A 115,360-nucleotide genomic window follows, 5' to 3' on the forward strand; every position below is an offset into this window, starting at 1 on the left:
GATGACTAGAAAAGCGCTATAGAAGCTCAAGTCCATTTACCACTGACCTTATACAAACCAACTTTAAAAATATCAAAATATCCCTTTAAACAGGCAAACACTTAGACATGTATTAATGTAATTCGTATTAGAAAGTGGACACATTCATTTTTTAAATAAAATCAAGAGTTTAATGTAAAGTAAAATTTTGCTTTTTTTACCTCAGTTTACATCGAGAGTGTTCCCCGCCCATCAAAGTAAATTCATTCATCTTTGTTATAATATATATATATAGATAGATAGATAGATAGATAGATAGATAGATAGATAATTAATAGATAATAGATAGATAATTAATATTATTTATTTCATATAGTGAGACTTTCTGCAGTTGCGCCACCTGACCTTTGCAACTCCTTTTGAATTAAACAGGCAAATACTTTTTTGTTACCCTTTTTCTTGTTATAAAGTGGATACAAATAATTGTAAAATAAAGTCAATAAAGTAAAATAAAATTCAGCAGTTTTACCTTGGTTGTGCCTTCCCACAAGTGTTTTCTATCATTATTTGAGAAGGATCTACAAACCATTTCACTTGACCATAAGGGTCAGCCAGAGTTTAAAGGATGATAAATTATGCTCCATCTGTTTTTAACACGTTGTTCTTGCACTAGCTTTAAAATGATAAACTCTAATCACATTTTCAGCTGACATTTTTAGGGTCTGAGGTAGCAAAATACAAAACTATCATTAAAAAATACAAGCATGTATTCAAAGTTTGCTATACATAAAAAATAATGAATGTGAATTGATTTTTTTTTTCAAAAGTAAATAATGTTTTCAGACCAAAAATATCTATACTTTTGTAAAATAAATTGTTTACAGTTGCATTAAAGTTAATCTGAAGAAACTAACACTGCACTTTCACTTCTGTTTTGCTTTTTTTAGGCCAAAGGGGTAGTGGATTTCTTGTGTAATAATAAACACGTGTCAGTCACAATAGTCGTAGCTATAAAACTAATGTTTGCTTACTCTGTAAACAGCATCACAACATGTCAAATGGAGATCTGTGCCCTTGATTTCTTAAAAAGAAAATTAGAGTCAGAGAGGTTTTTGGCTGATTCCTAAGGAATTTTAACATCACATTGTATCTTCACTTTGCATCCACATTCAAAAAGATGATCACTGGAGTATCATACCCAAGACAAATTAATAACATTTTCCATTCACCTAAAATTATGTGTAGAAACCTAAAAAGAATATGGCATTACTAGAGGAAGGAATAGCAGACTCCAGAAGGCTCTAGACATTAGTGTGGCTGGAGGTGGGACAGCACTGATACAGCAGTAAGCCAGAAATGACAGTGGTGACCCTCAGGCAGTAGGTGGCATACTTTCTTACAGCAGCAAGCTGTGACAGGAGCATGATTGGGAAATATTATTATTTCCCATTATTTAAAAACCATTAAATAGAGGACATTGTTAAAGGTAGCTTTTGGGAAGTTGTTGAAAACACTGGTAACAGTTTCTTTTGACCTGATTTTAAAAGTACACATATTCAGAAATAGGCATGCAGATTCTTTTAAAATGTTACCTAATACCAGTCAGCTTTGTTACAAAAAACAGATGCAAAACAATGCAAAAATAGCAAACTCCTGCACTAATGAAAGAGTCTAAAGACACATTGATACAACTAGGATCTCATTTAATAAACACAGGTTTACCTGACCTGTTGCATTTGACATTTTGTCTTGTAATTTTCTTGCTCCCCTATCTGCAATGGGTGACTAAAGAACAAACACAATGCTAATACCACCTGACAATTTTGGAGGCATACATCACAGGATCTGTTTATGGTGTGAGACAGTATCTCCAGCTCCAATTAAGCATGCCAGAATGAGTTGCAGAGCAGACCACAGCAGCCCAGCTCAGAGTTATGGATGAGCAGTCACTCTACCGATGCCTGACCCTGTGTGCTAATTAGATATGACATTAAAATAACATGAGCCGGAGCCAGACTTGTGCAGAAATTAAAATGCCTTCCATCTTCTCATATAACAAATAAGGACAGCCTAATTGGAAAAAGAAGGTTTATGTAAAGCTTACACATTAGTTGCGGGAACAAACATGGAATCTAAAGATCTAATTGTTTTCATTGACTATCACTGCAATAGTATCACAAATACTAGTGAATAGAGGGATTGAAGATTATTTTTAGGCGCTTACATTTCACTCCTGACACATCTGCATTTGCATCATGTGAGGTTTTGTAATCATATTTTGAGTGAGGTGCATGCACACATGGACAATAATGTTGTTACGCTCCCCTTTAAGAAAGAAAACCCAACATTGCTCATTGAAATAACTTGAAACTGATAAAAGTAACAATAAATAAAAAAATTGACTGAAGATTAACAAATGAAAATCAGAGATTGCTTTTTGAATTGTGGTTCAGTAGAATCATAAAAAAGTAATGAAACTGGCCTGGACAAAAATGACGGTACCCTAGAAAAGATGTAAAATAATTTGACCATAGGGACATGTTAAACTAGGATGTGTCCTGTAATTAGCATCACAGGTGTCTTCAAACTTGTAATCAGTCAGTCTTAAGATTTAAAGGGTGAAAAGTAGTCACTGTACCGTTTTGGTATCATGGTGTGTACAACACTGAACATCAACCACAGAAAGCTAAAGAGAGAGTTGTTCCAGGAGAAGAGAAAGAAAATTATAGACAAGCATGTTATAGGTTTTCAAGCAGCTTGATGTTCCTATGACTACAGTTGCACATATTCAGAACTTTAAGCTCCATGGGACTGTAGTCAACGTCCCTGGACAAGGTCGCAAGAAGAAAATTGATGGCAAATTGAAGAGACAGATAACAGGAATGGTAACGAAAGAGCCCAGAACAACTTCCAAAGAGATTAGAGGTGAACTCCAAGGTCAGGGTACACCAGTGTCAGAAGGCACCATCCATCTCTGCTTGAGCCAAAGCGGACTTAATGGAAGATGACCAAGGAAGACTCCACTGTTGAAAGGAAATCATAAAAAAGAGAGACTAAAATTTGCCAAAATAGATATTGACAAGCCACAAAGCTTCTGGGAGAATGTTCTTCTGAAAGAACGCCCCAAGTACTTACTGTGAAACATGGAGGAGGCTCGGTTATGTTCTGGAGCTGCTTTGCTGCATCTGGCACAGGGTGTCTTGAATCTGTGCAGGCTACAATGAAATGTCAAGACTATCAAGGCTTTCTGGAGCAAAATGTGCTGCCCAGTGTCAGAAAGCTTGGTCTCAGTCGCGGGTCATGGGTCCATGTCTAAAAACACCCAAGAATGGCTAAGAGCAAAACTTAGGAGTATTCTGAAGTGGCCTTCTATGAGCCCTGATATAAATCCTACTGAACATCTGTGGATGGGTGCTGAAGTCTGACTGAGAGTTACAGAAAAGGCTTAATTGCAGTGAATGCCTCAAAAGGTTGTTCAACAAAATATTAGATAAGGGTACCATCAATTTTGTCTTGGCCAGTTTCATTGGTTTACTTTTTAAAAATGATTCTATTGAATCACAATTCAAAAGCAATGTCGGATTTTCATTAAATAATTTTCAGTCCATTTTTATTTTTTTTTAACTTTTCCAGTTTTAAGTTATTTCATTGACCATTGTGTGTTCTTCTTGCTTTAATGGAAGGGTACCAACAATTTTGTCCTTAAGTGTATGTTTGCCAACAAATGAATGGTAGTGATTTGTTTTGATTTCTGTTTTAGGTAACCAGCTACAGCAAAGGGCAGGAGGTAAAAAACACAACCCAACTCTCTTCAGAAAGCAGCATTCAAAATCTTATTTTAATTTGTATATTTACTCCATAAACATTATTACAAAACTCAGCAAGTTACCAATATTACATTATCACCGTACAGGCTTGATCACAAATATTTAAAACCTTTGCAACAGTTACAACAAAACAAAAAAAGAAAACAAAAAAAAAAATAATACTCAAATAATTTACATGAAAATCTATAAAACAGCAAATTGTTCACAAATTATATTTTTTCCAAGTTTCGTTTTTTTCTTTGCTTATTTGTGTTTTGCACAGTAACACAACACTCTCACAACAAGATCATGGTCTTATTACAAAACTCCCAACAAAATGTAAATATTTCTAGTTTTCTGTCGATACTTTAATATTTTGGTTTTTAAAACCAGAAACTCGTCATTGTATATCCTTTCCACTGCCCATAGAGGCGCATAAAAGGTTACTCACACACACAAATACTTCACAGCACTTTCTAAGAAAAATATACACTTACAAAATATGTTACAAATTGGCACACAAAAAATATACAAGATTTTGTAGTGTCAAGAGTTCATTAAGATTCCTTCTGGTAACAACTCTAGACAGTATATATAAAGCTCGGTAATCTTTTAATGAAAAGAGCAAAAGTAATTCCAATCAATGTCAAAGAATCATGAAGTGATTACATCAAACATAACAATATAATATACATTCATAAAGAGGGTTAGGTACCTAATCTATTTTGCATTTCTTTTTTTGTTAAATCTGGGAAAACAAACAAACAGAACCAAAAGAAAGAAAAACAATTGTCGGCTTTCTTAGCACCATTAACATGAGGCAGCTCAACAGTGGCACATTTTTGAACAAAAATAAGAAGAAAAGGAAAATTAAAAAAAAACCTATGAACTCAGAGAAGTACATTCAATTTGACAATAGGCAGAAATGAGAGAAGGCAGACTTAATGGGCTTGCAGCCCATGTGGAGCTTCCCATCAGCAGCTTGTCTTGGTCCTAACCCTGATACACTGGAGAAAAGAAACAAAGGATCATGGCAGAGAGGAGAGAAAAAAGGAGACAGAGAAAGATTGATTATGATTCTTGCCGTATGCAAGCAATCAATTACCATCACCTGTGCGTCAGAATTACCATATCCAGTGTGACAAGGCCTGTTTTTACATCAAGCTTCCATTTGTCCACACGTCTCTGTGCAGCCTCTGCTGTTGGAAATGATACTTAATGCTCAAAACAGAGAAAAATATATAGGCCTATTGTTCTATTTTATAATCTTGTAGCCATTTGAAGGGGCTCCATATTTCTAATAAAATTCATTTTATATATAATCAAAACACTTTATAATCTATCAAACATGATTGTATGATTCATTTTAAGGTGGATTATTTTAGGGAAAGTGAGGCAGTGAATGAGCCCAATGTTAATGATATTAATAGCTTGGGAATACACTGGATTAGCTAGCACCTTTTTTTTTTATTATTTAAATCTGTGCCTTTACTTGGCCTTGATCCTCAGCAGACAGTATTTTCTAACAAAATACTAACCCATCAAAACTGAGATGACAATTTAAGTCAATATATGAAGAAAGAAATTTGGCATTATGTAAAAAAAAAATGAAAATAAAAATCAGAAAGTAATTCCACCAGTGGGGCACCTGTAAAAGATGGCAGTTTTAAATAATAAATCACATGAGAATGATCAGAATAGTTACTGTTTAAGTTACTGTTTCAGGTAAGATATGAGTAAGATTCCCAAGTGGAGCTAATGCAAAAACATGCATTTACAAGATTACTAATTTGAGTTTTACTGAAAAACTGCTTTCACATTCACATTTAGTCTAACTGCAAAAATGACCTGTCCATTCATGACTGATGTGTACATCAGAATCTCTATGAGTAATAAACTGCCTTGATTATTCAGTACAAAACAGCAAAATTCAGCGAGGCACAGCCTCGACCGAAAAATAAATTTCCTTGCTTACCCTAAAACATCTTAACTACCCTCTCCTTGGTCCGGAGAATACTCATTTCAACCTCTCTTTTTTTCATCTTCTTCCTCTACTGTAGCCTTCAGAGCAGATCTCCCCTTTGCCTCTCTTTTGTTGCTTCTCAGAGCCAGGCGATGTTGAGGTAAATTGAATTTGGCAAACAAAGTGGGGGAAACAAGGAGAATTCAGTCTTTCTGATTTGGTTTAGTGAGTGGTGGCGTACCACTGCCAGCTGTTGGTGCCTTTCATCAGAGAAGAGAGAAAAGTCCCAAATAAAGATTTCCTGTGGTGGCAAGTCTCTGTGAGGAGTCTCCAACCCGAGCAGCCAATACTCCAATGATAGAAAAGAGGAACAGCCAATATTCACACATATATAAGAGGTCATTTACACAGCATTGTTACTTTTGGCACATTGATTTTAAGATTATAATCATCTTTTTTTGCAAATATTGCATGTCCCTGTACAACAACATTGACAAAAATACTCTGAGGGTGGAGCTTTTATGAATTTGCAAGGCGTAAAAATGTAAATTTAGATAACAAGTTCCTCTCAACTCCAGGAGAAAAAGAAATGCTTGATAAAAGGAAATGGGCAGTCATTCCAACTTTGAGGGGAAAAAAGACAAATGTCTGATATGTCATCAATACAAAATGGTCCCATCTTGTGTGTTCAAGATGTCTTGAGCTTAAATAGGGCTCATTAATTGTAGGTTTCCCTCTCCAAATGAGCCAGGCAGTGTATGAAGGACAGCAACAACAGGACATCCATATTCTGCATACAAAAACAGATGAGGAGGAGGGGTGCGTAGATGTCACTCAATGCTTTTGTGTTTATAGCTACATCTTTAAGGAAACAGGGGAATAAATACATAAATCTGGGTAGCTAGTTCTGCTGAGAAAATACAAAAACAAAGTTCCTCAAAAAGGCGACAGAACTGTTTTCAAGGCTTAATCTTTTTTTTTTCAGACAAAAGTAAAACAAAACTGACCATAAGAAGAACAAACAAGGCAGAAACAACAAAAGCAAGAAAAATGCAGCCATGGTCGTTTCAAATCTCAATCAAGCTTGACACAATCACTCAATAGGTAGTTTGCAAAGTACAAGAAGTTTTTCATGCAGATATTAATTTCCTCCTCAGGGCAGGGGGGGTTAAAAGGAAGTGGGAGTAGTCAGGGGGAACGTAGTACTCATGCAGCTCTGGCATAGCGTCAGTGTAGGTATGCTTGGGAGGGGGGAGGGTGGGAGCTGAGCAGGTAGTTGGGAACAGTGAGAAGGGGGTGCAACAGCAGCTGATAACAAAATATTACCTCAGTTTCTCAAAAGAGGTCATCAGTGCTATGTCCTTATTTGGGTCCCTCTCAGCTCGCTTCCCCTTCAGTGTCTCAATCCGAGGGAACTTTGCACTGGTCTTGTGGCGGTACAGCTTTTTGTGCGCAGGGCCGGGGTTAATAAAGTTGGGTTTATCAAACATGTTACAGCCCAGGGCTAGTTGGGGGAATAGGGGATGAGAGGGGTTAAATTTGGCCTGGTTTTTCCCTCCCTTTCCCCCTGCCTTTCTGCCCCTCCCGGCCCCTGTTAGCACGGCTCCTTTCTTCTTCAGGTCGGCCTCGGTGCCTGCCAAGATTTTGAGGGTCTTTAGGTTGAGGCTATTGGCCTCAGAGGGCATGCAGGCCTCAGACATTGGATTCCAAAGAGGCTCAATGGAGGCCATCATGAACCTTTGGACCTCAGCCATACCAGAGACAATGTTGGACAGAATATTGGAGGGCTCTTCAAATTCTCTCTGGTCATCACTAACCAGGCTGTTGCTCTCCGACCAGCCAGTGCCAGACCAGTCCCCAGTGCTGCTACTGTCAGTCAAGCCTGTGCCACAGCCACCTGCCTGGTTCTTTGCTGCTTTGCCCTCCAACATGGCCTTTATCTTTTTGGTGGAACGGGAGTTCTGTTTGGGGGTCTTAACTTTTTCTGACTTGGGAGCTCTGGGAGCCCGCACTTTCTTTGGGCTCTGTCCAGCAGTTGTTTGTTTGCAATTGCTTTTCCTCTTTGACTTAATGCTTTTTGCACCAGCCAACATCTCACCAGTCTGTTCGTCAAATTCTGTAGTTCCCAGTTCTTTCTTATCTAAAGTTAACACATCTTGACTGTTGAAATTGTGCAGTGGAAACTGGCTGTCTTCCACTGTGTATGTATTTGTTGTGTGCTCTTGTTGCTGCATAACGTCACAGTTCCACTTTGCCTCCCTGTTACAGTCCACAGTCATATCATTGACATCCTGGTATTCTCCTACATTGCCTACAATCTTCATCTCGCGTCCCACCACTTGCGGGGACAGATTGGGGGTTTCGGGTGGGGAAAGCTCTGACAGTGACGAGTGTCTAAACTTGTCAGGGGTGAAGTTGGAAATGTCCAGGAGGTCTGAGGACTCCCTGAGTGGGGTAAGGGCGTCCACACTCTGCTGAATCACCACTTTAGGACTGCAGTGAGCTAAGAAGCTGTCTCGGCCCTCCTCCTCACCTTCTCGCTCACAAGACTTGAGGCTGAGGGAGCTGTAATTGCTGGAGGAGGCTGACAGAGAACCCACTGAGTCATAGCTGATGAGCCTGCCATTGTCTGTGCACAGGGACCCTCTCTGGTATTGCACCTGGCCCTCCACACAGGCAGGCTGACACACTTGCAGATCTGCCCCAGGCTGCAGCCCAGCCTCAGTCAGGTAGCTCTTCTCATAAAGCAGCCTGTCAGCCTCAGGGCTCAGCTGGCTGTAGTTAGACACTGGCAAGTTGTCATTCAGTGGCACAGCAGCTGGGAAATTGTTGGGTAAGACAGGAGTCTTAGGGGTATCAGGTCCAAAGCTCTGGCTATGACTCGGGCAGAGCTGTGGGTGCCACATCTGGGGGAAGCTGGGGCAGTTCTGTGGAGATTGTTGCAGCTCTGATTCAGAGGGAGGGGAGAGGACACAGCTCTGAGCAAGCTGCAGAGACGAAAACGGTTTCTCCTCTAGGGATAGCCCCAGAGGATACTGCTGCCTAGAGGGCTGCTGGGGGAAATAAGGGATGGTTGCTCCACTGGAGGAGTCTGTGGCATCTAACAGGGTCTGCAGGTAGCCCCCCGGGATGACAGGGACACCTGCCTCCACTTCCTCTGAGGAGGAAGCTTTGTCAGGAGAGCAGTTTGACAAAACAAAGGGGAATTTCTCCTCAGCTGCGTGAGCTGTGGCGGTATTGTCAGAGAAATGGGGTTTGACTGTGGTTGAGCTAATGCCTGCCTCTCCTAACCCAGCAGTAAGGTCCTCAATCTGTGCAGCAGCGACACAGGCATCCGTTTCATTTGTCACGCTCCTCCCCTCCTCTCCCTCTGCCTCTTTCATTTTCTTGCTCCTCAGCCTGGCTTCGCTTTTGAATTTCCTTATCCTGACTGTTTTATTTCCTCCCAATCTCCTCCCCTCCCTCTCCTCCCTCTCTTGGGAGCGGCTCTTGGCTGTGACTGTGTGCGTGATGGAGTTTGTGTCTAATGTCACTGGGAGGCCTGGGGCTGCTGTTATTCCCGCTACCATGGGGGTGGCCTCTTCTTTACTGACACCTCTCTGGCCCTGATCAGAGAGAGGGGAGCCCTGTGTTGTTGCTGATTGCTCCACAGTGTGAATCCTGTGAACCTTAAGCCTGTTTGCAATCTTGTATTTCCTTTTTGGATGACTAGAGTTAAAAGGACGATGGTGGCGTCCGTTTAGATGAATGCCGCGTTGCTGTTTATCTCTGGCAGCCAGCTTAAGCTGTTCCTGTCTCTCTCTTTGCCTCTCCTGCCAGAAATCCTTCAGAGGAGCCAGTGTCTCATATTTGCTTACTGTGTCTGTATTTAAGCTCACAGTAGCATCCACAGGATCCAACTTGCCCAGTTTAACTAACATGAGTCTCTCTCCTTTAAACCTGTTGATGATGATGTACTTGATGACCACTGGTGGCTCTTTCCGACATGATTTCCGTCGTTTTTTGGGACACCAGTCTACATCCTCTTCCTCTTTCTGTCCCGAAGGAGCTTTCTCTTTTTTCTCTGCATTCTTCTCACTTTCAAGTGAATCCACATCATACAAGTAATCATCACTGTATCGAACCTTTCTCTTGGAGCGCAAACCATAGTTGAGAGGGTTAGAGGGGCTGAGCAATCTCTTTGAGTGGCCCTTCTTAAATCTGCCCTCCTGCAGGGTGTCTGAGGAGGAGCCAGTGCAGGAGCTGTCATCGCTGAATTCACCTGACTCCTCTGTTGAATTGAAGTCCATTAGGTAGTTGACTTTTGGTGTGGACATGGGTGACCCTTGGGAGCCATCAAGGGGGCTCCTACCACTGCAGTCTCCTGCCTTTCCTTCCTCTCCTGTCTGAAGAATGAGCTCATCCGTTTTGGGCTGAACATCCTCAGCACTCCTCCTCAAGACTCCTGCTCCCTCCTCTTTCTTGGCACAGTTGGCCAGGACGCTAGGGAAGAAGTTGAACTGTGTCTCCTCCTGGAGCACATTTGTTTTTTCCCTCATGTTGTCCTGGAATGACTCATAGCGGATCTTTAGGGAGCAGACATCACTACTTAAAGTTGAGTCATCGTCTTCATCATCAAAAAGATTGTCAACATCTTCCTCAGAGAAGAGATTGACTGACAGTTCATTTTTAGAGCAAAGGTCCAGCAGTTCCATTTTACTCTCGCTGATGAAGGATTCAAAGTAGCCCCAGTCCTGGCCAGCGTTAGCCAGTAGAACCTCCTCTCCACTCACTTTGTCCAATAACAGTCCTTCATACAGATTCTTAGCTGTTGCATCATCCTCAGGATCATCGCACTCCTCTGTTGTTTTGTTTCCATCCGCTCTCTTGCCCTCACCTGGGGCCTTTGGCAGAGGAAAGCTAAGTAGCTGGTCAGAGAGGAGCTGTTCTCCATAATGACTCACTGCCTCCCCCGCATGGCTCAGGCACTGGATGCTGATATTGTTGATGTCAGAGAAGTCTTCTCTGCTCACATCCCCTATCCTTACACTTAGCCCAGTCTCTGTGTCAGGGTTGGTGTTTGGGTCGTGGGGTGGGTTCTGGATGGTACTCGGGTCAGTAGCATCCCGGGTCTCGATGAAGCAGCCGAGGCAGGTGCGTGCAGGCTGAAGGAGACACTCATCCGTCAGGGCAGACACAGTGCTGGGCTCCATCATTGTAGCTGGCAGAGGGAGGGCAACAGGCAGCAGTAGGGAGGTCTTCTGGGTGTCTCCTTTTGGGTCCCAGGAGCTAACAGCTTGAGTGGGAAGTGATGCAGGAGTGGAGGTGTGATGGAGGTGGGGGACTACAGTCGGAGCGTCATCAGTGGAAGGGCAGGGGGCAGCTGTCAGGCCCAGAGAGGACTCGGTGTCGAGGGGAACAGGGAGTGTCGGTGATGTGGGCGTGGTCTTCTTCTGTGAAGTCTCGGCGGCAGGAGGAGACGAGGATGGAGGGAGAGCGGCATCAACGAGTCCACACAGACTCAGATCGCCACTCTGCTCACATACCCCTGCAAGAATAAAAAGAAAAATGTTTTTAGTCTTTCAGCTTCTTGAACAAAATGTCTGAGGTGAAATGCTTGACAATGCTTTTGTTCTGTAGTTACACTGACATTCATTTAAGGCGGCTGAAATGCAATTAGTGTCAATTAACCCCCCAAGGTACAGCATGTCATTTAGTGGTGCCAGCCCCTTAACAGTGTGTGTATTAGATACGTCAGAATAACTTTTTTCCATTACTGCTAGGTGTTTTCATGTAAAATTCTTGACAAGGCAAGATGTTACAGAGCTGCGGAAATTTCTTGTACATCCTCAGAACACATAAAACATGGTGACTCACAAATGGGGTCACCTACTTTGTGTGAAGTTAAAATCTAAGCATCAGTGAAAGTGACAAAGAGCAACAAGACATGCAGTTGTTCTATTTGATATAATATAATGAGCAATTTAGGTACAAGCTAACATGAAACAGTCTCGAAACAGTCTCTAAAGGCCCAAAAGGTAGGTGTTATTTATACAATTAGGCAGCAGTTATGTAATGACATAAAAGTCACTTCATGGTTTGAACTGTGTAAAAATTTAATTTACAGAAAAGGGCAAAATGAAAGGATCTTCATTATTTTTGTAATTACTTTGATAAGAATTCAAAAACCAGCATTTTTCTGGAAACAAAATGACAAAGATACTATGGAACTGCATGACTACATATATCAACAGGAGTGCTACAGATTTACATGGCACATATGTAAATCTGTCTAGATTAGGTCAGTCACACAAACTGAGTTACCATACAAGAAGGAGACTTGTGAGAGAGGCCACCAAGACACCTATGACTACTCTGATGGAGTTATAAGCTTCAGCAGCTGAGATGGGAGAGATTCTGCATGGAACAACTGTTGCCCAGGTTATTCACTAGTCAAATCTTTATGGGAGAGTGGCAAAGAGAAAAAGCCACCGTTGAAGAAAACTCAGATTAAATCTTAACTAGAGTTTCCAAAAGGCATGTAGGAGACTCCATAGACAAGTGGAAGAAAGTTCTTTGGTCTGATGAAACCAAAATGGTGCTTGTTGGCCATCAGACAAGACGCTATATTTGGTGGACACCAAACACTGCTCATCACCACAAACACACCATTCCTACATTGAGGCACGGTGGTGGAAGCATCATGCTGTGGGGATGCTTCTCGGCAGCCGTTCCTGGAGGGCTTGTAAAGACTGAGGGTAAAATGAATGTGTTAAAAGATAAGAAAATCCTGGAGGACAATCTTATTCAGTCTACAAGGGAACTACAGCTTGGGAGAAGATTTATTTTCCAGCAAGACAATGACCCAAAGAAAAAAAAATACACAGAAATGGTTTAAAGACAACAAGGTGAATGTTCTGGAGTGGCAGAGCCAAAGCCCAGACCTATATCCAAAAGATAATTGAGCAGTTTTGTGAAGAAGAATGGGGGAAAATTGCAGTGTCCAGATGTGAAAGCCTGATTGAGACCTACCCACACAGACTCAGTGCTGTGATTGCAGCCAAAGATGCATCTAAATACTGACTTGAAAGGGCTGAATATTAATGCAGTCACTTATTTTACATCACATATATTAATTAATTGGCATTACTTTTAAGAAATCTGTTTTCACATGGGATTAAAAAGTTTCTTTAATTTTTTTGTCAAAGAGGCTGAATAATATTGACCATGATTGATTTATAAAATCAATACAAGGGAAAAACATCCAAAGGAGTGAACACATTTTATCCGCACTGTATACATTGCATCAATTTAATGCAGGTTTCCTTGCGCTACCTCCCCCTCTCTTGAGGATGTAATTCATGTAGACACAGATCAAACTTTACTCAAAGGTAACAAGATGCCACAAAATTACCTATCAACAAAAGCAGTAATGACTTAATCTAAAGTAGACTCTGTGATTTCTACCAGGTCGATTGTGACAATATCTTAATCAGTTGAAGACATCCATCTGATGAGTAACAATCAAAACCCACAGAAGCGGGCTTGTAGCAGCAGGCAGATAGCTTTGTTTGCTCTGCATAATTAGATGACAGCAGTAGAGGCAGGTACGTACACATGGGACACGACAGGCCCATATGTTGGAGACTGTATAACCAATATTATCTACACCTGCCTCCCTCTGCAGTCCCAAGCTGTTGCCTCACACGAGTTTCTTAAACCAGAAAATATGAAATTTGAAAAAAAATACCACAGCAATTAAAGTGATCACAGAGGTTAACAAGCAGCGTTCTCCATTTTAGAACCTAATCACTATTGAGGTATTAATAAATGCTTGAGGAAAAGACTGCTTAACACACATTATTCAGTGTTGCTGCATTGATAGTGAATATCTTTGTATGTGGGTATGATTTGAGAGTGATTTAACGAGGAAATGGAATTTCTGAGAGCAGCTCTCTCTCTGGGACTTCAGCCCGCAGACACATTGGAGCAACCACAACGCCTACTAAAAGCCTTTAACTGCACTCCTGTCATCCTTATTGAAAAAAAAATGTCAGGAGAAATACATTCTCTTTATCTTCCTCTTTGAGTTACAACAGCAACTTGTTGGAGAGTGTAAGAGTACACAGTGATGTGTTCGCTATCTAGTTTTTGGTCTTTGAGCTAAAATGACCACAGATCATGAAGTCTGGGCTAAAAACCTTACTTTAAATTCATGAAAACAACTGGGTCTGGTAAAACTTAAGTGGTAAAGCAGGCAGATGCTACGGTAAGGTAGGGTAGGTCAGTCTACCGGTTCCTGCCAAATTTAGACATTTCCGGCATGCTGTCACTGAAAAAACCTAACACAAGAATTTTCCCTGCTGTGGACGGTACCATTCTGAGGGATCTTTGACGTTTTATCAGGAAGTTAAATGTGTAAAGGGCAACAACTCCACAGTTTACCAGCCAGTTTCCTTCTCCAGATAACATCACAAATGCAAAATGTAAGGCCTGTTGCAGGGATAGTCCAGCTTCAGTTCAGTATAATAAAAGGAGAAGAGCAGCACTGTCAACTTATGGAAGACTCATTCTCCAAATCAACAAAAAATGGGAAGACCATTCATCTGAGCAACAGTACCTACATGTTTGGGATAGGCAGAGTCCTTAAAATATTCCCAAAGGGTGATTGGACAAAGGCTCTGTCTGTCTCATTCATCAATGGTCAATGTGAGCAACAAAACATATGATGTAATAGGCATGCCCCAACCCGGGAACAAACATACTTAAAGCTCAGCAGGCAACCACTATTGCTGTTCACTGTCAGTTGAGCCAGTTGGTAAATTAAGATCTTGCCCATCAAGAAAAGCTTTCAATAAGGTTGCCAAGTCCTGATAAACCTGCCACTATAGCAGCATCCATGCTAATCTCATCACCAGCAGTCACCATTGTTTACTGACTTTCAGTACCACTAAACCATGCCCATAGCAGCCGCCTTGTTTTCTTCAAATTATTCTAATTGGTCCAGTCTTTCTCTGACTGGGAATAGGCATATTAGTCTAAAGCTTTGCAAGACAGCCAGCTGAAAGACTTGGACCATTCCTTTGGCTTTGTAAGGTCGATGAATTCCACCACCTCATCCAGTTCACCCACAGTGAGTGTTTTCTGAACATTTTATGAGTGGAAGCCTGGGTATTATTTCCACACTTTCACAGCATTTTGAAGATCAGAATGAAGCTCAAACTAGTTATCAGCTACTGCTCTATTAAATCAAATAAAAGTCAATTATCAAATCAATCATGGTTAATACAATTTTTTTTTTTACCAAAAAATTACAAAAAACCTTTTTAATGTCAAAATGAAAACAGATTTCTACAAAGTAATGCCAATTAATCAATAATTGTGATATAAAATAAGTGACTGCATTAATATTCAGCCCTTTCAAGTCAGTATAGATGCACCTTTGGCTGCAATCACAGCACTGAGTCTGTGTGGGTAGCTCTCAACCAGGCTTGCACATCTGGGCACTGCAATTTTACTCCATTCTTCTTCACAAAACTGCTCAAGTTCTGTCAGGTTGCACAGGAAAGGGCATGAACAGCCCCTACAAGTCCAGCCACGAATTATCTTTTGGATAGAGGTCTGGGCTTTGACTCAGCCACTCCAGAACATTCACCTTGTTGTCTTTATACCATTTCTGTGTAGCTTTCTCTGTATTCCGCTCTCTGTCTTGCTGGAAAATAAATCTTCTCCCAAGCTGTAGTCCCCTTGCAGACTAAATAAGATTATCCTCCAGGATATTCCCATATTTTTCCACACTCATGTTACCCTCTACCTTTACAAACCTTCAAAAGCCGGCTGCCAAGAAGCATACCCACAGCATGACGCTGCCACCACAGTACTTCACTGTGGGGATGGTGTGTTTGTGGTAAAAAAAAAATAAAATAAATAAAAAAGCAGCATGGTCTTCCTTGGTCATCAGACCAAAGAACTTTCTTTCTTTGACCATGGAGTCTTCCACATGCTTTTTGGCAAAATCTTGTCAAGATATAATGGTGGTCTTGGTGGCCTCTCTCACTAGTCTACTTCTTGCACGGTCACTCAGTTTGTGAGGATGCCTGATAAAGGCAAAATTTACTCATGTGCCATGTCTTTTCCATTTCTTGATGATGGATTTAAGTGAACTCTGGGAGTTTTCAGTGCCTTGGAGTTTTTTTGTATCCATCCCTTGACTTAAACTTTCCTTCATCTTTTCTCTGAGTTGCCTGGAGTGTTCTTTTGTCTTCATGGTGTAATGATAGCCTTATTAACCTGTGACTGGACCTTCCAGACACAGGTGTCTTTATACTACAATCCCTAGAGACACTGCAGCTTTGGTGATCCCAATTTCACTAAATGTGAGACTACTATTACTAACTGGCTAGACCTCTGTTGAATTAGGTCAGTCATTTTAAAGAGGGCAAATATTTATGCAGTCTCTTATTTTATCTAAAACTTTGTAGAAATCTGTTTTCACTTTGACATTAAAGAGGTTTTTGTATTCTGTTTATGTTGTTGTAAAAACAGCCACATTATACTGACCATGATTGATTTATAATATCAACAAAAGTGTAAAACATCAAAAGGGTGTATACTTTTTATAGGTACTGTAATTGCAGACTGCATATTTTTCTTAGATGCACGTCTACGATACGAATCACTTCATTGTCCCCTTGGGGAAATTTGTCTTGGACTCCCAAGTGCTGCACACATTCAGCTGCCTTCACAATAATATTAATAATAAATTAGAGCAATGAGCACAATGTCTAATGTCTACCCTAATCTCTTTTCCCCACATTTCCAGTCTCTCTCTGGTTCTGCAATCACTGAAGGCAAAAGGCCCAAAAATAAAAACAAGGAGGTTCCTTCAGGACATTTTCACACCATTTTTGTTTGGCACATGTAAAGATAGATGATGACTGATGGAAGGATTTTTATTCTGAAGGTGCTCAAGTTCATTTGGTATTTTGAATTATATGTAAACAGTGCCATTGCCTGAAATTGAACAAGTAATTTTGCAGGGCTCTGAGATAAGGAAAATATAAAGAAATGATTACTTATCTCTTTCATTAGTCCCACAAAGACGCCAAGCCACAGAGAGAGGGAAATTACAAAAAAGGGTAGAAATTAACTTCCTTTATCCTCCCCTACCCGCATGAAACTTAAGCTGCCACCTAATATTGCCAAAAGATTGTTCAAAATTACTGTGAAACATTAAACTCATATTGAAAACTGTGTTTCCTCAGGGTTTATAATGGATTAACAATCTATCCTATCCAGTGTGTGTGCATGTAAGAGAGTGAGTGAGTGTGCATGCGTGTGCATGTAAGAGAGTGAGTGAGTGTGCATGCGTGGATGGGGGTGTGTGCGTGTGTGTATGAGAGTGATAGAGTGTGAGTATTGGCTTGGGGGTATAGTGTTATCGAGAGGCCATCTGTCTCCAGCTGGACCATTAGCTCTTCAGCTGTTCAGAATGTGCCACAGATCAGTCAGTCAGACAGGTACACAAACACTCACACGCGCTCACATGCACACTGGGTCTTACAGTGATGACTGCAGATGACAAATCAAGTTTGACACTGGAGGTCAAAAGGGGATCAGAAGATACATATTCACAGATATGGTACAGCGTAATGTTACAACTGCTACTGAGCTGGTAAATGCAAACAAGGAAAACATCCAAAAATACTCACTGCTGCCAGAATTCAGTATGTAAGCTAGTAGGAGCAGCTTCTACACTAAATAAAAAACACTCCGAGAGCATCCTCGCACGGTTGTAGTTTTTTTAGGCGTGTTCTTGAATAGAAACCGAGGCTGGATGTGACACAACTAATGCAAGCTGGCATGGACTGCCACCAGCGAGCATATGGAAGGACCCCGGCTGCTGGCAGGAGGTGGTGATCTTCTGATCTCAGCCGTGCCAAACCCAGCCATGCTAGACAGCCCGAGCACCGCCAAAACTAGACCAGACCAGACCAGACCAGTTAGCACTCAGAGCTCTCTGAGTCTGGTCTATCTTTCGAGCTGTGACATTCAGGGCTTCATCCACCTGAGCAGCACGAGCTGTTCTGTGCCAGGCAGCACCGCGGGGAGGGGAGCTCATGCTGAGGGACATGGTCATGGACACGAAGAGAGAGAGAGGGAGACAAGTTGGCGTCTGTGGCCTTATCTATTAGTGTATCAGTTGCCACACATGCACACACAGACGCACGTGCACATACACACAAACAGTACAGCCATGCTTCTTTCTTTTTTTCCTTACAACCCATTCTGGGGCCGTTTTTATAAATATACTCCTAGAAGAATCCAGCCAGACTGAGTTAATGGTTCAAGTATGTACTTCATAGCTGGAGGTCCGTATGTGAATTGTATCTAATGTAAAAATAACAGTGAAGCTTAATGTTACCATGTACGTTCAATCACATGTGGTGATTTTCACTTTAGGTTTCAGTTAATTTATATACGTTAAAATTAGTTTTAATATCTCGTGCTAAAAAAGGATTTTCTACTATGTCCATGTTTATCAGGAAGTGGCAGAATGCTTGAATTTTGAGTTCTCGGAATTTCAATTTTATGTAAAAAATGACTTGGAATATCACAGTTGAACATTAAAACAGTATTTCAGTTTCCCACCCATGATATTACGTAAACATTGCCACCATAGTAATGTCATCTAATAGTTCAAATAAAATATAAAATGATATTTCAAACTCACTGCTCCTCAAATACTTCAGCTCACTTTCATTTGGATTGTTGTTGTTGTTTTTTTTTTTTTTTTCAAACAGAATTTGTTTCTTTCTGATAGGAGATGAGAGGCACACATGGCAGCAGAGTAAAGCCCAGTTCAGCCCAAAGATTCACGGCGCAATAAGATAGTTTTAGAACGTCTCTGTCGAACCGAGCTGTTGCAGCTCATATCAAGCTGTCCAATGCAGGAACTGGGAAAAACACCTCTCATTTTGAGGGCTATAAATGCCAATTTTGTTTGATAAAGCCGTGCCATTAATTTTGGAAATTATTACATCTATCTTTTTTCATCGATCATCATGATAATCACTTGTCATCACTGTTGTAGCGTGGTAGTGAAATTTCACAGGACATATAAACACAAAAATACTTTTCTAGATCCGTCTTGTTATAACACAGAGCCTTTTCAAATGACATTTCTATTTTTCTTTTTCAAATCTTGAAAATATTTAGGCCTATATCTTTATTTTTTAAGTTTTAACACAGCAACTTCAGCCTAGAATCTCCTGTTGGCTGCACATAAATGCAGGAGACAGCAGAGTTAGCAAGCTGAAGTTTGCTGTTAATGTTAAAAAAAAAACATAGTTTAAATCATTCTAAGAAATTCATACATTTTAAAAGGGAAAATAGAAATGTTTTCTCAGCGGATATCTTCTTTATTACAAAACTGATCTAACAAAGCATTTTTATGTTGATATGTGCAGTGAAATTTAGCTGCTGCACTCTGATGATGATGACAAGGATGATTTGTAATAAATCACTCTTGTGCACCCAATATATGGAAAAAATGTTATCATGAGGTCAAACACTGAGGTGCAAGGAGGAGAAATAAAGAAGAGAGAAGGAAAGAGAAATAGCACCAGTTTAATACCTGCCCTCTGTTTTCCTGCTGAATTGCACTGGCCTTCGTTGCTATTTGTAATGAGGCTTATTTGCATCTGAGGGGGGCAATTTTGCACTGAATTTTGAGCATTCCTCCTCCTCCTCCTTATATAGTAAATGGGACAGAATGCAGTTTGCTCAGCTGAGCGGTTTGCATGCATCATGTGTAGAGTTAGCTTGGATTTTTCCTTTGCATGTGCTCTCTGAATCCGCCACTTTTTATCTATCCATTTTCAAATGATCTCAAATGAAAAAAAAAAATGCAAAAATGTGGAATTTCAAAATGCAGCAAATTTCATTCAGTGGTACAAGTTAACCCAGACATGTAAAAAGTGAATATGCATTTTTTTACTGAATCTGTCCTCCAGAGGAGAAAACAACAACTTCTAAAATTCTTGTTTTGTAAGGGGAGATTGGATGCATAAGAGGAGATACAGGCAAATCTGGATGGTTATTGGCTTTTGAAACACAGAGTCAAGTAAATTAATAGCTCAAGTCTGAGTTTTTGATTTAGAACAGACTGTACATAATTCTGTAAGTAGACAAATCACTGGTGGATCGTGTAAACTGAGGTCAGCACGTCATTCTTGCAGTCATGTTCTTTCTGCTGTTTGCTCTTCACACACACTCACTAGTGTAACACCAAAGTATGCTGACACAGGATTGGTCGATAATTCTCTCAATACAAAAGGACACCGGTATATATCACCTGAAGCCGGGCCCTGCTTGTACAGATTCTACATTTTTCATTTAGAAATTAGTTATGTGTGTAAAGCTAGCAGTATTTACCTAAGGCAGTTTTATAACCACATATCTCAACTACAGGTTAAACAAAAATCCATTCCATCCGGCTGAAGGAATGAAATAGCTCAAATACCACATTATTAAGTACAATGCAAATGAAAACAGCTGACATGGCCTATTTCTCCCTCTAATGGCTTTTTGAAATTATTTCTCACTCCCATCCCCCCTTTTCTACCCCACCCACCCCCTCACTATCTCCTTCCCTTCAAACTTCCCTGCTCCTTTTCCCGTCTTTAAGGAGGCTTTCACATTTGTAAAATGCAGAGCTAGCCATTCTGCAGCTCAGCCACCCAGGGCGTTAACTCATCCAGCTGTTGGGCCAGACATAGAAGCTGCTTGCTACCTATTGCTTCCCTCTTCACTTTATGACGTTTTGTGAATGGTGGTGATGATGGTGGTTGGGGGGTGGGGGGATCAATCCAAGCTAGTACAGGATGTTCATATTAAGTGGTGAGTAACTGCAGCATGATTCATGGCTATCCTCCACAGAGAGCTGCCCTATTGCTGCTCAATGGAGACGCTTTCACCCTCTCCTCTACCGCTCTTTTTTTCCCTACGCTTATTCTCCACACTTCTTTTTTCCTCTTAAGGAACAGAAAAGCACCAGGGATAATCTGTATGATTCAGTGAGACCTCACTAAGTCTGACCAAGAGCTGGAACAATACGATCAAAATTATCGAAAGATCAGTGGTGCTTGAAAGTTAACTTCAGAGGTCAGTACGCAGCTGAAGGTGCCTTGTAATGCACAGATCCAATGTATATCATAATGACTTACATTTCAAGTGCATAACTGGTGGGTCTGATAGCAACAAGAAAAGAAAAGAAAACTTACTCCTCACAGTCCAAATCCCATAACATCCTTTTCATTCATAGATTTTTGGGGGGCTTTTTATTGTCTTTATTGAGGCAGGTTTTACTGAGCAATTGCGCACTGCTCTCCACCTCTCTGCGCAGAAGGGAAAAGTTGCGCGCTCAAAAATCCCCGACGAATTTTCATTGCTTTTTTTCTAATATGCACTGTGAATAAAGGGGTATTAATGCACAGGCTAGCTGGTACTGTAGCCTAGGGTTTCTATCTCCATGGGGGCCTGAGAGATGTAAAGTGTGGTTACCACATAATGTAACAGCCGACACACTGATGGCAGGGCTCGATATTGACCGCCGCCAAATGCAGTTGGATTCTAGCCACAGAGGGTTCCTCAGTGAGGCACATTGGTGAGTTAAATTGATCAGCGTCACAAACTCCACCTCCCTCTAACTGTGCGCGGCTCTTAGTGCCAGTGTGTGTGTGAATTAGATTCCTGTTTCAATGACTGACTTACACATAAAGGGAGGATTTTTTTTCCCCAAAATAACTGAATCTATCAGTGCGTCTGTCATGCATCTTTGTGCAGACACTTTTGGCTTCATGTGGTTCACACAATGACGCAAACACGAATGCCACTCACAGACAGACAAACACAAGCTAACGTGTTGGTGGTGTAGACCTGAGGCTTCTATCTGCAGAGGAAAAAAGGATTCAACATAGAACCGATCTTCTCTCCTGCTTTAAAGCTCCTCTCTGACCATGGCACATACATGCACCAAAGCTGTCTGTATGAATAACCTCTCTCGCTCTCTCTCCTGAGCCAGTTGGCTGATACGTACATTAACTGATCAAAAACATCATAAATTCTCTTAAATCCTAGTAACTGATCAGCAAGGCAGTGAGAATAGAAATAGAAAGCTTCTAGAGGAGTTATAAAAACTTCAGCTGAAGAGACTAAATCTGTAATTTCTCGGTTTTATCTTTTTATTTATCACAGTAATGAGAGTTAAAACCGCTGATTACAGCTTTCTCACATGTTAACTTAACACATATAATCTATTATTTTAATGAACAATTAGTAACCATTTTTAACATTAAATGGATATCTATTTTTATGTAAATATGGTGCTTTAAAGAATGAATCTGGTCAAAATTATCTACAGTGAGACCAGGAAAGAGTTGATCTCCTGTAATGGACTATTAACAAAAGGAATAAAACCCTGATGCTTCTAACAGTGTGACACATTTCTCTGTAATGTGCTGTTTAATTTGTGCAAGTAGAAGTCATTTAGGAGAGCTGACTGTGTTTAGGTTGATAAAGCATGAGAACAGAGCATGTGTTTTGTCTCATCCCAGATGTTCAAACTTTCTGCCTTTTTATATGAAACTGCAGATTTTGTTCATTTCTGTTTTCACCTGAGGACAAATGCTTGTAAGTTAGAATCACAGTTTTGTTTTACATTTGAAAGGATTGTAACTCCTTGAAATATAAACCTTGATTATTTTAAACAGGAGTCGAATGTCTGCTCAGGAGTTTTGAAAATTAGAGGGAACACTGAATGAAACCCACATGAAACTTACTTATAGGTTGGCTTACAACCAGCATATCATCAATGAAACAATCTATGGTATTTCCCTACCCCTTCCCAACATAATGCACCAGCCACCGCTTATTTATCTGTCTTCAGTTCGACAAGGCAGCATGCTAGACAGGACCACAAATGAGTAAGAGAAATAATAGCTGCACCCTCTCCTCCACATATGCACATTATTCACAAACACATGTAATGTTTCAGAGTTGTGGAGGCATCAGGAGAGAGGATTAACAATAGCATTAAAAGCTTAATTTAATGATTTTTCTCCGCTTTGAAAAAAGACAGAGTGTGTTTGACGTTCTACATATCTTATCACAGAGTTTTAAACTGAGGGTTAAAAGCTAATTTGAGAAACTAGTTCCATTGCTTGTGCTAATTCTAATTAAAGTTTTTCAGAAGCAACAAAGCAGCTGTCATTTAGTTTTATAAATTCATGATTATTCCTTGGGGAATTAAAACTTCTGCTTTTAGATCTGCAGCAGGTATGTGTACAGATACATCTAAAAAATTTTAACATCATGTTTTTCCTGTGATTTAATTCAAAAAGAGAAAGTTCCATATATTCTAGATTCATCTCAAACAAAGTGAATAATGTGAAGACTTCTGTTGTTTTAATTTTGATGATTAGGATTTCAAACTCACAAACATTTAAACAGTGCCAGCCCAAAAGAAGATTTTAATACAGAAATGCTGACCTTCTGGAAAATGATTATCATTTATGTTGTATGCATTCTGTGTGTCGTGTAAGCCAATGTGGGCTGGGCATATGGTTGTATGCATGACACAACAATAAAATAAAAACTTCAAACTTCTATGTACTCAGTAATTGGATGGAGCTCCTTTTGCACAAATAACTGCATCTATGTGACGTGACATGGAGGCGATCAGTCTGTGGCACTGCTGGGGTGTTATGAAGCCCAGGTTGCTCTGATAGCAGCCTTCAGCTTGTCTGTATTGTTGAGTCTGGTGTCTCTCATCTTTCTCTTGACATTTCCCCAGAGATTCTCTATGCGGTTCAGGTCAGGCTAGTTGGCTGGCCAACCAAACACAATAATACCACAGTCAGCAAACAAGTTTCTGGTAGTTTTGGCTTTACTAAGGAAAATCAGCATCTCCTTAAAGCTTCTGAGCAGATGGGAGCATGAAGTGCTCTACAATCTCCTGGTAGACGACAGTTGACTCTAGACTTGATAGAGCACAGTAGACCAACACCAGCAGATGACATGGTACCCCAAACCATCACTGGCTGTGTCAACTGGAAACACTGGGCTCCAAGCAACCCTGTGCTTCTCCAATCTTTCTTCAGATCCTGGAAACTTGATTTCCAAATTAAATGAAAAATGTGCTTTCATCTGAAAACTTTGGACCACCGAGCAACAGTCCAGTTCTTTTTCTCCTTCTGTGTCTTACCCTCCTTGTGGAGGCTGTCAGTGATCATCCTCTGTACAAAAGAGAAGTCAGCATTCTTCCCCATGATTGTCGTGTGTACTGAACCAGAGTGAGAGAATGAGGGCTCAGGATGCCTTTGCAAATTGGACTTTTCCACAATATTCTAATATTTTGAGGAAGTGGAGTTTTGATTTTTGTGAGCTGTAAGCTGTAATCATTGAGATTAAAATCTAGGAATATTTCTCTTTGTATGAGCTGAATCTAAAATATATAGATGTTTCACTACTTGGATAAAATCACAATCATTTTAGATGCATCTGTAAATGTTCAAAGCAAGATAGAAAGAATAACAGCCAAACTCTTTTGTGCCTTTTTCTTCTAAAAAAAATGTCGTATTTAAAGAATAAAACCCTAGAACACTATGAAACTTGGATACAAAGTGAATGGATTTCACCTGTGTTCTCCACTGCATTTGCATTCGCCGGTTCTGAAGTCTTCACGATCAATGTGAGACTGCTGTCTGTTAACACATCCATCAATACGGCTCAGTGCTTCACCTCCTTCGCATCATTTTGACTGTCCCACCTGTTGAAGAAAGAGAGAAACAGAAAGATAAAGAGAACGCATGAGCACAAGGACATCTTTAAGGTGTGACTATGGAAAGAAAAAATAAACTTGGGTGCACTGGTTTTTATTACAACAAAGAAAGACAAACATTAAGCGTCAGTAATTACAGGAAAGGCTCCAAACATGATAGCAACAACAAAGAGGCTCTGGGGTTGCTCCAAACACTCATTTCTTCACTGTATCTCTGATTCGTGTCTAAGATTAATTTAAACTTTGCCAACTGAGAAAGTACACAAAGAATCAGATCCCGGATCACTATGGAAACTGTATGCCACACTATCCTATTTTAAGCTTCATTTAACATTTATGGCAGAGTTGTTAACCTATGCAGGCCTTACATAGGCGGCTCTGAGCATATTTGTTTATTGTAATTAGCCGCCTCTCTTGCTTCTTTGTGCCTCAGCTGAAGGGCAAACCAACCTGGCTCCAGAAGATGGATTAAAGAGATACGATGGAGGTGAGGAAGACAATCTGTGAATATTTGGACAATACTTCTGACCTAAAGCGAGTGATGGCAAATGTAGGAGGGGGTGCGAGTGTATGTGTAACATAGAAAAGGGTTTTTAAAGTACCATGTGTAGAATTTTCACACTGAAATATCTACATTGATTTAAAAATTGCTAAGTACTCACATTATCACAAATATTTCCAACAGCTTTCAGAGCCAGATAAATTATCATATTTTACAGTTTTTAACAGTCTGTCTTATCATGGCAGCCATCATGACAGAATCATGAAATGTTTATCACTGCTGTGGAAACACTGGATGTCAAAGACGGCAACACAGTAAAAATTGCCTGTGTTAAACATAACACTTGAAAAGTGTGTTTATGTGTCTACTCTTTTGAGTGTTAATTTTTTAACACTGAACCAGAGTCATTCCAACACTACGCAGCAAAATCATCCATTTTAATTAGACTCCCGTAGTATTAAACACTTTTTCCAAGTTTATATATTTCTGAGTAAATAAATAATACTAATTATTTACACAGTCATCATATAACACCAATGAAGCAAAGAGACGGATGCAGAGCTAGAACACATCCTGAGTTTAAAGTCTGCACACCCCCTTTCAATGTAGACCATTCCCCACTATCTCAGTGGATAACTTCATTTATAGTGCAGAAGTGTTTTACATAAAAAACAACACTAATTCACCAGAAACATGAGCAAAGGAATCCTAACAGTGACCACTGCAAAACAGGTAACATCCAAACACATAGCAGTACAATTCAAAACATCTAAACTAGAGACGCTCCAATAACCTTTTATTTTTCCTGATTGCGATACTAGAGCATAGGGTATCACCATGTACTGATCCGATACCAGTGTAAACTTTCTGGACTGACAGTAATTTAGCCCTACAGTGAACTCAGAACATGTTTGTACAGCCTCTCTGTGATATTGGAATTAGTGTTTCCTGCTACATAGTATGAGTTACTGCTAAATATCAAAATAACAATGACACAGAGGGCCTAATTACAGGCTGTTTATCTGTTTTTCTCATTATGCTCTATTAAGGCCATCTCCATAATGATCTGCGTGTTTATGCATGTCCAGTTTAATGCAGCATGATGAAAGACAGAACAGCCTGCCATTGGTTGACAGCCCCTTGCAAAGCATTCAAGCTAATGATGGATTAAAAATACGGATTAAAAGACATTCAGTATGAGATCTACCAGTGTGGATTTAATCTTTAAAGTCCCTGAAAAGTCACCCAAGTTCCTCGCTTGCTACACTTCCATGGGATGGCACACTAACTTTAAGAAGAAACAAAGGCTGCGACTATGGATCAAAAGTTATTTAACTTTTAATAACCTGTGTCACTACCTGTCATATATAACTTATTGTGGCAGGGAATCATAAGGAGAATTTTCTTTCTCATCTGCTAAAAATGTAGTAAGAAGTCCTGTTATTTAAAAGACTGATCCAGTGTTGAAATCAGCAGAATGAAAGAGAACCTAAAGAGCATACAGATGGGTAATGATGTGTTCCAGGTCAGCTTGTTTGAATAATTTCAGTTGTGAAGATGAATAAAGTTAGCCTTTTCAGCAATTTGAAATGGGAATCAAATGAAATCACAACCTTTTAGATGTTTTAACTCGTGCTCTGCTCAGCTTATGCCACTTCTGCTAAATAATGCCTTGTCATTTTGCCTTTCCACAAAACAACTAAAAAGGACTGCTAGGGTTACTAAGGGCTTGGTTTGATAAGGGTATCAATATCAATTGATTAAAACTGAACCATTTCATTTTCCTAAACATCAGTGTCATCAAAGAGAGGAGAAACTGGTTCACAGTGTGACGTTACAAACCTACAACTCTGCTTCCCCCTCTACACATACGCATTCACAAAGTGTTCAGACCCCCTTCACTGTTCACTATTTTATATTGCAGCCTGATGCCACAGTCGAATAAACTTTTTCATTCACTACCACATCATGACAAGGTGAAAACAGAATATTAAAAAGAAAAAATGTAATATCACATTGACATAACTATCCAGACCCAAAACACTTGAAATTTAGCTCAGGTTGCTCCCATTTCCCTGGATTGTTGCTGAGATGTTTCCACCCCTTGGTTGGAGTCCACCTGTGGTAAATTTAATTGATTGGGCATGATTTGGAAAGGCACGCACCTCACTGTAGAAGGCCTCACAGCTGACAATGCATATCAGATAAAAAAACCAAGCCATGAGGTCAAAGGAACAGCCTGCAGAGCTCAGAGACAGGATTATTGCAAGGCTCAGATCTGGGGAAGGCTAAAAAAAAAAAAAGTTCTGTTGCTCTTAAGGTTCCCAAAAGCACAGTCGCCTTGATAATTCTCAAATGGAAGAAGTTTGGCACAGCCAGGACTCCCAAGAGCTGGTCCCCCAGCTAAACTGAGCAATCAGGGGAGAAGGGCCTTAGTAAGAGATGTAACCAAGAACCTGATGGTCACTCTGACTGAGCTGCAGAGATCCTGTGTGGAGATGGGACAAAGCTCCAGAAGAACAACCATCACTGCTACCCTCCACTGGCCTGGGCTTATGGCAACGTGGCTATGGAAGCCTTTCCTGCAAAATGCATGAAAGCCTTGCTTGCTCTGATATGTATTGTCAGCTGAAGAAATACCTTCCTATAAGTGGACTAAGCTCAAGTGAAGTAGGGATATGCTGCACAGTTCCATCCAGCTGCATGGCTACTTGTTTTGAACTGAAGAATCTTTTCAATAAGAACTGCATTCCACCTGTTTTTATTAATGAGTGATTTTTCATATAATGATGGAGAAAAGCTGTCAAAGATGGCCTACCAGTTTAACTTTGCTAATGATCCTGGGAAGCTCAGGAAAGCCACTTTTTAATTGCTTTTCTCCCTCGTTATCAGAAATTAATCTATGAAATGAAAACAATAGTTTACTTTTGTAAATGCACCTTATGGACTATAGTTTTCATTGTCCTATATTCAAAGCAAGAATTGCGTGGCGGAGATGGGGGAGCTTAGCAGTACGTCTCTGAGAGCCTGCTGGCAGCAGAATATACTTAATTTGTGTTTAAATTACATAGAAAGAGGAGAGGTTAAAGTTTTCCAGCCTCTTTACGTCAGGTGAGGTAACATAAGAAAAAAAGGTGCATTAACCTTGTATGATTCCTAAAACAATAATGAGGATTTGAGAGACTCCGGGCCTGTAAATGATGAACATTTGATGCTGTGGCCTCCTGCCTGTTTATATTGTTTTCTCTTCTCAGCTCCTGCAGTCCTTCTCTGAAGGAGCAGTGCTGCAGGATGACAAATGAGCCAGGGGAGGGGATCTAATAACATGATCTCCTCGTGGTGTGAAAACAGCAGCTGGAAGATTAAGACAGACGGCAGACAATAAGACAAAGGTAGAGTGCGGCTGACTACAAACAACTGCCTCCTCTTTCATGCTATTGCTTCTAAATGTCATTAGCTGTTCTCTGACCTGAGCGGCACAGAGCTACCTGAAGGGAACCCATGTTTCAGCTTACAGTTGCATTCAAGCCGGCTCAGTTGGTAATTATCTCATGAGCCATCACATCAGCTCATGCGTGCAGCAGGTACAAGGACCCTGTAGGCAGATCCAGCCAGGGACTGTTCCTCTCTTCCCAGAGGTGCCCTATTACTCCTAAGCCCAGGCTCAAGTGCACGTGGCATTTACTGAGCTAAGAGATGTTTTTCAGGTCATCTTGTATCAGTTCGGCACACTGAGAAATTGAAATTCTTCATCTGGGAACAAAGACATCCACTTAAAATAGAAACAGTAAACTTGAATGTCCAGTCCTCAACCTGCTGAACCTGCACAGTGCAACAAGGAAACATGAAGTCACAGCAGCATTATATGAGGCACAGACTGCAGCCAGTGTGTCTCTGGTGTGGCAGCGACAAAACACACAGTTGGGATGCTAGTCAGGCTGCAAAGGTCCTGCCAGAGCTCAGCGCCTGGAGCTGCATGAGGATGTGTTGCAGGGTCGTGGCTGTGTGTGAGCATGTGCGTGTTTAAGCCCAATTGTATGTGTGCTCGACAAAGCCCCAAGGCTGAGGATCCACAGCATCAGCATCCACTGGCAGAAGCTGCTCATACAATCACATGAAGAGAGAGAGAGAAAGAGAGAGAGCAAGAGGGGGAGCGAAATAGAAAGCTGGGCTTTTCACAACACTCCCAACACCCCTCCTGCCAGAGCCTCAAATGTGTTTATTTTCCACATTATTCATGATTCTCCTGTATGACCCCCCCCCCCCCCCGCCCCTCCCTTTACCATCTCCACTACTCTGTCAGGACCTGACGAGAGGCCATTTCAATAATGAAGACAGACTAACTGCAATAGCGAGTACACATAAATTGGAGCTACAGCCAACAAGCATGTCCAATTTGCCAAGCGGTTAAGCCTGATGTCTGGGTGCAAGCTTTGAAAGAACGCCGTAGCCTGCCATCAACAGGTTCGTACCGACCTGATTCATCCATCCACATCATTAATACTTCACCGAGGGCACTGTCATTTAACTCTGCAGCAGGAAACTACTCTTTAAACACCTCACATTAGGGCACGTAATCGCTGCACACTCATTTCTGGAGCATTCAGCAGGTGTAGGAGAATGTCTAGTGTTGCTGACCCCTCCATTGTTCTTGCATGTACGCCTGGTTTCTCTTTACAGAAATAGAGACAAAGAGTGGAGGATGGGAAAAGCCAAACAGAATGATTATAATTTGATTTATCCTTTCAATCCCCCCCTCCACCTCCTCCCAAAAGCATGTGTTAATGTGCAAGCTGGATAACAAGATAAGAACATGTTTACTCGCTCTATATGGAACTTATCAGCACTACAATCTAATTCCTGCAAGCCTCTATCCCCGTTTCACTGCCATTCGCCTCCTTTCGATTGCATTTCTCCGCAGTGAAGCGGCATCAAGAGGCACGGCAGGAGTGGGATCGTGTATAATTGCTGAAAATCGAAAGCCAGGTCCCACAGCAGCAGTGTACGCAGGTAACAAAGGGCCCATTGTCTCTGCAGGGGGACCGAGATGGGGGCCAAGGAATAGATCCCCAACAGAGGAGCTCTCAGAGAGGGCAGAGCGCCATTGGGAACACTGATCCAAACAGACAGCGCTGAAATGGCGACTCCTCTTTTCAGCGCAGGTATACAGTTTCAGAGCAGGTTCACCGGCTCACTGCACACAGGCTGAAGTAACGTGCATCACACGCAACTCACAGTAATACCTTTGAGCCCGCAGCAGTATGGGGTGAGAAGAGATACATGAATCCAAAACAGACAGGACCATGAAAACACACAGAGGAAATTTTAAAACCACAAAATTCACGCTGTATTTACATTCATATAAAGGCATGTGCATTTTGAAAGCCGTCATTTCTAAATCTGGTCTTCAGCTTCTCAGTAAAATACAGCTTTGAATTGAAAAGAAAGTCATTAACTAGATGAAAAGACTGTTTTTGTTGAGAATATTTTCATCTGCTCAGGTTTGACCTCTGAATTCACTTGTGCTTTTATTGTGAAGAGGAAAAATTTGCAGATTGCAAGGACAACATGTGAAAGGAAAAACACACTAAAAGGCCTCAGCTGTTTTTGGATCTGGAAGGGTGATATCCAAAAATGCTATCATGCTCCTTACATGTATATCGTCATCACTGACATCAGCTTGTGGCTTCTGTCTGTTATCAAATGCTAGGTGGATAGTCCGTTCTTTATTATGCAGCAGTTGTTTGGAAAACAAATCCTTCAGTCTTTCCTTTCCCTTCTCTCTTTCTGTATCTCACAGCAGGAGTATTGCTCTGCGTCTAAGGTCAACTGGCCTCCTCACATCTGATATGTCAGAGCCCTCCTCCTCCGAGGGACAGCCACAAGCTCAGAGGCAGAAACGTCAATGGCCGAGAGATCAAACACCATGCATCACCTCACGTCTGCAAGAGGTTTCACTCGAACATATCCCACAGACCGCACTCTGACAGGCAGCTGAGTTCTCTGTATTCTGTAGATAGAAGTGGCTGTTAAGCAAATTAAAAAGCCCATTTTAAATCATTTGACTAACATTAATGTGTAAATAAAACTCACAAACACCAAGATTTAAAGTGTGCATCATCAGATTGCTGAAGCCTCAAAACAGGTGTGAGGTTTGATAGGGCACTCATCAAGATACTTGTAAATTCAAAATGTAAGCCCTAGAATATCATTGGTATACATAAGAACATTTTTTTTCCCTTTTGTCACTAATATGTGTATTTTTTTCCATTATTGTGGTGAAAATCAAGGTCAGTGAAGTGCCATCCATGGACATGACTACCCCGATATCATCAACTTGTGGGCCAAATGTTGCATTTATCTGGCACCTTTGGCTGAGATGTGGCATGGCTAAATGTATGCAGGACAAATGGTAACCACATACGCCTTGAAACAGGATATCATGGCCATGAGCCCAAAACCAGAAGACAGAAGGGTCATGTAAACACACTCAATGAGAGAATACAAATAAATCCATGTGAGAGGGCTTCAAGGGTAGCAACCAGGGCAAAAACAAGAATACTTCATACTTAAGGTAAAACGGTTGGATTAACTATAAATTTAAAAAAATCAGTGAAACCATATAAACAGTTAAAATCAGTAAAATATTGACTGAACACTGTGGGAACTTTATTAGTAAACCGTTGTTATATAGTAATTATTTAGATTTGTATTTTTTAGACCTATTATTTCTGTAATTGTAACACACCATCCTCATAAAAATTATTCCATAAACTCTTAAAAAACATGAATGCTGTCATGTGCTTGGCATTGACCGGCATCATAACTCACTGGTGGCAAATGTGTCAGGGCTGTTATAGATCCACACAATTAAGGTGTTACTGGAATCTACTTATCCATCTCTCTGACTCTGCTATGATTTTTTTTCCTTCTCCTGGCCTACGAAGACAAAACAACAGCCCTTATCTGTATATCTTCAACATATACATCCCTCTGTACCTGTCTCTGCTGCCGTGCATCTCCTCTGTCAGCTGTTTGATCAAAACATCCTCACCTAAAATCCCTGACAGAGCCACGCTGATGGAAGAGATAGGCAATCTTCAGATAATGATCGTCAATCACAGGCTGCTGAAGAGGCCTGGGAAGCATCTGATAGGTGGAGATTTACTATGAATCAGGATTATAGAGCTGGATCTTTATCAGCACTGCACAAACTGCAGAGCTGGATCTGGACAATCCTAACCATCGTTACCAGTGAGGTCTCAGTTTGATCCAGAATAAAAGTGCATGCCTCAAAATGGTTGTCAGAATCTGTCTGCTTCTCAGGAAGGCCAATTAATCCTTTGTTCTTCATCAGACACAGGTATGTATCACTGCCGCTTCTGGCAGGATTTAATCCAAAGTGTGTATCTGGTTCAGAGCTGAGTGGATTTTAATTATCTCATCCAGGTTCATTTATCTTTTACATCACATTAGATGAAAATCTCAAAATTTTGAGGCAAATTTCACCACCACTTCTAAGGAATTGAATCAGTGGTTCTTGTCTGATAAATTGTCTGATATATTGTCATTATTGTTGGATGAGTCCTAACATTAACCGCCTAATGTATAATTACATTCTTACATTAAACGATAATCAGATAAACTGAGGGTACATATGTATTCCCTTAAAACTGAAAAACAATACGTAATAACTGACTTATAAACAATTCAGTTTTTTTTACTCCTTACTCATGACTAATTTCACTTTACATTCATTTCTGATGCTGTTTAGATTAAAGAAGATTCTCACCCAAGAATATATTGTGAAGATTTCTTAAAATTATGTATTCTAAAGGAGAGATATTTCCCTTCTAATGCCGGGTATATACTGTGTGATTTCAAGCCAACTCTATGACAGTCATGGCTGAATGTCAGCTCATACTGTGCCACTGAATTGCTTAGGACCGGTGTGCACAATTTATGTGCTCACACTGTACGCAAAGCCACTCTTAAGGGGGGATAAAGGGTAGAGCTTTTTGGGACTCAGCCAAATTGGGGGCCCATGGAGGTCAACACTCATGGTCTACTGTAATGCAAAGCAACAAATATGTCTCATTTATTTATGCTGTAGTATATAGCTTTCTTCAAATTATAAACATCTTTTCTCAAAACAAAATTTAAATGGGTTAAAAATGGCAGAAAAGTTGGTGAAAAAAAGATTAAAAAGGGTCAAAAATGGGTCAAAAGAGGCAAAATGGGCTAACAGAGGATTAAAAAAAATAGGCGGTAAGAGGAAAAAATGTTCTGTTGTGTGGCAAAAATGGGGCAAAAAGGTAGTGAAACAGGATTAAATAGAGGCAATGGGTCAAAAGAAGCAAACATGGGCAGACATTGGCAATAAATGTGTTTAAACAGGCAGGAAAATTGTTAAAGGGGTTACAAGGGGCAAAAATGTTTTTTATGTTCCAAAAACAGGCATAACAGTAGCTAACTATGATAAAAAAAAAAAATTGGCAAAACAAGGGAATACAATGTAGAGAAATGGGATTAATAGTGGTAAAAATGATTAACTGGGGCAACAATAGGCAGATGGTGGCACAAATGTGATCAAATTTGCAAAAAACTGATGGAAAAAGTGGTGAGAAGGGGTTACAAATGACAAAAATGAATTTAGACTGACAAAAATGGTGATGCCAAAATGTATTTGAAGTGGTAAAAATGGGTTAAAAGAGGCAAAATATAGGTACAAGGTGACAAAAAGCCAATGGTCATTCACAGCCTTAGTACTAATAGTGCATGAGAGATGGACTGTGAAGAAAGTCTGTGGTGTTTCCTTTAAAAAAAAAAAAAAAAAAAAAAAGTCTGATGCTGAGGTTGAAGTCATAACCTGTCATATCCTTGCTCTGTCTCTCTCTCTCTCTCTCTCTCTCTCTCTCTCTCTCACAAACAGCATCGCCATCTTTGTCAATTGGAGGGCAACGGGTAGGAATATTTCATGCTTGTTAATTTCCTATATCATAGCAGGGGTATGGGGGTATAGAAAGTTATTCCTGCTGTTGTTATGATGATTTAAGATGCTGTCTGACAGTTCACAAAGTAAAATATGCTCCAAAGTTGAGGATTCTGCTTGTAGTTCTGCTGTCATTGTGGGAGTGTGTGGAGTCATATGACAAAAATATCAAACATGTCAGAACTACATCCGACCAGTCGTGAGCAGTTTGTCAGGCTGTGATTGGGTTGTGGTCGGACGTAGTGTCCCCATGTACATAACACTACAAACGATGCCCAATCCGACTGAAAAAGTTGGCACGACGTCTGAGTTAGTTGGCGACTCAAAATTCATGGCTAATCAGAGGAAATTCACCCAGTGTACACCCGACTTTAAGGCTGTAGATAGCGAATAAATATTGCTGCATTTGTTATGCTTAAAGTGGGGGTATTACGCCTTTTTTCAAGGCTTTACACCATCTTTCTGATACCCACGTAGTAGCTTTACATGGCTTACAGCTCAAAAAACTCCTCATGTTTCTCACACTGGCATCCTGAAAACCCCTTATTTTAACCTCCGTCTGAAATGCTTCGTTTTCGCTGCTGTCTCTTTAATACACCCCGTTCCACGGACCTGCTTTCCTCCGATTGGCCGATCTTCCGGAGGCTGGCAGGCGGCAGGACTCAATGTTTTGTTCCCGCCCCCTCTAATGTGGCTAATGTTGTTATGCTAGTAGTTGAAAACTTTGAATGAACCAGTCCGACTGAGTAAAATATGGCGAATTTTGATATACGTCCATACGTGTTAGACCCGGAGTCTGACCCTGATAGTTTGGAGAGAGAGGGGGAAGAAAACCAGCAGCAGCGAAGGATAGAGCAGGATGTATCTGTTTGGTGTTTAATTACTGTGTTTCAATAGCTAAATGGCTAAGAGGCCTTGTGGGGGCGGTCTGTTCCGCTTTGCTGGCAGCACGGACGAACCATGAACCAGTCAGGAGATAATATTGTGATGACCTCATCAGTTTGCTCCCTGTTCGCTCCATCAAAACCTCGTCTCGGGAGAATCTTGGAGAGATTTTCAACAAACTGTTTTCATCAGTTTACACGCTAATTCCAAGATTTCTGCCACATACGTTTATCTTGCGGTTTGAAAATGTGCATACGTGGAGTATGGACACCCAACATTGTGACTTTATATTATGTTTTAAAAATCGGAAAAGTATAATACCCCCTCTTTAATATTAGGACTGTCAAAAGGTTACAGTTTTTAATTGCACTTCTGTAGTGAATCACAATTAATGGATGATGGGTGGACAGACGGACGGACGGACGGACGATAGATAGATAGATAGATAGATAGATAGATAGATAGATAGATAGCTAGATAATGTTCCTGTCTTTATCTTCTGTATAACAACATGGACTCTTCTACAGTGAGAGAAGAGGATGGAAAGATAAGGAGAGCAGAGAAATAAGCAGAGGGGAGGTCAAGAGTGTTGAAAGGAGGACAACTGATTACAATACATCTCTGTGAGCCTCCAGAGACTGCTGCTGCTGCTGCATGTGTTTACAATGCTGCTTCATTCATACTTGTACACATCATCAGTACAGAAAGAAGGCTGCAGCTTACAAAGAAGAACTGCGGTGCAGTCTAGATGGGGACAGGGCCCTGCCGGTGAATGGCAGAGAGAAGAATGGCAATAAGGCAGGCAGTAGGCGAGGTGTTAAAAGTTGATTAGGTTGTTAAAGGTCACATAGTCAGGCCTCATCAGCTGTCCCAATGGAGCAAGAAGAGCAGCTCAGGGCCTCAGCACTGCTGCTAATGAGACAGAGGCAATGGCATCCTCACTAACATATGGATATATCCTGCTTACATGTAAAGCAGTCATATGATACACAGGCGAGCGCACCAGCAGTCGGTTACTGTGACTACAAAAACAAAAAAACATCTTGACTCGCTGGAGGTTGCTGTAACGAGCCGCCAAGCACAAGAACAAACAGTACAGAGAGAGACTCTGGCTGACGCTAAATTATTTGATCACAGAATTTAGAAATGCACTGCTGTGCACACACGCACACACAGGGGCTAACACGCCATAAACTTTCACATTACAGATTCATTTGCTCATTTGAGCAAATCTATGTTTGGTCCACCCACTGCTCTTGAAGGGTCAGTCTTATGAAACGATTGCGTATTTAATGAGGCTCTGCATGCGAGCTCACAAAGACACACACACATTCCAATACACACACAGAGCGCTCCCACTCAGAAGAGTTAAAAAGATGCTGATGTATGAGTAACTGCGGATAAATAAAGAAGGTTCCCAAAAACAGTGAGATCTACCAATTATGACCAACACTTTGAATTCCTGACTGACACACAAACAACACGCACATTTGCATGACATGCATCATGTAGTCCTCCCTGCACAGTGAAAAAGGGCAGTCATCAGAGGTGCAATTATCATATTTCTAACAGGTGAATTTATTAGAGCTATGCTTCATTTGCTTTGCTGAATCTAAATCAGGCTGGGGGGATCGGGGCCATTACGCTGCAGTGATCAGTACTAATACAGTGACACAATGTCCTGCAGGTTTACACGCCTGTGAAGGCCCTCCGTCAATGCCTGTTTCTGCCTCAACAATGCCTATCAGACGCATTATGGGCTGAAGTGATCAATATTTTTTATTACCACCACTTTGTTCTACTTCTCTCATGCACGCTCCACAATAATTGACATTTATGCAATTTTCAGGGCCACTGCCTTTCTTTTCTTCACTGTGACAGTCTGTGTGTCACTGTGTGGATATAAATGAACATGTGGCAGCATTTGGACCTGTATTAGACACATAACGCTGCAGGAGTGTGCATGCACTGAAATGTGTGAGCACATGTACGTGACGGGGCATCTGCTTATCTAGGCACTTCAAGTAAAAGTCCCTCGTTATGAGGTGTCCTGAAAGGTGATGATGGGTCACAAAGGAAGGACATCAGTACTAGAAGAGGTGATGGTCGCTATGGTGCCAGCCTCTGGTGCAGCCAATCACATGTAATGATGGAGACTTATTCTATACTCATTTTAATTCAAGCGCTGTATGAACAAACCTGCCTGCCTGCAGCAGAGCCAGAAAATTACCCTCAATATTAGCGCTGGCTACAACTGCCATCAATGGCTAATCAATAGAGCAGTGTACCTATGGGAGACATGTTCCATTAAGTCCGTAGGTCAATGTGTTTGCCAGCAGATAGCACAGGTTGATTTTCTTTGACGCTTGTCCCCAGCCCTTTACCCAGCATGCTTTATTAGCCACCCTGCATGGCTCATTGATGTGTATCAGTGGTCACCCCTGGAGTCCCATCAGTCAGTGGCTCTCTGAAGGCACAGGGTGAGCACAGGAGACCTCTGACCGCTGCCCTCTGACCCAAGATGACCCTTAGTTAATTAGGTGTATGTTTACCAAACATCTGCTCTGCTTGCACCATCACTCCACTGTCTAAAAACAGAATCACACAGATACAAATACTATCAGTGAGTTATGACGCAGAGGTGGGCTAAATATTGAGGGAGACTTCCAACAGATAAATCACTGCAGCCAGATTTTAAATATGTTATCGACTGGTTTAAAGAAACAGTGAAAATGCAGGTTTTTCTTTTTTTTACATCAGCGGTCATCTGTCACTTGGATGATATTTCTTTTTTTGACAGCACCACTCTTTTGTCGGCTCGCACATGTCATTGCCACACGGACTGACAAACAGAATGTGAGAATGAGCACGTAACACAAGAGCTGGTAATTAATGAAATGACCCCTGAATGCTGCACCTACAGCAGCCCCCTTTCATCACAGCTCCACACACACTAGAATAGACGAGCTGCCTGTAGCTGCTGGAACCTGCCAATTATTCTGTACTTTACTGGACCCTCTCTGCATCGGAGGTGTGATTGGAATAACAACCATCCTCCGAACCACGCAATTCTCCATTCCCGGTAGGGCAGCACTGAACCAGCAGGGAAGGGAAAAAGGAAGGAAGCGTGACGAGATGGAAGCGACAATGAGGAAGAGGAGGAGTGTCAGACGGAGGGAGAGAAAGTTAAAATGAAGGAGAGAAAGGGGAGGAGAGGGGAAGGAGTCAAAGCCGGGGGGCTCCCTGGCAACATGCAGAGACTGAGGCATTGTGAGAGTGAGTGCTGTCTGAGTGACACTCACTCTCATATCCCCCCTCTGGGGAAATAACCCCCTTAATCCAGCATGCTCTTTCAGATAGACAAGATCACCCTTCTTCTCCCTGCAAGGATATGAAACGCTCCCTCGTGTGATTCAAATACCAGGGATGAGGGCTGGAAATGGAAAGACAACACTGTGACGTGGAGCTAGCAGAGAAAGACATCAATGTTCCTGTCTCCTCCTCTCGGGCAGCTGACTCACTGCCACTGCAGGAGGCATAAAGTCATTGGTTCAGACAGGAGGAAGTGGCCTACTATTGGCTCATTTGTTGGGAGGTGCCATAACATTTTAACAGAAGGCACAGTGTCACATAGTAAGCTGCCTTTTTCTAGTAAACACTAGCAAACCCTGGAGAAATTATGTTTTAATGTGGTGCACTTTTTTCTTCCTGGCCTAAAATAATCCAGCTCCGTTGCCGTGATTCAGAAATCATTTACTATATCCTTCCTGCTGTTTTTAATGCCGAGCCTTTCTTAGTAATATCCTTTTTAATAAGCTCACACAATGCAACAAACACTCAGAGACAGAGTTAATTAACGCTGCACAACGCTGGACGAACTGCCGAATCAATAAATTCAAGGCGGGCCCCAGTCGCAGCAGGCCGAGCGGCGGGACCCGCCGACCACGCAGCCTTTCAGTGTAAACGGAGGGAGGTCTTTTTCTCTCCATACTGGTAAATCACTCCACAGCCAGGCTGCTTGGCACACACAGTGAACTGCAGTGCTAGGCCGACACAGTGTGATATTATATTAGCATTACAAAGGCTTTCCCACCATCTGTGACACACAGTGGGAAAAAAATCACTTTTCTGTTTCCAAGCACCGAGTGCTGATGTTTCCATATAGGTTGAGTGAGGAGGGTTGATGAGAATGTGGCTGAGGATGACAAACACATGTGATTCACTTCACATTACATAGAGCACAAAGCCTCATGGTTATTCTAAGACTTTTAACTTCAACTCGTACGGATCTGCTGCTGTTATAAACCTGTTAATGCTACAGCAACGCGCTGAGGCTTTTCCACTCTGATTCAAAAAAGATAGGCCCAGTTTATGTTCACTTCTAGCATTAAAAAAACAAAGTGCTATGTTCTCCTCAGTGAGAGCAGATAGAGTTCTGCGCTTCACTCAGCATGCCTAAGGGAATGAATAGACTTGGCTCATCCACACAGCTCTCCTTGCTTTCCACTGTAGCCTGTTGTCACTAGCCCCTGGTCGTACGCCAGTCGCCTACTTGGCAGGGAGAGGTGCTGTACAAAGCAACTGGCAGGTCTGGTAAATAATGCTGATGGAGTGTGATAGAGAGAGAAGCATCTCCTTTTATTCCTCACACAGCTACTCTATCTGTTTCAGCACGGAGAGAAGAAGACACTAATGCCGCCTGCTTTTTTGTCCGATCCATTCGACTGGAGACGCAGGGAAAAAAGCCGACCTACCTAGCTCCTCTTTGTGTTATCTTTCATGATGTTTGCCAGCTTAAGAAAGAAAAACCAACAGCCCTCAGCCAATGGCTTACCAGAATACTCAGCAGTGTGGGAGCAGACAACCTGCCAACAGCTGGGATTTACAGTTGGAACTTCATGCATACAATTACGCAGATGAAGGAGGGACAAGTGGACAATAGCAATGCAGCGTTGAGGGGAAACACTCATCCAGGCAATCATGCAAAGCCCTCTACTTAGTTAGTGAAGCAGGGAAAAAAGGAGCACAAAAGAGGGAACTATGATTATCAATCGCTCTGTGGCTGACTTTAGAGTTCGAGCTCTGGCGTCAGCACAGGAACACGTGTGATGGTGTGGGGACCCTCATGTATGAGGATGACAGTTGTGTATACCTGTGGGAAAGATCCTGAACAAGTGGCTGCTAAACTGTCATTGGCAATGGAAAAAGTTACAATGTGGTGTCAGAATTTCATTCTCACTGCTAGTACCACAAAACAGTGGCCATGTATTTTGTAAATCAACTGAAATTATGGTTTGCCCAAAAATCTATGTTGATAAAAAGTGTTAAAGAGTTAAAGGTGTAACACTATAGTCAATGTTAAAATTTTAACGCTATGCATTGTAATATAACTGAGCAAACTTTGTAGATGTCAGGAACTCAGGTGAAGCCTCTCAATCATGTTTGAATGCCATGATTTTATCGTATTGTCATTACTGTACACAGTAAAAATAAATATGAGGGCCCAACATAAAACAGTTAAGGAACAAGTTTTGAGTTGAGGGGCCCAACCAAATACTTCATATTGCCACTTAGTTGACATAACATGCTCAGAACTAAAAATGTTGAGTTGGCAGAAAAAAATCCATTAAAAATACACATATTCGTTGGCTCAACTAAAATAGTTGTGCCAGCTATTCAAGTTGAGCCCATGGACTGTAGAAAGAATTGGACAAACCCCGTGTGACATCAGCCGTCTGCTTACAATAGGTAGACTCAAACAGCTCTTGAAGCCAATCCGCGGTGGCTTCCATATTGAAATTGCGGTCTCAACCAAACTTCGGATCAACCCAATGGCCCGCCCACTAAGCTTGACTTACTGTCAGCTAACTAGCTAGTAATCTGTTTGACAGAAACACAGCTCCTGCCTGTCGAGCTATCTGTCGATAAAATGAGACGCGCCAATCAATTCAGAGTGAGGTTTTTCCTGAATATGGTCTAAATGATTGTGGCACAAAAAAATTCACCCGCCGTACAGCTAGAGTACATGAAGACATTAGCTAATGAGACACTTTTGTTTTTTGAACCAGGCTGTAAACCAGTTTATTTCTAGCGTAAAAAACAACTTTTTAACAGGTGTCCAGACGGGACTTCCAGTGTTCCTGCAGCCAGCCTCAAGTGGACACTCCCTGTATTGCAATTTTTTATACTTCCGCATTGGCTTCATTTTTCAGGACCAGAGGTTGCCGCTTGGTTGAGCCCCAAGAAAATGCTGGCCCAGCTTAAACCTTTATCTTCACTTGGTTATTATCCTACATAATTTAGGAAAGTCAATATAATGTGTTGTTTCAGTAAGGTCAGTTATCAAAAGTTCACCCAATAAATATTAATTTGTCCAGTAAACATAAATCAAGTTTGATTTTTTACATCATGTCGGTCTCAGGCTAACAAGACCCCTTTTGGCCACTTTAAAAAGAGCCCTGAAAATCCTATATAGGAACTCACAACGGCACTAGCATTGCAAAATACTTGATGCAGGGTATCCCACAGGCTTTTAGAAGACTATGATGAGAGGGACCCAAACCATATAGGGGGTCCTGGGGCATGCTCCCATGGGAGAAAAATTGTGATATCTTTAAGTTAAGTGCACTAATTTTGTGCATTTTTACAGCAAAATGAGGAAGCTCAATCTATGTAAATTGTGTTCTCTTTAAACAGTTTTCTCAGTTTTTTCCTTGTCTAACAATAACGGGTTTTTTCTGATTTTAACCAAAACTAATCTCCACCAGAACATTGTGTCACAGCCTTTATTTCCTGTATTCTTATTTACTTGTATCCCTTCATTTATGGTGGAATTAATATTTAATATTTTTTAGATGTTGCATGAATTAAATTTCTGTGTAAAGTTTACATTTAAGAGAAAAAATAATTGGTGATCATTAACTCTTTGTTCCTGCTCCCTCGTCAGTGTAAATCAGGAATTAATCAAATCACAGAAACAGAGACATTTACAGCAGCTGTATTCCAACTCCTGCAGGACTTATGAACAAATAATTAAAACCAGGGACTGTTTCACTCAGCAAGAACTGAAAATCTTTAACTGACTGCCTCTTTCCCATTTTCTGCCTTTTTTAAATAGTTATTTACATGGTTTATATCTGCTATAAATACTTAAAACAAGTGATACATCTGAGTGCAGCAGAGTCTTCTCATTCACACGATTGCAATTCGGGGTTTTGTCAACTAAAATAAGAATATTCATTCTTAATAAAGTACGAATTAAGGTAGCTCATGCAAATGTTGGGGCACGCACATCCATACGGATATGTGCAACCTACTTGGAAATGAGGTAGAGTGGAACAAATGTTTCACCAGAAATATTTCAAGGCTTCATCTCCTGTAGCTTGAGAGTCTGAAGCTCAGTCACTGGTGGTGGGCGATACTGCAAAATTTAATATTGATGTGATACCAAGTAAATACAGGGCCAGCATACAGGGCCGATACAGATTCGATACCAATACATTTTACCAATAAAAGCAGCAGCATACATCATTCTGAAATTAATGTGAATAAGGCCAAGAAAAACTCAGAAACCATCGCATAATAATTATTTATCAGTCTTCCTAAATTGAACTATTTTTTCTGTTATGTTTTACTTTTAACTAATTATTCAAAGTAAAACATTTCACATCAGGTTTTTTAACTTAATTTATTTTTAAGTAGTATTGGACTTGTTCTTATCTATTTTATAGACCCCACTGTACCCAATAGTTGAACTGTTTTGATTAGTGCATAAATCTGTGCTCTATTCAAAATGTTGTTTGAGCAAATGCTGGAACAACAAGCTAATTTTTGGAAAACCCAGTCAACTTACTGGGGAAAACTAGTAAACTCTAATATATGTGGTAACAGATTTAGAAGTAGGCTCACAAAGTGAATTAAAATGAATTCCACTTGCATCAGAGTCAGACACAGAACTTGTTTCATTCCTGGTTTTTATGACTAATGGAGCTAACTGTGGATTTGGCTCAATGAAAAATGCCCTGCAGTATCTTCAGATACAAAGTGAGCGATGCAGATTAGACATGAGTCTAAGGTCACCTTGTACTAGATTTTTACAACTTCAATATGAAAAGTTGTTAAAAACTGGAAATGCAGTTTGATACAGAAACAAGGACTCTGATTTATTGTGGCTGTGGGGGTGCAGCTGCTGCTGTGTCTATGGGCCTGTTTTTGCTACATCTGATTGGTCACCACGATCACATGACATGGAAAGCAGTGCAGCAGCAGATTTTCAGCACAACACACAGGGGAGAATGGCCAAAAACACCTGATGAGGAGCACAGTTAGATGTTTATTAAAGTACTCATTTAATATCAATACTTTTAAACGTACTTAATACCAAATGAGTACTTTGTAAATATCAATATATTGATACTTTGTTATCGATACATCCACCACCATCAGTCACACAGTGCAGAGTTTGTTGTTCGCCACACTGTGTGTGCACAGCATAGCTTGTGTACATACAGGTTCACTGTTGAGCATGTCAGCGTTGGCTTTACAAAAAAGTGATGTTGGCTGGACAAAATAGACATGGCAATAAAAATTACACTATGGCGGGGAACCATAGTCTATACAATTGATGGGGCATCCTGTGACAAATATAAAATACATAGCTTTAATTACTTAATTTTGTTTTTTATAAAAAGATTTATTGTTGTGTTTCTGTGCTTTCCTTAAGAGAAGATGGTGGATAGTTTGGAAACTGAGGAGGCAGATGCTTTAGCTATTAGTGGGTCCCAAGCTAAACTTGTTGCTATTAGTGTTGGGTAAAAATTTTGGTGGATCTACTGGGGTAGATAGACAAATCCACAAATATAGCTATAAACCTGCTCTTTAGTCATGGTGTGTTCTACAGGTGAGGGAGCACCTGGCTCAGTATTGTCATCTACTGGACAGAGTTTACAAGTAGTAAAAGCCAATTTACTGTAGGTAATCTTTAAGACTTATCTACCTCAGTTGAAGTCCAATAACATCTCTTCCATTTGTCCCTCGGTGCACTGGGGGCAGTGCTGGGAGGTCTTACCAACAGCTTTGAGACCATGTAGTGAAAGAGTTTTGGCACAAGCTCTTTTCGACACATTCTATTGGTTGAAAATTTTTAAAGCCCATTGATGGATGTGAAAGGTGAAAAATAGCACTGATTTATGAAAAAATTTAAATTTTGAAAAACAGCGATGCAAGGTTGCCCAAACAGCAACAATAATTCAATAGCTAATAGTTAAGTAACTAAGTAGTACGTTGTCACCATTGAGTCAAAAGCTTCTACCGCCTTTTTTCATGATTAAGATTTTTAAATCAGAGCTATTTTTCACCCTTTGTCGGTCGGTTTTACTGAGTAACATGCAACTTTGTAACGGTTTGTAATAAACAGCCGAAGTAGAACACTAACAGTATTCCTGGTGCCTACAAGGGACAGGTACTTCGTTTGCACAAGATTACTTCCTGTAAAGTGAAAAAAGCATGTCTTCATTCTAGGTTTGTTGTATGGCAGACAACTGCGATATGAACCACCAGGCTAGTTTCAGTCATGAAAAACATTTCTAAGTTTATCAAATTAAGCCTAAAAATCATGAAAAATGGGGTAGTAAAACCCGCTCTAGGATGGTGTGGGCGTGTCTGTTGAATGAACTGAAGATACACCCACTCACGAGAACTATTATCCTTTAATAAAAAAAAAAAAAAGAAAAAAAAAATGCCTCTGGTCAGAGTGCAGCTGCCTGGCTCTGTGTGAGACAAAATCTGGGGATTAAATGTACCGCTTTCTGGCACAAGTTTCTCTGTTATGATATTTTAATTACCCATAGGCCGCTATGGCTAATAGATTTTGGGATATTTATTTCACAATGCACAAAAGCACAGCATGTAACTGGCTGTTAACTTTCAATAAACAGTGACACCAGCTAACAACAGACTGTATTGAGATGAACTGTCGATTTTATACCACTGCAGCATTAGGGCATTTACAACTTTCTAACGACCTTAATAAAAAAAAATTCAGTCACACATAGATCTCAGTGTTTTCACATGTTTACAGCAACCTTATTCCATCCATATTCCACATCTCTAGTGTGTTAGGGCACAATGTTTGGATGTCACTTTACAGGGGCTTTAAAATAAAGAACAATCAGTCAATGGAACTATAGTTATGGCTGTCTGAGATTAGCCCTGACTCAAATGTCAGACGCTCAGCCTCTGACTGGCTGGTTAATTTAGTCAAAGGTAGCATGAGATGGAAAACTGAGCATCCAACTGTTTGTGCAAAAACCTTGAATGGTTATACAATCACGAGAACACAACTACAGCTGGATTTGTTATTGTGGATTAAGTGGACAGAAATGTCCGGAGGCCCAGTGGTTCAAGGATAGATAAGAAATAATTTGAAAAACAGACTAAAGGTCTTCCTTAATGCAGTGAAGTTTATTTTCATAGCAGACAGAAAAGCATGTTTTCTGGTTTGCAGCATTTAAAAGATCCTACGGATTCAATAAAGAACATTTTTTTACATTTTCTGTGATTTTGCCATCCATATATGGGCTTAATGTTTAGGTTACAAAGCTTTAATGTGACACTATTGTCCAAAACAGCATTCCAACATATTAGGCCTACATACACATCTTTTTAACAAAGTCTACATGTAAACTTTTTTGATTACTTGATTATAAAGGTGTTTAAAGGCCATTCTAGAAAAGAAAAATATATAGAAAAAAAGGAAATTCTTGAATTTAAAAAGTCTTAGATTTACAAGAATAAAACTGAGGATTGTTCAGATTATAAAGTGGAAATGAAAAACTATGAGCTAAATCCACACCAAAAGTTTTGTTAATTTGAAAAAAAAACTAGTGAAAAAATTGAATTTGAAACTGAAAGTTAATGGTTGGATCCAGAAATAAAAAAAATATATATATGCTGAACTGAAACTAAAAATAAGCGGTTTAAATATACTTTTAATTAGGCTCTGTAAAATTAGTTACTTTCATTTTCTGCTCTTAAATATATTTTCACATTTAAGGTTTAAATTTTTCAGGTTTAATGTTTTCAGATTCAAATCTTTTGTTTCACAATCAAATCTTCTTTTTTGGTTTCTGATTTTTTTCACTGTCAGATCGTATTTTTTTTAGGTTCAAACTTTTGGCCCTGTTCTGGCGTGGGGGGCGTGGCCTCAACTGAGAAGGGTGTGGAATTGTGAGTGACAGCATCGCAAAGAAGGCTCAGAGCCTTCCCCAATAACGTTGCCTTCAGGAAACGTCGGTACTCTGAGCGATATGACTCAACACTTTCTATACACTGTATTCACCTAATTAGCTGTAAGTAAAAGGATGCTTAGGAAAGATAATACTAAATGAAGTAAAAAAAAAAAAAAAAAAAAAACAGAGTGATTTTAGACACAATAATAAAAAATGCAATATCTAAAATGATTTAAAACTGATAAATTAACACCAACACATTATGTTGTGGTGTGCAAATGAGAACTAGACCGTTTCTAAGCATATGAGCATATCATAGAAGTGCATTTGGTGTCTTGCAGTTCATGACCACCTCTAAAACAGCAGGAGGCTTAGCCAGATTTGGGAAAAAGTTCGCCCAGAATGCATGTGGATTTCAATTTTTATGCCACCATCATGATCAGGCCTCATAAAGCAAAGGCTTTCTGCAGTTAATTACGGCTTTAAGATTTTGTGTACAAGGCTTTGGTAGTGGTCCTAAAATAACCTGTTAACATTTGTCGGGGTGCACATTCACTAACAAACGTCTATGATCAGTGCCTCCCGCACGGAGACATAATGGTGCTGTGCAGCTTACCAGAGGAGATAGGAGCGAGCCCTACAGGGTTCATACATTCATGGACGGCAGGCAGGCAGGCACTGAACACTTAGCAGTGCATGACAGAAATCCTGCAAGTGACGGCTCATGATCCCACATAAAGGCTCTTCGCCAACCTGTAATCCATATATATATTTGGATGAATACTACACATGTGGACCCCTGTCATCTGAAGTGGATATTAACTACTGCATATGAAGAGCATATATGACTCAGTGGCAGTATATAAAGCCATTCTCATCCCTGTGGGAGTGCAAAGGGTCAATGAGATATCCAGCCCATTGTAATATTCCTGTCAGCGACTGTAATTCTGAAAAACACCTGTAGATGCATCCGCTGCCCTCCCTTTCACTAAGCCTAATTCGCATTAGCATATGGCCCAGAATCTCCAGCCTGGTGCAGCAGTCAAAAAGACAGCCCAGTGAGAGGGAAGGTAGCAGGGTTAGCTCCCTTGTCAAAACCAATATCCACCTCTTGAAGACAAGAACCGGGGGAGCAGCAGCCAAAATCATCTGCATAAAGGAGAGGCTCTAAAATCACCTCTTATAAAATACGACAGGAGAGCCAGCTCGCACTGGTTAAAGCATGATGAAAGGAGTGGAATCCAGCACAGCTCCCAGTCTGTGGATAATCAAACAACCCTGGCGCTAAAAGCATGGCATTCAAATTCAATTGTGAAAGCTGCAGAGGAAAGAAAAGACGTGCAAGAAAAATACATCCCTGTTGTTTTGAACTCAGTGGGAGCCTTAAAGATGCATTTTATAATGCTTCCCATTAGAGAGAAACACACAGTCCCCAACAGGAAACACATAGCTAACAGCACACTTTAGCGCTATATGTGGATCTAAAAAAAAAAAATCTGTAATTGCAGCAAATTATGATTGACTGACAATGTAATGTGAACAATTTAGCTTTATTAAAGCACATGCTTGCAGCAGCATCATCTCATGATATCTTCAACCTGGAGCATGACAGCTACATCTAATCCCCACAAAAACAGCAGAGCACATTAACCAGCAGAAGATGACATTATATCACATGGATTAGAACACAAGATATCCTCGTAGCTACAAGCCCTCTAGCTTGTCAAGATTAGGAGCCCAAGGAAAGACAAAGGGCTTAAAATACGCTGTCTTAAATCCTGAAAAACATATATGTGAATGTGCACTTGCTTGCTGACACAACGGCAGGCTTTTACACTCGGACTGCAATGTAGTGGTGCGTCAAAACCGCCAAGGCACCAGAGAGAGAGAGAGAGAGTCTGAATGCCTTATTACAGTGTGTGAAGTGGAGCTGGGAGCAGGGAGGGAAAGAGGAGGAACGTCTCAGTGACAGAGGCAGAGGCTGATGAAAGCCCTGACACACATGACACAGCCCATAACTGCTCGCCATCCAGGACAGCATGGCGTTCATGTAGCCCTCTGCTTCATGTATATTTAAACACGCACAACTCCGCTTCAATTTCAGCTCAAAAACAACACATACATAGATAAATATAAGAGATATCAAGGAGAGAAGAAGATGCCGCAGATGACCCCGAAAACATGGATTCTGTTTCTTAACGTCATTGTTTCGTTTTAATTAGTAGCAGAATGGAGCAGGCTGTAGTGGCTCTGACACATTAAGACTGTGTGATCTTCACACATGAGTGTATCTTCAAGGCCCTTGGTGTGTTTGTGTATGGGTGTCAATGTGAGAAAGTGCGTGGGTGTATTTGCTTGACTGTATCTTTGTGTAAGAGAAAAAAAACGGGAATGACGCGATGATGAGAGAAAAAGGAGAGGAAGAAGACGGAGAGAGAGAACATGGTGGTGATAGAGGAGAGGAGAGGAGGAGGTGGCGGTGTTGTGGAGTGGAGGGGGGGTTGTTTCTCTGTGAGCCCAGGGGGTAGGTAAGATTACAGATGTACACACAATGTTCTGGAGCACAGGCCAAGGGCTGAATAACAGAGTGTTGCTGTTTGTGCAGAGCTGCTTGCTGCAGCTCACTCTGTGCCTTGTTCTGCTCAAAGCCCAGGGCAGCCATTCAGAGACGCTCCCCCAGCAGCAGCACAGATCTGCTCTCATATCCCAAATAGTGCCTCCAACAGACCGACACTGTTGTTGATGAGCCCTTATGAAATACAAAAAAAAAAAAACATCCCGGGTGGAGAAATTCAACTAGAAGGCTCTTTTTCTTTCCCTGCCCTCCAGAAAGCATCCCTCCTTTTTCTAATAACATATATGTCTCTGTTTTCCCATACTCAAATATAGGGCAGTGGGTAATTGCTCCTCCTGAGCCTACATCCATTATTGTAATCACTATTCAGATAAAGATGTGACAATTATCTTTACTACTGTATAAACATCCAGGTCCATTTGATTCAAGCTCAGGTTAAAAAAAAAGGGATTAACCTGGAATACATGACTGTTTTGTGAATAACTGCAGCATGTTTAGTCTGTGTTCTTATTCTGTGAGTGATCGCACAACTGGCTGCTTGTTTTTGAGATGAAGGAGAAGAATTACACACAGCAGGTCAGTGCACAACAATCAAAACAACAGCATCAATAATAACAGCAAGCCTGCACATCTTCTCACCAGTAAATTTCAATTCCTCTTCGATCATTGTCACGTGAATATTGAAAAATGGAATCCCAGACACATTAGGCACACACACAAGGATGCACGCAGGTCAGCCAACCCAAATCATTCGGACAAGCACAGCAGCATCCTCATCCTTTCACTTTGTAGTGTCAATGACTGACAGATGTAATGGCCACAGCACCCTTGATTTGATGATTACCTGTGCAAATTCATTCAGCCCACATATCATCAACTTTAGAAAGCAGTGCAGTCTGATACTAAAAAACTAGCTTAGCATTGCTGGATTTAAACTATTCATTTTATGCAACATTAGTGACATTTTCATTAGAGTTGTTACAATTCTGATACCGGTATTGGAAATACAGCCGATATTGCTTGAAAATGCAGGTATTGCTACCTGTGAGTTCACGTGTTCATCGTGTCTATTTACAGTGTTGGGGGTAATGCATTATAAAGTAATCCATTAGAGTGCTCAGATTACTTTTTTGTAGTAACGAGTAACGTAACGCGTTAGTTTTACAATTCAAGTAATCCCGTTATTAGTTACATTTTCATAAAAGTAATCCGTTACTGGAAGAAAAATCCCAAATGTCCTCTCTCTTCTGTGGCTTCAAAAAGAAAGAAAGAACTAAAAGGAAGCTCCTTGAAGCATCTGCTCTGTTTGTCCTTCTCTCTTCCTGTAGTCACGTTGGCACGTAGTGCTAGAGGTAAACATTCTGTGCCACTGTTAGCTTGATGAACCAGCGAGATGACCGAGAGGACAGCAGACCACGGTGGAATTATCCCCATTATGATGGATTTTTGGATAAAGGGACAAGAACAGCATCCTGGTGAAACTTATGTTTAAAAGCTCTGTTTGCTTTCATTGAATCAGCTGTGCAGCCATTCTTATTACGTGCTGTTATTACACACAGCATTGGAGCGATTCTGTCTGCCTCTGCTCAGATTGTTGTCAGATAGGTAACGCAGTAACATAAATTACTTTTCTCAGTATGTACTGCAGTAATCTAACGAGTTAGTTTCAAAAGTAACGCTACCCCACACTGTCTATTTATATATTGCTTCATTTAGCCATGCTATACACTCACCACCACTGTATTAGGTACACTTTGCTACTACCAGGTTGGACCCCCTTTTTCCTTCAGACCTGCCTTAATTCTTCTTCTGAGCTTTGTGACATGGTGCATTATCCTGCTGGAAGTAGCAATCAGATGATTGGTACACTGTACTCATAAAGGATCAGCAACAATATTCATGTAGGCTTTGGCGTTTAAACAATGCTCAAATGTTGCTTGGTACTAAGGGGCCCAAAGTGTGCCAAGAAAATATCCCCTACACAGTTACAACACTACCAGCAGCTTGAACAGCTGATAAAAGGAAGGATGCACTGCTTTCATGTTGTTTATGCCAAATTCTGACCCTACCATCTGAATGTCGCAGGTAAAATCGAGACTCATCAGGGCAGGCAACGTTTTCCCAATCTTCTATTGTCCAATTCTGGTGAGCCCGTACAAATTGTAGCCCCAGTTTAATCACAGTTTAATTGTTGTTTAGTCAGCTGTAGTAACTGGTGCTGCATAAACATGTTTGAATATGTCTCCACATATCCAGCATCGCACAGCAGGTGGGTCAAGTGATGCTTTGTTAAAGCTCAACAATAAAGTGCGTGCACTAAAACTTTGTAAATAAGTCAAAAGGCGCAGCTTTAATGCTCACCTCATTGTGTTGTTGGCCTATTACTGCAAATACGTACCAGCGCGCAGTGATGCTGAACCATTATGCAGTTGTTTGGGGAAAAAACACCCCTCTCCATGCAAATTGGCCTATTGCATTAAGCATCAAAGATAAGGACAGTAATAGCACAGCATAAATAGATTAAAGATTAGCCTACTGTCTGTGATGATGGCAGCTTGCTGAAGTTTTTATGAGGCACAAACTTTCCAGAGATCAGGAAACAATTCAACCTCAGCATGACTTTAAAATAAATGGTGTGTGAATAAGGTCAGAAAATATTACTTTGATATTGCTACTTCTAAGCCATAACCAGAAGTTAAATCAGTCGGAGACTCCCAGATGCTTTTTTTAACCATGTGTGGCACTGTTATGCATGACGAGGATGTGATTATTTTCTTAGTGTTTCTTCATTCAGAGAGGAAACTTAATCAATGTTGTGCTTAAAGCTGTAGTAAGCAATTTATTTTTAGTGTCATAGGCCCACAAAACAACACAACCCATCAGGGTCTTGTTATTGTAGCCATCTAACAGAATAACACACTTCTGCAATGCCTCCTCGCGCTGCACTCTCACTTGAGGAAAAGCAGCAAGGGGCAATGCTCCAGCCAATGAGGAGGCTAGTACTCGCAGCCAATCACAGCTCAGGACGGAGGGAGCGTTCCTATTGGCCGCCGTAGTAGGTGCACTTCCATCTCTCAGCTCAATGAGAATTTGATACAATGGCAGAGTTACCAGCGGTGTTTGGCCCTATGTAGAATTTGTTCATGCTGAGATGAAGTGCTTTCTAACCTGTAACCTGTCTTCAGCCATTGATTTCAGTGGAAAAGCGGAGCAAAATCACCCCACGAGCTTTGCCACCATCAGTCTTCAATTCAGCGGACGTGCACATTCGCGAGGAGGTATGTGAGAAGAGGGGCGGGGCTACGGAGCCCAAACACAGACAAGAACAGGAAGGGAGGGGGAGTAGAGTTGATTCTGTACGGTTCTTATTGAATGCCACATACTCAAGCTTTAAGTGAACATTTCAGTATTGCCTTTAATTATACGGACTGGATGTCATTCTGAATACTAAACATGGATTTTAAGAATCTGTGCGGGATGTGGGTGGGATTTGACACAACTGTTGTGGGTGTGGGCGGGAGTGGTTGGCCCTCTGGTTTATATTTAACTGGTGAGAAATTTTTTGCAAACATAAACAGGACACTCTTGCTGATGCTAAAACTAGTTAACTGTATTCCAAAAAACTAAACTGGAAAAAAGGGATTGTGGCAAAAAAAAAAAAAGAAAATGAAATAGATTTCATAGGGCCTTAAAGTATCTTATGTCCAGGCTCCTGTGAAACTGAGATTCATGACATGACTGGTACTACTCGTGAGAAAAAAGAAATGACAGCCTTCACATTGTTGATGTAGCGGAAACGGGAACACTAGAACAATTCACCTTTGTTTCTGGAGGTATAAGGTGTCCATCACATAATGATAGACGATGACTGAGTGAGTTACCAGACTCGGGGTCAACAGGTCAAGTAGTAGATACCACTACTCATGAAAAAAAAGAAAGAAAAACATTGTAGAAGAGGGCTCAATGAGTGTACTCCCTGCTGGAGCATCAATGGAAAGAGAAGAGGGCTCAAAGCTATATCTTAAAAGCTAGTGAATAGATTAACAACACATAGTGATTTTATCTTCAGAGAGGGAGAGTTTAAAAAGTTTTCTAAACTTGTGCTCTAGGAAGCGTTGCTATCACAGCCCCCACTGCTTAAAGAAGCATGTTGCTCCAGAAATGTCATTGTTTATTGACTAAATGTTTCCACTGCAAAAAGTTTCACTTTCCTTTTATCAATATGCCGACTATACATCTCCTCAAAGCATAAAAACTCAATTAACATTTCCATTATTTGCCTTCAAGAATTTTTTATGAGCAAGTTGAAAATGTGCCTAGAAACTAGTGGTTATGTAGAGACATATTTCTTAAGTTAGAATTACAGCAACCAAGATGCTAGTCTGTAAAAGCATTGGCACCAAGTTAACTAAGACATTCATCCAGGTCTGTGGGTTAGTAAATTTAACTCTCCCAGAAGAATAATGCACCAGTCACTGCTGAAAATGCTGTGGGAAAAAAAATCTATAAAGTTTGAGTGAAAAATTTTCATGAAAAAATTTGGTTACGTGAGAAAGAGCTGTATGGTTGTGAATTATTTTGTATGACCACAAAAATCATCAGCACAAAATCATTTCACTAAAAACTGAAAGCTCAGTGAAAGCTCTTACACAAGATATGAGGTATTTTAAAAGGGAAAAAAGGTTACAGAGAGAAAATAGCATCACTATCATATGAAAGCTTTGACTGATCAATTACACAACCTTGATCTTGTTATATTCACTAAGTGAGGTTTTAATGTTCATGCACATACAGAGTGACAGTTTTATTGCATTTTGAATACATTGTCTATGTAGTAGACAGAAAACATCATAAAATGTTCTGTCACTGGAGCTGTCAGTGTGACAGTAATGCACTGTGCAGTGACAAAGGAACAAATTCTGTGAGCAGTTCTTTCATGGCGGTAGTAATAGCAGAAGTGGTGATATCAAAATAAATCTCTTCATGCTGTAGAAACACTGCTGTCGGCGACTTGTTTTGCAAATGAAACATGTCAAGCTGTTTGACTCTGTTAATTTTCATTTTCTACATTTCATTTTGCACTGTGTACTTTGTTTATGGTCTATTTTACGAAAAGCAATAAGGTAAAGAACTACAATGTTACTGTGAGGTCGCTGGCAGCTCACAGGCAGACCAAAGAGAAAAAATATACTGAGACAGGAAACTCGTTACCTTGATGCAATTATTTATAAAACTTAACAGGATCAGTGCTTTATCTGACTGCCTTTTACATCAACTGAACAGGTTTCAGATCATGCAAAATATCATGAAAAGCTGGTCTAAGGAGACCAATCAGCAGCCTCTATGGTAGAAGCAAAAGTACCCACCGCATTGCAAATTATATTTTTCTCTGATTTTCCTAAATTTTAATGCAAATGGCAGTCAGTGTAATTTTCAAGTCATCAGCTGTTAGAGCATAATTCAGATTTTTTTGAAAATGATAAGCTTTTGTTTTTTTTGTTTTTTTGTGTTTTTTCAGAAATAAAAATCTCAAAATGCACTGTCCCACATTATTATGCACAACAGAGTTTCAAAACATTTTGTTGGTTGTAAAGAATTGAAAATGGTCATTTGTTGAATTTGCAGCATCAGGAGGTCGTATTTACTGAAATCAAAGCTCTTTCAATCAAAAAATCTAAGCATGCCAAGTTACATGTTAACATGGGAGCCCTTGTTATCACCATCACTATTCTTGCATCCATTGAACTTGTGAGTTTTTGGAGAGTTTCTGCTTGAATTTCTTTGCAGGCTGTCAGGATAGCCTCCCAGAGCTGCTGTTTTGATGTGAACTGCCTCCCACCCTCATAGATTTTTTGTTTGCTTGAGGATGCTCCAAAGGTTCTCAATAGGGTTGAGGTCAGGGGAGGATGGGGGCCACACCATGAGTTTCTCTCCTTTTATGCCCATGGCAGCCAATGACTCAGAAATATTCTTTGCAGCATGAGATGGTGCATTGTCATGCATGAAGATAATTTTGCTACGGAAGGCGCTGCTCTTCTTTTTGTACCATGGAAGAAAGTGATCAGTCAGAAACTCTGTATGCTTTGCCAAGGTCATTTTCACACCTTCAGGGACCCTAAAGGGGCCTACCAGCTCTCTCCCCATGATTCTGACCCAAAAGATGACTCCGCCACCTCCTTGCTGACATCGTAGCCATGTTGGGACATGGTAGCCCACCAACCATCCACTACTCCATCTATCTGGACCATCCAGGGTTACACAGCACTCATCAGTAAACAAGACTGTTAGACTGTTATGCGAAACTGCAATCCTCTGGAGGATCCTTTGAGGTTTGTGGGATTCCAGAGGCACTGGCAGCTTGAAATACCTGTTTTCTGCTTTGTAAAGGCATTTTAGCAGCTGCTCTCTTAATCTGATGAATTTGTCTGTCAGAAACCTTCCTCATTATGCCTTTCTCTGCACAAACTCGTCTGTGCTCTGAATCAGCCACAAATTTCTTCACAGTACGACGATAACGCTTAAGTTTTTAGTGAAATATCTAATGTTTTCATTCCTTGTCCAAGGCATTGCACTATCTGAGGCTTTTCAGTGGCAGAGAGATCATTTTTCTTTCCCATATTACTTGAAATCTGCTTAATAATGTGGAACGTCCTTCTTGAGTAGTTGTCCTCTAATTAGGCTCACCTGGCAAACTAATTATCACAGGTGTCTGAGATTGATTTCAGTGATCCAAAGAGCCCAGAGACACAATGCCATCCAGGAGTTTAATTGGAAAACAAAAAAAATTAATGTTTATGACACTAAAATCCAATTTGCATAATAATTTGGAATGCGGTGTAGAAGTGCAAACAACTAATAAAACACATCCCATGTTAAAAAACAGGATTTATTTATTTATTTATTCAAACTGGTTTACAGCCTGGTTTAAAAAATAATTTGGGTCAGAACAGCTCATATTTTTAGAAGCAAACAACATTCAGGGAGTGAATTCTTTAATAATGTATTCATTTTGGTTTTAAAAGGGTACAATTTAGGCATTATCTGAGGTGGGGATGCACAATATTATCAGCACTAAATCAGTATATGAAAATTTGTAAGCACTTTGAGTGGTCAGATAACTAAAAGGAGCAAGAAAACTGGATTCTAAATCTTATTCTGTTTTTTCTTTTTTAAAATTCTTTAATATTTGCAGTAACTCTTGGAAATCCAGGCAGGAACAAATCAGATAGGCAACGTCATAGGAAGGCAATCTATACTGATGAACCATATGCACCATGCATCCTTTAGGAACAACAAAAGTCACAGTCAGGGATTCAAACTCAGTTGGTAACTTCACGCATGGTGCAAATGTGTCTCACTTCAAAAACAACAATCAAGAAACATGACCAAAAAATCCAGCTGAGATCACTGTGCAAAAGGCTGTGCAAAACTTACTAAGTAGAAGCCAAGTACCCAAAAACACAACTCAGTTACTTTCCGACCGTGATAATACGTGAAATAACTTTTAAATCACATGCTTTATTGTCCTTTTCAGCCAGTGATGTAAAATACGTACACCACTGTGCATTAACTTCTCATTACACTTTCAAAAACTCACAGACAGCTCAGCTGACAGGTCAAAGTTGCCTGCAGCTTGTGTTATCAAACATTTACATTTACATTCATGAAGACTGAGCAAAATTTCATAAATAAAACAGAGAGACAGGTCAGAAGTTTTAGAAGTTTACACTGTGGCTTGCTGCATCTTCGTTAGCTTTAGCTAAAGCAAACATAGCAATGCTACATGGTAAATAACATTACTACATAAGTCAATACAGCTAAACTAGCTTTAGTAATATCAGCGTTAGCAAATGTAGCTAAAGCCAACATAGTTATGTAGATCTGTATATCTCGCATAGCTGCTTTGTAAGCTTATCTTAAGCTATACTAGCTACGTAGCTACATAATCTGTCTTTTGAATTTTTATTATTTATCCAGACATGTGCTGCTGACACCTTTGACAGATCCCCCTTGTAAAAGAGATCTTGACCTCAATGGGTCCTTATCCAGCTGAATAAAGGTTAAAATATACTGTATATTAGCTATGTAGCTCAATTAGCCATAGATTAGCTACAGTATGGCAATTTGAACTTTAGCAAATTTAGCCAAAGCTAACCTACATAGACACACAGCTTAGACAGCTGCATTGTGAGCTTCGCTTTAGCTACAAAACTACATTATCTATGTAGCTTACAGAGCTAATGGAGCTATGTAAGCTACGTTTGCTGCATTTTTTTCATAGAGGATGAGCTTTTTACTGTAAGCAGACTGTTTCATCATTAAAACAGATCACAACACGCATGGCATCAAAAAATATCTAATTCATGCCTTTTGTCCACTTTTTCGTGTCATTTTGTGTTGGTTTACTAAAATATGATTGTGTAAAACCTCTGAAGTTGATTTCCTGCAGATAAATTTAATTGCAGGTAAATATATTTTATTGTGAAGGGGTCAGTTTGCAGAATGAATTAAAAAAAAAAGTACAGTGAGGTAATGGGTTTGGCTTTTAATTATATCCACAGCATCTCAATCAGAAATTACATTTTCAGCATAAACTGTGCACAAGTTACAAAGCTGAAAGTATTATGTTTACAAGGGCGTGTCAGTGTGTAGGTTTGTGTTTTGTATGAGTAATTGCTACAGAAAATATGACACACACACACACACAAAGCAGAGCCAGAATTAAAGCACTTGTTCAGGAAAAAAATAACTACATATCCATGAGTCCACCCAGAAGCATGGAAGCAGTCTGTGTTTGCTCCGAGCGGCTTCACTACTTACTGACTCATAACATCACAGGTCAGCGGTAACTGGAAAACAGCAGCTCTGAAAAGCTTGGAACTCCAGAGGTCTGACCAGTTAGCTTTAGCTGTAAAACCATTTCAGAGTTAAATGCTGTACTGCTGCACAGTCACATTTAAACTTAAGCAATATTTGTCCCTGTTCAAGCATGAAAACGACTCCGCTTTGTCCATGTTCTGCCAGCAGTGTTGTTTTACTACTGCCAGCCAAAGGCGAGAGAGCAATTTGTATGGCATTTGTTGCTAGAGGCACACGCATAAACTACACTCGCGCACATAAAAATATCCCTCATAAGACTTCAGAGTGAATCAGGAAATATATGAGTCCATTTTAAGGCAGGTAGGTTAGTTTTACCACCTAAAAATGCTCAAATACGACCCAAAAAAACTGAGCGGCTCTCATGCAGTTTTATTGATAATTTAATTACAGTTATCATATGTTATTCTAGTGCTGGAAGTCTAACATCCTGAGGTTATGTCAGTGTTTCACACTGTTTTAAACCTAAAATGTTAGTTTAATCATAAAGGGGAGGAAGCAGCGGTCACTGTCTGAAGCTCTGCACTGGACTGAGAAGCTAAAACACTGTCTGCTAAAGGCCAAACTGTAAACACAACACTGCAGATTGTGAGTGGAATGATTCTATTTCATTTCCGACCAGTTTGATGTTTCATTTTGTAACTTTCGCCTTTATATCCCTTAGTTACCGTGTGTCTACTCTGGCAATGTCTAAGCTGCGGCTTTTTTCCTTCCAGTTATGCAGACAGGAACTCTATTGCCTCGAATTAAGCCAAGGCCAGACCGCACATTTTCAGCATGATTACAGCCCGACCTGTCAGCCCCCCTAACGTCCTTGCTTCATCACACGTAGTGTCATTGTGAACAAGAATCAAGAACATGTCTGAGACAACTCAAGACCTCCCGGCAAAAAGCCCAGCAACTTTGATTTTTATTCTGCTCTCTATGTTTTGTTTTGTAACATCAGTGACGCTGACAATAAGATGTCACAGATGTAAACTAACCAAGCGGCAAAGTGAAAGAGGAAGGATGAAGTTAGGATCTGACAAGAAGAGAAAAAGTTTGTCGAGCTCTGACAGCATCCCTGCTTTTATGATGTGTTGCAGCCATGACAGACTGAAAAAAAGAGAAATGTTGGCGAGAAATAGTAGATGTACTTCAGGCACCTGATGATGTTAGCATTAGCATCAAGCTAGCATATCATTCATCATAATGTTTGAACGGACAAACAAATATAGTATAATCAATACAGTATGCCTGTTTACAGTCTTTTAACTCCTTGAATGCCAGAAGTCATGTTTTTTTGTTTGTTTGTTTGTTTTTTCAAATCAGAAATAAGTCATTTTCAAAAGAAATGTCAGGTGGCTGTTTTTTTTGTTTGTTTGTTTGTTTGTTTTTTTCAAACGAAGTCCTGGAAAAATCACAGATTAGCAACAAAATTGATTGTGATGCATTATTGTTTTTTGTATTGTGCCTAATCTAAAACTTCACTTCCTAATAAGCCATTTGTGGACAAAAATGTCAACTTATGAAAACTGCTTTAAGAAGTATTACAGATTAATTAATTATATCTTTAATATCTTACACTTTTTTGGCTTAGATATTTTAATCAACTTCAGTCCTGATCCAAAATAGCAAACATTAAATTATTTTCATGATTTTAACCCTTTAAATGCCAGTTCAAATAAATGGTTTCACTTTTTTATCATCACACATAAAATGAGTTATTTTTCAATATAATAAATGATGGTGTTTTTTTAATCATAGTGTTAGATGTGTCAAATATTAGCAACAAAACTGATTTTGATGCTTTACTAGTTTTAGTAATGTCTGATTAAAACTTTACTCCCTAATACAACATTCATGGACAAAAATGTCCACTTACAAAAATTGTTATCCGTCCTGTTCAAAACTGCCAAATATTAAATCATTTTCAGGATTTTTACCCTTTAAATGCTAGTTTGAATAGCATGTCATTGTTTTATATAAAAATGAAACATAAACATGAATTATTTACTATATAAAACTTGATGGGGGGTGGGATATGTTTTTAAATTACTGTCTTGGATGTGTCAAAGATGACAAATTTGATTTTAGTGCATGATTCATTTATTTATTTATTTATTTATTGCTGTGTCTGACATAAAACTTTACTCCCCAATAACCCATTTGTGGACAAAAATGTCCCATATACTCCCATTATAATCACATTTCTCTGCCATAACAGAAAAAAAACATGAATTCTGTAATATCAGTGATTTATTTTTAAGAAAAACATTAAAATGGATCATTTTTAGTGTGCATACCTAGATGGTGCTAATTCCCATTAAAAGCCTATTTGTGGAATACATGCCATTTCTTAGAGGTGAATTAGCTATAAAAATAAACTATAGAAATGCTATTTTACTTTTTTTTTCTTAAATATAGAATTTCAAAATTTATCAAGACAACATCCTTCCCACAAAAAGTCATGCCATTTACAGCGACACAGACAACAGTATTATCAAATAGCAAAAACATGTCCAGAGTGACGTCTGAGGGTTAAGGATCCACTTGTAATCTTTTGTTATCATTTTGACTGAAACTCAATCTTAAAAATATGCATACACTAATAGTCTGGCATTAGCACTAGTACTAGTCAAAGTCTGTGTTATATGAGGGTTTACCCATATTTCAGATGGGAAACATGGAGATTCTACATGACAGCATCAACAAATAACATGCTGTGCATTCTTGTTTCTGAATTCTTCACCAAAAAAATAGACAGTGCAGAGCACATTGTGTTTTGCAAGTGACTTTTCCCATATCTATTCTGTATTTACAGTTAACCAGAGCTTCCAGCAGACAATAATGTGGCCTCTTTTCCAAACTTTTATTTCTTTTTTCATTTTCCACAATCTGTAGCAAGATGTCCATGACCAATAAACTAGTGAATGAAGTCCTCTTGCTCTTCCATCAGGTACTGAGGTTGAGTCTGTCACCCACAGGTAGACAGAAAGACAGGCTCTATAGCATCCCTCATATTAATATGAGAGAAGTGAGACCTCTTATGTTGAATACAAACCTCCTCAGTTATTGTTGTTAGTTTTCAGTTATGCTGTCGATGAGACAAATCAGCTGTCGTAGCCTAACCACTGAAAACTGTGCAACAACTTCATGTGTTATGCATGAAATGTACGATTAAATCATACTGATAAAGGATCAGGCAGAGGTAACTGCTGGAAGCAGAGCAGAAGGGCAGTGTATATTACTAATCATAAGTGTAATAAACTGGAGGAAATGCACAAAAAATAGACTTTGAATTTTGTTCACAATGTCCTACACAAAGCCTGATGTTTTTTTTATAAAAGAGTCAGGAAAAGACCGAAAAAAACAAAACAAAACAAAACCAGTATCACCACCCAAAATTACAGAGAAGAAGATTTGTATGGGATTTGTGTTACCTGTGGATCTCTGTGTGGGCTGAAGCATGGTGGGTAATTTACCCAAGATTTTTAAAATTTACAAACCACAGGCGTGGTCAATTCACACAGGATTTAAAACACAGGTCCTTAATTTATACAAAGGTCCCAATGTAATAATGGCAAAAGGGGCTAATGTCGTTGTACCCCTGTTTGTTTGTTGCAGGCCCTGGATCATTTCCTAACTATGTACCCTCTTAACCCAGAAAGGTACTTGTAAGTCCCATAAGGCAGGGGTTCTCAACCTTCTCAGCCCGGGATCCCCAAAATAAAGATGCCAGAGACCGGGGATCCCCACTGTACCTGAAGATGGTTGAATACAGCCATGCACATTCAAGAATAGTCATGTGCGGACAAAGCTGCCCATTAGTGGGGGGAAAATGGGAGAGCTTTCTGGGGCCCAGCCGATTTTGCTGGGGGCCAGCAAAATCATGGTCCATTGTAAGGTTAAGCTGTGGTACTTCTATGTAACCTGAATAATAATCACTCTCATTGGAAAAGAAAGAAAATTTATTCATTTGTGTAAAATGTGTAAAATGTAAATCCTTTTGTTGAAAACAGAATTAAAATACATTGAAAATAGCTAAAATTACTTAATAATGGGCAAGAAATGGTGGGAAAGGTGGTAAAACTGGAATCAAAAATAGCAGAAAATGGGCACATTAAGTGATAAAAGGGGATAAAAAAGTGGCCGAAATGGCGTTCAAGGGGCAAAAATAGGTGGAAATATGGGGAAATGGGATGAAAATTGATATATACTGGCAAAAAAAGGGTTAGCTGAGGCCAAAAAAGTCAGAAACTGGCAAAAATGGGCATATCATGTTGTGAAATGTGGCTTCAAAAGCGGTAAAAGGGGTTAATAGTGGCAATAATGTGTCAGCAGAGCCAACAATAGGCAGAGAGTTGCAAGATTTGGTTTAAAGTGGCAGAAACAGGCAGAAAAAAAGTAGTGGAAAGGGTTTAAAATTGACCCAAAAAAAACGGGGGGGTTAACCCTTAGAGCTCAGCCAATGTTTTCACCATCCTGTCTCGTATTGACTTTTTTTCTTAAAAAGCCTATAACACATCAACCCTGCGGTGCACAGTCAAGCCCCATACTATACATCCTTTTTTTTCAGGTCAACCTGGGCTTTAAGAATATATCTACTACAGCAATTTCACTCGAATTTTTAAAAAGTTGTAGGATTCTAAAGACAAAAGAAAAAAACAAATTGGAACTTGAAACTCAAAGGTTCTTATTGATAACACACAGTTAACAATAGTGACTAAGCCTTTTCTTTGCACAGACTTGTTCTCCCATCTCTTGGGGACAAAACAGTGAAAAAAAAAAAAAATTCTGTGACAAACTGTTTTCAAAATATCCACATATATACAAAGAAAATGTCCATGCGCTTTTTGCAGTTAGATTCATTTGTGCCACTTCCCTAAGCAGCAGAGACCCAACTGGTCGACTACAGCTCCCACAATGCATTGCATGTCAACAAAAATGGCACTGCCCACTGAAGAAAGCCAAAGTACATGATCGAAAATGGATTACAGATGGATAAAAAGATGTTTATTTTCAGATGTAAAGCTGTGGATTTAATCTCCAAAGACCCCGAAAAAGTCACAGAAGTTCCCGGCTCACTACAACAGTATCCTTTAGGGCGATCGAGACATCGATGGTAGGAAACAGCAAAATGGTCAGCTTTCAGAGGGAAAAAAGTACATTTCTATGACTTATGGTTCAGAAGTTATTAATGTTTTTATAAACTGTGTCACGTATTGTTGTGTAAGACAACATTGTTCTCAGAGACACTGGAAAGTCAGCCAAGTTCTGGGTTCACTAGAAAATGATCTGTAAGAGCTACAAATCCATGGACAACATGATTAGAAAGGCACAGCAGAGAGCTTTCATAGGAAAAAAATTAAGTGCCTATGACTTACGGTTTAAACGTTACCAAGTGATTTATAAAGGGACGTGTAAGCGCTAAGGGTTAAGCTGCAAAAATGTGTTAAAATTGATACAATTGGTGGGAAAAAGTGATGAAAATTGGTTAAAATTTGGCAAAATTAATGTAAGTGGCAACAGTGTAATTTAAAAAATGTTCTTAGTTTTTTTAAGGCATCTGGAGACCCCCTTGCGCCCCCAATGGGGTCCCAGCCCCAATGTTGAGAACCCCTGCCAAAAAGAACTTAAGAGACCTTGAGGGTTCATAATAGAGAACATAAATAAAGCCTAGCCATACTTTTTTTCTAACAGTGCAGAGTAGCAACCATCAAACCATGAGGAGAAAATGTGGATGTATGAGGTTTAAGAATATTCGCGTTTGAGTGTGTGAGGGTGTGAAGCATTTAACTTGTCATTAACGGCATCGATAACTCAAAAGTTATTCCATTAGACTCACCCAAGATATATAGATAGCAGAGCAGGATGAGTAAAGCTATAGAACAAGAGTAAATGTTTCTATATTATAATCTTTTGTAACATTTTACACAGTTTTGTCCAATTTTTTGTCTATTGGAAGTAAATATTCTATAATTTAGTTTAGTAAACTGACCTTTCACTCAATCAGGAGGCAGCAGTTCTATTTTAGGAAATGGGTAGCACCATGTCCTCCAGCAAAATGGAAACACACTTTTCTGCACTTCAGAGAGAGATTAAATTTAAACATTTTTACTGTATAAGATTGAGAGCAGGATTGGAGCTGAGACCAAATATCACTGCAGCAATATACTGTCGCCTTGACTTTAAATACAAAAATACAGCTTTCTAAAGCTGTATTCATTCCTGAAATGTTTTAGAAATTTCAGGCAGGCTGCCCCTGAAATCCTCCTGAGTTGGTTATGTACATATTACTATCAGCAACAAACTACTACCGTCATATAGAGGCAGTACATGACATAAAAAACAACACTGAGGCTGAGGCTGAGGCAGCAGACGACGCCACATCTACAGTGTTTTAGCAGTTACTCAGAGCAGTGATGGACAACTTTCAGTACCAAGAGGACCACGTTCTTTTTTTGCCAATGCCAAAGGGCTAAATTGTTACAGATTCTTTGATATTCTCATTCTAAAGCCTGTTTTTACTCATAATTTAACTACAGGAAGAGCATGTTGCTTTCATGATCATTTATTAAACCAACATTTATTTTTTGAACTCAGGTGCAAATAGAAATAGTTAATTTAATAAGAAACACACAATTAAATACATTTAACTGTTTATTTGAGTGTCACAAACGTGAAAGTTACTTGTTATTATTCTTTCATAAATATTTTAGCAAGTGCATTTAGTGATGAATATAAAATAATGTTTTACAGGAACACTCGCAACGAGTAAAATCTACTGAAAAGAAAAAGGGAAAAAATAACTAAATCAAACATCTGAATGAAAGAAAATAAAATAAATTAAGATAATTAAAATAAATTAAAATTATATGGAATAAAATAAAAAAAGAAAAGAAAATTATAAAAGAAAAGAATTTAATAAGTTAATAAATCAAGCCCTTTAAAAATAAAATAGAAATAAATTTGGAAAAAAATTAAAAATAAAAAAATAAATACAAACAATTGAAATAAACACAAGAACAAAAATGTTAAAAATCTACAGAAATGGAATACAATGAAAAACTAAATAAAACACCTGGCCTTGTACCAGTTGTGTACAGTTGTGTTTGTTTCTTGGCGATTTTGTCTTTTTTTCTTAAAGTTTATTATTTATTGGTATTTGAAATTGGCTTGGGGCATGCACTGAGTGGGGTGGAGAGCCCATGTGGCCCCCGGGCCACAAGTTGCCAACTCCTGACTTAGGCCGTGGTGCTCCGTGGAGGGTGTATGCAGGTTTATGGAGACAGTCTCCATGCAGTATACCCCCTTCTTAAAATATATGTGCAAGAAAGATCAAATAAATTGAGACTATACCCACTTCTGCAGGCACCAGTACACCACCGTAGTCTAATATCTTTTCCTTTTATTAAAACCTCAGCATGCAAGCGTGTGATTTAGAGGACTGGGCTTCAATCAGACTTATCACTTTACAGGACTACTTAGCCAATATTAAATAGCATATGTAAAAATTTGTGCCCACAAATCCTGATTAATGAGGCAGCAAGAAGAAACGAGGCAATCAGGTAAAAGATTTTCAGTTTTAGCTGAGTGAAGCATTCCCAGATTTAAGTTAGCCTAGTTGTTCGATAATTCATAATTCCTTCAGGAGTCAGAGAGAATACAGCTGCTGTAAACATCTGTGTCTGTGATTTGATTAATATAATCTTATACCTCATTTTAAAAATATTTATTGATATCAAATGTTCCAATTTACCGGCTGCGGTCTTTATGGCCAAATTCCCGACTGCATCTGCACAGCCTCCTGGCAGGAGTAGACAACAGGAGAACATTTTGAGTGTCAAACTATTTTTCAGATAATTTCAACCACATCAGAGATGCTGTGCACTGCAAGCTCTGCTGATCTGGACAGACAGCTGGAGGGTGTGTGCAGCAAAAACTTGTCAGATTGCTGTCTATTTTTGCTTTTGTCATATTTTAGTATTTTCTCTCACAACAGCATGCACTTCTGATTTTGTCTGTTTTCCACATTTGACAAACATCATCAGCTGTAATCGGCGTATTTTTGCTGTTGAGGGTTCACAAGGCCACCATCGGCAGATGCCAAGGTTCCTGATGCATTGGTGCCTCATTAGAATGAGGGTAACATGAAGGGAACTGACTGACCAGAGAAGAAGACTTCCTATCCACTGTCCTATCAATTTATGCTAAATCGCCTTATGGTTTCCAACCCTGTGCTGTCAAATTTGAAACACAAAGCCAAAAATTGTGTTTATGTAATAATTGTATATCTAAAAAAATGTTTCCCATCATGAACACATGTGTGGACACAGCAGAAATACAATCTCTTTAACTGCAACAGTAAAAGAAACATCTGCCTGTGATAAATATTAAGTATGTTTGTCACTATGGAGCAACACTAGGAGGAGTAGCAGGACTAATCAAGCGTAGAAGCTATCAAACACAATATGAGCCGATGGTTTTCATAACATTTACAAATCTGCTAATAAAATTCTAACCTCATGTCATTCTACATTGAAAGAAAGTTTTTTTATTTGGGGTGTTATCAGGACAAATAAACCCAGACAGTCCTCAGGTGTCATCAAAAACAATTACATGAGTTTTAATTGGTAGGGTTGATTTGGTTGGCTTTGATTGGAGCGTCCCTGCTCATAATTCATACCTCCCTAACAATTATCATGCAACAGCTATTTTCAGATCGTTGGAAACTTATTGGAAATATATTTGAGCCATCCATGGATACTGGTGTCTGCTCTGCATTCATCTTATTGAAAAGAGATAAACTGGATTTTGTTAGCACATTTCTGAGCCGCAGAATAGACTTTAAAGAAGCTAAAAGTGATCATCTTTACCTGCAATTACCCTACAAACACAATTAAAGAACCAGTGCAGTTTGTACTTTAGAAGCAAATGGATGTTTATGGGGTTTTTTCTAACTGCTTCATGGATTTCATCCATGATTGAAGGATTTTTAAAGCCTACACTGACCTGAAGGACCCTGGCCCCCGTCATGCATATTAATAAAGAATGTAGCGAGAAAGAAACATCCATTACAGTATCACACAGACCTTGAATGTGTTTCAATTTAAAGTGGAAAAGTCAGAAATCTTGACCCTAATCATCTCAGATCAAAATGTCAATGCTAATGTTAGCATGACCATTTCAATTCACCTCCAGCCTGGAAAAGCACAGGATTATAAAATCTCTGTGAAATAATCCATTTCTACATTATTTATACATTGTCAATTTCTTTCCACAAATAATCAGACAAGGGCAAAAATTATGCAACCCAAAAAAAAAAAAAAAACAGCCATGTTTAATAGAGTATAAACATAGCTTTCTGCTGTCTCAGCAGAACTATACCTTGAACTCTGTCCTGTTTGGATGTAAACAGATGAAAATAGGTTTAAAGCAAAAAATTACAATTATACAGGATGGTTATGTGATTAATATAGATTCATGGCTAGATTCTCACTTAACAAGAAATTAGTCTCTTCTCGATATATATCGACTTGAGCTGTTGGCGTAATTAATGCATTGAAGTTTTTAAATCTTATGCAATGTTGTTTACAGCACCTAGGCCTCACAAAGCAGCAGTTTAGTGCATATTCCTGCTCTCAGTCATTGAAAATATTAGTCGTTCTGTTAACCTCATTTCACTTTAGAAAAACACTGAGACAGCTCTATGCACAGTTTAGAAATAATCTGTTTTCTTTAGCTATTTCTATTGACTTTTCTACCAGTGCTTCATGCACGGGGAGCTATGAGTGCTAAAGCGTTTGCCCTTTTGCCCCTGGCATCAAAAGTACCCCTTATTCAGGTCTTCTTTATTTTAATGTAATGTTTTATTTTGAAAGGACAGGTATGAAGGACTGTATTTTGCTCTTTTCCAGAAAAGTACTTTAAAACAAACTAATTATGCTCAAGGTAAATCATTCTGGTGGCTGGTAGCTGATGTCACATGGCAACCTTTAACCTGTGGTTTGCTGAATGAAGCTGTGGCACACAGAAGGATGATGAGAAATTACTTTATATAAGAGGGAATTTCTTGTTCTGCTGTGCAATTAATAGCCTGATGGCTTTTATTTCATAATAACGTTTGCTCTCGCCCTTCTCTTCACACCTGTGACAGAAAATGACTTTGCCTCTCACCAAGCAGGCTGCAGAAAAGCAGGAAGGTTTCCTCACTGATGCTCCAAAGTCAAAATAAAAATAAGGTCAGAGTGCGGGCGTAAATGTGCATGTTTAAAGAAGACAGTAATTTCAAATGGCCAATCACACCTAAAGCACGATGTAGCATATTTAACTGCACTGACGTAGGAACTCCAACCTCATTTCAGTTTTGGAGCATCAAATATTTGCTTATTTCATTAATTATTTCATGTTTTCTATTGCACTATTGTGCTTGTATGTATAGCTGCTCATCGTCTGCCTGTGACTTTGTTAACTGTGCTGCACTGCTGAAAATCACATTTCTAATCTAAATGAGGTTTTCCTGGATAAATAAAGGTTAAACAAAAAAATAAAATTGTTTATCACTTGACTTATTGACAAATGAACTTATTGTTATAGTTACATATGCCCCTATTCAGCTTTGAGCACCTGCCCCTGCAAGGTCTATTGTACTTCTTTATCTGTGACACTGTTTTCTGTGGTTAAGCTAATGTTCACATGAAAAAAAGGTCCTTATTAGCTTTCAAAATAAAAGCCAGTTTTTATCTAAACAGGAAATAAAGCACTTAGCTTAAGACAGCGCAAAGTAAAAATAGAACAAAACACAGTTTCTTGAGAAAATCAGTCAATCACACAGCTGACAAGCAGAGACAACCAGGGACACTCACACCTACAGCCAATTAAGAGTCACCCATTAACCTGACGAGCATATCTTTGGTGGTAGGAAGAAGCCAGAGTATCCAAAGAAAACCTGTGTATACATGGGGAGAACATGCATTGAAATTTGTAATAATGACGCAACATTGGTTGCTTGGCTAGCCGGTTAAGGAGGGTCATGTGTGATATGTGCTGATGTGCACATGGCTTTGTGTGTGTTTACATCTGTTGTTCAGCAAAATCTATAGTGTTTTTTTGTTTTGTTTTGTTTTGTTTTGTTTTGGTTTTTTTGTTTTTGGTTCTTATAAACCACATTTTTGTTAGAAGTGCATTTGTCCGCCTAAAACACCATTTTGTTAGGGGTATGAGGTTCTGTAGGTCGCATCTGAAAGCTAAAGGGACCCAGTCTATCTTTCTAGCTCTCATAGCTCTTGGATCTTGTGAATGAGTAGTCCATACAAACCACCATCAGGCGAGTTTAGAGAAGAAGGCCCGCTTAATCATATAGGCCTGCATGTGTGTGTCTGTGTGTGTGTTGTGCTGATGTGCATGTATAATTGCAGCTTTATGTAGCTGCTGTTGAGTAAAATTGGGTGTCCTGTCACCCAAAACTTGTGGGTTGTCACAATGACACTATACATTTTTGTAAAACACTCATAATTCATTGTGAGGATTAATCACGTAGGGTATGTGCAAAGTGTGTAGTGGGGAATCAGCTAGCTTTTTTTAGGCAACCACATCAGAGAACCCCTTTTTTTATTTTGCAAAATGTTTGACGGGTCAGAAATGACCTGAGGACAGCATATAGTGCAGGGGAGCAGAAGAGAACCAGAAAGCGATGATTTGTCATGGTTAAGGTGTTGAAAATCAACCCCCAAATTACCATAGCCTTGCTGTCATTTCTTTACTGCCTCCTTAGAATACAAACAAAATCAGTAATGATCATATCAGAGATGCTGAAACCTGCAACACGTTTGCATTTCTGCTTTACATCAGGCACTCACTTGTTTTAAAACTATTTCTGATTTGTTAGCTGCTGTATTGGAAAAATACTCCAGAGGAATAGGTCTAAAGGCACAGATCTTTGGTAAATAATCGTATTACTACTATGACATACAGCGTTCTAATTCAAATCAGGAAGACAGTTCAACTCTGCTGTCTAAGCTGTGCAGTGACTTCACTCTGCGTCTCTCCGACCTTGTTATATGCCCCTTTTTCCTGACAATTACAGCCCAGTATAAGCCTTTTGTCCTGTGCTGTGCCGCGGTGGCCTTGCTGCTGTATCCAGCTCCTCCTGAGTGAATGACAGCTGATAAAAGCCCTGGGCTTTTGCTGGCGTCACCAGCGCTATGTAATTCCACTGCAGGGGAGTGTGCTTTTAGCTATGAAGCCCACTGCCACAAGAGCACTAAAGACACAGGCGCAAACCCCTCGCCAAATTGCCCTTAAGCTCCAGAAGCATTTCATCTGACATTTTATTGACAGAGACAATTGTCACTATTCTAACCGTGTGTTATTCTCATATTGCATCAGCAGCTCTGCGTATTCTACCACCAACACTGAAGCACAGCGACGAGAGATAAGCCTGCTAGCCGCATCAAATAGAGCCACCCTAATTATGAGGGTCCGCATTAAAATTTCATAACAAAAAAACACGATGACAATAAAGCCTCTCAAGTCAATAATGCACCAAGGCGGCACAGTACAAAATTATTTTCAACAACCCAGAAACCTCAAGTAAAATACTAAAACCCAGCTAATTTATGCTTGCACAAGTGTGTGCATTCATGAGTGTGTGTAAGAGAGAGAAAGAGAAAAGAGCCAGAGACCTTGAGTGCAAAGGGAGGAGTAGATGCTGCAGCATTCAGGGAGGGAAAGCAAAGCTAACTGTGAGTCAGACTCTCTCTCTCTTCGGCCCTTTACCTCCCTCCTTCCACTTTCCACTCTCCCCTTCTCCTCCCTCTCTCAGCACTTAAGCAGCTGCCTCCACTTATGCAGGGCACATTTCAGATGACAGGAGGGATGGGAGGGAGAGGGGAGGGGGATAGGAAATGATTGGAGGTGGTGGGGGTGGTAGGGGGTTAGCAATAGGAGCAAAAAAAGGGGGGAGGGAAACAAAAGGTTGCCCGATGATTGCACAACGCTGCTGAAGGGGGACATTCCAGCCTAGCTGAAGATGCTGCTCCCCTCCTCCTCCAGTGAAAACCTACACAGCTATACATCAAAGAGGAGAAGGTTAACCGCTAGACACAGTAACCTCTGTAATAGAACTGTTTTCTAATGACCATCAGAGAGTGTTTACTACCTCCGGGTCTGTGATTAATGACCGTATGCACAGGCAGGCTCCTATTTCATGTCATCGCTCCTCCTGCTCGGAGATGGGAAAGGAGATGAGGAGACAATGACAGCTGGGATGAAATATTCTGAATGCTTCTAAAGGATCATTTAAAGCATGGCTAGCTTGACCCCCCTCCTTTATCTATGACAAATACATGTCTTATAACATAGTCTTAAAAAAACACAGACATACTGAGCGCTGCATCATAAAAGTGTCGCTCTGCTATTGGAGCTCTGATGAATGGACCACAATGCAGTGATGGGACAGACCTGACATGAATCAGGCGATTCTTAACCTGACACGCCGGATGGATTTGTTTCACACATTCATCTGGAAAACCTTTGATATACAGCGTTTGGGAAAGGGCAGAGTCTTTGAAAAAAAAAACTCAGAGGGTGATTGGATGAATTTTCTGTCTGTCACATCTTTTTGGGCCAATCAGAGCAACTAAACGTGACATCTACCGAGGAATAATTTCCATACAGAACTGCATAACGTGAACAATGGCGACTGAGCTGAGCACACGACTTTTGTCGTTTTTGAAAAGAAAACAACTCACTGCTGTTCTTTGTTCTTATTTTAGTAAAGAAATGTCGTCAAGTTCTGACAAAAACTAATGCTTTAGTAGCATCCACATGAATGTCTTCCGCCATAACGTCACCGGCCTCTTGCATACACCACGACTCCACTGCGCCTCAAAGTACTGCCCCTTGTCGCTGATTGGTCTTGTCACTTTCTAACCAGGCCCAAACGGTTTGGACTGGAGCTTTGCAAGATGGATTCGCCAGTGAGAAACACGGAAATGGGCGTATCCATCTGCTTTGCAAGGTTAGGTGATTCTGAAATTTGCATTAAAGCTCCTGTGAGATGTTAAACATGCTATGATACGGGCTAAAATAAATACTGATGCATCCTCCAAATGTTCAGTAATGCTCGTCTAAGAATGCATCTAATCAAGTAGCACTTCATATTTTAGCTTACTAAAGCTAGTAGTGCTAGTAGTTCAGTTAATGTTGATGATTTTCACAGCAAACAGCAAACTTTTCTGTGCTTTTCTTTGTCATACAGCAGTGCATTCAAAAATATTCAGATTCCCTTCACTTTTTTTTTCAATTCTGTCATGTTGCAGCCTGATGCTACAATAAAAAAATATATTTTTATTCTCATTAATCAACACTCAGTAACCCATCATGATGTGGTGAAAAAACAGTTTTAGAAATTTTTGCAAATTTATGAAAAATACAAAACTGAAATATCATATTCACATAATATTTAAGAAGAAGCTAAAAGTGATCATCTTTACCTGCAATTAGCCCACAAATACTATAAAAGTGCAGTTTGTACTTTAGAGGCAAATGGATGTTTATGGGATTTTTCCCTTTGCAAAAGCATTTAAAGTTTAGCTCAGGTTCCTACCATTTCTCTTGATTGTTGCCGAGATGTTTGTACATCTTGATTAGAGTCCACATGTGATATATTCTATTGACTGGGCATGAATTGGAAAGGTACACACCTCTTTAAAGAAGGCCTCACAGCTGACAATGCACATCAGAGCAAAACCCAAGCCATGAGGTCAAAGGAACTGAGACAGGATTGTTGCAAGGTACAGAACTGGTGAAGGCTACAAAGCATTTATGTTGCACTGAAAGTTCCCAAGAGCACAGAGGCCTCCATAATTCTCAAAAGGAAGAAGTTTGGCACAAACAGGACATGTCCAAGAGCTGGTCACCCGGCCACACTGGGGAGGATGAGCCTTGTTAAGAGAGGTGACCAAGAACCTGCTGGTCACTCTGAGCTGCAGAGATCCTGTGTAGAGATGGACAAAGTTCCAGGATGACCATCACTGCAGTCTTCCACTGATCTGAGCTTATGACAGAATGGCTAGATAGTAGGGGCGTGACGAGATCTCGCAAGATCAAAAAGCCACAAGATTTCTCATCGAGGAAAAAATCAATCTCGAGAGATCAATATTGTGCGGACAGAAGGAGCAGTAGCTCTCCTTACAGAAAAAAATACCAAACTGGAAATTATAAAAGATCACAAAGATGCCATGGAGACTTTAAAACTGTTTGTGAGTGAGCTAATGAAGAAATGGAGCTGATCCATGACCCATCAAGATCACTGCTCACCCACCCCTTCCGCGTGCACTACGTGGAGCCGCACATGATCATAATGGTCCGTTTTGATGAGATTCTGCTGCTGGTAACCTGTGCAGTCTCTATGAGGAGAATACGGCATTTATTTAGCTCGTGTATGCACGCAGACTCACTTTTAGTGCCTCTATTTGTGACTTTGTAACTTTGAAACAGTCGCTGCTTCCTCATGTCTCCTTCTCATCTCACCGTCTGTCAGTCACACATCCATCAGCTGTTGGCTGTGCGTATCATCAGTCAGAAGCTTATAGTTGACTGCAGCGGTAAACTTAGCAAAACAAACTCTGTTTGAGCACCATAGAGTCCACTGTTAGCTCCAAAAAAACCAAAGTTTTAGCCCCAGTTAAATGCGCCATGCTTGCTGTCGGACAGCAGACCGAGAAGAGACACACACACTTACTCACCAACGCACACACATTAACACACACGCTCATCTGTGAGTGGTGTCCAACACTGTTAAAGCTCATATGAGAAAAAAGACCACAAAACTATAAAATAATCTATTTTTCTTAATAACAGCAAACGTGTTATTGACAGAAATATTTCTTTTGATGGTTTTAAATATGGATGTCCTTAAAGAGGATGAGAAATAGTTTGATTTTACTGATGCAGCTCTTTAGATTTAGGCCTGTTGAAAATAGTGCTTAAAATACTTTCAAAATAATCTAAAAGCTTTTATTATATATAATTAAATATTATATTAAAAAACCATTATTGTAATGTATGACATTACAATATGAGTTAGACAAGACGTACTGTTTGGAAGCACTGATAGCCTACTCAGTACTTAGTTCAAACATTTTTGAATAGATCTGAATGACGTCTGGGTTCTTGATGTCTTATGATGTTGAATTATTATCTGGATCAGGTTTTTTGTTAGGTTCTTGAACTATTTGAGTTGGGTTTTGTTGCTTTGTTCTTCTGTCTGCTTCTGCACACGTCAAAGAACTTTGTAAACCCATGTTTTCAAAAGTGCTATTCAAATAAAGTTATTTTGATTATTACTGACAGTTTATGCCACATTATTTGTTGACCCCTCTGAACCCTGCTGGATCACCGACGATCCCAATTTCTCCATAAGACATATTCCTATGGAGTAAATTTAGATCTGAAGCAACATTTTTAATCCAGGTGCAAAACGTGGTATTTATTCAGAGCTTTTGCTGTGAAAAACTTAGCAGTGTTGCTATTAGTCTTTGATTTTGACACCGGAAGTAAAAGATAACAACTTCCTGTTAGCCTTAGAACAAACACAATGCTACAATATCTTCTTCTGTTGTTCTCTTGGCTGTAGCGACCAGTTGGAGTCAAAAATCATCCTCTATGTCCCAAATAATGAAAAAAGAAAGTCTGCGCTCCTAATATAGGATACATACACCTTTAGCGCACTGGAATACAACATATGTTCATTTGTTTTATGATAGATGATAGAGATTGTTTTCACTGTAAAGTTTCCATTTTGCCCTTATACTAGGTCTCTCTGGTCATGTAACTATTGATACATTTCTCTGACATTCCTGCAGCATGCATATTTTGATAGTCTAGGTTGTCCTGAAAAAACAAATGTCTATAAATTTAGTGTGCTTAAAAGGGTTGAGATTCTACACACATTTTTGGATAAGAATTACAGGCAAGCCAAAAACAAATCTGGCTTTGGTCTCCTAGGGTTAATGGCCAATATGTCAACATGTCTGGGTGCATCAGTGGAGAAAAAAATCCTCACAAATGTACAGGAAGAGATCAACAACTAGATAAGATGTGTGCCTTATCCAAGCAACATTACTGTAAAGTCATTTAGAAGTGAAGATAGTTTGCTTTTAATCTGAAACAGTTAATCTTCCATAGCACACAGTTGGGCATTTGAGAACTGTTATCTAATTCATCAGGGCAGCATCCAGAAGTTACATTTAAAAAATGTTTCTACAGAAATGGAAAGCAAATCTCTGCCACCTCCTGCTATACTATAGTGAAGCCAAAAACCCCTCCGACAGGTGCAGACACATTGCACTGATCAGGTCACTGGGAGTAGAAGTTGCCAAATTCACTATTGTGATATTAACCAAAACACAAAGTTAATTTCTCAGTGAAACAAAAGAGCTCCAGGGTGTTAGCTCAGAGTTAGCTCAGCAAACAGACAAAATGCTCAGAAGCAATGATACTTGTTGCACTTAGCTTAAAACAGTGAAAATCAACGCAAAGAACAGCACATTCTTGTGTGGGTTTGAAGACACTCACGGTAACAGAAAGCTGAATGACTCCTGCATTAGTGTTCATTAAGTTTCTCCACTCTGCTAACACAGCGCTGCAGTGGCTGCATTTGTGAACAGAGCTGTCAGTCATAATGTTTTACTCCTATTTATAGATAAAAACATCATATAACTACTAACATGACTAACAGCACAGCAACAAATCGCTAATTTAAAAGAAACTACTCAGAAAGTTAACACCTTCACACAAACCAGCATGATAAGCTAACTTTTAAGACAGAACCCACGTTGAGGGCATGGATTTCATTTCTATCTTTGACCCCATGTCCTAGAGGAAGAGTGGACATTGAATCAAACTCAAAATCATCTCATCCCATTTTACAGAACAGCACTGAAAAGAAGCATCTTGAATAATGTAGCCCCTCAACACAACCATCAAATAAAACTCATAATTCAACTAAAATCACAAGAGCACTGGAAATGCTGCTTCTGTGAGACATACGTCATATTTCTTTTCTTTTTTTTTTTAAGATTTATTTTTGGGCATTTTTGTGCTTTCATTAGATAGAGGAGGACAGTGGATAGAGTCGTAAACAGGGTAAAGAGTGGGGAAGAGACATGTGGTAAAGGGCCTCAGGCCGGATTCGAACCCGGGCCGCCCACGTACACGGGGAGCGCCTTTAACCACTAGGCCACCTGCTCCCCATACGTCATATTTCTGCCTCATACGTCCCACAAATTCTCCACAACAACAAAGCACTCAGACTGATATGAATTCATGTTAAATGTGTAACTTTCACACATTTTTTGTTTTGGCATATAGTAGAGGTTAAGCACAAAAAACTTCACGTATGTTTTAGTTTCAAAGGCACTGGTGGCCTAATGGTTGGTTCATGCCATAATTACAGAAGCCGTAGTCTTCTGAAACCTGGGTCTGAATCCAAGCTAATGTTCCTATATCTGGTGCCTTTTTGATGAGATGTTTTTCTGCATCTTGATTGGAGTCCATCTGCAGTAAGTTATATTGATTGGACCTAATATTGAAAGGCACACACCTTGAAATTTGAATAATACACATTTTACTTTACATTTTATCATAAATATATAATTTATGTTATATTGTATAAGCAGGGCTTGACATTTACACTCGCCAACTAGCCAAATGTGGGTGGATTTCAGCCATGGCAGGTACCAGATTTACTCCAACTAGCCACTATGACCACCTGCATTTCTGATTCTTTGAATGAAGTTAATAAACAGCCAGTGTTTTAATATTAGTATAAACTTAATATTCATGAAAGAGGGAAATGGAGTATGTGTTTTATCTCATACCAGACATAACCAATTTGGCATAAATAGTTGCCCAACAACAAAACTGTGAGTAGTGGAAATGCTTAGAGGCTAGTAACTTTTCAAAAACAAGTAGCCACAGTGGCTGGTAAGAAAAAAAGTTAACATCAAGCCATGTGTATCACTATATACTTTTTATTTCTTATTTTGTTTAGATTTCTTTCAATTTTCTAAAATAATGATGAAAATTTAGTATTTGGTTACATGATGTCCATTTAGAGTCACCAATTGGACATTGTGAAAGCAAAGGACAGCTTCTGCTACAAAAACATTGCTAGAGAATCTTTTTTGGTTGGTTTTACATGAAGTTAGAAGTAGGACTTTCTTTGTTAAGAATTAAACTAAATCCACCACTGGTCATGATTCAGTTAAAAAATGTGTGTAGTCTGGCTCGGCCTTTAGACAGTGTGTTGGGTTTTACTTGCTGTTATTGAAGACTGAAAACAAAAAAAGAAATAACCCAGTACTGGGTGAACTTGCATATTTGTAGATGTGGTAATAAAGCAGTTAAACACAGTTTGAGTTGTTGTATCCAAGTTTAAAATCAGAGTTTTATTTTAACCCTTGTCCAAGACATTTACAATCAAGACAAAGCATTACAAAGGGTAAAAATGGCTTCTGACTGAGGCTTAAGGTGTGGATGAGCCAGCTTTAATGATGCCGAACTTATTTTACAATGTTACAATGTCACAGATGCTTTTGTCCAAAGCAGCGGACATCTGAGAGTAAGTTCAACACAAACTCTTGGCAGGAGGAAACAACATCAGTAAATCCAACAAACTGCTCTAAGTCCAGTCAGACATCCTTTGACCAATCAAAGCATAACCCCTTTAACTAGTATCTCCATCTACAACAGTTACAATGCCTTTGGCAGCTGGAGGGTTTTGTCACTAATCAGAACAGAACTGTTTTTGGCAATACCTCCTACTATTGTTTATTTAGTCAGACCAAACTTTGATTTTTTTCACAACAGATTATTCATTAAAGTTAATACCACATAAAGAGAGGTGTATCTTCTAGACAGATACGACCACAATTCAGGCAAAGAGAAATCAACAGTTGCGTTTCACAATGACTGTGTTTACTGCTGCAGTGTGTTGATCCTGTCTGCTACTGCACACTAATGCAATTAAAGCCCCACTGTTTATCACTGATTGCACCAAAATGTAAAAAAAAGGGAAAAAACGAGAACTCATTTAAAAACTTCCATTCAGATTTAATCCAAACAAGAGGCTTAAGCAGTCATCGGACTGCCTCGCTCACGGATCTGATATCATGTTTTAATTGTGCAGATAGTTTTCAGGCTTAATGTGATTGTATAAGCTTTTATCATTCTGACTGGCAGTATGTCAGAGCTAATGGCCATAAATGCAGCCTCTTATTGTAAAGCTGGGTAGCTTTTTTAGATGTAAATAATGTAGTATAATGTTTCAGAGTAGAATCCTACATTTTAATTGAGATAAAGGGAAGGTAAAGATGCTGTACTAACTTCACAACAGGATTTACACTGGGACTAACAGCTACAGGAGAGGAAGAGGAGGGCATTTCCAATAAACTCCATCAAAAGCCAGAGTGAAAGGAACTGCAGGAGTGATGCAGGACTGCTGCTAACAATCTGCTTTGTGGCCTGAAGTTAACTGACGAATCACCGCCAAGTTTGTCTGAGTTCATTTCAAGCCAAAATAAGTGAGACTTTTTCCGTTCCGTGATGCATAATCTCCATTATACAGCTCAACAGGTGGGGGTTATACAAGTTTTCTTCATACTCTTTATTATTAAAGCACTCACTCACTCCCCGAGGATTTCATTTTCACTTGGACTCTCGTTTTTCTATTACTTGAAAAATATAATTGCTCTGACATATTGGGTTTGTTTTCAACTTAAATACAACAACTTTGTTTGATACAATAACTCACATAAACACATAAAAAGCATAGATAACTAGAGATGTGCAATACTGGATTTTGGATGATATTCATTACGCTGATTTTTCCTTTTTAATTTTAGCTGATAGCAATATTTAAATTTGGTTCAAACATAATACTTTAGTCCTTTAAACACGCAATTCAAAGTCTGAGGATAAACAAATTAACACATTTCAAAACTTGAAACACATTTGAAAGTGTAAGGAATGATGATGAATGAAGATAAATACTTCAACTGATGTAGATCAGTTTGTCCAGCCCAAACTACACTTACAGTCATGGACGAAAATATTGGCACCCCTGGAATTTTTCCAGAAAATACACCAATTCTCCCAGAAATTGTTGCAATTACAAATGTTTTTGGTATACATGTGTTCATTGCCTTCATGTGCATTGGAACAACACAAAAAATCTGAAGAAAAAAGACAAAATTGACATAATTTTACACAATACTCAAAATGGGCCAGACAAAATTGTTGGCACCCTTTTAAAACTGTGGGTAAATCATTTTATTCCCAGCATGTGATGCTCATTTAAACTCACCTGTGGCAGTAACAGGTGCTGGCAATCTAGAAATCACAACTGAAGCCAGTTAGAATGTCTAAAAGTTGACTCAGCCTTTGTGTTGTGTGTCTGTGTGTGTCACACCAAACATGGAGAAGAGAAAGAAAAGCCCAGAACTGTCTGAGGTCTTAAGAAGCAAAATTGTAGAAAAATCTCAATCAATCATCAACAATCTCAGGGTTACAAGACCATCTCCAGAGATCTTTAAATTCCTTTGTCCACTGTGCGTAATATAATCAAGAAGTTTACAATCCATAGAACTGTGGCTAATCTCCCTGGACGGGGACAGAAGAGAAAAATTGACAAATGAATGCAACGCAGGATAGTTGGAATGGTGGATAAACATCCTCAGTCAACTTCCACACAAATTCAGGCTGTCCTGCAGACTCAGGGTGCAAAAGTGTCAGCTCGGACCATACGTCGTAATTTGAATGAGATGAAGCGCTATGGCAGGAGACCGAGGAGAACCCCACTGCTGACAAAGAGACATAAAAAGCCAGACTGGAGTTTGCAAAAATGTACCTGAGTAAGCCTCAATCCTTCTGGAGAACATTTTGTGGACAGATGAGACTAAGGTTGAGCTTTTTGGAAAAGCAGGTCATTCTAATGTTTACAGAAAACAGAATGAGGCCTACAAAGAGAAGAACACAGTACCTACAGTCAAACATGGTGGAGGTTCAAGGATGTTTTGGGGTTATTTTGTTGCCTCTGGCACTGGGTGCCTTGACTGTGTGCAAGGAATCATGAAATCTGGAGACTATCAAAAAATTTTGGGCCGCAATGTAGGGCCTAGTGTCAGAAAGCTGGGTCTGCATCAGAGGTCATGGGTGTTCCAGCAGGACACTGACCCTAAACAAACCTCAAAAAGCACCAAGAAATGACTGGAGACAACGCGCTGGAGAGTTCTGAAGTGGCCAGCAATGAGTTTGGATCTAAATCCCATTGAACACCTATGAAGAGATCCCAAAACTGCTGTTGCAAGAAGCACCCTTCAAATCTGAGAGACCTAGAGCAGTTTGCAAAAGAAGAGTGGTCCAAAATTCCAGCTAAGAGGTGTAAGAAGCTTGTTGATGGTTATAGGAAGTGATTGGTTTCAGTTATTTTTTTCCAAGGATGTACAGCCAAATATTAATTTGAGGGTGCCAACAATTTTGTCTGGCCCATTTTTTGAGTTTTGTGTAAAATTATGTCAATTTTGTCTCTTTTCTTTGGATTTTTTGTCTTGTTCCAATGCACATAAAGGCAATGAACACATGTATACCAAAAACATTTGTAATTGCAACAATTTCTGGGAGAAATGGTGTATTTTCTGGAAAAATTCCAGGGGTGCCAATACTTTCATCCATGACTGTATGTATTTGTTAGTACAGCCAATAATTACAGCTGATATAGGCAGATTTTTGTTGCCAAAATATAATTTGTAAATATCAGCAGAAATGTTCATATCTGCTGATATGGTAGCACACTTTTTAAGCTATTATCTTCCAATACCAATACCATACAGATAATAACATGCATCCCTAAAGATTGGTGGTTCTCAAGAACTCATGTCTCAGTACCCACTTGTAACTCCTTAAGAAACAGTCAAGACCCAAATTTCTGATTTTTTTTTGCCTCCATGTATTCAATGAAACATTATGCTGTTTGAACCAGTTAATGGTACAGAGCATGGCAAAGCTTGAAGAATACACCAAATTTTATGGCTGTGTTGGCTGTTGTATTATGTGATAGCCACACTTTACATCTCTCACCTTTGAGGCCCCCATGGAGGTAGAAACCCTAGGCTACAGTACCAGCTACCCTGTGCATTAATACCCCTTTGTTCATTTTTGCCTGGCTTACATCAAAGTTGTTCAACCGTGTGGGGCTTTCATTGATGAATTTCGCACTTCATGCAGAATGGGGCTTGGCATTGACATGCCTGAAAAAAAACATCCTCTGGACAGGGGCATATATTCTTTCAAAACCAGTAAACAAGAGTGGGGTAAGATTCGCTTTTTTTCTCTTATGCCATCCTTGTTTTCAGGAACAATTTGACAAAATAGAATGAAAACATTCTTCTTTATTTAAGATGTCTAATGATTTACTTTTCCATCACCAGTTTGGCCACACTAGGCTTTGCCAAGCCATGCCCAGGATGGTCTTGCTCTGGAGCAGGGCCCAAGTGCACCCACCCCACCTTTAGTGATGTGACTATGTTAACTTACATAAGGTTTTTATAAGTGCCACCTGAGAGAGTGAAGGTCACAGGCATTCAGTGTTGGCTTTCAGCATTTCCTCATATGTGCAGAGATTTCTCCAGGTCCCCTGAATCACTTGTTGATGTTATGGACTGTAGATAAAGCTCTAGATTCCTTGCTATGGCACTTTTATGGCACTGTTAATAAGCTGTTGGATTATTTGCTAAAGTGGAAAACCTCATCCAGTCATTCACTCTAAGCCCAAACAGTAGAAAAGTCATGACTGTGAGGACTATCCTTATCAGGACAAGGACAAGTAACTGAACTCTGTGGAAGGGTATTCTCTGGGCAAAGTGTACCTTTCAGTCTTTTACTGTAAAGGCCTTTGCACACTGAGCCCTTTCTTTTCTTAATTTTTCCACACATTAAAAAAAATCAGTTTGAAGAGAAACTTTTGTCCGCCATTCTTTTTTCAGAATGGGTTCAACTGTATGTGCATTTTCGCATCAGTCCAAGTCATTTAAATGGACGACTGATGATTCAGAACAGACCCTGCTGCCTCCTTCTTTCTTGCTCACTCACCCCCTTCCCCTCGCCTCACTTTTAACACTGTGACTGGCTTGTGTATCATGTGGGTATCGACCACGGAAATATAACAGATAAAGGCATCAGTACAAAGATTGCATTAAAAAGTAGCTCTCCATCTCTTCAACTTGGTATAGCTGTGATGTACAAGCTGGTGCTGTATTAAGCTGTCTATTAGTGCTTTCAGACAGGCACAGTTCTGGTTCTGGGTCTGGCTCTGGTCTGGAGTCTCAGAACCTTGGTGCTTTCGGGCAAACAGCTGGCCAGTTTAAGCGGAAAGTGGGAGGACGTGACGGACATGTACCACGTCCAGCTTCGCTCTTGTCCAACTCTTTCTTGCTGTGCAGTATTCCTTCAGTCTTAAAGTTTTTTGGTTTAATTAATTATCTGGTCTGGTATTCAGGTGAACCCAACCTTCGCCCTCTTCTTCAAGTTCAGCATATAATCTGCTCCTCCTTGTACTACTCTAGCTGCTGTCAATGCCCAGATCACAACCAAACATTCTGTCTCCTCAGTGGACCACTTCTTCTCTATTTCCCACACAACCTAGAGTATGATAACCTTAAACACCAGAGGGATTTGTTTCAGACATCCATCTGGAAAACCTTCAATAGACAGTGTTTGGGAAAGGGCAGAGCCGTTGAAAAAAAAAAAAAACACTCTGAGGGTGATTGGATGAACGTTCTGTCTGTCAGATCTTTGCGGGCCAATCAGAGCAACAAAACATGTGATGTAGCCGCTACAGAGGTGTGCATGCGCAGCTACCGAGGAATAAACTCCATATAAAACCGCATAACGCTAACTATGGCAATAGACATGTCAGTACACGACTTTTGTCGTCTTTGAAAAGAAAACAACTCAATGCTGTTCTTTGTTCTTCTTTTAACAAAGAAATTTTATCAAGTTCTGATAAAACTAGCACTTCAGCAGCATCCACAGCACCAGCCTCTTGTTGCTGCGTGCTTACGTCACAACTCCGCCGCGCTCAAAAGTACTGCCCCTCATCGTTGATTGATCCTGTCACTTTCTAACCGGGCCCAAACAGTTCAGACGGGAGCTTTGCAAGATGAATTCACCAGTGAGAAACTAAGAAAAGGGTGTATCCATCTGCTTTGCAAGGTCAGGAGTATGACAAGCCTACTGATGATGTCATGGTTTATGAGGAAGAAACAACTTTTCTGGTTCCAAACCATTTTTTTTTTCCGTTTGAACACGCCGACTGGTTCAAAATGTGGTTTGGGAACTAGAACCACTAAAGAGCCCTGCCAGTCAGATTTAGTGTGATTTTTATGGAGAGACAGAGTCTCAGGCTCATCCTCGTGTGTTTATGTCATAGTGTGAAACAATGTGCAACATTCTATGAATTTTCGCAGTGAATACAAATAAAACGCAATGGACTCTGCATGATTTGTTTTATGGATAAGGGATCCGAAAAACACGCATCCGAAAATCAACAGACTTACTTTCAAAGACTTTAAGACTGAACAGTTGGAGGTTGTTTGGGGGAAAAAAATGTTGTTCATGTTTTTCTTAACTGATAGGACATATTTTTTAGTTTTAAAGAAAACAGTATTTAATGACTTGAAGTATGTTTTTTATTGCACTCAGATTATTAGAAAATCATTCCTTAGTCACAGACTTTTCACAGAATTCCTTTGGGCATGAGATAATTTTGTACCATGAGTGAAGTTACTGACTCAGATAAAGGAATTAGGAAAATTTCCAGTGTGGTTTAACTGAAAAAAAAATAGAAGTAAACCAAAAATAAATGTATGAGTGAAAGTGAGCTGTTACATCTTAAAATGGCTAAGTACCTGCTACTAAGCAAATAGTGTTTTTTCAGTTACTTAACATCTTGATGTAATCAGTTGCCTCTAACGTTTTCAGTGCTATTAAATCAACCGGGATTGTAGAGTAAATTACATACTATAACTTGAGTCTACTCAAACATGTACTTCTCTACTTAAGTTGACAGTTAACCTTTACTTGGGGAATGTTCCAGGTGTTTTGAGTCTTCCAAAACCTTCCTGGTCTTTTTTTACCATTGTTCCAATATTCCAAACATGTTGCAGGAATCACATTTATCAGTTTTAAAATATCTTGTCTTTGTGTTGTATTCAGTTGAATATAGGCTGAAAATAATTTGGAAATCACCATATTCTGTTTTTATTCACATTTAAAGAGTGGGGTTTGTAAATGAAGAACAGGACAACAGTGCTCTAACTCTATAGCGCTTAGTGAAAGAATGAAAAACAGTTTGACATCTAAGTTATGGAAACCTATTTGTTCTTTCAACAAAGCCTTCTTTTTCAGGACAATAACTGTCCCAATAATGTGTTCCCAGTCTCTGGGGTCCCAACAAAAGCAGCTCATTGATAACAGCTCAACAAGTGAGAGTGGAGGTCTGCCCAGGGCTTAAGGAATTTCACATCAATACCTTCAATTTTTTTTTCCATTTTGGCCCCACCAAAATAAAATCATAGTAACGTCACCTCTTTGAATGCCATAATGATGTTCATAAGAAGAGGATATATTTCAGCTTTATCTTTTTCTCTCTGTTTTCAGAATTAGAGCGCTCAAAAGCTCTGCATCATAAAATCCATTCCATTACTCTCACAGCAAAGACTTCCCTTTGTTCTCTGCACCACAAATTATTTCCCCATCGCTTCAGAGGCGACTCCTTTTACTTGGCTTCAAAACCAAGGGACAGAGGGCAGGTGGGGAGGAAAGAGAGGGGTAAGAAACAGTAGATGTAAAACGAAGAGAAGGGTGTCGGTCAGAAGAAGAGTGTTCTGGGGAGGGGGCGATAATAATGTGGGCATGATGAGACAGAACAGCAGCCCACTACTCTGCCTTTCAAAATGTCTACAAACACAATATTCATCCGTCATCTCCAATCCTAATACCCCACCTTCTTTTGATATTTGTTTTTCCACCTTAAGTCATTCGTGTTATTAGTTTTTGAATCCAGGCTCAGAGGCGTGCACAGATGGAAATATAAAAAAATTATCTCACAAAGTCAGATAAGAGAGAACGAAAAATTCTTGTGAACCACGTCAGGATGGGCGTTTCCAGGACGCTCACACATGTTGAGTTTTAGTGGAAAGACATGGCAGCATTTACCGATGTGAAGTAAAAACACTGCTTTGCTGTGAAACACTTAATCAGGCTGTTAGAGCAGCAAAAGGAGCACACTGTCATGGCTCTAATGTGTCTCTCTCTGTTCAGGAGGAGGAGGTTAGCCTCTCTGATGTGCCACAGCTGAAATTGGCAGGCTATCAGTCACAAACCTGTAACACAATGTACAGCATTTCTAAACAGTATAAAGAGATATGACAGCCAAGAAGGCACAGATAGATTTAGAGAGAGAGAGAGGGTGCAGAGCAGAGAGTCAGAGAGGGAGAGGAATGACATTTTTAGATGTCTGATGTGTAAGGCGAAATGTTTTGTTTACAACTGGGTCAGAACGGCACATTGTTCCAGACTCAGAGAGCAAGCATTTACTCTCTGACACCGCCAGATCCAACTCAGATTTCACATCAGAAAAAAACAGCCGCTTGAATTCAGGGTCTTTAAGCGACGCCATATTGTGTCTTACCAAAGAGGAGGCTTGCAAGATGTTTGAAAGAGAGGTGAGCTTTTTTTTTTTGTGGACAAATGAGAACAAAGCCCTCCCAGCCTCCCTGCAGGTAATCAGGCTTATTGATTAGTGGCTGTGAGGCACTGCAGAGCCCTGGGAGCCGGTGGCTGTGTGCATATGCACAGGGGTATTAGCGGCGCTTATTCTCCAGGCCTGTGGGACAATGCAGCCTCTGAGCGAGGTGATTAAAAGGCTCGAGCTATTGAGCTTCTCCAATCAATGCCCTCCTGTGCTGCTGGACAGAGCTGGAGGCCGCTTCCTAAACAACAGCACATGCTAACATGCTATCACTTCCTAGACCCTATCTCTCCCCCTAGAGTCTTGAGCCAGTTTTGATAAGTGTTGAGGCCAAAGGGGGTCGAATCCCTACTGACCGGCTGTATGGCTTGATTTGACCACAGCACACTGCAAAAGGACGTGCCATTTTCATCATGTGCAATGGCCAATTAAACAAATCTAATAGTGGAGGGGAGTAAGGGGGTAAAAGAGGGAGCTTTTCATTTAAATGGATAAGGTTAATGAGTTATTTGTATGGTTGACGTATCCCAATGGTTTAAAAGGTTAGGCGCATCTACACAGCTGCCCTTTGGACTGATCTCCTGCGTTTCACGCTCCCCCAAGCAGTGGTAATGAGAGGTCACTGTGCACTATGAGGGCCCTGAAAGCCAGCAGCCCCCCTGACCAGACGACTACAAAGCCGCTATCATATTACTACTTCCTCCAAAATAAACAGGCCTGGATGAGCGAAGAGCGGGTCATTCCAGAGCTTTTCTCTTAACCTGGCTGCGTCTCTCTCACTCGCTCTCTTTCAATATCCTGACAAGTGGTCTGCTCTTCGTTTGCCGTGGCGGTCCAACACTCCTCCCTTTTGTTTTTTGGGAAGTCCACTTTCATATTCTCAATAACTGCAGAATCCTATTTTTGTACACCTCTTACTTTTTTCTCACCCTTTTTAAAGTGCTGGTCTGTGTTTACACCACAGCCATAAACAGACTATTTTTTGTCGCTGCATGTCTCATCAACACCTCAGTTAATCCGGTCAGAAATATCTCATATAACTGACGTATAATTAGTCAAAGCCTGGTTATGGAATAACATACAGAGGAGTTGATGCCAGTTTTCATAGCGGCTGTAGCTATTTTGGCGTAAAGTTGGTGAGAAAAGAGCTCGCTTTGCTTAATTCAGAGCTATTGATTTGGTAATTATTTCATAAGCTGGTATGTCCAAATACTCACAGGCCCAGAAAAGCTCATATCACAGGCGGCCAGGCGGCATGGGGTGTGTTGCTGTCAGGTTTGCCAGTGTGAGCGGACCGAGGCGGTGGGCTCTGCTTAAGACAGAGTATTGGACAAACACAAACAAACGAGGCAGCGGCCACTGTGACTCAGTGCTCTAATGAACCAGCGTATTGACTTGCTGGCTTTCTCTCTCTCTCCTGCCTCCATGTCTCTCTCCCTCTCTCTCTCTCTCGCACTCTGCATCGCCTGCTCTCTCTCCCTCTGTCTGCTGTGTTTGTATGGATCCCAGCTGCCACTCGGAATACCAATTATTGTAGGCCCAGGAGTGGGGGAAGGAGAGGGAGAGGCAGAAAAGGACTGGGAGAAGAGAGAGAGAGATGCAGGAAAAGGAAGGAGAGAGGGAAATGAAAGGACTTGTCCTCATTTGGTGGCCAGAGGAAGAGTTGAGGTGCAGGATTAGGAAGAAGGGGGTCTTCATCACCTTGCAAGGAGGGAAAATCAAAAAGTGTCTCCATATGAGACACTTACATCCCTGATGCTGTGACACTCTTGTAGCTGACACACAAGGAGGGGAAATCAAAGGAGACCTTTTTGTGGTCTGCCACAAATAGGTGCACCCCCAGCCCCCTACAGAGGAAGGAGGGGAAAGAGGGTGCTGAGTGTCTCTCATGCAAAAGTAACATTTTCCCAGTGAATTCCTGAGCGCTACGTCTCCTGTTACGAGATATTTGTATGTGATGAAGGGGATTTGGACGTAGGGTTCCACTGTTACTTCTCTTCTGCCTCTCCCCTTTTCTCTACTCCTCTCCAACCACCGCAACAATTCTCATGACAACCATAATGAGCATGCTCACATTCTGCACGATACCACTAATTTGAGAAATTTCCAGCACAAAGACATAATTAGACAAACTAATTAGACGAAGACTTCGCTGCACAGAGATCCTCCGCAGTTCAACTCATCCGCCTACCTGCCGATGACTAAAATAGGAAGCAGTCGTCAAGCCCATCCAAGCTTATTCCCCTCAGTTGGTGCGCTGAGATGTTTGTGAGATGGCGCACAAGGGAGAATAACATGATCCCTCCCAAAGGGCTGCAGCCGCTTCTCAGCAACAGTACAGCCGAGTCTTTGTTGTGGCTTTAGTGTCACACAGGGCTAACAGGTCTAACCCAGCCACAGATTGTCTTCCTATTTATATCCAAGGCAGTGACACTGTCTGGAAAAAAAAAACCTGACTGAGAACGATCAGTGCAGACCAAAAGCAATACCTAAGATGCTTTAATAAATCAGAAAGAGCACTCAGATGTTCTGCGGCGCTTAAAAACAGAGTTTGGGTTTAAGGTGTTGGCGGCGAGCTATAGGTGAAGTGGTGGGTTTTCTAATGAAGAATATGAGGAGAGTGCTCAGAGGGAGCGTGAGAGGAGAGGGAGGTAGAAAGGTAATTGATTTTAAAAGTGATGGGAAAACCCACAGGTCTCAGGAGGGAGCAGCAGAACCGTCTCGACGGATACAGAAAACCCCAGCTGCCTCCCAGAATAATGGAATTAATTCTTGCTCTGGTTTAAATACATTTTATAAAGCAGGGCTTAAATTAACATTTCCAAAACCTCCCCAAGATGGAGTCAAAGAGGAAATTGTTACAAAATGTTTTACTTTTCTCTTGACAATGGCGCCTTTGTCCTGTGAATATGTGTTCCTTGTAGGCATGCTGTGTTATCCAAATGCAGCGTTGGCTCGTTATCATTTTTGTGCCGTGTAAGATGAAAAAACCTTCATTTTGTTATTGTAGGAATGCAAAATTACTCAAAATTACACAAAAACAAAACTCACGAAGGATCAGGGGTGCTCATACGCATTCAAATGTTCAGCTGGCATCCCATCCCTGTGTTCTCTGTGGTTGAAGGTTTGTAAGAGAATAAGGCCAAGAAAAGGATGGAGGTTTCTTATTGCTAATTTTCTGTCAGGTTGCGAGGTCCAGGTAGACTCGATGCACCTGGGGATTAACAGCACAGAGGGCCTCTGTACGCAACGGCTGCCCCTGAAACAGATAAATTATACACACACAGAGCTACACACAAACACTATGCACATATATACCTCCCCCTTCCTCTCCAGAGGCCTCATCACTGGAGTCCAAACACTGCAGCAGCATACATCTTTGATAGCAAGTGTTAAACCTATTAGATCATATGGCTGTAAAGTATGCACAAACACTGTACACTATAGCTCTCCCATGACAAAGAGTTCTTCTCTCGCTGGAATAAATAAACCGCAAGCAAATCCAAATAGTGCTCACAAAAGGCAAAAAGGAGTGCTGATGCACGAGCATAACTACACACCCCAGAGACGGATCTCAAAGGATCTGGTTGTACACAACGTCATTAGAATATAAAAGGAAAATACCTGGAGCTGCAGTGCTCATTCAGCCACACATGACAGAAACATCGCTGTTTCAGGAGGAATGCTATGGAGCATGCACTTTTAATTCACGCAAATATGAGCCATTTTCTTCTTTTTTGTGTTAAAAAGGTTAATCTAGTGTTAATAATTATCATTATAGACTGGTAGTTCTCTCTAATTCATCTAATGTTTCAACCATTGGGCATATCTCAAGTTTATCTATTCAGACCACTTTTTTAAGGTGCTTTTTTTTCTGCCCCTGGCCTTGTAAAAAAGAAAAAACGAGAGAGACGTAAGTGAAAAGATCATTCTAACTGAAAATACTGGGCAGTTTTCTTTGAAAAGATATTTTTCTTTTGTTTGATTAATTCGTTTCAGTCCCGGTTGTAACACAAAGCAACTTGAGTAAGGACTGTGATGAAATACAAGTCGTAATTATGAAAATCATTATTCAAATCATGAAAAAAAAAAAAAAAACATGATGATGAATACAGAAAACCATGTCGACAGTGCTGGGCCAGGTGGAAATTTTGTGGCTCAGACTGGCCCCTTACAACAGGTTGAGCTAAACATACTTCTTTTGACATAGCACATTATGACCGGCTGCATGGGTGTAGCACAGGGGGGTAAAAGGGTACTGATTACTCAGGCCCACAGTAGGGAGGGGCCCTTAAGAAGCCTGTAATGAAAAGTGTGTTTTTATTTATTTTAAAATGTGATAATTGAATCAAAAGTGACTAAATGAATTGGTCAACAGGCTGAAATTTGTATCAAAAAGGGTGAAATACAATACTGGGGGGCCCTGCTTCTCTCTTAGAAATGTCAAGATGGTATAGTCCAGCACTGCAAAATAATGCAAGTAAATTTAATTTAACCGTAGTAAAAATATTGCCCAGAATTGGGAAATTATCATTCAAAAATACATAAAAAAATGCAGATATTTGTAAAAATGACACATTTGTTGCTCAGCTAGCCGGCTAAGGGGGGCCCTGTGTAATATACTTTGTGGGGGTCCTAAATCTCTAGCTACGCCCCTGATTGGCTGTGATGACGTGTCACATTATCATTGGATCAAAAACCTACGCAGTGGAACAGCAAACCTGTTAGACTTCCACAAAGCTTACTTTAGTGACATTATTCATACTGCTACTTTCTCTTTACCTCTTTACCTCTTGAGGTGACATTGAGGGTGTGAGAAAGATCATTTTGAATAAAATATTTTAATTCACAGACATATACAGTGTCTTAAATGGCCATGGCTCTGTTTGCTCCTGCTATATATCAGAGAGATGACCTGTGACTGCTGTCTTAAACAAAAGTTTAACAAGTGAGAGAGAACAAATAATAATTTAATGAATTTATGAAAAGCTATAACTGAATGATTAAAATATCAACTCAGTCTACCTACCTACACCAGTGCAGTCGATACATCTTATACGGTGCCGGTGCCCAAACAGTGCCTGAATTGATGCTTTTGAGAGAAAAAAATTTGTCAAGAGAATAAAAGCTGTCCTGGTACCATAAATGATTTGAACAATTTTTTTTTAAATATGAGAGAACAACATGTGATAGGCAAAGGATTTTGGAGTAAATCTTAATGTAAGAGGCTCAAGCTAAATTTAAATAATGACGCTGTTTCAAAGATAAACAATAGAGTAAATGTGTCAAATGTGTCAAAGTGATTAATTCCTAGGAAGCAAAATGCAAGCAAAGCAATGTAAAGATATTCTGGCTCAGTTGAAATAAAGTGAGCACACAAAAACTCCAAAAGTTCAACAACATACTTCTTGCCTTTCATTTGGGGTGGCAGGGTTTCAAAATAAAGTATCAGTATCTGTGTTGTAATTCAGTCTAGTATCAGATATGTTGGTGCTGGTACTGTCGATACTGGATTATGATACTTATCACTAATTATTGTCTGGTGAAGCCTTTGGAGCAGTCAACTCTCATTATTAATAAAACAACAATTAACCAATCCAAATAAAAACTCCAACATAAATTGTAGTTGCCCCAAAGTGCCTCACCCCAACAGGGAATTGCCCAGTTTGCCAGACTGCCAGTCCATCCCTGCATACTGGCCAAGGCCTCTATGACTGCATGTCCTAACTGCATACAAGTGTTAGACATCCTCTGAAGTTCACAGAAGTTCCACATTCACACTCCATCCATTTGAAATATATTCTCTGCCCTATTAATTTCAGTTTCCCCTTGTCAAAAAAAGTGGCTCTTTTATTTTGAAATAAAATATTTATTGTTCTCTGACACAAGTCAGAGTACAATAAATTTTAAACACGGATATGGATGTTACCGATGCATAGCTGTCTCTACTTTGTAAAACAAGCTAACAAGCTCTGTAGAGCAAGGAAGGTAAAAACCATTCTGTCCTACTCTACTTGTGTCTTGTAATCTACCTGTTTCCTTGTTCTTCACTCATCTCAACTCGAACAACAGAGCAGGAGAAAAATGTTGTGCTGCTTCTCTCGCATTCTGTCAGGAATTGGACATTATGACATGAATCAGTGTAATCAACTGTTATTATTGCTGGTGCTCACTCACAGCACATTCAGGTAGGAGTTTGCAAAATCAGTGTATTCTAAATTTAAACAATAATACCCTTTTTTAAACATTACTACTCACCATTACTAGACAGCAACAAAAGTTCACACTCTAACTATGGTTTCCTTGTTAAAAAGTAAAACTCCTTCTTGAAAAGGTTCAGGGTTCAGAGGTTAGCACTACTGACCAAGCATCATGTGTAGGGATAAGGGCTGATACACCGGAATAACTCTTAAAAGGAACCCTGCATGATCAGACAAGTACATCTGGTTGGATAGATATTTGTATCTCTCATATGTATATTGAACTAAAAACTCACTAGATATCCCAGATATCTGCATTTTGAGTAAAATTGAGCTCATAAACTCACCAGGAGGCCGCCACGTTTTCGTCCGCACTGCTAGTGTGATGTCACAGTGTGTAACGGTTGCTATGCAGTAACTGTTTTTCAGACGTTTTTTCTGCTTGCAGCTATTGCTATCATAACAGCTTCTATACCAGACATGAGTTTGCTGTGCTCTGTCTCCCTGCTGTCAAAGCTCTGTCATTCCTCCAAAGTTTACCTCAATAAACCTCCCTACAAGTGACTGGATTCAGTGTATAGTGGAAGCATGCCAGAAGCTTTTCAAAATAAAAGCAGTATGAACATACAAAGGGAATTTCTCAAAAGAAATGTTAAAGTGGACTTTTACTTTGAAAAGCGCAAACTGGAAGTGCTTACATTCTGTGTTTATCTTTACCTGATTACTCCTTTACCTTGATTGATCATAGTCATAGTTATTTAATACTATTTTCTTTTTGAATTAAAAAAAAATCACAATTTGGGTCAGCTCTTGTAGGGATGCACCAATACAGCCCACTTTCAAACAAAATACAAGTACTTACATTTGGGTTCTCACCACTAGAGTAACAGAATGAATATTAATACTTTTGCATAATTTTCAAGATTTGTTTTATTTTCATCAGATGTTGTTCCTCAACCTTCCTCTTGACAAAATAGTAGTACATAGTTTTTAAAAACTTGCAAAAAAGGAGGTACTTACTTGCAACGTTTTGGACCTTCATTGTTTTTTTGTTTTTGTTTTTGTTTTTTGTTTTGTTTTGTTTTGGGTTTTTTTTTTGCCCGAAGAAGGGTAATACTGAAACATTGCAAATAAATACCCCCTTTTCACACATTCAACAGTGTGCGGCAGTTTTGTTTTAACTGTTTGCTGGATATCTCGTCCTCCGACGTACCTGTCCTAAGAAATAGAAGTGCAAAGCAATTCTTCCATTGAGAAGTACATAGTTTGCAGTGTGATCCAATTTATGTTAAATAAATCAACAAACTAGAAGTAATCACTTAAACTTGCTTACCAACTGGAATAATGAGAGGCTACATCATCTTTAAATCATAGAGTACAGTTTCTGCTAGGCTTGGTTTCATAATGTGTTCATAATCTAAGTAATGGAGGGCCCCTTTAGGTAAGTAAATTAGTATTTAGTAGTTGTTTTTTTTTTCTTTTTGTAACAACACTTCCTCACAATAAATCTAATATTGTTAGAAAGTCTGTTTATTTCCCTTTAAATGGAGCCACATTTGTAAGGAACATGCATTTGTGGGATGAGCAGCAGAGCTGGAGGCAATCTAAATGCAGATATTTCAAGATGAGATACTGCAACCAGTAGCAATCCCATATCTCAAAGACTACCTCCAGAATTTGGGAGTGAAGAATCTGGAATGGCCTCAGTGCCACTGAACACTTCAGATCAGCTTGGATGTGCTGTTCGTGCCAGAGAGACCAACACAACCACATTGGCTGACTTGTAACAAATGCTGGTTGAAGAATGGGATGCCATCCCACAGCAGTGTGTGATCAGCATGAGGAGGAGGTTCCAGGCTGTTGTGGCTGTGTACGGTTTTTCCACAGGCTTCTAAGGCTCCTGTTTGTTAAATGAATAAATTGTTAAATTGCCAACATGTCTGTTTTCTTCATTCAATCCACCAAAAAACACCAAACAAGAGTCAATGACAGAATAAGCTGTTTGGCAGTGTCAGACAAGATTTGACAATTTTTTTAATGGGCACAACCCACATACTCAGCTCTGCTGCTCATCCCACAAATGCATGTTCCTTATAAAAGGAGAAATAAACAGTCTTTTCAATAGTATAAGATGTTTTGCCTTGTTACAACAAGGAAATACTCTACTAAACACAATGTACTTACTTTTTATGCTAAATTACATGACACTCAAGTCAGGATATAAAGAGTAAAGACAGTAAAACCAGGTTCATTAGCTATGTTATGGCTGTAAAGAAAACTAGTTTCCTTTTTAACAGAGTCAGTAAAAAAATGCATTCATTTGACTTGCACAAATATCCATTAATATAGCATGCAAATTAAAATATCACCTTAAACAAAAAAAGATCGGAACACCCACAACACCAAAGCAGGCACAAAAACAGGCAGCCAGAAAATTATTCAGCAAAAATCCAGATCTGCTGAATTTCTTCCGTACACAAGATACTACAAAGAATCTCTGAGGCTTTGTGTGACTAAATGATGAATTAGCTCTTTTATCAGGAGTGGCTACGCTGAGGTGCATATTTGACTCCTTCTGGAGAGCGTTTTAGTGGCTCTGCTGTGATGTATGCAGGCTGTACTCTGACAGTATTGCTGAATGATGACTTGGGGAAATGGGTTAGAGGAGCACTGAGAGATAGTGAGTTGAAAAATGTGTATTTGCGCATAACGGAGCTTAGGAAAATCACTAAGTGTTGCTGTCGGGGGGGGGCAAGGCAGGCATCCTAGCCCTTCATGTTGCTTACAATTAGCTGCTTCTTTATGACAGCAAAGACTGGGTCAGTGTTATAATGCTAAACAATTGTGTGTGGGGAAAAATGAGATAAAAGCCAGAGCCAGCAGAACAGCACAGAAAAAACACAGCTGTACATCCAAAGACTCAAAGAGCCACACTTCATGCACTCTTCTGCGGTGCATCAGAAAGGAGAAGTCCTAATTATTATTTCCATTATGCCCCACTCCTGTGACAAGGACCACTGGCTGTGAATGATTATAATTATTACTTGTAGTACAATAGCAGTCATGCTGTTGTATCATCAGCAACATCATCCAACAGATCAGGGTCAAATCCAACTTAAAATTCATGTATGCAATTCAATTCACAATCTCCTGTGTTAAGATATTCAAAAAACATTTCTCATTTGACTCCTGCTCAGATGTGTCGTGCATGGATTATGTTTTGCCTGGGGCGTGTGATGGTAAATGGAAAAGTAAAGCACCAATTGTCAGCTGACTGGATCTGACAGGAAGACTATTGCATCTGCTCAACAGGCTTTTGTCGTCCCTGCATCAACCGCATCGTGTGATGAAACAGCCATTCCATTCAATTATCACTTATGTTTGATTAGGCCACGAATGGCGCAGTCTCCAACAAACAGCAGCACAATTAAAGCCAAATGAATTACAAGAAATCATAGGCCCCGACGCAAGCAGCGCAATAGATTTCAAACACTCAACTTGTACGCTGTGAAAAGATTTTGCAGCAAAATATAGCCTGTCTCGTATTTGCACATAAATTCACAGCATCGTTTAGAGTAGAAAACAAGCCTGTCTTGAATGGCTGGTAATTATGTACAGCAGCAAATAAAGCGTGGTTCCTCTCTGAGGCTCTGCTGCCTTGTTAAGTGGTGAACAGACAAAATAGCATTTAGAAAATGAAAGGTGCAGGGAAACATCCAGGGCACAGCGAGCATCTCTCCCATTAGAAACAGCTCTGTCTGTCTGTCTCGCTGCCGTTTGTTTGTTCCAACTGGCGGCGCTGGGAGGACGCACCCTGAACCCCCACCACACACAGTAACTATGTCTCTCCCTTTTTTCTGTCCCCCTCTCTCCCTCCATCCGTCCACCAGTTTTTCCTCTAATCTTCCCACCATGTCCTACCCCCCTCCTCCTCTGCAGCTCCTCTGTTTTCTCCTCTCTTACTCTATACATCCTTGCTGCTTTTCTTATCATCTTTCCCTTTTTTCATCTCTCTCCACCCTTTTTTCCCATGCACCAAATCAAAGAAAAAGCTAATGAAGGTTGGCTTTTTATTCCTGCAGTCAGGATCTTGATTGTGTATACATCCAGCACAACATTGGACATGCAGCTTCTTACAAAATGGATCAAGAATAAAGTTCAAATTAGACAAGAGGCGATGAATCTATTAGGCTGATTATATAACAAAAAGGCAGTGATGTTATTGTCACTGTGTGCGCCGTTACAAAGGGAACAATACATGTGAGCACAATGTGTGAAACCAATTAAAATCCAGCCTTGTCATATAGCTTACTCCCTCCCAAGTCATGTTGTGACTATCTCACCATTCATGTCAGTGCACCTGTGTCCACTGCATTAAACCCCCTCCTCTTTCCTGCTTCTCCTTTCAAAATTTCCCACTGTCACAATCTCGCTATCTCCTCCAAGAATCCCATGAGTTGGGAAACAAGGGGGCCCGGGAGAGTGTGAGCAGAAACAGGGGAAATTTCACATTATCTATCCATCTGCAATAATATGAGGGCTTGGTATAATGGGTCTGATGTGGAAGCAGGAAATGAGCTATGAAACATCAAGCCCGGGTGCTCATGGTCCCTGTGGCCGCCACCAGCCTACACATTGAGATCAAGTAGGCAATGTGGAAAAGTGGTTTAATAGACCACCGTTTAATTGGACTTTTATTTGTTGATGACAAAAATCCTGATGCATTACTTTAATTATCCTGGCAGAACTAATTCATCAGCATTGGACTTCAAATAGCACCCTCTCTCTTATTTTGAAAACCTCCCATTTTCAAAGTGTCCGTGCACAGGAATCTCTCTGATAGCACTTGTGAGGTATGTGGTGGTTTCAGCATGTTTTATCTCGCCGACTGAAATGAATGAATCTAGAGAAAAAGGAGACGAGAGGCCGCAAAAAAAACGCAGGGGCCCACCCACATCCTATATGTGAGCACGCCCGTGTTTGCCAGAGTGCAGGGAGGGAGGTGTGGAGGGACTGGTCTAAAACAATCACAGGCAGCCTTCGCTCACGTCAGCACCGCTCCATCAATGCCAAAGCAGCAGCCAATAGAGACGGAGATGTCTAATTTCTTCCTGGTCGTGCTGTTTTTAATTCATTCCATGACTGCGCTGTAACAGTTTTGCCTCAGTGCCTCGCGCCTCACGTACTGACACACATTTGCCTAAAAAAAAACAGGGCATTCTTTAAAGTAGATTAGCACAGTTTGCCTGTCAGCTACAGATGTAATTTTTGCCTTGCTCAGCCACTTTGCGTGTGCAGAAGAATGTGTTTGTTTACGTGTGTGTGTGTGTGCATGCCAGTGACTACAAATGTGTGTCTCTTCCTGGAACAGCTCCCGTCTGAGGAGGGGGGCAGAGGCAGTGCAGGCAGCAAAGAGCTCAGCAGCGCCTCAGTCCCTCAGGACACGCTGCAGCTCTGTGCTCGCGGCCATGAAAAGCAATCAGAGCCCAGCCTTCTCCCCTGGACTTACCTCTGTCTTTAATTACAGAACTCTGCAGCAGCACGGAGAACGAGTGCCTCTGCTGGGCCACAGCCAGCATGTCACAGCCTGGGTCGACGCAACGGGCTTCTGCATACAGTGACCTGACATTAAACCTACAGACGGTGCTGATAGACTCAGCATGCTCCTACAAAGACTGGGACAGAGCCAAGGTGCTCCCATAATAGTGATAGGGGAAACTGCAGACATAAAACCCACAGCAGGCCTCTATATAGGCAGAGAAATCCCTCTCTGTATGCTTAATGAATGTCTGTGAACCTTTATAAAAGTCAGGGCCAGTACAAGTCAAACCTCAGTACTAAAAATGTGTGTTACTGCAGTGCTGGATCCTGATTCATCCTCTCCCTCTATATCATCCATTATAGAGATTTTAAAATTAAATATGAATCAAAATTGTGCTCCTCATGTATGAATAACCACTCCACATGGCCTGAAAAAAGGACAATGATGCGGATCAGTACATTCTGTATAATCGAGACTCTCTCCCACTCGGCAGACATGGTGGTAGTAGAGACCCAACACATGTGCCTAAGGCTGAAGCAGAGGAGAAGCCACAGAGCACACATGGGCAGGGGAAGATAAGAGGCTATGTACACAAGCTGCTGGTTTTTTATTGCAGCAACAGAACACTCGGATAGCATTTTAAACACATTTCCAGAAAAAAAAAAAACCCTCCAGCGCTGTCCTTGCAACGGTGGAGCACAGCCATGGTGTTGAATCATGTCTTTGGACTCAATTTCTTACCAGATTTTAACTAAACAGCACATGAGTGAAGCTTGAACACAGTCAGGACAGAACTCTATGGTGGCTGCATAAAGACCCTGGTTGTTTTAAAGGCACCTGTTACTTTCTACATCTATAATCTCTCCATGAGTCACAAGGCCAAACACCCCTCAGTATGACAGCACACATGATAGCACATGATAACTCATGGTAATGACTCTCACATCAACATGTCAACTCAATTTGGCCTTCTTATAGGCTCTCTTTGACTCAATCAATGCATGGCCTTCCATCTGGTTTACACTGCTGTCTTCACATTAGAGGGCATGGCAGGCCTTTTACTGAAAGCTCACTACAACTGCCCCCATGAGGCTTACACTCTTTGTTTTTGTAAGCAAATCAGCCAACAAGGACCCAAATGCAGGTTGTAAACAGCAGAAAATGTCACGTTACAGTTTGTTGTCAGGCTAATTATCCGACAAGAATCCTATATGCAGACTGGCAAGTCAACAAGATTTTCCCGTTACATTTTCCAGCAAATATCCAATGAGGATCCACACAAAAGCAGTTTGGTTCAAACAGTCCCACGTTACATTTTGTGTTTTAAGCAGATTTTCATTAAAGAGCCAACCAGTGGCAAAGATGTCCAAAATATTTTACAATTTTAAAAAATCAGGGTGATGCCCTGTTGCAATCTGGACTTGTGTTCTTTCTGGATCTTGTGTAATATGGGTATGTGCAATATACGTGGGCTGTTGGTCATTTGTACATCTTTCTTTATTGGTAATCGTGTGGATTTTGTGTAAATCATTATTATTATTATTATTATTGTGCTGGCAGCTGAATGTGTGCAGCACTTGGAGTCCAAGAAAAATTTCCCCAAAGGGGACAATATATTTCATCGTATCTTATCATGCATTCTAAAGAAAAGACCCCAATGCAAACTACAATATCCAAGGGCCTCACATGACTTTTTCTGAAGCAGATTTTCCAAAAAGGACCCACATGCAGACAGAGGAGTTCAAAAGTTTCCCAAGGACCCAAATCCAAGCAGAAAAGTCTGAGTGTTTGCCATCACATTAATATTCTCAAGCAAATCTTTTAACAAGCACAAAGATGGCCACTATGTCCAAAATACAGTATTTCATATTTTCTTAACATCAGTTCTATTCTAAAGCTAAGTCCCCAATGTACTACAATTTCCAAGGGCCTAACACCACCTTTTTAAGATTTTCCAAAAAGGACCCAAATGCAGACAATAGAGTCCAAAAAGTTCCACAAATCTTTGGGCAAAGACCCAAATCCAAGCAGAAAAGTCCAAACTTTCCCAAACATTTAATTTAATAAGTAAATGCTCAAAGATGAATTCAAATAAAAATGGAAACATCTTTAGTGTGAAATATTACATTGATTTTTTCATCAGATCTACCAATAAGGACTAAATGCAGACTGAATATTAAAAAAACTATAAATACTTTAGCAAAAGGCCAAAAAGAACCCAAATGCAGGCTGAAAAGTCCAGAGTATTTCATGTTACAGTCTGCTGTAATTATCCAACAAGAATCCTATATGCAGACTGGAAAGTCACTTCACTTATGTTTTAGAGCAACCAGCCAATAAGCATTTTTCAAGAGCCTAACAGTGGCAAAGATGTCAAAAATATTTTACTTCTTTTATTATTATTATCAATTATTCTTTGACTACAATTCCCAAAGGCCTAACACTACAATTTTTAAGTAGCCTAGATTTTCCATCAAGGACCCAAATGCAGACTACAAGTCAACATTTTCCCAAACAGACTGAATATTAAAAAATAATATTAATAATAATAAAACAAATCCTATAAATACTTTTAAAGGAACCAGGCATGATCAGACAATTTCATCTGATTGTAAAGATCATTTTATCACTTAAATGTATATCGAACAAAAAACTCACTAGATATCTGATAGATATTGAGCATTGAGGCGGCCATGTTTTAGTCTGACATCATATGACCACAGCGCTCCTTGGCTCGTACAATCCATCCAGTAACCTGGCTTTCAGACTACCAGCGTGTTTTTCTGCTTGCAGCTGACGCACATGTTTTCTCTGACATGCACCATCATAGCTTTCATACTAGGCGTGGAGTTTGTGGTTCTTCATAAGTTTTATGGCAATAAACCTCCCAACAAGTGACCTGATGCAGAGTGCAGTGGAACTGTTTATCTTTCTGTGACACACTGTACCTTGTGGAAACAGAAAGCTTCACAAATAGTGGACATTTATGATCAAGTTTATGGTTTATGGCGCTGTGGCCATATGACATCACACTACCAGTGCCAAGCAAAACATGGCGGCATCCTGATGAGTTTATAAGTTCCAGTTTACTCAAAATGTGAATATTTAATGAGTTTTTTCTTCAGTATACATGTTAGAGATACAAATATTTATCCAATAAGATAATTATGCTGGCTGCAGACTGCAGTCAAAATCCTTTCAGCTGCAAATGTGGAAACTATTGTACCATTAAAGTAGTTTTTTATGATCTCCAATAAAGACCAAATGCAGACGGGATATTTGAAAATCTTTCTTATTGGTTTTGTGTCTTTTTAAATAGATCTTTTAAAACGGTATATTCATGTTTTAAGCAGACTATTCAGCAAGCATGAAGAATATTCTAAAATGTTAAAATTCATATTTATTAAGTAGATCCTTCAACAAGGGCCAATATGCAGACTGAAACTGAACATTTCTTTTTAGAGAAAATGTTCCAAATACAGTGTTAAATCAGAATCCTGTAAACGGAAAATTAAATAAATCCTATTATACCTTGTTTTTAAGCTTCGCTTGTGACAAGGACCCAAACACAGGCAGGAAGAAACACACATCCACCTGCCCACTGTTGATTTTCACCACACTTTGTATGCTAAGCAAATCTGATAAGAACCTAAATGTAGGCCTGAAGACTCCAAATGCAGCCTGTGAAAACACGCTCTAAAACATAAAACAAGTCATATGAGGACAGGAAGTGTGTGTTTCCTATCCTTTATAACCCACGTTATAATTATTCCAATAAACATCAAGTAAGGGGATTCCTAGCTCATAAGAATTGAATGCAATCACCCCCCATTTTAAAACAAAGTTAAGAACTGGCTGTAACACTCCTCCAGAATCACAGCAGAGTCTGATGTTGTTATGGGCTGCAGCTCATTATTCTCAGACATACTCGGCTTGTCTGGCTGGCACTGTGGCTGCCTGGGACATCCAGTAAACATCTGTCATGAGGCATCCTTTAAGGGGAGCACAGACACAGTAAGCTACTGATCTAGTGACCCCACAGTGCAGGCATTCACAAACGGCTCTGCACCTGTGCGCGCTCTGCTACCGTCATGTTTAGGCCAATTCGGATGAATTTGAGCTTATAAACCGTTTATGAATCATTTATTCGCCTTAGCACAGTGGAGGGGGCCTAGCTGTAGGATGATGTGTTATCCCATTGGATTTCTATAGCCCATTCATGAATTATTCAGTAGTTTGGACTATAGATTATCCTCCTTTTATTCATTTCTTATTCATTTTTTGGGGCAGCACTGCTCGGGATGCACATAACGATTCAAAATGACGTCCACACACAGGCCACTGTTTGCCTTCAAAACATACAAACAGAGCTTCACAGCGAACAACCACACGTGGCATCTGTTTTTGGGTTTAATTCCACAGCCTTAAGCGAATAAGTCATCGCCTAGGCTGGAGGAAGTGGGGGTATTTTTCGCAGGGAATGGGTAATCGATGGAGCACAGACGAATGAATGTAGGCTACGACAGCTGTCCCGAGGAGGCAGGGCAGCTACTACACCGCATGCTTGGTGTGTTCTCTCTTTGAATAAAAATGTCCGATCACATCAAATCAAAGCAAAGCGGTAATAGAAATCAGCGTGTCTTCAAATGAAGCTGTCATGTGCATACCTAACAGAGCTCGCTCCCTGTATCCACACACACACACACACACACGCACACGGCACGCTGAGCAGCAGCATAATAACGTTTTCACTGCCTACCTCCGGAGCGTCTGCGCCCAAACTGCGTTTTTCCAACGCCGCAATGGGATCCTCCTCAGCCGCTTCGGACAGTATCAGAGATGCGTCTTTCCCCTGAAATGCAAACACTTCCCCTGCATGTTCCCCCCACCCACCACCCCTCTCCCCGCCACCACCAGCAGCAGCAGCCCGGGCCTCCAGTGATAGCAGGTGGACGCGCCTCTCAATGATGGAGACAGCGCGACTCTCCTCTCCCCCGCCGCTCCATTTTCAATTACGGAAGAATTCGTATTCCAGGAAACGCGCTATCGGCCAGCCAGCATGTCCTAATATCGCCTCTATTCTCGGGACAAACGGGCCGTCGCCTCTCAAACTCCCGATCCGCGGCGCCCCCTCGCCTCTTATCTACCTTTTACGAGATGCTTGATGTTGCCATTGTCACGGCGTATTTTTTTTCTTCTTTTTTTTTTTTTTTTGCAGCTGGACCTCTCCCCCTCCTTGCGACGCGCAGTCTCGTAGGCGCGCACTTTGCCTGCTCCCCCTCCGATTCTTCTCTGCCCGACCTATGAGCGCGCGCAGCCAGCCGACGCAGGGCCACGCACTGCTTTGACGGACGCGCTGAGCAAATCAGGTAGCCCACTCCAAATAGGACTGTATCATAACAGGGCAACTGCAATGACATGAATAATGAATACGCTACTCATGTATGCCTGTGCTGGATGATAGGCCCACTCACAACACTCAGCAGACTGCAAGCAGTGTTTAGATCGACTTAAGTCTCTCTCTCTCCTACTACCGGATCAGGACGGTGTCAAATAAAAAAAGATCAGAAAAGATGGAAATACATTCCAAAATCGATAAAAGATATTCAACTAATCCACAACATGAACACCATGTGACCCCAATGTGAGGTTTCATATGTCCAGAGGGCTCCATAAATATGCAGGAGCCCTTCTCAACATTTAACGTACCTTTAGTTAATTTCCAAATTCCACACATTATCTTCAAAATGAAAATATAAACAACATAAAACCTTCACCATTGAAAATGGAGAACAGTAGACAATAAATCTTCAATCTCAAATAAATTTGGATCATTAACGCTCTCATTAAATAGCCCTGATTGTTCATTTTTACTTTATCAAATATGCTGTTTGTTATATAGATTGACTGGTAAAACTGTGGCTGGTCACACTGGCCACAGTGGCAGGTAGACGAAAAAGTTAAATTATAACCCTGTGATGTATGGACCAGTGTCATGGTTTAACTGGCACTGGATTAATTGGTGCCACTCTGTTAAAGATCTTGTAAATTGAAATCCAAAGTGTTGGTCTTAAAACTCTAGATATGTTGGAATATGGTTGCTGTAAACATGTGAAAACACTGAGATCTACCTGTGACTGAATTCTGGATCTGGACTGTTAGAAACACCACTTTCCTGACTGGGTTTAATGTGTGCGGGGCCAATATGTGGGCTCATGATGTCACGAGCCCACAGTGGGGAATAACCCCGCCCCTTTAACGCTACTTTATTAAAACACAGAGCAGTTCATCTCAGTGCAGTCTGTTGTTAGCTGATATCACTGCCTTTATTGAAAGTTAACAGTCAGTTTAATGCTGTCTTTTTTTGTTCATTGTGAGGTAAATTTACCAAATCTATCAGCTGCAGTGGTCTATGGATCATTTAAAGCATCATAAATGACATTTGTGCCAGAAAAGACAAAGACAAAGTCTCTTTTCTGGCACAGAGCCAGAGAGCTGCACTCTGCTCATAAGGTCAACATTCAGATTTGAGCATTTTCTTAATCTGAGAGGCTTGTCTTTCTCCTGAGTGGGCGTGGCTTCAGATCATTCCACAGACACGCCCACAGCATCCTGGAGCAGATTTTAGCACCTCATTCTTCATGATTTTGAAGCTTAATTTTATAAACTTAGAGATATTTTATTTGACTGAAATTTGATTTAGGGGTTCATAGCAGAGTGACCCGACATACGACAAACCTAAATACAGATTTGTTTTCACTTTACCGGGTCTTTAAACGTTCTACTTTGCAACTCATTTCCTGATTTTCAGAATTTATCTTTAGAGACATCAATGCCACTTGAAAAGATTTTGCTGGGCCACAAGGTATATTTACATAGATAAAAATAAGAAAACATTCAAGTGACTTTGCAGGAGTCTGATAAAAACAAAGTCAAATGGCAGCGGCTCATCAATTGTACTGTGTGACCCCTAAACCACTTCCCAAGTAAGGTCAGTATCTGAAAGCAAAGCACTTGCACTGAAAATCCCTGTTTATGAATAAACAATATGATAAATAAACGGCAAATATTTGAGTCTTATATTATGGTTGTAGGAGGTTTTTCAGTCCCCAGAAGATTTTTTGATCTCAAATTTGGCCACAGCATACTGAAGTTTTGGGAAATGTGAATGTGTTGTGAATCAAATAAAGAAACACTATAAATGTCAAATTTATTGTCAGACTTGATCGTTTTCTAGTCTGGTTGCATTTACCATTGTCTGGCTTTCTCCTCTTGCTTTTTCACAGATAACGACTCTATTTCCCTTCAGAGTCTTTCATTGGGAAACTTAGATTTGTATGGGAAAAATAAATGCAATGACATGGTTGTAAACTTAGCACATTTGAGCCATTAATGTGGGTTTAAGAGAAGCTTCACATAAGAGACCCATGCCCAGATCCTGGTACACCTGACACCTCATTTCAGTTCATTTTTAGTGTGAACATAAATACAGTGCTGTGAAAAAGTATTTGCCTCCTGTCTGATTCCTGATTTTTTGCATGTTTATCACACTTAAATGTTTCAGATCATAAAAACAATTTTGATATCTCACAAGGACAACCCAGGTAAATACAAAACGCAGTTTCTAAATGGTGATTTTATTTATTAAAGGGGAAAATCAAAACCTATCTGGCCCTATATGTGAAAAAGTAAACCCCCCCCTGAACTTAATAACTGGTTGTGCCACCCTTGGCAACAATAACAGAAATCAAGCGTTTGTGATAACTGATGATGAGTCTTTCACATCACTGTGGAGGAATTTTGGCCCACTCTTCTATGCAAAATTGTTTTAACTCAGCCATATTGGAGGGTTTTTGAGCATTAACTGCCTGTTTAAGGTCACACCACAGCGTCTCAATTTGATTTTAGTCCGGACTTTGACTTGGCCACTCCAAAACCTTAATTCTGTTTTTTGAGCCACTCACAGGTGGACTTGCTGGTATATTTTGTGTCGTTGTCCTGCTGCATAACCCAAGAGTGCTTGAGCTTGAGGGCATAAACTGATGGCCAGAAGTTTGCCTTCAGGATTTTCTGGTAGACAGCAGAATTCATTGTTCCATCAATCACAGCAAGTGGTCCAGGTCTTGAAGCAACAAAGCAGCCCCAGACCATCACACTGTCACCACCATGTTTGACTGCTGGCATGATGTTCTTTTTATCAAATGCTGCTATTTCTACGCCAGATGTAACGGGCCGCACACTTTCCAGAAAGTTCAACTTTTGTCTCGTCAGTCCACAGAATATTTCTCCAGAAGTCTGGAGATCATCAAGATGTTTCTTGGCAAATGTGAGATGATCTTTTGTATTCTTTGTTGTCAGCAGTGGTTTTGGCCTTGGAACTCTCCCATGGGTGCCATTTTTGCCCAGTGTCTTTCTGGGCTGTGTCATGAATGCTGATCTTAACTGAGGCCAGTGAGGCCTGCAGTTCTTTAAATGTGGTTCTGGGTTCTTTTGTGACCTCCTGGATCAGTCGTCGTTGCACTCTTGGAATAATTTTGGTTGACCAACCACTCCTGTGAAGGTTCACCACTGAACTCATGATTCAACAAGGAGGGGCAATTACTTTTTCACATAGGGCCATATAGGTTTGGATTTGTTTTCCCTTAATAAATAAAATCATCATTTAGAAACTGCATTTTGTGTTTACTTGGGTTGTCTGTGTGAGAGATTAAAATTGGTCTGATGATCCAAAATTTTTAAGTGTGATGACTATGCAAAAACATAAAAGAAAAAACATCAGGAATCAGACAGGGGGTGAATACTTTTTCACGACACCGTACACTGTGATAGACTCCATCGTCCACACACAAATGTTAACGTGAATAGTTGCCATGGTTGTCTCTTTTGTCCTCTTCTTTGTGGATCAGCAAACCAGACATGCATATTGCCACCTGCTATAGCAAACTAAGAACATACAGTGTGTTCAAGCATGGAACAATGTTGCTAAGGTGAAGGCAGACCAGTGCAATCCTGCTAAGGCACAGTATATAAAACAACTGTGTCACCCTAGTCTGTCAATTATTGGGATCAAAGGCCATAAGGAGCCAAGCAGTTTTTCCATTAGCACCCTGCCCTTTAAAGCTCCAGCAATAAGCTCTCCTGTTGAGTTGATTTTGGTGCCCCCTTGTGGACAAAGAAGGGTGATTTGTCTTTTTGCTGATTTTGTCCTGTATTAACTTTGCAAAGCAGATAGATACGCCAGTTTCCTTGTTTCTCACTGGCAGATCCATCTTGCAAAACTCCTGTCTGAACTGTTTGGGCCCGGTTAGAAAGTGACAGGACCAATCAGCAACGAGGAGCAGTACTTTTAGTCATGACGTAAGCAAGCAGCAACAAGAGGCCAGTGCAATTGTGGCAAGAGCTTAATGTGGATGCTTCTAAAGCACCAGTTTTATCAGAACTTGACATTTCTTCATTAAAAGAAGAACAAAGAACAGCAGTGAGTTGATTTCTTTTCAAAAACAACAACAGTCATGTACTGACATGTCTATAGTCGCCATGGTTCCTTGGTAGCTGCGCATGCGCACCTTGGTCGCAGCTACGTCACGTGTTTTGTTGGCCCATAAAGATGTGACGGACAGAACGTTCATCCAGTCACACTCCGAGTTTTTTTCAAAGCCTCTGCCCTTTCCCAAACGCTTAGTACTGAAGGTTTCGCAGATGGATGTGTTTCACACATCTGGTGTGTCAGGTTAGTCCTGTGTAAATGATCACGTCCTCTTTTCTGTCAAAAAGTGGTTGGTATAATATAAGCTGTATTTGAAAATCAAATCCTTTAAATAATGTTTTTGTTACTTCTACATGTCATATTGATGTATTAGTATTATATAAGTATGTCTCATTATCATTAAAAAATTGGATTCACAGTCTGGTTGTATCATGTGTGTTTGGAGAATAATAATAATAATAACAATTGATTGAAACTGTCCTTCAGTCTGTGGTCTCCTAAGTTTTTCGAATTGGCAAATTTTTAAAAAATCGTCTTGTGTGACCAGCCTTAGAGCGATAGAGAGAATATAATTTAATTCAGAGTCAATGACAAATCAAAATGTAAAACAATAAATTTTGTTGTGGCCTTTTTAATAAAAACACTCCAATTAGAGAGTATAACTTAAAAAAGTGGAGGGGAATACAAGTGATGACCAGGAGAGGGGATGCAGCCAATTCCCACAACAGTTTGTTTTTTACAATTTACCCAAATTTGTGAACTCACTGCAATCAGGTATCACAACAAACAGGAGCAAAATATTGAATCAGTCCCTGTGCTCCTACCTCCATGATCGATGAAGGGAAACCACCTAGAGTGCCTAGCATGCAACACAAGTGGCTATCAGCCTCACTAAAGGGATAATCAAAAGTATCAAGCAAAGAAAAACAATACAACCAGCTGGTTTAATCTAAAATACAAAAGAAGTATCAGATTTTTGCAGCAAAAGAATATGATCAGAAATAAAAACTCGCCCACAAAGACAACATTATAACAGCAGAACAGATGCCAATCAAGGTGTCCAATACCAGAAAAATACATTACAGCTTTTTTTAAGCCCAGTTTACAGCTCAAGCTGCCACAACGGTGCAATAACTGGATTATGCATTCAGGAATGAAAGTATAGCTCATAAATAAAGGGTCAGTTCCTCCAACATGGTGCATACTGACACTGGAATTGATGTCAAAAACCTTAAAGGGATACTTCAACATTTTGGCAAATTCGCCCATTGCCATAATTCCTATAGTCTTAGTAATAGGTTTGTTTCCTTTAGTTGTCGGTGCAAGCTGTTTCTAGATCTGGGGGGACTGATATACCAGCTGCACAGCTAACGCTATGGAAGCAGACGAAATATTTTGCTTTCCCCCATCAAACTCATCAAATACACAATCCAACAACTCCAAAACGCTCTCGTGGACAAGTTGTGACCTGCACATTCACCACGCTATGATATAATAACGTATAATTATGTTACATTACGACACATGAAGCAAATACTCAGAACTATTTCTTGAGTAAACCACTGGGTGGAGTGACACAGTGCAGCAGCCATGACTGGAGTGCAGTTCCGGCTTTGCATTTAACTTTAAAACATCTCTATCTCATATCATTCCATGATTATTTCATAGCGTGGTGAATGTACAGGTCACAACTTGTCCATGAGAGCGTTTTGGAGTTGTTAGATTGTGTATTTGATGAGTTTGATGAGGGAAAGCAAAAAATTCCATCTGCTTCCATAGCATTAGCTGTGCCGCTGGTATATCGGTCCCCCCAGATCTAGAAACAGCTTGCACTGACAACTAAAGGAAACAAACCTATTACTAAGACTATAGGAATTATGGCAATGGGCGAATTTGCCAAAATGTTGAAGTATCACTTTAAGTGGGTTACACATTACAAGATAATCATGCTGAGGTTGGGTCCAATTCCAACTCTGACTGCTCTGAAGGATATCGCTCCAGGGTTTCCTGTGGTGTGAGGCGTGTTAAGAGCAGTGGTGTAGTGTATTTTATAGTCTCCATAGAGCAGGGGCATCCAAACTTTTTCCACTGAGGGCAACATACAGAAATATATAAGGATGGTTGGGCCACTTAATATCCACAAAATGAGGTATATAAAAGTTTATTAAACCAAAATAATGTAGGTTAAGATATGCTTAGTGATTGAGAATGTCTAAATGGCTAATTCATTCAGGAAGCAGCAAAAACTTAGAGCAGAGCCAGCATCAGTGACAACAGAGTGGCATTGATCAAGTCAGACGTAGAATAAAGGAGGAGCTGGGGGGGAGGAGGGTTGCAGGGCAGCTTCTAGAGAGAGCAAAAGAGCATGGCCAGGCAAGAGCAGAGCCAATGAGGGCTTGTGTGGTTATGGCAGTGCTTGACTCCTGAACTAAGGCTATAGGATGATTCAGTGGCTGACAAGGCAAAGAGACAATCAATTCCTTGTTTTTTGGGAGGCCATCAGATTTCACAGGACCCCATTGTGCCTTAACTACCACTGGCTCCACCCCAGAAATATTATTGTTACTGCTATTTGCTGTCGTAACCCATCACAAAGTTAGAAACTAAGAAACTGATACTATTTTGGTTAGCAGTATGTTTACCATGTAGAGTGTTGTCTCAATTTAGCCACACAAAAAACACATCAATAGATTCTTCTTGTCAAAATGTTTGTTTACAGAATTAGCATGGTAGCACTTGCCTTGTGCTGAAACTATGAAGTACAATACAGGACAACCCTGCCATAGAGTATACCCACTTGAAGTCAAGCAGGGGGAGATTTTTATCAATGTGAAAATACAAGGGGCCTAATTTTGGGTGTACTATATTCACAAGAGTTGTCCGCAATAATAACTTTATTTGTAAAACACGGATTAACACAGGCAGCCTATCCATTGCTCCACATCTTGCTTAAAAATGTGGGGGAACACCAAGGATAAATGAGCAGGAACTCTAAATTGTTGCATGGAATGGACTGTAGCCAAACAGGAAGTAAGCTGACTGAAGGAGGAAGCACAACAAACACAGCCATTGCAAGTAAAGTAAATGTGAAACATAAGGTTAGCTGGATGGAACTAACTTGTTGATTTGTGACAACCACACGAGCAGTGTAATGCATACCACAATCAAACGGACAAGGAGTGGAGATTCACCCGAATTGATAAAGCAGTGGATTATCTGGTAGCTAACAGCTAGCCACATTTATCTTGTTTATGTTATAGTCCCTTTGGATCATGCTAGTTTTGAGAGTCGAGAGTGGTTGTTGGTGAACTAATCTGTTAGTGTGCGGTGTGCGGTGATTATCTCATTACACACCACGCACACTGTAAGGAGAATTGGTTTAGAGTTTACATTTGTTGTGTCAGGCTTTAGCCAGTCAGACTTGGACATATCTAGGTGCACAGGCAGAGAGGAGACTAGAAAGAGCATGCATTTTAGCCATGGAGTAAATGCACAATCACTTCAAATAACACTATCAAAAACAGTTTTTAACAGTTTAACGGGCCTACCATATCACCTTAGGGTCACAGAGAGAAGACCTTGTGCCAGCCACGAGGCAAAGAAAGGGCAGCCATGATACCACAGGTGCTTTGCCTCACACCAACCAGGGGGTGGGGCCTGTAGAGAAGTCCACCTGCTTCCATAGGGGTGTATTCAAAGTCATTCTGGACTTGTGTTCTTTGACAGAAGCAAAAAGTTAACAGAAGCAGCACTTTGAGAATATTATATTTGTGAATCTGAACCTTTTTGCTTAAATAACAGATCTTACATTTTGTGGACTTATCATTTATTGGTTCCCTTACTGATTGATCAAATCCTTGTTTAAGTGATGTTAATATTGCTAAAATCCATTAGCTTTAAATGTGGATGGATATATTCAGACATCTTGATGTCCTCCATTCAGTTGATACTGCAATGAAGTGTGTGTCTAATCTTAGTATGAATTCAAAGTAAAGGACTCGCTTCCTGTCATGTAAACACATGATTGATTGATAATGTCTCCAATCAAAATAAGACTGAAATTGTCCTTCTGCTACTCGGTCACACACATCATTACTGTTATCACATGGAAAGATGGATTTCTACACCTTGTTATTATTGAGCTTGTTTCCGCTGTTAATACTCATATACATACACACATTAAACTTCTTTTTTAAATAGATGTGATACATTTTCTTTTTACTATCTGTTTTTCCAAATTACTCTGAAAGTACAAGACTTCTCCTTATGAGGTCAGTAACTCCATAGACACACAAATGTATCCACATTTTCTAAAAGAACCTCTTGGCTGCAATCATCATTACTGATTGTTTGAGACAAATTGGCTGCAGCTCCTCTTAAAAGCAGCAAATTGATAACAAACACAAGGTTAACATGAGCAGAACATTTTTATGCTGCTATAATTACAGAAATTCTGCTTGACTTACGGTAAAAAACTCTTTAATGTCAAAGTGAAAACAGATTTTTTCAAAGTGCTGTCAGTTAAACAAAGACGTAAGGTAAAATAAGTGATTGCACAAATATTCAGCCCCTTCAAAGTGACTGACCTAATTTAACAGAGTTACAGTCAATTGGTGCTGGTAGTCTCACAGGCATGAGGATCACCTGAGAGCAGTGAATGTGTCTCAAATGACTGCAGTATATAGTATCTGGAAGGTCCAGCTAGTGGTTAATCAGTATTCATGGCTACCATTACACCACGAAGACAAAAGAACACTCCAAGCAACTCAGAGAAAAGGTTATAGATCAGGCAGTCCTCACAAACTGAGTGACCATCCAAAAAGGAGACCAGTGAGAGAGACCACTAAGACACCTAAGACTACTCTGCAGGAGTTAAAAGCTTCAGCAGCTGAGATGGGAGACTCTGCATACGAATGTTGTGCAGATTCTTCTCTAGTCAAAGCTTTATGAGAGAATGGCAAAGAAAAGGCACTGTTAAAGAAAACTCATGTTAAATCTCAACTAGAGTTCACCAAAATGCATGTGAGAGACTCATTGGTTAAGTGGGAAAAAGTTCTTTGGTTCCATGAGACCAAAAAGGTGCTTTTTAGCCATCAGTCAGGACACTATGTTTAACAAACACCGAACACTGCACATCACAAACACATCATAGCCATTGTGCAAAATGGTGGTGGCAGCATCATGCTGTAGGGATGCTTCCCAGCATACCCTTGAGGCTTCTTAAGGTAGGTAAAATGAATGTGGCAAAATACAGTAAAATATTGGAAGACAATCTTATTCAGTCTGCAAGAGAACTATGGCTTGGAAAAAGATTTATTACCCATATATAATATATATGGATTAAAGATAACGCCGCAAATGTTCTGGAGGGCCTTAGTCAAAGCCCAGACCTCAATCCAATAGAGAATTTGCAGCTAGCCTTGAAAAAAGTTTTGCAAAGAAGAATGGAGTAAAATTGTTGTGTCCAGATGTGCAAGCCTGGTTGAGACCTATACACACAGACTCAGTGCTGTGATTGAAACCAAATGTGCATCTACTTTGGGGAAGTTGAATATTTATGCAGTCACTTATTTTACTTACAATTTTTTTAAATTAAATTAACATTACTTTGAAAAGATATGTTTTCACTTTGACATTAAAGGGTTTGTTTTTTTTAAGTTTATTCAACAGGGGCCATGCACAACACAACTGTTGAGCTAGAGTTAGCTATAAAGATAATCTACATTTGTGGTCCCGGGTTGACTATGGTTGGTTTATAAAATCAACAAGAAGGTCAAATATCAATACCAAGTGGGTGAATTCTTCTTATAGGCACTGGGTGCATACATACATACTTTATTCCTGCTATTTAAAGTGAGAAAAGTCTCATGATTCAAATAATTAACAGCATTTAATTCATTATCTTTATTTGTATATATAGAACAGCTTTTATCAGTTTTTGTGTTTAGTTTGATGGCATGGTTTGTCATTAAAGTTCTTTTTACTTGTTTTAAATGGAATAAACTTTAGGAAAAAACTATATCCTGGAAAATATTTGACTTTTGTCATTCAGGTATGAGTATGATTGTGAATAAGGATTTTGTCAAGGTGAAGACATACTTTCCCATATAAGAGTCCTGTACAGAATGACAGGAATGATTAAGTAGGCAAAGTCTTGAAATGCTCTTCATTGTGTCAAAAAAGTTTCATGGTCATGAGAACGTAATTTTAAAAACAGTAGAAAAAAAGGCAGATTTTTTTTTTATTTCAAATAAAGACCCTTAAGGAGACTTTAGAATTCAAGACCTCGTAAATAAAAAGCTGTAGCCCGTGAGCAAAATGTAAATACTGAAATTTCAGGCTATAAGGCTCAAGTGTGACAGTCGATGTGAAACCTTAAATAAGATTATAAAACTCCTAACCTGCATGCATCCATCTTTGTATTAAGGGTCTCTCTATCAGCCTAAACTGTATGAAGAGAGGCCTTTTCACTTGGTTTGTCAGCTCAGTTTGAGATTTTGATTCAAAAAAGGTCCTGAAACAAAAACAAGATTCACACTGAGTCACCCGAGATGGCCTCAAATGCACTATGATCATAGCTTAGGACAAAAACTAACATGTAGATCTGCCATGAGCCTGATAGTTATTAACCCTCAGTATCATTTGTGAGCACTACCCTAATGAGCCATTTGTAGGCAAAAAATGTCCACTCTAATATACATAAATTTAAAAAGTTATATGAAAGTATAAATGCCAGTTTGACTAAAAGATGTCAAGGTTATTTTCTATGACAGAAATACCAGATAAAAAATATTTTCGAAAAAAATAAATAAATAAATATCAGGCAATTTTTTTTCAAGCTTAGTTCTTGATATGTGAAAGATTGGGAACAAAATTGCTTTTGATGCATTATCACGTTTTTTTGAAGTGTCCGATTTAAAACTTTAACCCCTAATCAGCCATATGTGGATAAAAATGTCTACTTACGAAAAAATATTATATATGAATGAATATACTTTCCTTTTTCGATTTATATCTTTAAGTTAATTTCAGTCCCCCTCAAAACTATCAAAATTCCAATTATTTTAGTATTTAACAGTTTCAATACCAGTTTGAACACATAGTGTCACTGTTTTATATGAAAATCACACAAAAAAGTGAGTTATTTCCTATAAAATACATAATGGGTGTGGGGGGGTCATTCTGTTTTTTCTAATTATAGTCTCGGATGTGTCAAAGACTAACAAAAAAATGAATTATTTTGAAAACTTTCCTCCTAATAGCCATTCTTGTACAAAAATGTCCCATCTACTTCCATTATAATTGCATTTTTTATTTCTCTGCCAAAGCATGAAATAAACATGAATTCTGTAATGTCAGTGATTCATTTTGAAGAAAAACAATCAGATATATCATTTTTAGTGTACACACCTAGATTGCACTATTTTCCCATTAAAAGTCTATCCATGAAATGCATGTCGTTTTTAGTGGTAAAACAGCTATAAAATAAACTATTGTAACACTGTTTTTATATTTTGCAAAAAGGCCATTTATCGTTAGATTTCTGATTAACTTATTTCACATTAGCAATTTTGTGAATTGCAACCAACATTAAAAGCCAATGGCTAACACTTGAAACATCAATACAGCCTGAAAACTGAATAAAACTGTTTTTGTCCACCACTGGCTTGTAGGGTTGGTAAATTCAATTAAAAATTATGCCATTTGGAGCAACAGACACAAAATTATCACAAAATAAAAGTGAAAAATTCACCCTTTTGGACAACAATGTCCAGAGTATTGCTGAACGGTTAAGGAGTTTTGCCTTCAGACCTGCCTTAGTTCTTTATGGCATAGTGTCAATAAGGTGTTGGAAACATTCCTGAGATTTTGGTCCATACTGAAGTGACAGCATCACACAGTTGCTGCAGATTTGTCAGCTGCACATCAATGATGCGAATCTCCGGTTCCACCAAACCCCAAGGTTCTCTATTGGATTGAGATCTGGTGACTGTGGAGGCCACTTGATAATAGCAAACTTATTGTGTTTAAGAAACCAGTTTGAGAGGATTTGAGCTTTGTGACATGGTGCAATATCCTGCAGGAAGTAGCCATCAGAAGATGGGTACACTGTGGGCATAAACAGATGGACATGGTCAGCAATAATACTCAGGTGGGCTGTGGCATATAAACGATGCTCAATTTGGACCGAGGGGCCCAAAGTGTACCAAGAAAATATCCCCCACACCATTACACCACCAGCCTGAACCATTGATACAAGGCAGGATAGCTCATGCTTTCATTTTGTTTATGCCGATTCCTGACTCTACCATTTGAATTGTAGCCTCAGTTTTCTGTTCTTAGCTGACAGGAGTGGTCCCAGTGTGGTCTTCTGCTGCTGTAGCCCATCTGCTTCAAGGTTCAACATGTTGTGCGTTCAGAGATGATATTCTGCATGCCTTGGTCGTAACAAGTGGTTATTTGAGTTAATGTCGCCTTTATCATCTTGAACCAGTCTGCCCATTCCCCTCTGGCCTCTGATATCAACAATGCATTTTCATCCACACAAAGTCACTCAAATCTTCTGTCTGTCCCATTTTGATGCTCGGTTTGAACTTCAGCAAATCGTCTTGACCACGTCAACACGCCTAAATATACTGAGTTGCTGCCATATGATTGGCTGAATAGCTATTTGTGTTAACAAAGAATTGTACAGGTGTACCTAATAA

The 115,360-nt window shown here is 39.9% G+C and overlaps 1 protein-coding gene across 1 annotated transcript; it reads right to left on the reverse strand.

Moving 5' to 3' along the window:
* Positions 1–3,798: 3,798 nt before the first annotated feature.
* Positions 3,799–102,372, reverse strand: nexmifb (neurite extension and migration factor b). The gene is made up of 3 exons (XM_041797007.1): positions 101,925–102,372; positions 24,426–24,556; positions 3,799–11,275 (listed from the first exon to the last, which is right to left on the reverse strand). Exons 2-3 carry the CDS (start codon positions 24,505–24,507, stop codon positions 7,071–7,073), a joined length of 4,287 nt encoding a protein of 1,428 aa, XP_041652941.1. The 5' UTR covers positions 24,508–24,556; positions 101,925–102,372; the 3' UTR covers positions 3,799–7,070.
* Positions 102,373–115,360: the final 12,988 nt, after the last annotated feature.

Source organism: Cheilinus undulatus, linkage group 10 (assembly GCF_018320785.1).
Source record: "Cheilinus undulatus linkage group 10, ASM1832078v1, whole genome shotgun sequence".
Taxonomy (NCBI): domain Eukaryota; kingdom Metazoa; phylum Chordata; class Actinopteri; order Labriformes; family Labridae; genus Cheilinus; species Cheilinus undulatus.

Bases quoted from the DNA above. Each gene is read 5' to 3' on its own strand.
- nexmifb (XM_041797007.1), bottom strand. From the start codon at position 24,507: ATGGATGTGTTAACAGACAGCAGTCTCACATTGATCGTGAAGACTTCA. The intron at 11,276-24,425 runs GTGAAATCCATT...TTATTCTTGCAG, and splicing joins AAATGCAGTGGAGAACACAG to GGGTATGTGAGCAGAGTGGC.